Source organism: Delphinapterus leucas, chromosome 3 (assembly GCF_059928025.1).
Source record: "Delphinapterus leucas isolate spDelLeu-1000000601 "Yukka" chromosome 3, BTC_Dleu_Yukka2, whole genome shotgun sequence".
In the NCBI taxonomy this organism is placed as follows: Eukaryota; Metazoa; Chordata; class Mammalia; order Artiodactyla; family Monodontidae; genus Delphinapterus; species Delphinapterus leucas.
Genome location: NC_143131.1, coordinates 136,946,057 through 137,090,235, shown reverse-complemented (window position 1 = coordinate 137,090,235; position 144,179 = coordinate 136,946,057). Strand labels below are relative to the sequence as shown.

General features: G+C 37.2%; 1 protein-coding gene across 1 annotated transcript; it reads right to left on the bottom strand.

The window, feature by feature from the left end:
* Nucleotides 1-22,692: 22,692 nt before the first annotated feature.
* Nucleotides 22,693-140,416, bottom strand: GABRA6 (gamma-aminobutyric acid type A receptor subunit alpha6). The gene is made up of 11 exons (XM_089908590.1): nucleotides 140,039-140,416; nucleotides 137,202-137,330; nucleotides 135,001-135,069; nucleotides 38,984-39,113; nucleotides 38,331-38,398; nucleotides 36,145-36,365; nucleotides 35,977-36,059; nucleotides 35,523-35,666; nucleotides 34,959-35,111; nucleotides 33,491-33,750; nucleotides 22,693-24,681 (listed from the first exon to the last, which is right to left on the bottom strand). Exons 1-11 carry the CDS (start codon nucleotides 140,414-140,416, stop codon nucleotides 24,406-24,408), a joined length of 1,911 nt encoding a protein of 636 aa, XP_089764716.1. The 3' UTR covers nucleotides 22,693-24,405.
* Nucleotides 140,417-144,179: the final 3,763 nt, after the last annotated feature.

The following is a 144,179-nucleotide window of genomic DNA, read 5'->3' as shown; positions in this document are numbered from 1 at the left end:
AGGGAGAAGTTTTCTTTCTTTACTCAGGTGTAAGTTTTTTTTCTGTTTTTCAATTAATTTCTGGCTAGATTACACTTTGAACAGTGAATGATTTCTATGAAATGTCTACTTTCTAGCAACTACCGAAGTTTATTTTGAGACCTAATATATGGTCAACTTTTGTAAATGGTCCATAGTTCCTTAAAAATAAAGTGTATTCTCTATTCTAATATCCATCTATTATGTTCACTATAATTGGCTTCTTATTTCATTTTTTGTCAATTAAAAATATCATGGATTGAAAGAAATATTAGTTTTACTACTGTTTTATTTTTATAAATGTTTCCTTGTTTTCTTATTGATTTTATACTCTGCATTTTGTTCCTGTAATTTTTGTTCTATAAAGATTGAATACATAGAGATCTTAAATCCCTTAAAATGGTATTCTTGAAAATCATTAGTTATCTTGATTCCTTGAATGGAGTGTAAGAAAATCCTTATTTTATACCAAATTTCAGTCTCGATACGTACACATATATAGTCCTGTATTATATTTTCAGAAAAATGTCATGCTTTCCCTTATCAATCAATCTATCTATCTATCTTAATGCATTTTTGAGGATTTGGGAAGGAACTACCCTCGTCTGCAGGTAAAAAATGGATTTTTTTCTACAAAGATATTATTTGTACAATAATTACATATAATTATATTGATCTCAGGGCATGAGGTACCATTGATTTTTTATAGTAATAGGAATAATTTTACCTTGAGACAACCACATTCTTTTAACCAAGTTGTTTTTTATGAACATGCATAAAAAATTATAAGATAGCCATCAGAGGTTAAAAGTTCAATCTGAAGTCTATGGAAAAGGATGGATTAACCTGTGAAGGAGTGATATTAATACTCTCCTTATAGAAATCTATATGGCAATTTACAATAATTTGTGTTATGTTCTATAAATATTTGAATGTTGTATTGATAGTCTGTGTTAATTATTTTTTAAAAAGGAAAAGCAAACTGTGGTAAGCACTTGATAACCCTTGCCCCTAATTCTTTAAAATTCTTACGATATAGCACCAAGTTTTCTTTCCTAATCTATGTACACAACAACCCAATGAGAGTCAAAACACATTCCTTCTTATTCCACTGAGGTAAGCAAATAAAATCCTTTAGAGGTAAGCAAATAAAATCCTTTATCATTGAGCTTTTGGTACCAGTGCAGAAATTTGTAACTACTCTTAGGATAAAGTTTGCTCTGACAAACTAAGTAGATTTGTTAAATTTATGAGTTTTATCGTGTCTGCACATAATTTCCTATGTTAAAGATTTCACAGAGAAATCCAGAATACATAATGCAGCACAAGTGATATTATGTATCTTAAGTTCAGGAATAGAAGTGTCAGTTCTCCTTCATTACAGTAAAACATAACTATTTCTGGACTGTGTTTTAACTTAAGCAGTTGCCGTAAGTATCATTTACACACAACTAAGACACACTCATTAGATCAGTGAATATATTGAGGAAAACAACATTTTAGTGATTATGGATACTGCTCTCTACAGCAGTGACACGAATTCTGCAAAGTTCATAATTCAAATTACAAAAGATAATAAAAATAGAAAACACCTTTACGTAATAGAGATCGTGCTCTTTGTTTAAAAGCAAAGCCACAAATATAATTGATCTCTATATCTTGCATAGTATCAATACTTTGTAGATGGCAGGTGCCAGATTCATGCTTGTTGATTGACAGATATATCAGGCTGCTATATAGACAAGCTATTAAGAAGACACTGCTTTATCATGGATTACCCACTGGCTAGTAATTTAATGAGATATTGTTGGGGAACTATACACATAGAAGTCAAAACTCTTTCTCTTGGTTGAATATACAGGGATAATAGTTTCTCCTTCTCTATACCAGCCCACTACAAGCAAGTACTTCCTTGAATTGCAGGAAATGGATAATGTGATTTAATAAAAGTATATATACAGTTTGTAAAAAAATATAAAGGTATATATACAAACTCAAAAAAAAATGTTTGAGGGGCTGTTTGACAATAAAAACAATATAAGTCAACCATGATCTATGGCCAACATGTCATCTTAGGCTTAATTAATAGAATATGAGATGAGATAATAAATCTATTATTGGATTAAATTTTTTAAAATTTATTTAATTTATTTATTTTTAGCTATGTTGGGTCTTGGTTGCTGTGTGGGCTTTCTCTAGTTGTGGCAAGCAGGGGCTGCTCTTCATTGCGGTGTGCAGGCTTCTCATTGCGGTGGCTTCTCTTGTTGCGGAGCATGGGCTCTAGGCACGCGGGCTTCAGTAGTGGTGGCACATGGGTTTCAGTAGTTGTGGCTCTCGGGCTCAGGAGTTGTGGCTCATGGGCTCTAGAGCGCAGGCTCAGTAGTTGTGGCGCTTGGGCTTAGTTGCTCTGTGGTACGTGAGATCTTCCCGGACCAGGGCTCGAACCCGTGTCCCCTGCATTGGCAGACAGATTCGTAACCACTGCGCCACCAGGGAAGCCCCCAGATTAAAATTTTTTGACCATTTATTTTCAGTTCTGAGCCCACACTTAAAAAAAAAAGAGATGGCACCAACCCGCTGGAGTGAGGCAGAGCGAGACTGCAAAGATGCCCATCCACAGACAGCATTCTAGTTTTCAGAATGCTGTTATGCACCTGGTAGAAACTTACTAAATACTTAACTACTCATGGCGCCTATTGATGATGTAAGGTAGGTAGAGAATTTAATGCAGGATGGCTGTGCTGAAAATGTTTTACTGATAAGGTATTCCTTATCAGTATACCTTTAGATTTTGCAATGATTGTATTTTAGCCACACAAATTCAACTCTGTTTTTTTCAGCTGAGGGAGGAAAAGAGAAAGAGAGAAGGAGTGAGGGAGTGAAGGGGAACAAGAGGGAGAGAGTGAGGGAAGAGGTAGGAGAGAATGAGAGAGAGATGGAGAGAAGGAGAGAGGGAGAGAAATAGATGACAATTTAAAAAGCATAGATGGCCCTATTGGCCATTTCTCACCATGAGTATATGGGCTGGAGTAATCTTGAAATGACAGAAGTGAATTTCCCATTTTCTCATTCATTTCCTATTACCCAGAGTGTATCTTGTGACCTGGGCTTCTAGTATTTACAGAAATGTAATTTTCACCACATGACTTTTCTAGTATGTACTGAACAAAACTGGACATATGGTCTATTTTACATGGGCATTTTAAAGAATTACAGCCTATTTTTGGTAGCATATAATTCTTACCTTACATTCTGGCTTTGAAAGCAAATCCCATATGCTGTGTTCCTCCATTGTGTACATCCTATATGTATTTCAGAAAAGTTAAATGTGTAACATTTTATATCATAGATAAATTAAAGTTTTTTTAAAAAAATTGAAGTAGCCGCACAGTAACAAAGGTATTGTCTTTCAGAATTGGCACTTCTCAAAGAATATTTTAGGGCAAAATAAATGTTGCTCTTTAAAAGTAATCACTCTTTCTGTCCTGCCCACATTATGATGCCTCCTGGAAGTCTTTTCAAATATGTTTGTTCCTCCTTTGATTGAAAATAATGTTTGGAAAGGAAGAGTGTCTTACTAGAATTGTATCAAAATGACAAGCAATAGTTGCTGGGGTTAACAATAGTGAAATATACACACAAGTAAAAATGGAAAGTCAAATCTTTCTATATTTAATTATGTATTAAGATAGAGGCACTAACTGAGTTTCACGTTTCTAACTTAAGTCACTATACATAAGGGATGCATACAGCAAACATCTGCAAGTATGGCCAATATTTTTGAAGATGTCTGGAATGTTGGGACTGATCACTCTAATTGCATATTTTTTCTTTTTACACATAGCTTAATCTGTGGTTGAGAAAGGTGGTCCTTAATAGTTATGGATAGTCATGTTTATTCAAATGATGAAAAATAAGGTTATAAGCAGAAAAAAACTACAACTTTGTAGCCTGAATTACAATTTTATTATACCTTTAAAGAAGGAAATTAAATGTTTACATCATCTCCATGTGGAGACATTTTGTGGCAGGAATAGATACTATAATTTGTCTGTAGTACAGATATTACTGTATTGATCACACTCACTCAGGAAATGCCCAGAATTCAAATCATCATAAAATTAGTTCAGTCAAGACAGATTAAAACACAAAATTGTTTAAACTATTGGGGTACTTAGGACATACACATATAAATATGTGTATATATATGCATACATATGTATACGTATGTGTATATATATGTATCCTGATATATTTGGAGATATACATACCACTCTTTAGTAATAATAATAAAAAGAAGAAAAAGAATACTAGTAGAAACATGATGAAGGTAAAATCACCATTTCAGCTATAAATTAAATTCAGCTTTTTCCAGACTAACATCTTGGTGACTATAAAACTTTCATTTTGATTTGTTATCCAAGCCGTCAAGGAAAGCATGCTTATTATATTATACTTACTGAATGTCATTACCTGAATATTAACACTTAAGCTGCCTTTAAGAGATATGAAATGCTAGAAATTCTGAGTGTTCTTTTTATACTACCTTTTTGCATTTACTGGGAGATTTTGGTCAATAAAATATTCAGTCAATTATTAAGGTCAATTCAAATATGAAATGTGGAAAGGTTTTTTCCTTCAGCTCTTCTAGGAAAAATTCTACCCAATGAGAAAAATTCACCCTAGGAATTGCTTTATCTATAAGACTAAAGAGTGGGTTAATTTAAGTCATTATTTTGAAATAGTAGATAGCAGTTGAATAAGCAGTATTAGCAAAGCTGTATTATGAGAATAGTTCTACCAAGCCCTTGTATATACAAGCTATAGCCATATAATGCCTCGCAGGAAAAGGAAAGAACAAACTTGAATATGCCTGCAAGATAAATAGAAGAGGAAGACTGGAACATCATATCTATAGGTAACTTCACAGTTTTTATTCCTCAAATTTCCCTTGTTTTCAACTATACTTTAAACTACTTCAGCATTTCTTTCAGTATTTGCTGCAGTTTTAAGATTTTCTCCAACCTCACAGTGTATAATCTCAAAAATATATAAATAAATAAAAAGCAGTATAAACTATTTTAGAGCTTTTTTTCCCTCCCCAGTTTTCTACAGTGGCCCAAGAAACACATCAAAAAAGCTTTGAACAACAGCTCTAAATCTGCCTCATACTGCCATAAATGGAGGTTCATATAACAATATTGCCTCTCTTTAGGTTTACAGAAGACACAGAGAAACTATCTACACTATAAATTTATCTTTGAAATACTCCAAAAGAGTTTTAAAAATGCAAAAAAGGGGAGATATATGTGTTCTCTTTTCTTTCTTCAAAGAAACTTTAAAATGTTTGCAGTATTTGAGAGCTAAGAAAAATACTTGTATAACAGGAAATCTCTGAAGTTTTATTTTTCTAGCACGTTCATGTGTTGTCAGTAAAACAGAGATTTGAGTGCAGATTTTCTTGCTATTCAGATAAAACCAATTTCCAGACTAGATCTTCAATTTGACCTTAAAAATAATATCCCCCTCCTCATGTATGTCTAAAAGAAAGAGCTGAGAAATACTGCTTTAAGTTATTATAGTTTGAGCCATATTTTCATATTTTATGTATTTGCTATTCAGTTACAATGTCATGAGTTAGAGTGCTATAAAGTTAGCCAAACTCTGAGAGACACAGATCAGTTCTATTAAAAGCACATGTGACTGCCTACGGAAACTTCAGAAAATCACTTGACCGCTTGTGCCCTCTATTTTCTTTTCCATAAAATGAGAATAATGGTACCTTCTCATGTGGATTTCACTGAGATTCTAAGAGGATCAACTCAAAAAAATCAATTTCAAGTGCTTTGAAATGTATAAAACATGAGGACAGCATTAAAATATTATCAATAACATGATGAGGACAGGTGAAATTTCATAGGATGAATAAGCCCACAAATAGAGATCTATGCCATTTTGCTTTCATGATTAAACTTGGAAATTTTCCCATTTTGTCTTACAATTTAGTTAACTGGTACATATACATTGAGATTTGTATCAAAAGGAGACCTTTAAATTTGTTTAAATATGAAGATTTTAATGATATTAAGTCTTCCAATCCATGAACATAGATGTCTTTCCATTTGTTTGTGTCTTCTTTAATTTCTTTCATCAATGTATTATAGTTTTCAGTATATAGGTCTTTCATCTCTTTTGTTAAATTTATTCCTAAATATTTTGTTCCTTTTGATGCTATTGTAAATGGGATTATTTTCTTAATTTCTTTTTCACATAGGTCATTGTTAGTGTATAGAAATGCAACTGATTTTTGGTATGTTGATTTTGTATCCTGCAACTTGGCAATCTAAATGTCTATTGAGAGATGAATAGATAAAGAAGATGTGATATATACATACAATGTAATATTATTTGGTCTTAAAAAAAAGAACAACATGGATGGACTTGGAAGTCTGTGCTGAGTGTGATAAGTCAGTCACAGAAGGGCAAGTAACTGCTTGATTCTATTTATATGAGAAAAATGAAATATTCAAACTTACAGAAGCAGAATATAGAATAGTGGTTGCCAGGGGATGGGAGGAGGGGAAAATAGGGAGCTGTTCAATGGGTATAGAGTTGTAAAAGATGAATAAATTCTAGAGATCTGCTGTACAACAGAGTGCCTATAGTTAATAGTACTGTATTGTACACTTAAGAATTGTTAAGAGGGTAGGTGTCATGTTAAATGTCCTTATCCCAACAAAGAAGAAAGAAAGAAAAGAAAAGAAAAGGGACACTAGGAAACCTTTGGAGGTGATGGATATATTTATAAAGTTGATTATGGTGATGATATCACTGATGTATGCATATGTCCAAACACATCAGATTGTATATATTAAATACACGCAGTTTTTTGTATATAGATTATACCTAAAAGCTACAAAAATATTTTACGTAAAACTAGAGTACATGCACATACACATAGACATAGACACACACACAAAGACACTAAAGAATAAACTGTAAGTCTGTTGTACCATGCAAAAATAAATAAACCACTATTGCGAATTATTGATGTTACATTACAGACCTCCTTCCAAATAATCTGAGAATAGCATTGATTTTAAAAAAGGAAGAAGAGTAAAATTAAAAAGGAACTTTTAATGAAACTTGTAGGAAAAGTCATTTTATTGTTCATTCCTTTTCCTATGGAGTCAAATAAGTTGAACTATATGAGCTTATAGACATGATCGCTTGAAAGAAATAATTTGTATAGTGTCATTTGGCTTGTTTGCTCTGTTCATTAGTTTAAAATGTTAGTCTTTAAAACAAATCCTTTTTAAATTATTTGAACTTTCTGAGTTTATCTTCTGAGAAATTGACCTCATGGATAAATGCTTGATTGATTTGAAAAGGAAATTGGGTAGGCACAATTACAGCGTTTCACAGGAGTTTAGAATTTATACTAAAAAAAAGGAAGTAATTTTGCCACTTGACAAATGGAGAAACATTTTCATTCATCGACTGACACTCCTAAAAGCAGTTTAAACATTTATTTTCTAAAGGTGTCATCATAGTAAATATGAAACATGGACTTCAGTTTCTCACATCATTTGAAGAAGAAATAGTTGATATCACTGATTTGTTGAGCTCAAAGTGGCTAGTTAGCTACATTAGTTATAATCTGATGACTTTTACTTTTTCCAAGGAATTATATTCTCTACTTTTCTATCAGAGTCCAGAGTGGTTTTTACTTTGCTGAGGGTAGATTCGTGCTTGGCAACCTCTTGTAATTCTAATTATGGACATGTTCTGGTCAGGAGTTATCAGCTGAACAATCTTGCGGTAGATAAGCGCTCAAGTTAGTGAGCTGCTGCACATATCTCACTACTAATCTAAATGGTATTTGTTTTTGGATGTCAGAAACAGTGTCTGTTACAGGAAGAATCCTTCTTATATGTTGAAAGAGAGACATACCCTGATGCTTCTCCCAGTGTCTAAACCCAAAATGCCCACACACTGAAGTGTGAAACATTGAACAATAGAATAGAGAGTTGAACAAACTCAAGAGTATATCAAGTGATAGTGTTTCATGGGGCAAATCACTTTACTTTCTAGCTTTCAGTTTTTTTTATATAAAATGGAGATGTCAGACTAATTGCTCTCTATCCTTCCCTCCTGCGCTATCATTCCATTAATATGTGTCTAAAACTTCACTGAGTCCTTTGAGATGCAGCTGCCAAACAGCGGAAATTTGATTCCTCACAGGGTTGTTCTGAGGCATAAGTACAGGGTTGCACAATGTATTAACTAAAGTTTGCCTCTTTTTATCCTTTACATAACCTCTTGAAAGTGAGTGTGCCTCTAGCATTGAGTGATTTTTCTGTTTTCCTCAAGGAGCCAACAAAGTTGAAATTTAATTCAGGAAAGGGTACAAATTGGAGATAATTGTGGTGAAATCATGCTAATAATTTTGAGAATTAAGGTGTTTTTTCATAAACTACTCTGTAGCCATGATCCAGTTAATCATCATAATATCTCCTTGAGGGAGTTAAGTAGGTGAATAAATATGCCCATTTTTACTTTAAGAATTGCCTTCCCCAGGTTTATTTTTAACACTGATTACCTCTTAGAGTATGATGAAGTACTCCAATAATAACACATATGCTTTTTTCATGTGGCCAGAAGTATATTCTCTTACAGATTTATTTCATGGATTTGATGATATTTCAAGAAAAGTAATTATGTACCACAACTTAGTGAATTCTGAGTTCTTCCTGATTTTACAAACAAGAATTTAACAACTCAATGCAATTCACGAGCCTTCATGAATTTATCAGCTCTTCCATTAATTTACTGTGTTCTTGCCCAAATTCTTTAACCTTTTTGTCCCTCATTATAAAAGACTGATAATTTAGTTGGTTCGTCAATATTTAAATTACTTAGATGAATTATACAAATTCAAAATAATGTTATTGTCAGTGTGTCTGATATCATTTATCCATTTATCCACTGACATGGAAAATGCCAGTGAAAACAATGACTAGCTGTTCCAAATCCCAATGATCCTAACACTTCCTCAAATTTGTACAAATGTAACTACAAAGTTACATTTCTAAGCATGCATAATGCATGTAAAAAGCATACATCTAACTAGGTCTCACTTCCTTATCTTTTTGTTTCTCATTGAACAAGTGAATCATAAGTAAGATAGAAATAAAATTGGGAGCTTTCTTTAGAAGTATTTGGTATTTATAGAATTGGACATGACACTAGTAGTAATATGCTCCTGTTCTCTCATTCTCCAACGTATTGAAGCTGTGTAGGAGAGTGAATTTGATGACTGACTACCACTAACCAGCTCTGTAGACTTGGCTAAAACCTCGACCTTATTTTTTTGCAGTTTTGTAACTAGGTCAATAATTTCTAATTCGTTGAACTGTTAGTGTTAGGTAAGACAGTATATCCAAAGCACTTGATATATTGAAAATACATAAGGAGGAACAGAGGGTGACAAAAGAGGTGAAACTATGTGCTGCTTTGTTCAAAGAGCTACCAAGTGAACTCCTCTTTTTGTTCTATTAGAAAGAATTCTCTTCGATTCAGTTTTCTAACACCCTTCTCTTCCTCCCCTCCTGGACGAGGCCAGGGATAAAGAATGCATAGGACTTATATATACTACCAAATGTAAAATAGATAGCCAGTGGGAAGCAGCCACATAGCACAGGGAGATCAGCTCGGTGCTTTGTGACCACCTAGAGGGGTGGGATGGGGAGGGTGGGAGGGAGATGCAAGAGGGAGGGGATATGGGGATATATGTGTACATATAGCTGATCCACTTTGTTATACAGCAGAAACTAACACACCATTGTAAAGCAATTATACTCCAATAAAGATGTTAAAAAATATATAAAATAAAATAAAATTTTAAAAAAAGAATGCATAGGCGTCAACCTATGAACCTTTCTATTTACCTCCATATTCTTAGCTTCCACTGCAGCAGTTTCTACTGAGAAACAGAATGAACAAGTTTGGGGAGTGAGCCAATTTGGCAAAGATCAGTCATCTCTTCCTGTGTTACTTAATGCCCCTAGCAGAGCATGGCACTCACTTACCCATGTCTTCCTCATTCCTGCCATATTGTGTTATAAATATTTCTATTAACACTTCTTTCCCGAGATTCTAATTATCTGTTGATGTTTCTCTTTTCACCAGAGTTCCTTGAGGAAATAGGGTATATATCAGGTTTTTCTTTTTCTAAATTTCTGCACAGCTCAGGCACATTATAAGTGCTCAGTATGAATGAATGAAGTTTATATTTCAGATTAATAATGGGAAATAAATTCAGAAAAAGAGAAAATACAGAAACACATATAGACAATGTGTATTGAATTAGAGATCAATCTATGTAGAATGGAGACTTTGATATATATAATTTATGTCACCATACTTGTTAAATTTGTCCGTGTTCTATAATATACAGTCCTGCCTATGTGGGCCCCCTCTTGAACCCGATGACCACACTTGATATGAATTCAGTATTTGCATAATATATGAAGAATAAGCCATATTTTGTTTGACATTGATTATTCCATGGATATTTTGGTTTAAAAAACTTCAACCTTCATCCTAATTGCTATTCACAATATGCTATAGTTTATTGATCTTTGAACATGTACCAGGCACTATAGAGGGATCTGTACATGTAAATTTTAATCCTCATGAATATAGTGAAAGAATTTTGGTATTCTTATTTTACATATGAGTACATTGGAACATGGAAGTGAAAATGATGATACTAAATTCGTAGATATTGTACACATATATTGGTATTTCTTTTTCTCCAAATGACTTTTAGATGGCCTGTTAATTAATTTCATAATGACCTGATCTAAATGTGTTTTTGCTATTAACACTGAGAAAAGAGCCAGCAGTTGGACAATTACTAGAAAGATGAAAGGATATGAATAATGCACATACTGGATAATTGACCCACTTGAATTTTCTGTGTGGCAATGGCAAGAGTACTCTCCCCTCATTTACCCTAAATATTGCTTCTCAATATCTAGGATAGACTTATAAACAGGGAAGGAGAGTACATAATTCACTGAGGAGAACTAGCTGTTAAGAGGCCACTGCTACAAACTTGCTACCATATACAAATGCCTTATATGGGTATAAGCCCTTTCTCATAACCTAGCTCATGAGACACAAGCAACAAATCATCCTGGTTCAGACATAAGACAAACCTGGATTCAAATTCTGGCTCTGCTTTTCTTTGCTGATTGTGAGCAAGGTATATGAGCTCTTTTTTTTTTTTTTTTTTTTTTGCGGTACGCGGGCCTCTCACTGTTCTGGCCTCTCCCGTTGCGGAGCACAGGCTCCGGACGCGCAGGCTCAGCAGCCATGGCTCACGGGCCCAGCCGCTCCGCGGCATGTGGGATCTTCCCGGACCGGGGCACGAACCCGTGTCCCCTGCATCGGCAGGCGGACTCTCAACCACTGCGCCACCAGGGAAGCCCCTGTGAGCGCTTTTTTTGTCTGTAGAATGTGGGGAAAAGGTCTTAATACCTTCCTTAAGAGATTTTATAAAAATAAACTACTTAGTGTACTATATGGCCTATAATAACCCTTTCAGGTAGGCAAAGCTGATATTTTTGGTCCATTAGAGATGAAAAAAATTACAACCTTAGAGAAGCAAATGACATGCATTCAGAAATGTATGCAGCCTCTAAAAGACATAAGGTACTGCACTAGGCACTGGGGAAATGAAAAGAAATAGAGCCCGAACATAGCCTTCAGGTGTCTCCAATTATCAGTAGGATCTTAAGTGATAGTTCTGAGGCAGCTAATAGCATCATGTTTTTTAAACACGGTATGTCAGATGCTGTTCTACATACATACTCATTTACTTCACAACAACCTTTCAAGCTAAGGAATGTTATTATCACCAGTTTTTCTATGAGAAAACCAAGTGTATGATCAGACCACCCAAGATGGCTGTTTTCTTGCTCTTGGTATATCCCTTGCTCAGCCAGTGCCTCCTTCACCTACACCCTACTCACATGACTGACCTCCCTACATACTTGCCCCTGCCCCAGCTGGTGATTGTCCTAACCTTCAGATCAGAACATCTCCACCTGATAGCTTATCAAAGTGGTGGTGAGGGGCGTGCCCCTCTGCTAGTTTCCCGGGTAACGGATGAGCCCACCTGACATCAATTCCCCCTATAACTGGTAACCTCCCTCTCCCTGCAGGAGCAAAGACTGACGCCAAGTCCTGCCTGCCTCTGCTGCACGAGGTGGGGTGTGCACGACCTTGCTTCAAACAAGTAAGTGCCACTTTCCTTTAAACCATTGATGTCTCTGTCGCCTGTCGACTCTGCGTTCTTTTTCCATCCTGAAGCTGGGCAGGTACAGGCCGTGTAGGACTGCATGGTGCAGCCCAGAAATTGGTGGAGCAGCCAGAAGACTAAAGAGACTCCCTTTAGCACCGAGATGTCAGGAAGTAAGGATAGGGGATGGAAGGTTGTGGGCCATCCACTAACATGTGTGGCTGGAAAGTTGCAGAGGGTAATCTCAGAGTGGCCATCCACATATGTGGGCCCTGTCGTGGCTGTCCTTGATGAACAGGGGCTGCCAAGGGAATAGAGAGAACTCACAGTAGGCTGTTGGGGAGATACTGGCTGCCTTTCCAGTGGGGGAAAAAGAAGTGGCCGCAGCTGTGGGCTGGCTGTTGCCTTTTTGTGTTAAGAAAGGTCACAGAGGCTGAGCTGACAGCCAAGGCGAAGGTTAACTTGAATGCTGATACTGGTTCCTCTGAAAGTGAGGCATGTGAATGTGAGTGAATGATTTGTATTATTGTCTATTACTGTTACTTGTTGAAACTGAATTAGCTATTTAGAAACTGAAAAAAAAAAAAAGAAAAATCCCTGAAAATGTCTAAGATGGGGCTCTTTTGACATTCTAAAACTGGTTTTTGCTTATGCCCTTAGAGGAAGTTAGCTTTCTAGAAGAAATTGGTATTTCTTTTTTCATGCGTTTGAGATGTAAATGACATAAGAGCTTGTAGGTAAACTCTATAGGAATAATTATGTTTGGGGAATGTCTGTCTAAAGTAGTCTCTCCAGATTTTGGTAATTTGCAACTAAACTAAGTTAAATGAAGAGAATTCACTGATTGCTTGGGTCATTTCAAATAGAATAAAATAGTAGAACATTAATTGCTGGGCTGGTCTAAGTTTACCTACCCTTGCCTTCTTAGGAGAGGAAGACTAAAGCGTAAGTTTTCCAATCAGGAAATGCTGGTATGACAGATATTCACGATTACTTGCTTCTTGGTTTTTACCAGATATTAAGGTTTTTAAGGGTTCTGATTATAATCAGTCATAATTCTAGTTAATGTAACCAAGTTTCTTTATTTTTATTTTATTGTAATTAGGTGTTTAACTCTGCCTTTTTAAGTCTTTTGTCATTTATAGACAGTTGTACTCTGATGCTTTTGCAAAAGTGCTTCATCTTCAAGAAGATACATAGGAAGGACATTTTGATAAGTTTAGGTCTCTAATAAATTTTATGATACCATTGAATGGGGTAAAAAATTAAAGAATCCTAATGGAAAGCCTGATGGCTTTCTAAAAAGTTAAAAAAAAGATTGGTTACTGAGTGAACTGTTGAATATGGTTATAATTTTTATGCTTTTTGTCTGGAATATTACTGGTTTTTGTGGGTTTTTTTTAATTAATTAATTTATTTTTATTTTTGGCTGCCTCGGGTCTTTGTTGCTGCGCGTGGGCTTTTCTCTAGTTGTGGCGAGCGGGGGCTACTCTTGTTGCAGTTTGCGGGCTTCTCATTGGGTGGCTTCTCTTGTTGCAGATCATGGGCTCTAGGTGCGCGGGCTTCAGTAGTTGTGGCACTCAGACTCAGTAGTTTTGGCTCGCGGGGTCTAGAGTGCAGGCTCAGTAGTTGTGGCGCATGGGCTTAGTTGCTCAGTTGCTCCGCGGCATGTGGGATCTTCCCGGACCAGGGCTCGAACCCGTGTCCCCTGCACTGGCAGGCGGATTCTTAACCACTGTGCCACCAGGGAAGTCTGATATTACTGGTTTTGGTCTGTGTTTTCCAGATATAGGGAAGCCCTTCCCTCAAGTTAGTTATAACTTATAGCAGTTTGGTAAACTACACCTGTGGGTAGAATTGAAACATTTTTCTTTTCTCTCTGCCTGGCCCTTTCAGAAATTGGAGACTCTTGGGTTCTGAGCAGCCTTATCAGGTGGATGGGAAAAACTGTCTCCTGGCATGTGTGGGAATCTCTATATTTTGGAGATCTCTAGCAAGCAGAGAGAAATCGACTGAGGTAGAGCCTGATGGCAGACCTCTGGCATGACTTTCCTGGCCTTGAGAGGCCTTTAGGGAATTCAGTCTGAGATTCCTTCTGAGGAGTTTCTACCTCAGCCAGTTTGGAGGAGCCTATGTGGTCAATTGACCAGACTTATTTTGCAAACAAATTAGTCTTGATTTGGCTGTGTTTGGTGGTGATAAGGGTACTTGTAGAGAGAAAAATGTTATATTTCAGTAGATAAGAAATTCTCTTCCTGTTGATTGAGGTCTAGATTTATAAAAGTTATTGTATTAGCCTCACTTTTGCCCTGATGTTCAGGAGGAAAAGAAAATTGTCTAATGAAGTTGTCACAGAGTGTAACTACTCATGATGTATGGCTGCTTACTTTAAGTCTGCCACTGAAAGCACGTGCTCGTGTAACAATTCCGTATGTGATAAAATGTGTAGCCTATAAAATATTTCCCCATCAACACCTGAGCTTGTTTATGATATCTGATCAGCTTTCCCCCAGTGTTGAGAACTAGGCAAATATGAAGGAGGTCAAGCACAGAAGGTCATAATCTGGACCCAGGGCAGGCAGCATTCACCCTGGCTTCTAGTGACATATACTTTGGTCTATCAAAAGATTTGCGATCAAAAGGGGGAAATTATGGGAACATTGTCACATATGGAGGTATGGGGAAGTCATTGTGGCTTATACATGATTTAACTTAAACCTTACTGACCAGAGTGGCCTGCTTTGTGGCCTATGGACACATTGCTGTATTACTGAAAACTTGAGTTGTTCTGAACTATATGGGAGACCAGGACAAAAACCACGGGCAGGTGTGGTATTATCTCAGAATGCCAGTACTGCTTGTATTTTGTTTGGTGGTCATGGTCTCCCTGTGTTGTGCCTGTTAGATGTCTTACGTATCATCCGTAGCCTGAGCGGAGGAATCTATTCAAGGACTGGGAAGCTACCACGGCCTCACTGCCAAATGAATCTAATTGTGGGGTCTACGGCGAGATGCTGTTTTCATTCTCCTCTGGACTTTCATGAAAAATGGACCCGGCTAATGTGACTCTGTGGGGATGGCTGACAATGGGGACAAAGACTCTCACCATCTTCCTGTCCCACATGCCAATACGTCAGAAGGATCCCCGTCAATAAATGTTACTGTACAACTGACTGCCCATGAACCACCTTGGGCTATGCTGTGTGGAATGGAATAGGCTGGCTCCTGGACACATGAGCCCAACTAGTGGGATTAACTGTTTTTTGTTAGGAAAGACCTCATGGGTCCAGCTCTTAATGGCACTCAACATAACATGGGTGGGCAGACCTGTAGTTTGACTGCTGGCTAGGCCACCAAAATGTTTCTTTTAGAGCAGGTGCCTTCCCCACCCCATGGGGGTGGCTCTGGGTTTGTGAAAACCAGGGGTGGCCTTACCTTCCTTATAACTTGTCAGGACACTGCTGTCATTGACTCCCTTTCCATTGACCCGGTAAGTGCTCGGCTCTAAAATTTGCCCACATCCTGGCGAATGAGTGTTCTGAGCATACTAGGGATCTTACTCCTGATGCTCTCTGGATGCTCGCTGTCTGTACGGTACTTGTGGTATCTGGTTGCAGTGCCCCCTACATACCTGACCCAGGGATATGGGGAAGAGGAGCAGACCAAGATTGCAGGGGTCCTGCAGGGTCTGTAGGGGTGGAGTGTATGGTCAGGCCACCCAAGATGACTCTTCTCTTGGTCTCGGTACATCCCCTGCCTGACCAGTGCCTGCTTCACCTACACCCCATTCACATTCCTGACCTTCTTAAATATTGCCCCCACCCCAGCTAGTGATTTAGATCAGAACATCTCCACCATGATAACTTATCAAAGGGGCCATGAGGGGTGTGCCTCTCTTCTACTTTCCCTGGTAACGGATGAGACAACCTGAGGTCAATTCCTCCTATAACTGGTAACCTCCCCTTGCCCCTGGGAGTGAAGACTGCCGCCATGTCCTGCCCACTGTCTGCAGCACATAGTGGGGTGTCACTCCAGGACCTTGTTTCAGACGTGTAAGATCCTCCATCCATCAAACCACTGATGTTTCTTTCACCGACTCCAGGCTCTTTCTTCAGTCTTGAGGATGGGCAAGTACAGGGCTTGTAGGCCTGCTTGGTGCAGCCCATCACTAAGGTTGTGAGAGTTTAAGTAAGTTGCCTAAGATGGTATGTTTTAAAATGTTTAGCTGTCCCAGAAAGCCTTCATAGTCTATGTTCTCTCCTGTGAGCCGTAGCCTCTTCCATGTTATTTCCATTGTTAGAGAAAGGGGACTTTACTTTCGGTCAAGATGTCATGGGAAGAAATTTGTGCATACTTGTTTGCTTCACATACACAGAAATGACAGATTTTTAAAAATATAAATCAATGGATAATTAGTCATATTCAAAAAAGAAGAGAAATCTCTCCATGTATCAGCAATCTCTTGCTGATAAGTTGGTATTCAAGTCATATGGGGGCACAGCAGTGGGAATCATATTTAATCACTTGAATGTTCTTGCAGTAACTTGGTACAATACAGAATCTAGCCAGGGGCAGGGGCCATGTTCCTTATCAATAGGCTGTAATTGGAATAGCACAGATTACTTGTCTACCTTTGCAAACCAGAAACTTGCTGGTGACCTGTGACCCAGGAATAGAGCAGAAGCACCCTTGCAAGTACATGGAGCCTATCTGTGATACTTGGTGAGGAGTATAAAGTTCTGCAAAAGACAAAAATGGATCTTGAGTCCTGTCTGACCATGAGATACTGTGCAGTTAACACCACCTGTGTGAACCTGTTTCCTCAATGGAACAATGTGCATGAATAGAATCTACTACACTGAATGGTTGTAATGATTAAATCAAAAATATATGTAAGTACTTATAAAAATATCCTACTTCTGCTAAATAACAAGTATTTACTACTGTTAAGACCAAATCATTTTACTTCCTTTAACTGCTTTTGGGAGAAATATTTTAAAAGGTGTCACATACCCTTCTGACATTTTAAATGGAGGTCATGGAAAGCTCATTTTAAAATTGTTATAAAATAATAGAAATTTAGGTTGTTAAAGGATTTTGAAAATCATCTAATCAGACCCTCAATTATAAAGATGTAGGAATAAAGGCCTAGAGAAGTAACTGACTTGTTCATGGTTTCACCTCACCTAGTGCAGGAATCTGTTCCAATGCACTTGCACCAGGGCAGTGAGGCATTACTTTATAATGGAGGGCTGTGTGCCCCGATACACAATGAGCCCACAATTTTGAAACTGATTTTTATATCTACTCTCTAACTGCTTTCTGTCTGCTGTCATTTCTACTTTTGGTTTATCTGATTCTACTGCCCCCCTCTTTCTCCACATTTCACTCCTCTTATCCACATTGGGATAAGAAACAAATTAACCAGTGTGAACTAGGTTTAAAATATAAATGTGTAAGCTTTGAGTGAGGGTGGAGTGACTCTGCTGTGAGTAAAACACTTGCCTTTCAGTACCTTTATTTTGGTTTATTTATTTTGACTTTCACAGCTGAGGATGGTGGTGGGAGTTGAGAGGAATTCTGGGCTGAGCATCAGGTTATTGGTTTTCTGAAAAATTGAAATCCCAAGAAAAGTGAACTATGATAAATGTGAGGCATTGTTGCATTAGCATTTGGATAAATGTGAAAATTAGACATTGAGAATGAATTAATGACCATCAATCATCGCCACCAAAAAAAAAAAAAAATCCAAGAATGGTAGCTAAATTAGGAGATGTTAATGTTTTGAATTAGAACTAAAACGTAAAAGTTAAAGAAGGTAGTCTGTCAATCCATTTTGTATTAATTGAGAAGCAAGCAAATTAATTTAAGAAATGTAAGAAAAGTATTTATATATTGTCTTTTCTGACTCTACGTAAGTCATCTAGTCTGCACGAATTGCCGTTCCAAGGGACATTATGTTATCATAATGCTAATCTCTAGTTTCCCCCCAATATTTACCCACATGCTCACGAACACATGCCGTCAGAAAGATGAATGTAGATCAGGTTCTGGAGGATTTAAGACAATAATTGTCATCGATTTTTCTGGGACAGAAAGCATTAGACTGGCAAAATCATGGGTTAAGAACATTATTAAACCATAACACATATTCAAATAGCCAAACTTTGTAGGAAGCTCTTTGAAAATGTACCCTTTGGGGCATCACTCAAACTTTTCAACAGTAATTTGTGGCTTTGTTTTGTTTTTGGTGTGATAGCATACATTTTATTTTTGTACCAGCTAATATCTGTTATCAGGAAGTTTGTGATTATACATTTCATGACCTGACATAAAATGTTTTTAACCTTAATTTCATCAATTGCATATCAATGCTTAATACTAACATATAGTAAGATGCTATGATGATGATACTATTACTACTCTAAGCGATCACTTATTATGGTGCTTTGTATGTGCCAGTCACTGTTCTGGGCAATTTATGTGTATAACATATGTCATTTGATTATAACACATAGAAATGGGCTTTTACTAGTAAGTGGTTTCTAGTAACAAATCTCCCTGCTCCTGTATGGCTCCCCCACCAGCTCATGATGGCTTTTCGAATTCAACCATTAAGGAAGAATTTTCAAGAGCTTACACTGGACACCAGAATAGTTTATGTCTCAGTCTGTGTTTGTGCTTAAGCTACTGTCACTTAGTTGCAAACCCACCCTTCTATACTTGAGAACAGTGGCACTAAACTGCACAGTTTTCATTTCTCCTTTTAAAATGCTTCCTACTGAGTTCTGAGAGTAGGAGGCAGTATAGGGAGATGAGAAGGCAGAAGGAAAAGTAAGAAGGGAGCTCTTCATTCCTTCTTAAGCCTCTTCTTGCATAAGGAGCATCTTCATACTTTTCCCTCTACTTTGGCAGACCTCTACTTGATTCTTACTGCATTGCCAGGAATGGCCTCATCACTCCCCTGGCATTGACCCCTTCTTAAAGGTCTGAGCCCCAGCTCCTTGGGAATCTTCCCCTAAGATGATAACTAGCCCTTTTTCACTTTACCCCAGTCCTAAGGATGGTAGCTGTTTCTCTATCTGAACTTATTTGATGCCAGAAGATTCTGAGAATTATTTGGTCATGTTCGTGTCCTCTGGTGAAGTACTGATCTCCTTTCCAGTGAGAAATGAAATACTAGTAATTCATAATGTAAAGTTATATTACAATTAATTTAAATGATCACTTCTTATTGATTATAATGAAATATCCTGAGAACCCAGTGTCTTCAATCCTTAATTCTTATAGTAATCATGATTGCTACAAGAACTATGGGTGAGATGCCTCTTCTAACTGCACTGGAGAACGTACAGACAGAAATGTATAAACTCAGGGCTTTTAATCCTCAGTTCAAGCAACAGAGAACAGAGGAGCTTCTAAAGCACTCGGAAGAGTCTCTTTTCTTATAGTGCAGGGCTGGTTTCTTTTAAAAAGTAGATGCATATTTTAATTGTGCTGATTGCAGAATTACAATGGAAATCAAAATCTTACACTTGCCATGTCTCTCATGAAAAAGCGAGGATATTAATTGGGAAAGTGAGACTGAAACTTGTATGGTGACATCTGAGGGGACTTGAACCAATGCTGAGAAGCTTAGAACTCCAAGGCTAAGATATCTTAGTAGTGGAAGAAATCTACCTTCCTGGATGTGAGAAAACTATCCTGCTGTTGGATTAAGACCCTTCAGTAATTCTGTGCGATAAAGAACTCCAAATCAACCAGCTGGGATGCTGACTGAGAGAAAAGGATAGTAGAAAAAGGAAGTTATTTATATCTACTACAGTCATGTGACTAATTACAGAAATGGGGACTACAGGAGCTATGTATAGTTTATTCCTTGCTTGCTATTATTTTCACAGAGATAGATATAGCTCTTCCTATCCATAAAGACCACATAGATATTTAGACATATTAATATTTGTATATATTATATGCTTTCTTTTGACCTCCTTTCTCCTATCCCCTTACTGTTTTATATAAAGGTAGTTTCTCATAGATAGGTTTACAATTGAGTCTTTAGGAAACAGAATATTCAGGTGGGACTCTGATTGTAATAGAAGATTAAATATCATCAGAAATGGTTGCTGTGATTGTTACCTAGACATGAACACAATGGCTGTTTGCATTTTGTGTATCTCCTTTTCGGACTAATGAAGACAGTATTTTTGTTTGTATGAAGAGTAATTGCATCTTATGATTGTGAAACAGTATAAGTATGTACAGAGGTGTGTATATGGTACCAGATAACCAGGGGAGTGAATTATTTCAGTTATTAAGCATTTTTCTGTCGGCTCCAAATCCAACCTTCTATACTCTATTTTGTGATACTCTGGCTGAACTCCTTAATTTTCATTTCTTCTCTGCCACTAGGATTTCTGTCAGGTTCTTCCAATAGGAGGGACTCAAGAGAGACTAGAAATCAGGTGAAAAGAGAAAGGAATATTCTCCCTGTTATAGTCTTGCTTTGCCTTTTAATGTTACCCTTCACCTTGAAATGACAGTTGATTCCAGTCTCCAGTGTTTGGTTCCCCCAGAACCAGCTTCATTTTGCTCTCCCAAAGATTGCAGTTTCAGCCGAGCAGCCCTTCCTCCCTGCAAGTCTGATCTCAAATGTATGTGTCCTCCCTCAAGCTCCTGAGATGCTAGCAGCATGTGGGCAGACCTCAGAGGTCTGAGACCCCGGTCTGAGGAGCCCCTGCTCTGATTACCTGTGATACTCATATCAGCCGGGTGGTACCCCGCCCTTGGGGGTCTGATTCCCAGCTCTGGGGTTCTCTTCTCTGAGCTGCTGAGCTAATACTAACCCCATCCAGGTGATGCCCTCTCTACAGATGATTAAATCCAGCTCTAAAAGGCCACGTGCACAAGTTTTTAGGTTCTGTTAACCCTGTCATCTTCCTTTTGGTGTCTGACTCCTGCAGTTACTATCTCTGTGTTGCTCATTCTGTATTAAATTCTCTCTGTTGAAATACCTTGTCTGGCTTTTATTTTATGCAGTCCTAATTTGGTCTCTAATAGCTGTATGAACTAGGATAAGTCATCTGCCCATTCAGAGACTCAATCCCTTATCTGTTTAGTTGGTGGGGGGACAGAAGGGATAGTATAAATAATACCAAGGTGGTCTTTCCCAAACTGTTTTCTGGGGAATGCTAGTTCCAGCATTTCCTCCTTGCAAAATAATATTTATGGCCATGTGGATTTGGGAAATGTTAAATACTATAGCAAACTATGAGAGAATCACAATGCACATAAGCATAATAAAGGCTCTGAGAACTCCAGCAGAAAAGAAACGTATTTTGCTTTGACTCAGCGTCTCCCCTCAAATTTTTTAACTCTGTTAAAATTTTTTAACAGTTAAAAAATTTTAACTCTGTTAAAAATTTTTAACTCTGAAACTGTTCTATTTTCAGTTAACCTCTGTTACCACTCCATGATATACACTGAGAAATAGTATTCTCTAGAATCCTTAGCAGTTCAAAAGTTTTGCAGATTTTTTCAAGATCCCTTGAAAAAATTGAGGAGAAATCTAATGGCTATAATATGTAATGATTTTAGTGGGTTTTACTTATCTGTTTCAACTCCACGTATAGATGTTGACTGATAGTAATGTGCTTTGCAGTGAAATGTAGAATAAATGCTGAGGAAGGTCAGGATACAAGGAAAGTTATTACAGGAAATGAAAGACAAGGCGAGAGAACTCTGGAGAGGATTACAGAATAGACTTGCATTGTATGGTTATGGTTAAGTGAACAAGCTATGTATTCACACTGCCTAGGTATGGCTCTCAGCTATAACACTTGAGTGCCGCTTGATTTTGAACAAAATTACTCATCTTCACTGTGCCTTGGTTTCTTATCTTTAAATGGAGATGACAGCAGTTTATACTTTACAGGTTTGTGAAGATTAAATGTAACATAGGATATAATGTGATTAACACCTACATAGCATTTAATTATTTAATGTACTCTCAAAAACAGGAGCAGGCTTTGTATAATGACTTAAGCTAGATAGAAAAGAATAGTAATGGGGCTTCCCTGGTGCAGTGGTTGAGAGTCCGCCTGCCAATGCAGGGGACGCGGGTTCGTGCCCCAGTCCGGGAAGATCCCACATGCCGCGGAGCGGCTGGGCCCGTGAGCCATGGCCGCTGAGTCTGCGCGTCCGGAGCCTGTGCTCCGCAACGGGAGATGCCACAACAGTGAGAGGCCCGCGTACCACAAAAAAAAAAAAAAAAGTAATGAAACAAACATAAGCTGTTCAAAATGGAAGGACCTTCAGAGGGTGTCCATTCCATCCCCCTCATCCTATAGGTGAGACTAGAACTATGTCTTCCAGAGGCTAAGTGATTTTTTTATGAGCTAATTAATAGGGAAGTTAGATGGATATCTCAACTTCCTCACCCTTAGTAGAGAGCTATTTCAATTAAACTCTAATTTGTTTGGCTGTAGAATTTTTTTGTATTTTCCTGGATAAAGGCAAGAGGTAGTAATTCCAGAATATTTCTTTCTGGGTTCAGAGTTCTGGCTGATCTCAATGATGTTTAAGACCCAGCTACAACTCATGAGGGGTTTATTGATTTGCACAAACCACACCACATGCTTTCTCCCACTCCTAGTTCCTGTTTCCCTAATACCATTCTCTGTGGGAGAAACATGGGTAGAGTTAGCATCAGAAAGAGCTGGAATAGTAGAAAGGAAGAAAAAGAGTTTCATTCATTTTTTTCAGCTTGATTGAAGTACAGCTGATAAATAAATATTGCAAGATACTTAACATATCCATCATTTCACGTATTTACTTTTTTTTTTCTTTTTGGTGAGAACATTTAATTTCTGCTCTCTTAGCAAATTTCAATTACACAATACAGTGTCATCAACTATAGTCACCAAGTTATACATTAGATCCTCAGACCCCATTCATCTTATAACAGAAAGTGTGTTGAGTGAGCAGAAAAGAGATGAAGGATTGACTTTTTTAATATATCCTCTATCTTTATTTTGCTGGTTACAGAATTCTGGGTTGAAAATCATTTTCCCTCAGCATTTTGAAGATGTTGTTCCGTTGTTTTCTAGCAGGATTGACTATTTGAATACAAATTCACGTGTTTTTTTTAGAGCTGGGTGACCAAGCCTGGCTGTCCCATACCTTCTATCTCGCAGAATCTGCAGGGACACTAACACTGGGGAGGTAACCACTTCATTTCCCCATACTTAAGGAAACTTCTGAGCTTTATTAAACAGACCCAGAGAACCATGTTTATTGTTGTTTTGTTTAGTGATACACTTAGAAAGGTAAAGCATATGAGATATAAGAACAGTCATAATATACAAGCCTTCTACCACTTCATGGAATTATGAATGAGCATATTATTTTAAAAGGAGAGCTTAGTGAGATAAAACAACACTGTACTGCAGTCCAACTAAAGCTATGTACAAATGCATATATAATTTTTGATCTATGTATAATTCATATGTATACAAACACCATATTTTATTGAGGAAAAGTAGCACAGCAAGGTTAAAAACAAATGGCTAAGCTCAACACAGGCTTTATAATGTCACTGAAAGCCATGTTACTAGCATAAAGGCCTCCAACATGCTGGTATTAACCTACTGATAAATATTTAGACTATTTATATTTTGTTCTCTTGAGAACTAAGCCAAAATAAACATTTTAAGGCAGGCTTTGGAAGTGTCAGCATTTCTTATTTTTATTTGCTTTGTGGTAAATGATATTCACAGTGACAATTAAAATATTGAACAATGAAGGACAGATTGGCAACTTCATCTTGAATCCATTTTATCCTTTTATAAAATTTTCTCTAATGTGCAGAAAAGTCATATTTTTTACCAACCTTCACCTTCCAATTTTGAGGAGTAACATTATTGCTTTTCTTGCCCATACATGCTTACTCAAAGCTATGTGTTAGAGATTTTCAATTTCGATTTCACGTTCAGAAAAGCATCTATACAAGTCTCATTGCTATTTTTAAACATTCAGAAAATGAGAACTCACAGAATACAGGTTATTATGGCTGCAACCTATTCAACACTGCTGCTCACTTCCATCGTGTCTTTGGAAAGGTAAACTATCCAGTATACAAGGTTGAATCCTGCAAATGCAACTGGGAAGAGAATCCGAGAATACTGGTCTATTTTACTGGTACCCGCAAAGGTAGGAGAGAGGGGTGGGGGGGTGACAGGTGTTGACTGTAAGATGGGAGCTCTCGTGAGGACTGTGCTGGCCTTGGAGGATGGAACTATTGGCAGTGTCAGAGAGGTGATTCTTTTCTTCAGATGGTACTTGGAATCAGGATGCTGTAGAGGAAAAGATACATATATATTCAGCCTGGGTAAAGGAATAGACATCCCTTAATCATTCATTTTTTCATCATTGGCAGATAGTTACTGACTACTTACTGTATAAGTTAAAACATCAGCGAATTCTTGAGAGTAATTGATGGCGCTACTTTTCCAAGAAAGTGGTAAAACAAATTTTAAAAACCTCGATTTGCTAACATCCAACGTCCTCTAATTTAATACATCAGCAATTGATGCTAAGCATGTTCCATGCCCCAGAAACTGTGTTGAGTGTTGTACCGTTAGGAGATAAGCCAGGTTATAAGGGCTTATCCACCCACCACCCCATTTATGCATAAACCCATAGGGCAATGTGTATGGGCAATGAGAGGGAATTTCATTTGGGAATGTGTGGGCAATTACTCAATACAAGAAAATAACAGCTCGACTAAATGGTATCATTCTTCTAGACACATTCCCAGCCTACAGCCTAATCTTTACCATTCATAAATTGGAACCCACTGAGGTATCAAAAACAGCAAAAAAATATAAAGGTGCTCATGTACATCAAAAGCCAGTGACGAAATAGAAATACCCTTATATTGAGTGGGATGGCTGTTCTTCCCTGGAAATACGACTACCTCTTGGTCCAGAGTTGTATATTGAGAGCTTTCTGCTTTCCATTCAGAGCTTCTCTACTGGTCTCCTTCCATCTTAAGTTACCAAAGTGATATATTTACTAACCTCAGGATTGTCATATGTTCTTTTCTATCATGAGATTTTCTGTTCCACTGAAATCATAAGACAACCAATCCTAGTCTTGAAAGGGATCTTCAGTGCATTAAGTAACAGATGAGAAGGCTGAGGTCCAGATGTGGGAACTGCTTCGCCCATAGTTTCACAGCCCGTAATAAACCGCCTTGGTCAGTCTCACTGCTTGTTTCATCCCAGCATTTTCTCACCTTTAAAGTATTGAGCCTGGTTCAGAGACTCTAATTCTATTTGCGTTAGACTCCTTTCATAATGGTGGAGACTGGGGGGCTTCCTCTGATTCTTACCTTTTCTTGTCTACGGCCTCTAACAATCACTCTCCTTGTGGCCAGGTTGCCCTTGATGGGTCCCTGCCTTCACACCCTGGCTGTACATTAACCCTGCTCTTGTAAAACTGCCTCGTTTTCTCCTTGGCGGCAGAATTACCACTTTGCTGCCTGGCAGGGTGTGTTACTCACGTGGACACAGACTCCTGGAGCTTTAGACAGCAGCCCCCCCAGCAACAGGATGAGGCCGCCACCTCCCCTGTGCTGGTTGAGCCACAGGACCAGAATTAACCACCGATGTGGTGACATTTGGACTGCGGGAAACAACAACCCTGAGAACCTCTCCTCTCTATACTCCCATCCTGAATTTTGCTTTTGATTTGTCATGGAAGTTTGCCCAGTATCTATAATAGTCATCATAGAGAGTTCAAGCCCACTGTGCTTTTAGGGGCCATGGGAAAATTTGTTTCTTTACCAAAAGCAAAAATAAATCAGTATGAAGTCTGATTTGACATGACCATGGTGAATTTCAAGCAAAGAATATCTTTATTTGTTATCTGTTGACCCAGTATTAGGCTAGGCACTCTGGACAGAATTAAATAAATCATAGGTATCGGAGGTAGAAGAGAATTTAAAAGAGAAGAGTGCCAAGGCTACTGATCTTGGATAGGAAATAAGTGACATTTTCTATTAAAAATATGTGACAACCCAGGACTACTGTGCCCAGGGCCACTAGATAGTGTGTGGATAGGACCAGAGTAGTGGTATTTTGGTCTCAATGCATGCTACCTGTATTAGAGAATAAACATAGCATTGTCTGCCAAGAGCTTCCTATCATGTTTCTCAAACTCTGATTTGAATTTTCATCTATTATATATGTTATTAAAATATTCTCCACCTGAAAGAGCAAAATTTGTCACTGTTTAATTCTTCAGAAAGAGTTCTCTTCCTCCCAGATATAAGGAACATTAAAATATTTTACTCTAGTAAATTTTCTAAGGATCATAATGGAAAGAAAGAGGGCAAGGCTTTAGAGCAGATTTTCTTCTAAACACGTCTTGATTTTTAATAGCATGCATTGTCTGTCTGACACCTATGTTTCTTCCTTTTTTAGGGAGAAACAGGGCAGACATGAATAAGTTCACTGAGATGAAAGTGATTATAAACCATAATCTAGCATAAAAATGTAAGGCATTGTTTCACCTCTCTCTCTCTTTTGGAGGTGTTGGGAAAACTTATTTGTCAATCTCTCGGCATCGTCACAGTGTCACAAATGACTTAATGAAGATTGCTGAATAACCCTTGTCCAGAGTTAAGCAACATCATTCACCAACTAACAGCATGAAAAATTTATGCACAATGGCATTAGCCTGGAATTAAAGGTCTCCTACAGTAGGATTCCTCTTTTCCTCATCTGCTTCCCCAGACAATCTCTATGGAGGGTTGCTTAGGAGTTAAGAGGGCAGCAGAGTCAGAAAGCCCTAGACTGCAATTCCATAGATACTACTTAGCTGCTGTATGACTCAGACATGCCTTAGGAGTCACTGACTCTCCCTAAGCTTACATTGAAATCAACTATACTTGAATAAAAAAAGAAAGAAAATTAAACAAAAAAGAAAAAAAGAAAGGGACAATTACTGTTTCAGCTGTAAGGTTTTTTTCTTTAAGAACTTGAGAAAGGAAATGTGTCTTTCCTCTGTACACATTTCTGCCTACCTAACTGTTACAACCCTCTGCTGTCATCACCTCTTCCCTGTAATGCTATCTCCGTTGTGCTTTATCCCCTTTCCTGACATGAAGTCGCCTTAGTGGTAGAGGGCATATTATTCTCACGTGAAGTGTTCCACAGTGCCTAGCCAGTGCACAGAACACAGTGAACGCTTAATAAACATATGCCGAATAAACAAATGAATGAAAATCGAAACATTTCCCAAGACTTTGGAGTCAGGCAAAGAGAAGGGAACAAAACGTTTTATGATTATTTTACACTATATTTTAGCATATTGTTGATATTACATTATATTATCGTTACCATATCTAAATGCTTACCATTAACAAGCACTGCATGGCACTTTGCATGCATTATTTTGCTTATTCCTAGGAAGAATCTATCATGTAAAAATATTATTTTCATTTCAGAGATGAGCAAATGAAGGTGTGAGCAGAAAGCTCACACAAGTAATAAGCAGCAGTACCTCACTCAATCCCTCTCAGATGCCTAAGATCATACTCTTTTTTTTTTGCGGTACGCGGGCCTCTCACTGTTGTGGCCTCTCCCGTTGCGGTGCACAGGCTCCGGACGCGCAGACTCAGCGGCCATGGCTCGCGGCCCCAGCCGCTCCGCGGCATGTGGGATCTTCCCGGACCGGGGCTCGAACCTGTGTCCCCTGCATCGGCAGGCGGACTCTCAACCACTGCGCCACCAGGGAAGCCCCACTCTTAATAAATATTACTTTTTCTTTCCATCAGCTTTAGGTTTTAGGGCATGGTTTCTCAACCACAAAGCTACGGATATACTGATACTTCTTAGTTGTGGGAACTGCCCTGTACATCATGGGGTGTTGAGCAGCATCCCTGTCCTCTACCCACAAGATGCCTGTAGCAACCACCTCCTCGGGGTTTTGACAACCGAAAATATCCTTGCTCCTTGACAAATGTCCTCTGGGGGAAAATTCACCCACCATTGAGCTTCACTGGTTTAGAATTACACTGTCTCATTGCCCAATGATGGCTGGGGGATTTCTAGCAGGCAGCAAATACAAGGTGCTCAAGGAAATGCCAGAGGGCTGGCTAACCCACACGCTGGATAATCAGCTCCTGGATAATTGGGAATCGGCAGTGTAGGAGACTGGACACCTAAAATTTAGAAGAATCACACTGAATTTCTGAAATGAAAAGAAAGCCAATATTGCAAACCATTCAAGCTACAGGTTTGTGTCAGATCCCGCCTGCTCTATTGTAAGCTCAGCAGCTTCAGCTGATGGTAAAATAAGCTTTTGTCAGAGTCCAGATGAGGGCTCAGCTTGGGGCTGTCACTGTTTTGAGTGGAACGCCTGTGGTTTCGAATTTTTCCGGGGCTCCCCTGCTGTTCAGTGTCATCCTGCTTTGGGTATTTTTAGAGCACTGTTTTGTTTTAAGTAACGCCATATTGCAAAGGTACTTGGAGTCAAACTGGACTTTGTGACAGTCAGTTATTTGGTATAGGGATGAGGCATTTGGGAAGTACTTAGAGCAATTCTGATACAGCATTTAGTGAGTCTAATATATTAAAGAAGAGGGGGCAACGGGTTACCTCTTAGGAGAAATATTCTAACCAGGGCTGCATTACTCAAAGGACAAAGTATCTGCTTTTAGAACCAGTGAACAGGGGCACCAAAAACAAGAGAAAATATTTTTGAAAACATTTATTATTTGACCTTTTTTTAAGCTACATATTAATCATCATGGAGAAAATAAACTCTGTCAAATGTCCTCACATTTATTTTACAGCTGGTAGAATTGAGGAGCGGAGACAATTCCAGAATGCCTGCAGAGAAGCAGCTTATTGGTAGCAATCTGGTGGGTCAGTGGTGCTAGTGGCATGTCTGAAAACCATACTGGAATGTTTGGAGGGTGCAAAAAGGAATATTGGATGGTGATTTGATGGAAGGTATAGGGAGAGAGCCAACCACCTACACCCCTCATCTAATCCACCCCACCCTCTCTATAAGTCATATGACGGTGCTACCATGGGGAAGGGACATCATGATCTTTCTGGTGCTCAGAGTCTCTGATGGTCTTAATTCAACTGTTCATTCTTTGGAGTAATGGTAGTACTGAAAGAAATCTTAGCACGATTTGGAACAGGGGAGGTAAATCTTTCAGTATGCTATGATTCATATTTTTCTGCACAGGTGAAGGGCAACATAGTAATGGCTCAGCAGACGTTCCAGTCTTGAAAAGAGTACAGGAAGGACAATATGTCTTATTTCCCTCTCTGTGCCCAAGTTTCTCACAACTGACTGAGAGTTTCTAGAGCAGGGCCAGGCTCATCTTTCTTTTCTCTGCGTAGGCATCACAGAGATACCTAACCCCTCCAGACTGAGTTAGGTACTCTCTCATGGCTTTTTTTCAGCCTTCTATACATATCTAACCACAGCCTTTATCACAGTATATTGTCATGGCTCCTTGAGTAGTTTCCTCTCTTCCTGCTCAACAGGCAGCTCCATGATGGAAGAGGCCCTATTGATGTCACTTACTAAGGTAGCTTCAGCATTCTACAAAGGATCTGGCAAAAAAGCACTTAACAAATAAAGGCTTATGGTATGAATAATTTGATGAACACATAGGTACTCAATAAATTGGTGTCGGGTGAGAAGAAAAAGTAAGGTAATCAGTATAAATATAGTTATTATCTTGACCAATTAAATTTTGGTCCACTTAGTTTGTAGATAATTTACATCTACATCACACGTTCCGTGAAAAAGAGAAGCCACAGGGCTTCCCCGGTGGTGCAGTGGTTGAGTCTGCCTGCCGATGCAGGGGACACAGGTTCGTGCCCCAGTCCGGGAAGATACCACATGCCGCAGAGCGGCTGGGCCCGTGAGCCATGGCCGCTGAGTCTGCGCGTCCGGAGCCTGTGCTCCGCAACGGGAGAGACCACAACAGTGAGAGGCCCGCATACCGCAAAAAAAAAAAAAAAAGAAGAAGCCACATTGGATGTATTGATGGGTAGGGGGCCAGGGGATTCATTCTTAGGAACATAGTGGTGAGGGCTTAGATTTTTAAAATAACAAGAAAACTAGCAAAACATCCAGAAAGAGATCAAAGTCTAAACTTGGTCTTATATATAAAATAAATCTACCCCAGACACGTAATAAGCTCTGAAACAGGAATAACTCTCTAAAGCCAAAATAGCATACTAAATAAAAACAATATGGAAAGATACCCTATAAGCAGGAAAGAAACTGTGGACAATTTCTTCTCCAAATCCAAAAATGTAAAGTCTCCACTTCCAAATGCCTTAAAATAAGAAAGATTAATACTCTATAGAGCACTTCTGAAGATTTAGTTTTAGATGTCTCTTCAGGTGTGAGTACTAGGCTTTAAATGCCTGAATTTCTTTGTCATTATTATAATAAATTTCAAGGCCAAATTCAAAGTGATAAAGTTTTCACGTTCATTCTAAGCAGTTTCCTGTGAAAAGCAATGTGCATATTAAAACATACAACTTAGAATCACATGAAATATCCAAGCACTTAATCTCATTTCAACTTTACCACATTGGTTTGCTGTTTCAATGTCCAACTTACTCAAATAATGTTATTTTGATTACAACTGAATAGGCATTTTAAAATGTCATGGTATTTGAAAGAAAAAATGACCTTGCAATCATAATATACCATTGTGCTGTATAAATTCGAAATGTGTAATTTGTTTGTTCCTCTATATTATATAAGGCAATAGCCAAGTTTTGACATAAATAAATAAAACTGTACATGTTCTTTGTAATCATCTATATTTTTTGATGCCTACAAGGTTAATATTGTTAGGTTTGGTTACTTTTCTTTTTATTTTTACACTTTGACTTAGCCTTTCAGAAACAAAATTCTCCTTTTCATTGCCTTGGAATATTTTAAGTGGACCCAGGTTTAGAAATATAATTTTTTGTAGGGAAAAAAGTCAACTTGCAAGGAAAAAACTACTTTGAGATGGTTTAAATGCAATTTTTTATCCAGCTTCCCAAAGAACCTGCTCATTATATGTTACTACTTTAGAACTATTAGAAGATAGTTTATATGAAGACCTGAGATCTTAAATTCCATCTTATTAATAAATTATACCTTTAAAATAATGGACTTAGGGAACGATAACTCTATGCTTTCTCTAAGGATTTGAAATCATATTCTTCTTAGTAATATATATTTTAAAAGAGTTGAAGTAAGGAAGTTGGTCTTCCTTTTTGTCTCAATATCAAATCAGTGACTATATTCAAAATCACTTTTCTTAGCCTCTTTTTCATGAATTTCTTTTTTTATTTTTACTGTGTTTATCAAATAAGAAACTGTTAAATGGAATTATGATAAATATTAATTCTTCTCCCTTTCCAGCTATATGTTAAGATAATATATGACCTTTGGACAATATGTCAATTATATACCTATGTAAGTACAGATAGGTTGTAACATAATCACTTATTTTTACAAACAAAATAATTCTCAAAAATATTTTGAATTTATCTTTTCTGAAATATATAATTTTCAAGTCTTTTGAACTGGATCCTTAACATATTACAAAATTTATATTTTTGTGAACTTTCAAAGCACACACACGTATATAAAGAAAACATCATTAAATTAAGGGAAGAATTTTGGGAATAACCTTACCTACATACAGAAAATGTTTTATCCAGTGGCACGCACTCTATTATATTTCAGACTTTGAAAAAGTGTTGGGCCTCAGCCTCTGTAAATCTGTGGATATTAGGAGTTCTGGAATCAGTTCCTAGTTTTTCTACCAACTAGTGCCTAATGTTTTCCTTCTCTGAGGCTCTGTTTTTTATTTGTAACTGTAATTAGACCAGATTACTGGATGGCAAACTTTTTTTTTTTTTTTTTTAAAAACAAGGTCTAATTCAAGAAAAAAAAAGCCTTTAAATTACATATTGCCACTTACTTATCATGGGACTGGTCTTATCCTTTAAAGAAAATGTAAATTCTCTAACAAGTTTCTAAGTTTATCAAAGAGAAAAGTTTCAGTACAAAATAATCTTTTAAAGCCAATAAACATCTGAGTATTTGGAAAGTAAAACACACATAGCTTTATAATTTTTATCATAAGATTTAACCAAGAATTAACTGGGCTGTATGTGGTTTTGCGATTTGGAAATAGAAATGAGAATTGATCAGTTATAAAGAAATTTTCAGTTCAAAGTGTCTGCATTACTTGATTTTGTAGAGCAAAATTTTCCTCTTTTCAAGAGCTACTTGTTTAGAGTTTGTTTTGAAATAAAAATGTACACTTGTCAATCAGTTCTATAATCCAGTTTTTAAAAAGTACATGCGATTTAATTGTGAGAATTTATTCATATGTGAAATTGAAATTTGGGGGCACATTTAAGACCCTTGAATTATTAATGCTATCATTTATTTTTTATTCAAAAAAACTTTGGGGACCAGAGGTTAGCCACAGCAAATCTAAACTTAATTTTATAGGTATTTCTCACTGATTGTGTCTCAAAAAAACCCACATTAATATACATAATAATATGTATATTATATACATATAACATGAATGTGAACGTGAGAACGTTTTCACATGAGTCAAAAACTTGGCTTATGACTCAGCATTCATAGAACCTAATATACACATTGTGCCCTCCTGAAATAAAGCAGCGAGTGGATTTCTAACAGAAATGGTCCATAGGAGTCCCTGTTTGTTTCCTTCAGACTCTGAAACCTCATTAGGAACTTTTTTTTTTTTTTTAACTTTATTCTCCCTAGTCGGTATAACGGAACCTGTTCAAAGGAAACATCTAAAGGCTAAGAATTTTCTGTCTCCTCTGAGAGCTTGCAATCTGCCAGTATTAGTGAGGGTGATGAAAGAGGAATACCAAAAGTTTAGAGCAAAGATAAATGAAGGATTGTTGCTTGGCTTTTTTCTGTGAAGCTGGAGAAGAAGTTGGCCTTGGAACCAAATTTATGTAACTCATGCCCCACTAATATTACTTTTGGACTATTTAATTGTTTGTGGTAGCTATTCCGGCTGCCTTTTCCTATATGGTAGCTAACATTAGAAAAGTAAACAATTACCAAAACAATCTCAGCTTCCAAGCGTTCAGTCGCTTTTGCTATTGTCACTGGGGGTGAGGCTGCAATCTGTGCCTTCCTTTTGGCCTTCTGTGTCTGAAGATTGGTAAAGTAGTTGACAGCTGCGAACTCAATAAGAGCAGAGAAGACGAAAGCAAAGCAAACAGCTATAAACCAATCCATGGCGGTCGCATAAGACACTTTTGGCAAGGAGTGCCTGGCACTGATGCTTAGAGTGGTCATGGTTAAGACAGTGGTGATCCCTAGAATGAAACAGAATGAGAAATGCACTATTAGCATTTGCAATCCAATAACAAGATCAAATGGGAACATGATGGTGGAGAGGATTTTTGTTACAAATGTATTTTTTGTTATTTTATTATTTTTAATTGTTCACAGTTATCATAGGCATTCACATTTTGGTTTCCTTCAAAGCCTAGTGTGATGATGTGTATTAATAATAATATATTATAATATAATAGCAAATTATTACATAACTAATAAAGCTTTGAACTTCTGATCAAATTTAATGCTGATATAATCTTTCATCATATTTAATAAGTCTATTTGGTGTGAATAATAAATATAAATTAGATTTCTCAATTTTTTTTATTTCTAGCTTGGTTTTAAGATAAAATATCTAATCATGAGAAAATAATTTCATTACTCATCTGCCAGCAGTCTTGTGTCTTGGAGGATTTATATAATTCAAAGATGGTAAACATCAGTATATAAATATTCCTTTATAACTTGCAAAAAGAGATCTATTTTAGTATGGTAAATTAAAAAGTCAAAATTCATCTGAGATTTCAATTAAACTCAGGTCTTCCCTATGAACTACTAAATTTATAATCACAAAAACTGAGAAAAATATTGGATTTTGTTACAGATGATATTTTTCTGTTATAGCTCTTTTTCTTATTTCATTTTGTTCCATCACACTAGTAGTGATTCTGTACATCATAAATGTAACTAAATATTTAGGTTGAACAATGGGGAAACTGGTGATATTTATCTATTTTTAGACCTAAAAAATGGCAATTTTTTTTTAAGATCCAACCTAATAAAAGTGAGATATAATTTATGTATTTGTGGGTTCAATATCTTGGCCTTTGTTTTCATTGCTTTACATGTCAGTTTTTAATTTTCTGCTTTCTTTTTTTAGTTATGAAAAAGCAAATTGAGTTTAAAAAACAAAAAAAAACCAACAAAAAAACAACTCTCCTAAATAGGGCACGTCAAAGTCACAGGAAACCAGCCAGAATTCTTGCTGAGACTAATCTTTTGTTGATTCGCCACACAATGTGAGATAAGATGAGGGTCATTTTATATGATACATGTGTCTGAATGAGATAGGAGTTTATTTCCTTTGTGGGTTGAAAAAGTGCACTGGTGTGAACATTCCCCTAAGATACACAAGCAATGTGAGCTGGAGGATGACAGAAAGTAGAGCCCAAAGTGTGAAGCATACCAAAGACAGTTCTGGCCGGAACAGACTCCTTATTAATCCAGAAAGACACCTGGGAAAGAATGACCGTCATAATGCAAGGAGTATAGATCTGTATCATAAAATAGCCCATCTTCCTTTGCAAGTGGAAATAAACTGTCATTATTACGTATTCACCTGTTGGAAGACAGGTATATCAGGATTATTGCTGTTGACAGTGTGCAGAAAGAATGCAACTGGAAATAAATCTTGCAGTTCTTTAAATTAATATGGGTGGGAAGAAAACAAGCAAAGGCATTTTTTCAATGTATGACAAAGCTACTCAATCAGCAGATGATAGATACATCAGCTCGTTGTTTTCTGTGGGGTTCTTTGTGTCATATATATACAAAACTACTCACTCCAAGGCTACACAAATCTTTATATGCACATGGTTGCAAAATCTATTTTAAATAAAGCTACTTATCACTTTAAAACAACAAGTTTAGCTGAGGATGGATAATGCAGAAGAAAAAGAAATAGATATTTTGAAAATGTGCACTGGAGTCACCATGCAGGATTACATCCATGCATTGGTCAAATGCTTACCTGTGTTAGATTTAATTGTCTCACTAGATACTGTTTGTCCAATCAGATCATACTGAAGGAGGCTTGAAGATTCTTCTGGGACTTCCACTGAGTAAAGTGGTCCTTTTTTCCATGTATATATGATTTCACTTTTGGGGTAAGCATCTGAATTTTTCAAACAGATTAAACAGAGAAGTAAATCTGGCGAATTGTGTGTTTTTTTTCTTTCAAAGCAAATCTTGTTCATTATAAAAAGGAAGTACAAACAAATTTTTTAAATGATTTTCTTTAATCCTGGTGACCAAAACCTCTGACTGTATGATTGAGAGAGACATGATTAAGTAAGTTAATTCCCGGAATCGTACTGAGAACGTCAGAGTAATATTTCTCTTTTGCTTTCCAGTGTCTGACTAAAACCAAATAATTATGTATTTTGAATGCATTATTTGACTCTCAGAAGCTTTTTGTAACTTACAACTCCCAAACTTGAGTGGACAAGCATGCCCATCCATAGGAAAGTTAACCAGCCTCATAGGACAGTCAGCGTTGATGGTAAGCCTAAGGAACATTGAAATAAGTGGTTCTGAGTTAGTATGATGGACAGATCATTTGGGCAGAGGAGGTAGAATTGGGGAAACCTCACCTCATGGTGTATAGAATTGTTCCATTCTGCATTATTCTGAAGAGTTTGTTAGGAGTTGTCATATTGTGAGCAATTGATTTTTTGCCATTCCTGAAAAAAGTGTCAGGTGTCCAGATTTTACTGACCATCAGGTTATTCAAACTCAGAATCTCAGCTGGCCCCCCAAACTTCAACCTCTCATCAGTCCAAGTCTGGCGGAAGAAAACGTCCATTGTATACTCCTAAGACAAAATAAGAGATTCATGCATGCTGGGCAGATGGCTTATTAAGAATAGTTTATTCACTAGCTTACATACCCAATCTTAAAACGTAAGAAATGAAGCAACTTTTGATGACAATAACCTATCAGGAAAGTGATAATTTCAGTGACTTACTATGTTTTCACACTCTAAGATTGTAATATTATTATAAAAGGTAGTGCTGTATTGTGCAAACCTCTCGCTTCCACCTTCACCCTCCTTAACATTCTTCCTCTTTTTCTATCAGTCGTCCATCTCTTCATCTATTGACCTATTGAGTTCCCCTCCTTAATTTAGAAGAAAAATAGAAAAAGATTTAGTCTAGGTTTTATGCTGACCTTCCTACCATCAGTGAGTCTAACCAGTCCCTTAGCAGCTTGTTCACCTTCAAAGGTATCTCCGAGCAACATGGTACCACTTAGTAAAGTTCCAAGGATAGAGAAACTTTACTTGATAAGCACATCATGATTGTTTTATACTGTTCTCAGAGAACATAAAAGCAAATGTTACCATGATTACCCAAACAGAGCATCATTTAAGCATGCATAATCAAAACTATGAGTTTTAATTTGTGGCTTTTATGAAATAACATTAAAAATCTTAAGAATTATGATAAGGGCCTTTGCAAAAGTCAGTGATAAATAACAACTTATAATTAGGTCGAAATATGGCCAAGAATTGCTTTGCCTACTTTATATGTTCCTTTATGAGACCTATTACTGCAAGTGGTGATTATATTTTAAAACTATAATTTGACACACAACATATCCATATAATGATGATCCAGGCTATAACAAGCCTCTCTTGTACAAATATAAGATGTGTGTCTTAAAAAAGAGACACATGCATAAAATAAATTCTAAGTGTCCCCAGATTTCAATGGTACCGTAGAATATGGTTGTGGTTATTTATTCTTGGGGTGAGTCAGTACTCAAATGAAAAAATATGATAGTTAAATAATTGAGAATTCTGGAGAATGCTGACTCTAATTTCTCTCAAGTATTAAGACATTTATCTCTTAAATAAAGTACCCCTCACTCTCTCCCCCTCTTCTGTGTTGTTTTTTCTTACTTCTCTTCTCCTGCCCCCCTTTCTCTTTCTCTTTTACTCCTTCCTTTTCCCCTTTTTTTTATTCCTCCTCCTTTCCTTTCTCCTTATCTTGTCAACTCAAAAAGCAGAAGATGAAAGTATCTAATAACTGTTTATCTAGAATTACATTCCCCTAGTACATTTAATGCACCACTTTAAAGAGTTATGTTTTTCTTCAGTTTTAGTATTTATATTTTACTTTTAGGGGGACATACCACCTGAGAAATATGAAGGAATATCATAATATACTTTGTTCTAGAAGGCTAGTTCAGGTTTTCATTGCTGCTTACTATAAATACCCTCTTATGAATCCTATAGCCATCTGTACCTGGAACAGAGTCCCCAGAACACCTATTGGTCCATTTGCAAACATAAAAGGTGGAATGCATTACTCTTTCCAAAGGACTCCCTTTACTGTTTTAATAACACATACCGAGAAAGATACACTGCCAAAACAGCTATGTTTTAAATTTAATAGACATTCTCAATATACACTTATGTAGCATACCATCTTTGCTGGTTTTTCTTTTTTCTCCTCCAAAAATTTACTAGGACTTCATAAAGATGGGGAAAAATCTTCTCTTTGTAGGGAAGAATAGATGCATGATATGTGAACAGAAGAGAGGATATCACCATAAAAGGCCCCTCAGATTAGTACTCAAGCAGAGCTTTTAGTGAAATGTGAAAGAGATGAAGCCAGGAATCTGCTCTAATGGCCATTCCTTCCCAGCAGGAGCACACGTATTGCTTTTGGATCTGGAGCCAAGTTTGGTAACAGTGCCCCTTATCATTCATTCTGGGATTCAGCCCTCTCCCCCAACTAAGCAAAATTACTCTCCTCACTCAGAGCTCACTCACCATCTCCACATCTGACACGGGCCCAAAACTTGTTACATAAATGTCTGTTTTGACTTCAGTGACAGCACCTGAAATGAGCCCAGAGGGATGGGGGCAATTATCATCAATGATGTTAAGGGGACTGAACTGAGCAACTCTATCACAAAGCCCCTTCTCATGGCCAGAATCTGCAACCCATCCTAAAGTAATTCCAGCAGCAGGAATCCTTTGAATTTTCAACTTTACAAACTCACGCCAGTTGCATTATTTTGAATTTATTCTGGCAAAATTGTGAAATTTAAGGAATGGACGAGAACTAGGTTAGTATTCTAAAGAAAATTACAACAATAATGTTTAGTGATGGCATTAATGGGACAAATGCTAAAGAAAGTGTTTTATATGGCAAATCTCATTTTACACTCAAACGCCCTATGAGGCAAGCACTGTTCATACACCCACACTACATTTGAGAAAGCTGAGGCTTAGAGAGTTCAAATGACTGGCATATAAGGTTGCGAATTGAGGAAGGGACAGAGACTGGATGGGAACATACACATGGTCCCTCCCCAAGCCCTGCAACCTGCCACTCTGCTATCCTGAGGCCTCTGTGCCTTGGAATGGCACTAAGGGGCAAGAAAAGTACAGACGTTTGGTCTAGTAAGGATGCCTCTCACCTCCAAATCCCGGTCGCAGCCGATTGTCATAGCCTTCAAGCAAGTTGTCCAGGATCCGACTGATGTTTCTGGAGTAGAAGTTTCCTTCATCTTCCAGTTTCCCTAGGGCATTTTCTACCCTGTGAGTAGACAGTCAATGACCCTCACTCCTGGCCTCAGAGGAAATAGGCTGTTCATTCCAGCCTCGTCTACCCCACCACACATACATGCCACACCACCCAGGCTGCTTCCATGATTTGGTATAGAAGTCACCCAGCGGGTGTGTGCTTGCCCTTTTCTCCGAGCAAAAAGGAAAAATCGGAAAAAAGTCCTACTCACCATAGAATAATGTAGAGCCAGGGCAGAGGCGATGCCATCCTGCAGTGCACTGAAATGCCCAGTTCTCCCTCCTCCTGGGTTCTCCTCCTCCCAACCAGCTCCCCTTTGCCAATTAACTAGAGCAATCTCCCGGACCACTCATAGCCCTTCTTGTTTGTGTCTGGCCAGTAATCCAGTAGGTGAGAAGGTTGCCAGCTAAACTTGCAGGGTTCCCCTTGCTCTCTTCCCTCTCTGTTCCGTCTTTTCACATGGAACAAGGTGGTTTGCGGTCTTAGAGTACGTCCTAATGGACACTTAGCCTCCTCTGACTGACTTAGTTGGGAAATGAGAGTCTGAAGGGACAGTGCATGGTCAGAGAGCAGTGACAATAATCGAATAAGGCATAAGGGGAGATTAGATGGGAGAAATCCACTGCTAGTTTTGGCATGGACTTCGCAGGGCCCTGTGAGGAAATCTGGAAGGCAGTGGCATCTTGCTGATTGAGATTATGTTCCAACGGGCTCAGCATTTATTGTTTCCGTGGTTCACAGAAGGATTTCTACATGGCTTTCACTGCTTAAAATGTCTAACAATATTGGGATCCTTTCAGATTCTCTTTCTGATTTCACCAGGTTTATTGCATCAGACGCCCCTTTCCTCTCTATTTAAAAATTAGTCCTCATTCTTCTTTGGAAAAAGCATTTATAAGACACCAGAATTACATTCCCACAGCTCTTGACCATCTTGCTGTTGGATTAGCATTTTTTTAAAAGTGTTGAGTACTTCGCTGATCCTTCTTGTCAAAGGTGTGGCATCTCAAGCTAAGATACAAAGTTCTACCACTATCTTTAGAAACCTGGCCAGTTTCATGAATGCTGCCTATAAGAGACAGTCTGGAAATAGCTTATTAAGGTTCCCATGTAGAAATGCTATAAGAATAAAGCATCCATAGATAATGGTTAATGATGATGTTGCTGGCACTATTTTATTAGGCTTGCCACAGGTCAGAAGCAAAATGTTTGAACCCAAGAAATAGCATTCTCCACCCAGTCTGGTAAGGGAAAGTTGGAGTAAAAAGAAGTCTCTTTAAACCTTAAAATTGTAATCTTTAAAAAAATAAAATTAATAAAGTATTGTGAATATATATATTTAATTCAGGAGCATAAGAGCAAGAAGCAAATGTCTTCTTCAGCATCTTCCAGCCCACTATCCACCTAGTTCACGGTCTGTATTTTTAGATTCTACAAAAGTGATGGTAACTTGATGCCATACAGCACAGTCTTAAGAGTTATTTCTGAGGACCTAAGTCATTTGAGAAACATCAAGAAATTAGCTATAAACAAAACAAAACAACAGCAACAGTGAAAACAGAACAAGTGCAAGATTTCTTATAAAATATATTTTTTAAGTTTACCTAATCTTAGTTACGTGGAATTTTCTGGTTACTCATCGAAAACCTGAATTCCCTCCAGCATTCCTGGCAAGTGGTATTCAGCGTGTGATTTCTCACATTGTTTTACTTGTGCTGAGTTGAAGCCTGCACCCAGGTCCCAGTTCTCACCTTTGAAGCTACACAAAATAATTTTTCAGGGAAAAACTACATGACAGCTACATAAACAAAGATACCTATCATGTCCTCTCTAATTTAAGCTAAGACTCCTAAAATCTTTTTTTGTTCATTATAGAACCTGGTTTTCATCTCTCATTCTTTTCCCTCTACTTTGAAGTTCCTACAACTAATCACCACAACATATTTTCAATTCCCATTGATTGCACTAAAACTCTAAATATATGATGCTATTAAATAATTCTCTATTCGTTTTTACTACAACTTATTATTTTTATTCATCATAGGACTCCAAAATATGGCTAAATAATCCCTGCAACTTTGTATCATTTTTTTCAATCATTATGTTTACTATCCATCTCTTATTTGTTTCATCCTCAAACTTAGGTTTCTAAGACTGAATATTTTTTCATACGGTAAAAAAAATGATCATGGGTAAAAAAAAATGCAATATGTGCATTTATATACATATTCCTATAGAATAGGCATGTTTTTCTCCTGAAAATTATTTATCCAAAAAAGGAACAAATGATAGTTGTTACATTTGTCTCTAAAGAGAAGATTAACATACTTGAGTCTATTTTCAGATGGGTTTTAATTAGTAGTTTAATGAAGGAGAAGGAATACCTTTACTACTCTCAGTAGGAAGAAAAAAAAAAGAAGTCCTAGGTCTGGAAGGATAATAAGGGCATGTAATCTAAGTCATTTCACCTCTGCAGACTTTACCTGTAAATGAATGTGCTGGACCTAAGGTACTCAAGCTCTCTAATTCTGTGCATTCAATTTATACGTTGGTGTCTGTACGTAATGAAGTCACTTGTTCACACATCCCTGTCAGAATTGGCAGACAAGCTCTAGTAGCAACATTGTTGATTTGACTGCAGTTATTATTTTCCTATGGAACTAGCCATAAAAGAGAGAGTTCAAAAACATGACAATGGCTATGACTCTGAGAAATGTATGGTCATTTATGTAGCGTACTGTCTATGCAAAGCAAGCATTCGGGAGCTCCCCCTATGTAGAGAATTACCTTTTTCTGGTAAATTAGAGAACATTTATCTCATACCTGTCTACTTCACAGCTGTTTTTCCTAAATATGTTTTTAAATTATCTTGGACAGCCACTTGCTTGCTTTGCTGTTTATCTCCACTGGAAAGCCTAGAGCTACCATCCTCCCCAACAATACACTGGACTTAGCAGAAGGACGAAGTGAAAACAATCTGTCTCCCTTCTTTGTCCTAAACTTTGAACTCCTTGTACCAACACCTACAACACAGGTTTGTGTGTGTGAAATTAAAGACTCAAAGATGACTGGAGGAGGTCATTGCATAGAAAAAACAAACTTGGCACCAGACAATAAATAGTACTTTCTATGATACAAAAGAACAAATACACACATTTATGCATTTATACGTTAAGTATAGAACAAACAACCAAAATCTTCAGGATAGGTATGGAATTGCCTCTTGTACAGCACAAGGTTGTGTCTTCTCACAGCAAATCTCCACTGGGCTTTAAAGCACAGTGTTAGAACTGATCCTCAAAAAACAAGTAGCTGTTGTTTTGTCATATAATAACTTCAACCAGGTAACTTTACTATTTGAGCATTAGTGTTCTTAAATATATGAGGAGCTTGAACCAAAGGATTCCGGTATTTGTATGATTACTTCCCATCTAATACCGGAGGACTTGAATCATTTTCCCTGTTTGTCTTAGAAACTGTTATGGAAAGCAAGTCAGTCAATAAATGCAATTTCAGACTGGGTCAGTGGAAATTAACACAGTATTAATAATAGATACCAAATATTTAGCATTTACCATGTACCAAGAATTATGTTAAGAATTCCGCATACTCCAACTTATTCACTGCTAACACAAAAATCTATGAGTTGCCTATAATTGAGTCTATTTTGTAGGTCATTAAGTCTGTAACTTGCCTAATCTCACACAGCTAGTAAGTGACAGAATTAGAATTTAAAACCAGATTATTCTAACTCAAAACCAACTAGGTACAAACTAAGGCCAGTGGGAAGAATCCAATGAAAAATATGTTTCAATTCTTTAAAGGAATAATTTCTGTCATACTTATCCAAAGATGGAATGGACTATCATAGAAGAAAATGAATTTTTTTTATTAACAAAAGTATTCAAGTATGGCCTGGAACACCATGAGTGGGTTTCATGAATGTATGTTTCAGGAGGAAATTACATGATCCCTAAGAACATTCAGCAGAAGATCGAGGTTATTTTGAGGACATCCTAAAGACGAGCTGTTTGATAGAGAGCTTGAGTGGATATTTGGGTTCAAAGACTCAGCTATGGAGTTTTTCTGGAGTGATGTGAGAAGGAGAATTTAAAGAGGTTCTTGGTGGTAAAACGTACTTTGGAAGTACTTTGGAGGAGAAAAATGGAGAGGTCCTACTAAGTTGTATTAAAGGAGGAAGTAAAAGTGGTAGATTATATAATAATGGTTAATATTTATTGAACACTTACTAGATATCAATCATATACGTTAATATTATCTCTAATCTGGGTAACTGCCTTATAAAGTAGCCATTTCTAGCATCATTGTGCAAAAGGGTAAAATGAAGCTCACAAACGTATGTAACAACCTAATGTCCCAGAGCTAGAAAGTATCTCAATTCCAAAGTACATGCTCTTATACACTGAGCTTTATATATGACAGATCTGACATCGTTTTCTTTTTTTTAACTGAAATATCGTTGATTTACAATGTTGTGTTAGTTTCAGGTGTACAGGAAAATGATTCAGTTATACACACACACATACATATATATGTTCTTTATTAGATTCTTTTCCATTATAATTTATTACAAGATATTGAATATAGTTCTCCGTGCTATACAGTAGGACCTTGTTGTTTATCTATTTCATATATAGTAGCTTGTATATGTTAGTCCCAAACTCCTAATTTATCCTTACCCCCCCTTTTTTTTAACATCTTTATTGGAGTATAATTGCTTTACAATTGTGTGTTAGTTTCTGCTTTATAACAAAGTGAATCAGCTATACATATACTTATATCCCCTTATCTCTTCCCTCTTGCGTCTCCCTCCCTCCCACCCTCCCTATTCCACCCCTCTAGGTGGTCACAAAACACCGAGCTGATCTCCCTGTGCTATGTGGCTGCTTCCCACTAGCTATCGGTTTTACATTTGGTATTCCCCTTTGCTAACCATAAGTTTGTTTTTTTATGTCTGTGAGTCTGTTTCTGTTTTGTGAAAGTCGATTTGTACCATTTTTTTAGATTCCACAGTTAAGTGATATCGTATGGTATTTGTCTTTCTCTGTCTGACTTACTTCACTTAGTATGATAATCTCTAGGTCCATCCATGTTGATGCAAATGGCATTATTTCATTCTTTTCTATGAGTAATATTCCATTGTATGTATATTTACCACATCTTCTTTATGCATTCATCTGTTGATGGGCATTTAGGTTGTTTCCATGTCTTGGCTGTTGTAAATTGTGCTGCTATGAACATTGGGGAGCATGTATCTTTTTGAATTAGAGTTTTCTCTGGTTATATGCCAAGGAGTGGGATTGCTGGATCATACAGTAATTCTATTTTTAGTTTTTTAAGGAACCTCCATACTGTTTTCCATAGTGGCTATACTAATTTACATTCTCACCAACAGTGTAGGAGGGCTCCCTTTTCTCCACACCCTCTCCAGCATTTATGGTTCGTAGACTTTTTAATTATGGCTATTCTGACTGGTATGAGTTAATACCTCATTGTAGTTTTGATTTGCATTTCCTCTAATAATTAGCGATGTTGACCATCTCTTCATGTGCCTTTTGGCCTTCTATACTGACATTGTTGTCTAAAGTTAAGGCTCTAAACTCCCTGGACCAACAATATTTTTTACATTGTTGTTAAGGTATAAGTGACCTCTCAGTGGACCTTGTAGAAAATCCCCATGCAATCTCTCTTGGGAATTCAGTGCAAAAAGGATAAAATTGCTCTGGGAAACAAAGGACAATAAAGGGACAGTTTTCTGTACAGCCGCTTTAAATTGTTCTGGCTTAGTTAGCAATAGAATGTTGAACATATTATAGGGCATTTTGGTGCTCCCAAAAGTATAGGCAGGCAATATGGATTTCAAACCTCAAGACACAAATATAGAGGGACCAAAATATCATATCTAAAAGAACACAGGCATACGAATTCATGATTTATACCTGTTCAGCCAGTATCAGTTCAATTTAGACTTTATTTATTGTCATATGTTGAGGATATAGTTATTTTTTTTTAAATAATGCTTACCCTCAGGAAGTTCATGTTGTAGATATTCATAATCAGTGTGATAGAGCAGATAAAATGCTAAGTGCAAAAGATATAATTTATTAACACTGTGCTTATGGAAACAGAGTGAGGAGGCATCTCTGTAGGGAGGGAGGGATCAGTGATTATTTCATGAAAAAGATGACATTTGGACTGAGTTTCAGCAATAGAATAAACTTTTAGTAGATTAGAAAAGGCCTTTCCAGGCTGCATGGTAAGCTCAGAGGCATGGCAATTCACAGTATTTATGAACAACAAATAACTCTGAGAAACTGGAATACAGGAAACAAAGAAGAATGTAATGGATAAAAAGACTAGAAGAGAAAACTGAGTCCAATAGAGGGAGATGTCCATGCTCCTCACTAGAGGATTTGAGAAAAGGCACAGACATCTATACTAGACCATAATGGGGTTTTGTAAACAATTCATAAGAGCACTTTTTCTCCGAGAATTGCCCTGCTGTCTCATGGGGTGGAGCCTTATTCGTCATGCTTGTCCTACTCAACCCTCCTACCTCAACCCTCCATTGTTTAGACCACTTTGGAATCAGGTAACTTGGGTTCATTAGCAGGCAAGTTACTTTAGGCAAATTATTTATCATCTCTAGGCATCATCTTCATCACCCATAAAATGGGATTACAGGGTCTCCATGAGAATTAAGTGAAAAATGCATGAAGGTGTTTATCATGGGGAATTGCCCAAGTAAACATGAAATAAAAATGTCCATCAACACCACTACCACCATCATCACCATAATCATCACTGTCATCATCATTTTTGGTCAGATCAAGTCTTCTTTCTCCATCATTTAGAAATGGGGTCGAGAATTAAAGTTTGGTCTGTGTAATTTACTAAGTCTGCCAGTGTTGGAGGTAGGTATGCTTGGCCAAGTTCATGCAACATCAGAGAAATATCTGTGTAGAGAGAGGGAAAAAAAAAAACAAAACAGAAATGTTTTTCTACAGAAAGAAACAGAGACAAGTCACTGCAACCCCAAAATCTGAGAGATCAGCTACCTAGATTTATGATGGCCTCCTTGATTTCATTCCTTCATTATCTAGTTGCCATTTCTGCCCTTGAGTTCCTCCTGAAAGCACTGTAGCTTTCTAATAAAGTCCACTTTTTTGCTTCAGGTAAGTGGGTTACTGTCACGAGCTCCTAAAAGGAGCCTTTTAACTCAGGAGACTATATGCCAAACTTGACAGTAAAATTTCAGATTGTCATGATACAGTATGACACTTTGATGGACTGCACGACACACTAGATAGCAAACCTAGACAATGTAGAATCTCGAGTGTACTTCGTGGACCTTCTGGAAAGGAATGTGCTAATTGGCAGCTACTTAATGATATTGCTGCTTCATGAATCTCTCACATCTCCTTGGAGTAGAATAAGCACTTTAGTATACTGCATGAACTCTTTCAGGCCACTAGGGGACTACTGAGCATCATCTTCTGGCAGTGCGACCCAAGGCCCAGAATGTTTGCCTATTATCGGATGCTTGGAGTATAGGAAAGACAGGACAGAATTTTGGGTTCAAGCCCAGTGATGAGACCTGGGGAAACGTTATAGAAGAACAAGCAGAATGGAAGTCTATTAGCATGCATTCTGTTGGACTTGGATAAGGTGTAAATTCCAAACCTACTGCCTCCTAAAGGGATACTCTCAAAGCAAGAGAAAAAAATGAACATTTGAAAGTGCCATGGAAAGTTCAGAGGCCTTCATGGGAACAATTGTGTCTCCTTCATGTTGCCATATTAAATGACTTAATGTTTCTGCTTTTTTTTAAACATCTTTATTGGAGTATAATTGCTTTACAATGGTGTGTTAGTTTCTGCTTTATAACAAAGTGAATCAGTTATACATATACATATATCCCCATATCTCTTCCACTTGCATCTCCCTCCCTCCCACCCTCCCTATCCCACCCCTCTAGGTGGTCACAAAGCACCGAGCTGATCTCCCTATGCTATGTGGCTGCTTCCCACTAGCTATCTAATTCACACTTGGTAGTGTATATATGTCCATGCCACTCTCTCACTTTGTCACAGCTTACACTTCCCCCTCCCCATATCCTCAAGTCCATTCTCTAGTAGGTCTGTGTCTTTATTCCCATCTTGCCCCTAGGTTCTTCATGACCATTTTTTTTCTTACATTCCATATATATGTGTTAGCATATGTTATTTGTTTTTCTCTTTCTGACTTACTTCACTCTGTATGACAGACTCTAGGTCCATCCACCTCACTACAAATAACTCAATTTCGTTTCTTTTTATAGCTGAGTAATATTCCATTGTAGATGTGTGCTACATCTTCTTTATCCATTCATCTGTCGATGGACACTTAGGTTGCTTCCATGTCCTGGCTATTGTAAATAGAGCTGCAATGAACATTGTGGTACATGACTCTTTTTGAAGTATGGTTTTCTCAGGGTATATGCCGAGTAGTGGGATTGCTGGGTCATACGGTAGTTCTATTTGTAGTTTTTAAAGGAACCTCCATACTGTTCTCCATAGTGGCTGTATCAATTTACATTCCCACCAACAGTGCAAGAGGGTTCCCTTTTCTCCATACGCTCTCCAGCATTTATTGTTTGTAGATTTTTTGTTGACGGCCATTCTGACTGGTGTGAGATGATATCTCGTTGTAGTTTTGATTTGCATTTCTCTAATGATTAATGATGTTGAGCATTTTTTCATGTGTTTGTTGGCAATCTGTATATGTTCTTTGGAGAAATGTCTCTTTAGGTCTTCTGCCCATTTTTGGATTGGGTTGTTTGTTTTTTGTTATTGAACTGTATGAGCTGCTTATAAAGTTTGGAGATTAATCCTTTGTCAGTTGCTTCATTTGCAAATATTTTCTCCCATTCTGAGGGTTGTCTTTTTGTCTTGTTTATGGTTTCCTTTGCTGTGCAAAACTTTGAAGTTTCATTAGGTCCCATTTGGATCTTGCTGTGATTTATGTCATGGAGTGTTCATGGAGTTCATGGAGTGTTCATGGAGTGTCATGGAGTGTTCTGCCTAAGTTTTCCTCTAAGAGTTTAATAGTTTCTGGCCTTACATTTAGGTCTTTAATCCGTTTTGAGTTTATCTTTGTGTATGGTGTTAGGGAGTGTTCTAATTTCATTCTTTTACATGGAACTGTCCAGTTTTCCCAGAACCAGTTATTGAAGAGGCTGTCCTTTCTCCACTGTATATTCTTGCCTCCTTTATCAAAGATAAGGTGACCATGTGTGTGTGGGTTTATCTCTGGGCTTTCTATCTTGTTCCGTTGATCTGTATTTCTGTTTTTGTGCCAGTACCATACTGTCTTGATTACTGTAGCTTTGTAGCATAGCCTGAAGTCAGGGAGCCTGATTCCCCCAGCTCCATTTTTCGTCCTCAAGATTGCTTTGGCTATGTCTTTTGTGTTTCCATACAAATTGTGAGAATTTTTGTTCTAGTTCTATGAAAAATGCCAGTGGTAGTTTGATAGGGATTGCATTGAATCTGTAGATTGCTTTGGGTAGTATAGTCATTTTCACAATGTTGATTCTTCCAATCCAAGAACATGGTATACCTATCCATCTCTTTGTATCATCTTTAATTTCTTTCATCAGTGTCTTATAATTTTCTGCATACAGGCCTTTTGTCTCCTTAGGTAGGTTTATTCCTAGATATTTTATTCTTTGTGTTGCAATGGTAAATGGGAGTGTTTCTTAATTTCAGTTTGAGATTTTTCGTCGTTAGTGTATAGGAATCCAAATCAGAAAAAAAGAAGTAAAGCTGTCACTGTTTGCAGATGACATGATACTATACATAGAGAATCCTAAACATGCTACCAGAAAACTGCTGGAGTTAATCAATGAATTTGGTAAAGTAGCAGGATACAAACTTAATGCACAGAAATCTCTTGCATTCCTATACACTAATGATGAAAAATCTGAAAGTGAAGTTAATGTTTCTTTTTAAAATAAAATGTGGGAGGATTGCCATTTATATATGAATGATCTAATCTCAGAGAGGAAAAAATAAGTGATGGGGTGGGGGACTATTCAGAGAAGAAGCTAAGAGGTGTTTGATGCAAAATTTTGAGCTAATGACTCATCAGTGACTGATGATATTGCCCCAGAAAAACAAAAAACCCAACTGGTGAAAGCTCTCTAACAAACTCTGACCATCAAAGGAACAAATGGATTATTTAAAATTACTTTTAACAGGTTTTGGAGAGAACGTGCTAGGAGTACAGTATCTGATATGTCAGAATTAAAAGAGCTATATAGCTCTGTGGACTTTATGTGAATTTATCATTGTTGTTGCTGTGTGCTTTGTTATTATGGCACTGTATCAGTAAGGAATGCAATAGATGTAAAAACAGAAAACCTGACTTGCAGTGGTATAAAGAAAATGGCTTATTTTTTTTCTTACAGTAGGAAAAGGATGGAGGTAGGCAGCCCCTGGCTTTGGCAGCTAAGTAATGGCAGTGCTGACACAGCAGAATTTCATGTAGTCTTCCTTCATGGTTGCAATATGGCTACCTGGGTTTGTCATCATACTTCCATTCGACAGAAGAAATAAAGGACCGGATCAAAGGGCCACTTCTAGTTACAGAAGAAGCTGAGAATGTTGTAAGAGATTCCTTGCTTCCTGAATTAGGAAATGAATTTATACAGTTAAATGTTCAGATGAATCCTATAAAAATCCTTTGATACTTACTGTAGAAATCTAGGAATGAACTAATTCCAATAGCAAGGGATATTCTTGTCTAGTTTTGTCATCCTTTATAAGGTAGGTGGCCAAGGAAGATAAGTGATACTTAAATTGCTTTCTAAGCGGTCTCTCACAGGCAAGGAACCCCCTGTAGGTAGATTAATTACAACAAGATACCCTTTACTCTGAGCTGAGGGCATAGGGAGAGGAGTGCTGGCTCTGTTTCTGTTGCCACTGGCACACTCAGCTGCTGGGCCAGGCACAATCTGCACAAATTAAGTGCAGAAGCCTGGTGAGAAGCTTGTGAAAAGTTTGAGAAATACTTTCTCAGTATGTTTCTTAATATCTTTCTTAATATTTTAAGATATTCTGCCTGAATTCCATGGCCATCTGATATGGTTAATCCAGCCACTCTCCAGTGGCTAATAGAAAAAGACCTGATGGTCAGTTAAAGCACTCAGGCCATCAAAGGCCTAAATAGTTGAACCACCCTAGTTTAGCTCCTACCAGAATTACTCTTCCTGGGTTGCATTTCTAAGTTACAAACTGAGATTTTTTTTAAGTTTCCTACAGGAAAGAAATCAAAATAAATTATACCCATTACATCAATTAGTATCTATTATAAGTCCCATCTGGGAAATATCTTGTAAAACTAAGTGACAGGAAAATATTTGCCTTGATAAGAAATTGACATATTCTTCTTTTCACAGACTGTACAACTGAGCATGTTTCTCCTTTTGACCTTGCTGCCTGGAAACTCAAAGTCAAAACTGAATTATATTTGTTTGTGTTTGTCTTCTCTTACTCCTGCCCCTGTTTTTCTATTCCTATTCTATACTTTGCATTTTTCTTTTCCTGTGATGCTCCTCAAAACGTTCAGGGAAGAAGATAGGATATAAATAAATATCAGTCAATGAAACAGTTATTGATGACTTTCACTTAGTCGTTTGGATCAACTTTATTCACATTATCTATTGATTACTTCATCTGGAGTAGTATCTGAGCTAAAACCCAAGATAAAATGGAATAATACAGAATGGAGAAGGCATTAATTATGAGAGGAGAGTTGGAAGCAGACAATTCTAGCAAAACCAGAAATCAGACACTAAACTGGAGATAATACATTTTATAGAAAAGAGGCAGTTACTTTGAAGCTCCAGCCAATTTATACTTTGAAACTACATTAGCAAAATGCCACATATCTTCTTATTTTTTAAATTTTATTGCAGTATAGTTGATTTACAATGTTGTGTTAATTTCTGCTGTACAGCAAAACGATTCAGTTATACATACATATATTCTTTTTCATAATCTTGTCCATTATGGTTTATCATAGGATATTGAATATAGTTCCCTGTTCTACACAGTAGGACCTTATTGTTTATCCATGCTATATATAATAGTTTGCATCTGCTAATCCCAAACTCCCAGTCTATCCCTCCTCCATCTCCCCTCCCCCTTGGCAATGACAATTCTGTTTTCTATGACAGTGAGTCTGTTTCTGTTTAGTAGATTGGTTCATTTGTGTCGTATTTTAGATTCCACATATAAGTGATATGGTATTTGTCTTTCTCTTTCTGACTTACTTCACTTCATATGATAATCTCTAGGTCCATTCATGTTGCTGCAAATGTCATTATTTCATTCTTTTTTATGGCTGAGTAGTATTGCATTGTGTGTGTGTGTGTGTGTGTGTGTGTATACACACACACACACCACATCTTCTTTATCCATTCATCTGTCTATGTACATTTAGGTTGTTTCCATGTCCTGGCTATTGTGAATAGTGCTGCTTTGAACATAGGGGTGCATGCATCTTTTCGAATTGTACTTTTGTCTGGTTATATACCTAGGAGTGGGGTTGCTGGATAGGTTCTTATATTTAAGGTAAGAAGGAGACAGTGTTTTATTTATATGGTAAAAATATTACACTTTTTTTACTTTATTTTTTAAGAGAAATTTTAAGTTCACAGCAAAATTAAGAGGAATGTGCAGAGATTTCCCACACATCCCCTACTCATACACGTGCACAGCCTTCTCCATTATCAACTCCCACCAGAGGGGCCCATTTGTTACAATTGGTGAACCTACATGGACACATCACTGTCACCCAAAGTCCACAGTTTACATCGGGGTTCCCTCTTGGTTTCGTACATTCTCTGGGTTTGGAAAATGTAGAATGACATGTATCCACTACTAGAGTATCACACACAGTATTTTCATTGCCCTAAAAATCCTCTGTGCTCCACCTATTCAGCCCTCCCCCAGCTGAGCCCCTGAAAATTACTGATCTTTTTACTCTCTACATAGTTTTACCTTTTCCAGAGTGTCGTATAGTTGGAATCATATAGTGTATAGCTTGTCAGATTGGCTTCTTTCACTTAGCAAAATTCATGTAAGTTTTCTCCTCATCTTTTCATGGCGTGGTAGCTCATTTCCTTTTAACATTGACTAATATTCTATTGTTTGGATGTACCACAATATATTTATGCATTCAATACTGAAGGACATCTTGGTTGCTTCCAAGTTTTGGCAATTATGAGTAAAGTTGTTGTAAATACCCACGCACAGGTTTTTGCACAATGTAAGTTTTCAGCTCCTTTGGGTAAATACCAAGGAGCACAATAATGGGATCGTATGGTAAGAGTAGGTTTAGTTTTCTAAGAAACCACCAAACTGTTTTCCAAAGTGGCTGTACCATTTTGAATTCCCACCAGCAATAAATGAGAGTTTCTGTTGCTACACATCCTCACCAGCATTTGGTGTTGTCAGCGTTCTGGATCTGGGCCATTCTAATACAATGCAGTGGTAACACATTGTTGTCTTAATTTGATTTTCCTGATGACATATGATATGGAACATATTTTCATATGCTTATTTTTCATCTGTATATCTTCTTTGATGAGGTGTCTGTTAAGGTCTTTGGCTCACTTAGGTTGTTTGTTTTCTTATTTTTGAGTTTTTAAAGGTCCTTGTATATTTTGGGTAACAGTCTTTCTTTTATCAGATATATCTTTTGCAAATATTTTCTCCCAGTCTGTGGCTTATCTTCTCATTCTCTTGACATTGTCTTCTGCAGAGCAGAAGTTTTTAACTCAAATGAAGTCTAGCTTCCCAATTTCAGTTTGTCAATGTTCATAAAATAACTTGGTGGGATTTTTATTGAGATTGCATTGAATCTATAGATTAAGTTAGGAAGAACTGACAAATTGACAATAGTTATTTTATTTTGAAGAGTTTTTCAAATATAGAAATGTGTAGAGAGTAGTCCCCATGCATTCTGCCACCTAGCAGGAGATTATAAACATAAACATGTTTTTCTCTTTAGCTAAAATGTTTTGGACATAGAAAATTCCAAATCAAGCTGTAGTTCTGTTTGTGTCTTTCCAGATTCTTTTCTACTCCCTTGAGAAAGTCAAATAATATCTTAATATGTTATATACCTTCAGAGTACATGCTTTTGTATTTTTACCACATGTGTGTTTGTGTATTAGATAAGTTTATGTTTTTAATTTACAAAAGTGTTATTATACTATATCAACCTGTCATTTGCTTCTTTCACTAAATATCACTTTCTAGACTTGCTGTATCACAATTCAATTTTATATTCGCCACTCTACAAACGTTTGAGTTGGGTTGTTTCTAATGTTTTAGATTACAAATAATGCTATAATGCATATCCTTTTACATGTCCCTTATTATACATGTATAAAATACCCTTGAAGGATTTTATGCTTGTGCATTTTCACCTCTATTAGACATTGCAAAATTGTTTTCCAAAGTTGTTTTACCAATACATCAGTTCATCAGCCCTAATACATGAAAATTCTTGTCTCCTTTGCACCAATCTTGATATTGTCAATATTGTCAGCCATTTTTTTTCTAATCTGATACATTTGACATATCTCATTGTTGTTTTAATTTGCATATCTTTACTATTAAGATTTTAAAAAATATTTTATGGCCTTTTTGTATTTCTTCCTAGTGGAATCACCTATTTACCATCCTTATCCATTTTATTACTTAGTTGCTCATCTTTCATATTAATTTATAAATTAGTAAAATTATTTTAAAATTTCATGTTAATTTATATAAATTAAAAATATTTTGCTGTTACATATTCAACCATTGCATTCTCCTAGTCAATTACTTTGTTTCCAGCATATTTTGTCACACACATTTTTACATTTTAATGTTGTCAACTTTATTTTGTTTTTTCTTAATAGCATATGATCTTGGGTTTTATCTAATAAATTATTTCCTCCTATAAATAAAAACATCTAGTATATTTTCTTATAGCTTTGAAGTATATTTCCATTAAAATCCTTTATTATCTGGAATATATTTTTGTGAATGGGTAGTATTAAGGATCTATTTTTTGTTGTAATTGTAATGCAATTATTCCAGTACCAAGCATAAAATAGTTTCTGTTTTCTTCACTGATTTATAATATCCCCTCTATTGTATAACAGTTTTCCACTTTTGCTTGGGGATATATCTGAGCTCTCAGTTCTGTTCCATTGACTTATTTGCTTATATGCACACCATTGTTTTTCATCTTCTTCCTTAAATACTATGTGTAATGGATGTTATGGTATGCCTCTTGCTGCAAATCTCCTTTTAAGACTGAAGCACTTATTTCTCTACCTGCTGGGAGTGCTGTGAATCCTTTTCCAGATTCCATCAGCTGAAGAGGCTTGTAGCTAAGCACAAATATTTATTGGAGCAGCCAACATTCAATAACGTGGATACAAATATCTAGCCCCCCCCCCAGAACTTGAGACAAATATAGAAGGCCATTTTAGCTTCAGAGCTCCCGAGGGGTTGGCTGGGGCCATTGTTAAGACTGCAAATTCTCTAGTCCAATCCCTCCCATTCCACAGCTGGTAATCCCAATAGCACTTCCTAATAAAATGCCTACATGCTAACCTCTGATTCAGAATCTGCCGTCTAGGGAAGGCAGCCTGTGACTCAATGCAGATAAATTGGCGGCCTGCCAGTTTGTAAACTCTTGTACAAACGTTTCCATATACATGGACTTTTGTATCCTATATTTCTAAGTGGTAAGCTATCTTTTCTTGAGAAGATCTGTAGGTATAGCATAATAGGGAATTAGGCCATATATGTAATTTCAGAAATACCACAAAAGAGTATTTTGAAAAAATCTATTATGAAAACATATACACTTCACATTTTTTGGAAAATTTTGACAAACATTTAGATCTAGTATGTGTTAGACCTTACATGTGATTCCAGAGATCAAATAAAAAGGCTTGGCAGACTGGATTTGGAGACTGCACTTGAAGGCTCAATTTTATTTCACTTATCAATGGATTATCTATTTTTGTTTCATTTTTAATCATTTCTTCCAGACCACACATTCATATTTTGAAACCTTTGGGAAATATTTTGATATCTTTATGTTTTATTTCTTCCTCTTCATTTTACCTCTATATTTTCCCCAGTAAATCAGGCAGCAAATTCTATCCTCCCTTGCTACAGGGCAGAAAGCAATGAATACACTTTAGTTTTTAGCTTTTGTTTCCAAAAGGTCTAGTGGTAGGCTTAAACAAAGTGGTTTGAAGAAACATGTAAAAAGAAAGATTTCACTCAGACTACAAGTAAATTCCCACAGGCTAGGGGAATAGAACAACATGGAAATATATGTAGGTTGGGAAAGAGCAAGGGAGCTGTGCCATGCTTTCCAGCTATACCACCTGGGAGGCAAGGCACCAAGATAGAAATGATGTTCTGGTAGATTATGCAAATGGGACTACAAGCAGATGTCTGTCCCCCAGGAATAGCTCAGAAGCTATGGAGAACCACTAGATCTCACAGGACCATACAGGCAGGGGCAATGAAATTTCACTGTCAACTCTGTGCTTGAGAACAGATGCCCTGTCCCCAGTCCATGTCTTGGCACTAAATTAGACCCTATTTCTATAGCATCAGGAAGGAAGAGTTTCCGTATTTTGCAAGCCAGAATTTGTCAACAGAGATTTATGTCTGCAACAAATGTGTAATATTTTGTTTTCCTGTCTATTATTTGCCTTTTGTTCAAATACTGCTTCTTTCACTATTTCATAATCCTTTTTCAGGACCCTCTTGGGGGTCAAAATGAGAAAAGGATTTATGAAGAAAATAGGACCTGGAACACAGAAATAGAAGCAATAAACTAGTTTTCTTCTCAAAAACATTTTTTGGCCTCAGTCTTCAGCTGCAAAATGATATTTCATCTGTAACGGTGGTAAGGGGTATTGGTAATTATTCACAGACTTGATGCCCAGCTTTCATTCATTATCTAGTCTTTTCCACTGAGGCATATCCGTCAGAGATTTCTGAATTTATAATCCAAGGAATAGATCTATTATGATGGATATCACTTGTTCATCCTCTTGACCTTGCATCTCATACTCCAAGTTGCAACTTAAATGTCAATTTCACAGTTAAATTTACCTATTTCCAATTTCCTACTCCAAATAAATAGTTTTGATTCTTCAGTTAGATATTCTCACAGAACATAGTAGTCTATTGTGCACTTATCATAATAATGGTTAAATATTTTATGTAATTCTTTGTTTAACAGTATCCCTCCTCCCACTTAGAATGTAAGCTGATGTTCGAAGAGCTACTTCCAGAGTACTTAGTACAGTGTTTGACACATAAAATGTATTTAATACATATTGCTTGAGTGAGCATGTGAATGAATAAACTTCATTTTATTGTTTCCGTTCTTCCCAATAATATACACACACACACACACACACATTTGTGTGCATATGGATATACACATGCCTATAGTCCATGAACACATGACGTTTTTAATAGCTGTCATTTTATAACAGATAGAAAAAATTCAGGTGGTAATTCATATGAGAATAGAGTAGAGTGAAAAACTGCAAATTGAATAAAGGATTTTTTGCATCCATTTCTGCAGCCTCTGCTGTTGGATCAAGCTTGAAGAGTATTCAAATAATGCATATTCAGGGAGATATATGTGACCAGATAAAAACCATGGTGTCGTGAGCAATTCAAGGTTGTTATTCAGTTATACTTCTCTCCTGGGGTGCTCTTCATGTATTTGCACATCTGAGGGATATTTATTGGGCTCCATATTGGCTCTTTATGCCAAGAAAATCATTGAGAAAAACGTAATTGTGTACCTTCAACACCCACAATGTGCTGGGTGGCAGAATCTGAATGCCAGAAAGCATTGTCAAATGAAGGAAAATGAATATGGCAAAAAAAAAAAAAAAAAAAGCAATTCCCAAAGTGTCCCAACCAACCCATTAAAAACTACTTGTATTTCACAGATCGCATCAGTCAGTTATATTTGAAGGTTTTATAAACACAAGTCCCTTAAGACTTTGTGAAAGATAAAAGATGATCTCACTTTAGCCCACAGTACCTTGTTGCTCAGGGTAGTGGCTTCATTTTAGTCACTAATAAAAAAATATTATTCTAGATGTGAAACCCAGTAACAGACAGTTCATGTCTATATCGTGTGACCTGGATCAGAAACTCTATAATCATTCTGAAGATGTTGTTCTAGTAAATGTAAAATAAGCATTAAGCTAACTTTTGTCATTTCTGTTTTATTTCTGTTTCTGATGCACAAGACTAAGAAACAACTTTTTTTTGTTTTGTTTAATGTTCTGTGTATTGTGTTCACTTTTGCCCAACATTGTTTTTTTAACATCTTTATTGGAGTGTAATTGCTTTACAATGGTGTGTTAGTTTCTGCTGTATAACAAAGTGAATCAGCTATATGTATACATATATCCCCGTACCCGCTCCCTCTTACGTCTCCCTCCCACTCTCCCTATCCCACCCCTCTAGGTGGTCACAAAGCACCAAGCTGATCTCCCTGTGCTATGCAGCTGCTTCCTGCTAGCTATCTATTTTACATTTGGTCGTGTATATATGTCCATGCCACTCTCTCACTTCGTCCCATCTTACCCTTCTTCCTCCCCATGTCCTCAAGTCCATTCTCTACGTCTGCGTCTTTATTCCTGTCCTGCCCGTAGGTTCATCAGAACCATTTTTTTTTTTAGATTCCATATATGTGTTAGCATACTGTATTTGTTTTTCTCTTTCTGAGTTACTTCACTCTGTATGACAGACTCTAGGTCCATCTACGTCACTACAAATAACTTAATTTCGTTTCTTTTTATGGCTGAGTAATATTCCATTGTATATATGTGCCACCTCTTCTTTATCCATAAGAAACAGCTTTTAAAAGGCACTCATCTTGCCCTATATTTTGATATATTTTGTTTAAATCTTTTATTTATTGCTTATATTAGGGAAATAGCATAACAATAGTGTTTAATTTGATTATGTAATTTAAAATATATTTAATGTGCTATAAAAATGTTTTCATCATTGCAAATAATGTTATTCAGGCCTACTAATAAGTGCCAATGTGTAAACAGAATATAAGTATACATAGATATTATTAAGGATACTCGATACTTTATCCATATTTCATATTTTTTTTATAATAGAGACGTGGATATAAATGTGTACCTCTTTCTAATGTTCTTCACTTGGGGTTATTTATAAGGACATCTCAATGGGTGTTACACTGTTACATTGCTGGAGAAGTGCTTATTTTATTTAGTGTGAATTCTTCTTTTTAGGTAAGTGTGTAGATGAATCAGGCTGCTGTGTACTCTGAGAAACTTCCCAGAAACCTACAGGCAGTGCTACATTAAAGCTGGAAAAAAAAATCAAACCTCAAGCATTCTTATTAAATTACGGTTTTGGTTAATACCCACTGAGAGATAGGTCAGAAATTCAACGAAAGAAATAAGGATGTTCTTAGAACTTTCATGAAGATAGAAAGGTATGGAGTAGGACAGAGATCTATATTGGGGGCAAAAAGACCTACCCAAATTTTGTTACTTCCATGTGTTAGAGTTGTCTAGAGAAATAGAGCCAATAAGGTATGAAGCTATTTATTATAAGGAATTGGCTCACAGGATTATGGAGGCTGAAATGTACCAGGATCTACAGTCAGCAAACAGGAGACACAGAGAGGAAATCATGTAGAAAAAGTCAAATCTTAGTTGCATAGAGAAATGACAGGAAACCTAAAGTCAGCTACTCTCCTTTGAGTCACTTGGCCTTATTCCTTTAGAAACATGATGTACAGCTTTCACCTCCACCAAAACCTCTACCATAATTATGAGATATTTTACTGTTCATGTAACTCCTCGTGGATCTGTTTTATGTCAGCAGTGTTCTCACTGAGTCCACTACAGCCACGTATTCCCAGGGACACATCCTGGGAACTTCAGGGCCTGGAAAGACCCCACCTCAGAAACACCTAACAGTATTTACTCTGAACACCAGACCCATCAATCCAAGGTTGTCATCATCTTGTTTGCAACGCTTCTGCTCTGTGTTCTCATGGAGATTTCCAGTCTTTTGATAATTCATCAGTCTATATGTCTCTTCTTGATATCTTTTCCCTAAACCTACTAGAACCACAAGCTTGATTGTCTCAACTATTTTCTCCCCAGTAGCCCCCATTTTATAGCACACTTATCTTACTAACATATATGCCAGGAAAAAAAAGAAAAAACAAAAACAAACAAAACTCTGCTCTGAACACCAAACATCTTATCAGATTGCTGTCTACTATTGGAGAAAAAAAAATTAAACCATCATGATTAGAAGCACACTAAATCCATAGTCTCCAAAATTACCATAATTCTCTGTGCATTCATTAATCTTTTGACTTATTCTTGATCAGCTTGAGCCCCCATGTTTTCTAACGCCTATTCTAAGTCTTCATCTCTGAGCCAGCTAATAAGGATCATCCTCTCTCTGTACTATGATTCCACAGGAAATATTTAGTCAGTAAAGATTCAGGAGATTTTATGGAACACATGGTACCTTCAAAGACTGAAAAAAACAGATGTGCAAGGAGATTCCATAAATTTCAATCATTTGCCAATTCCTCTACTTCTCTTCTAATGAAACACACTCAGGAACGCCCTTAAAGCATTATTGAACTAAGATCATGTTTCTGTATATGGATTTCAAATTACATAACTCCCAAATAAAATAAGAGTAAGGAAGTCGAATAAACATTTTATTATTTTTTGATTTATGACAGCTTTGGTGGTTTCTTAAAAAAATCCTGTATGAAATTATTTAAATAATTTTACTACTTTGGTGCTCTTGTTTTGCTGGAATCTGTTCAGATGTTTAATTTACCTGTTAAGTAGTACAGAACTGAACACCAGAAACACCCACATGCAAAAGGGGAAGGAAGTGTAAAGAAAAATATTGAGAAATTTTGCAACTTTAATTCTTTGTACTGAGAAATCTTTTCCCATTCCGTAGTATTTTAAATAACTAATGAGTAGATTCCTTAGCACATCATGCTACACCTAAAAAATCCAAATTTCTATGGTTATTATATCAGATGGAGAAATGGAGCAATATAGACGTTTTACGTCTTTCCCACCTTCACCCATGTTCACAGAAGGATGTAAATGTGTCCAAGAAACAGAACTTGTTTGTTTAATAGAGATATTCTAACTCAGTTGGCTGCAAAGGAATAAAAGAAAGTCATTTTGTAGATGTTTGTCCTTTGAAAGCCACCCACATCAAAGACGTTCATTAAAGACTGGGTCAGTGGTAAGAGATTTAAATTTTTCTGATCAGTTCATTTTCAATTTTGATTTACTGTTAAATCGCCATTTTTTTCCAGTAACGGCCTTAATGATATGTAACTTAATTTACATTCTATAAAATTCACCCTCAAAGTTATACAATTCAGGAGTTTTTAGTATATTCACATTGTTGTGAGTGATGGAAGATGGATAATGGCAGCTCCACACTTGCATTCTTCCAGCTCATTAGCTTCTCTAGGACATATGACTACCCCTTCATAATAGCTCAAACAATTTTCCAAGATTGAGTCTTATTTGGCTATCTGGGGTCTAAATAAAACTGCAGTGGTTTCACATTGCACTGAAAATTAAATGTAAACTTCTTTCTATGACCTATGAAACCATCTCTAAAAGATACGGCCACTCTCTCCCTTCCTCTCTGATCTTATAGCCTAATACAACGCCTGCCCATCCCTCTCCAGACATGCAGAGTTTCTGTCTGGTCTTAGAATATTCTGGTCTTTTTCCTACTCTGTAGTCTTTAGGATTCTATACTTGATCTTCCTTTGTTGAGAGTGTGATGTTATGAAAGATGTTAATAGTTGTTGTAGGAAGTATTTATTATTTAGGTGCTATCCCTTTCTTGTTTTATGCAGTTTTGGTATAGCTGTAAAACAAGATAATTTTTTGTCCTGGCCAAGAGGTAGGAATGTTAGCCTTAGCCAATCAGATTCTTTCTTCTGGAATTTTGTACTTTGATTGAATCTGTGTAAAGACGGACAGAGTTTACACTTACTTAGTACACGGGCTGTGATACTGAAGTAACTATTCATTAGTTTTTACAATTCCTAGAGATCACCTTATTTGCATTCTTTCTGAGACTTGGTTGTTCAGTAACATATTTGTTAGGGCTTCCATAACAAAGTACCACAGATTGGGAAGCTTAAACAATATAAACTTATTTTCTCATAGTTCTGGAGGTTAGAAGTCCAAGATCAAGGGTTGGTTTCTTTTTAGGCTTGTGGATGGCCTTCTGTCTTCACATGGTCTTTCCTTTGTGCATGCCCGTGTCCAATCTCCTCTTATAAAGACGTCAGTCATATTGAATTAGGGTCTACCTATAAGATCTCACTTTAATTATGTCTTTAGGGATTGTATTGAATATCTCCAAATACAGTTCATATTCCGAGGTACTGGGGAATTGGGACTTCAATTTATGTATTTACGGGGAAATAATTCAGTCCATAATCTCTTCGATTTTATGACTAAACTGTAACTTCCAATACACGTATATATTTTGTTTAGCTTAGTCTAAATCAGCCTCTGTTGCTTACAGTCAAAGAACCCAAATGACTAAACTGGACCACAGTTTCAGATATGGAACTCATTGAACCATTATGCTATTTTATGTCCTGTTTACAGAGAATATAAAAATACATGGCCATTTAGTCATGTGAAAGGAACTCTATGAGGCGTGAGTGAATATGGACACTTTTGCTACCTTTACTTACGGGCCAATTTTTTAAAAATTTTGTATCCATAGCTTTTTTTTTCCTGGAACTCGGGCTTCTTTGCTTGTCCAAGGGGAAGGGAAAGTCATTTGGGGGACAGAGGAGAAACAGCAGCCACGTTTTATTAAGCTTGTATCAACCTAAAATCAGATTCTTAAGTTTATACATGGTTTACATATCAGAACTGTTTTGTTATTGAAAATCTTAGCTCCCTAGTAAAATAATGATTTTTATCATTATTTCAATCTTTTTTTTTTTTTTTTTTTTTTTTTGCAGTATGCGGGCCTCTCACTGTTGTGGCCTCTCCTGTTGCGGAGCACAGGCTCCGGACGCGCAGGCTCAGCGGCCATGGCTCACGGGCCCAGCCGCTCCGCGGCATGTGGAATCTTCCCGGACCGGGGCACGAACCCGTGTCCCCTGCATCGGCAGGCGGACTCTCAACCACTGCGCCACCAGGGAAGCCCCATTATTTCAATCTTTATTAAAGCATCATTATTTTTTAAATTTATTTAAACTCAAAAAATAAAAAACACTGTATCATACTTGCTCTCTGCAGCCAGTTATACGCTGAAACATCTGTTGTACTCTACACAAGGATTCTGATAGCAGATTTTTTATAAACATACTATTTATATAAAACTCAAAATAATATATACAATTAAATGTACTATATAAGCAGAAATTTCTTCATTTGCTAAGCTTTTTACATAATCTATGAACATGTATTTCTTCTTAAACTATTCCAAGTAATTATCCCAATGCCACCTGAAAGTAAATTGTTCAAAACTGGATGTTATCCTATTCTTGCCTTAAAATTGCTGCTGTTTCTGTTTTCACATTTAGCCATTTTCACTCTTTTATCGTGTACTCAGTTTTCCAAACTAAGGAACTTGAAATCACGCTTGATTTTTGTTAATATTTGGGCCTTTTTCAATCAATCACCAAGATCCATTGCCTTGGAATTACCACTTCACTCTCAGTCCATGAGAATTTGGTGGAGATGATGCTATCATTCAGTTCTGGGGCATCCTACTATACTTTGCAGAAGTGATAAATGGTGACCCCAGATGGCCTACTAGGACTCAGTCTTGGGAATGTTTTTGAGTTATTAGGAAGGGGTAGCCATATTTCCCAGAGAAACTTTTGAGCTGGAAGAATGTAAGTGTGGAGCTGCCATTAGCCACCTTCCAGCATAAGGTAGAAATCTGTTTGAGAATAAATGTGACCAGAGTAAATCACTGATTGATTCTAGAGAGATACAGATATTCAATGACATGTTTGAACTCTGGTCTGTTTCGGAAGTTAGCAGATATCTCTGAACTTTTCTGTTCCCTGAGCAAATAAATTCTCCTTTGCTTTAGTCTGAGCTGGGTTCTGTCAACTACAGTAGAAAGAATCCAGAGTCTTATAACATTGAATAAATGAGGAGCTATTATTTTAATATTTTGGAAGTTATTTTTCAAATATATCAATACTAACACTTATGGGATTCCTTTATTTCACAATCTCTGCTCTATTCCCCATGGCATATTTAGATTGTTACAACTTCTATTCTTTTTTCCCCTATGACCCAGTTTACATGACAGTATTCACATTTAGGCTTTTTTTTCATGATTCAAAATAAAGAAGATCTCTGTGTGTGTGTGTGTGTGTGTGTGTGTGTGTGTGTGAGAGAGAGAGAGAGAGAGAGAGAGAGAGATATGAGCCCACTGGAGCTGTAACAAAATATGCTGCTTTCACTCTTGTAATTGTGGTCAAACTACTCCTGCTCCTTCTAAGGCTAATCTTAATACATAGATATAAAATCAACACCATTTCACCTTCTCAAGGTTTTCGCTTCTGAAATCATCTCTGCATCCCTCACTACATTTATCAGTTGCACTCTCTGTACTGAGTCACTTCATCAGCGTAAAATATGCCATAATATACCCCAATTTAAATATATCATATGACCCTTTCCCTATCTCCCTATTCAGCTCTTCTTTCCATATCACTGCCTCTCTTTTAGGAAAACTCTTCACATTTTTCTCTGTCTTCACATCTTATCCTTCTACCCTAATCAAATTTTTGTTTCTACTACTACGTAGAAACTACTTTTGTTTGGATCAACAGTGGCTCTCAATATTACTAAATTTACTTTCTGAAACTGTCTTATTTCCTTAGTATTTAACCCAGTGGAAAATTTTTCTTTGCTAGAGAAGAGGTATCTCAAATTAAGGTAGTCAACACTGACCTCTGAATATTTCACCAAGCACCCCTTTGCTCCCAGCTGTGCTTTCTTAGATTCCCTCTCACTTAATCATATATAATTCACTTAAATATCCAGGTCAAAAATCTAAGAGAGAGTTAGTCTCCTTTTTTCCTCTCCTTTGATATGCAATTAATCAGCAAGTTCTCTTAGCTTCTCCTTCAAAATACATCCTGAATCTAACCACGTCTCACCAACTCTCCTGCTTCTGCTTTGGTCTGAGTCAGCATCTCCCTCATGCCACAATCCTCCCTGTCACACATCTTGCTTTGTTTCCTGCTACACACCTCCTCTGGTATATTCCCAACATGATAGTTCTGTTTATGGTTCCTTGTCTGGCAAATATGGTAGTCCTCATTTTACAAGTACGGCTACAGTTTATAGGGGTGAAGTAATTTGTCCAAAATCATATCATTTCACATATCATTTCTGAAAGTTAGGTTTCACTCAACTCTGCCTGCCTAAAGGTTTGGGCTCTTAATCTTACATCTGTGCATATTGTTTGTCCCTCCGTAAAGGATATGTATGCCATTCTTTTGTTTTCCGATTAGTAAATTGAGACTCAAAATTAAGAACGGACTTGCCTAAGATCCCACAGTTAGCTGTCAACAGTGCTCAGGTTATCATCCAATATCTTAAAATGTAGGAAAGTTTTATTCAGTAGAGGATTCTATTTTTAAAATTGAATAGCTTATTCCTGTTGTTGTTTATTTTAAATATACTCTTCATGGTTACAAACTGTGCTGCAAGCAAAATTGTACTATTGAGATCAAGAAACTCAGAACAGTGCGGCTTGAAGAACAAATAAGGAAATCTTTTCTTTTCAGTTGGTTCCGATAAACCAATTAGTTATTTTTTCTTACCATGATGATATACACTAAGACTATAAAAGTATCTTTATTATTGAAAGCACTGGGAAAAAAATTGCTTTTGTAAGTTTAATACTTTACAGTCCATAAATGCTTTCTTCCATTGAAATGATTTAACTGAAAATTGCAATGCAATGTAACTATTGCAATGCACTGTAATACAGCAGATAGGAGTTTCATGAATTAAGTGAATAAAAATTATGTAGACAAATAACCACACTTTCTCTCTTGTATTTTATAAAATTATGCTTGAGAAATAGTTATCATTTTTCTTTTTATTATGTTTTCAAAATGAGAGGTTTGAGTGGGTAATATTCTAATTTTGCAAGATTTTAACTAAAACTTTGTAAAAATGGAAAATAATGTCAATAAAATATGAATTAATGATAGCTTTACTTGTCAAATTTAGAATTTATTTCAGGGCTTCCCTGGTGGTGCAGTGGTTGAGAATCTGCCTGCCAATGCGGGGTACACAGGTTCAATCCCTGGTCCGGGAGGATCCCACGTGCCTCAGAGCAGATAAGACTGTGCGCCACAACTACTGAACCTGCACTCTAGAGCCCATGAGCCACAACTACTGAGCCCACATGTCACAACTACTGAAGCCCACGCACCTAGAGCCCATGCTCTGAAACAAAGAGAAGGCACCGCAATGAGAAGCCCGCACACTGCAATGAAGAGTAACCCCTGCTCACCACAACTAGAGAAAGCCCACATGCAGCAACGAAGACCCAATGCAGCCAAAAATAAATAAATAAATAAATTAATTAAAAAAAATTTATTTCAGCAAGAGAGAATACATTCATAATTAAAAATTTCCATAGCAACCAAAATATGTTCATTTACAGTAGCAGCTTTAAGGGAGAATGAAACATTAAATTTATCTGGCCTATTAAGATAAAACTTTAAAAGAACCTTGACAGAGGAAAATATTAAACAACAGTTATATTTTTAATCAGTCTTCTAAATCAAGATGATTCTTTTGTATTGATGCAAAATAAAGATAAGCAAATAATAATTATATTTATATAAATTAATAAAAAGTAAGCATATTCTTGGCATAAAAATTGATGAAAGAAAAAAATGAAAAAATGATAAAGTTTTGCTACTTGACATAAGCATATTTAAATATAATTAAAATTAATTATAAAATTATTTAAAATAACAAATCTATTCACTGTTTGACAATTGAGTGGTTGGATTTTGGCTATTACTTTCATCTTTTTCTATAAGTTTATTTTGCTCTCAATTTACTTAACGAGAAAATAGAAAAAGGATGACAAGGGGGAAATTAACAAAGTTTTAAAAATTCATATCAAAAGCTCTTTTAATTAGAAAAAATGTGAATTCTTCCAGCTTTTCATCAGATAATCATTTTGCACATATGATATCCAGATGTGAAAAAAGGAACTACCTCAAACCATTTAGCTGTCCTATATTCCTTGGAACGTGCTCATGCTGCTAGAAGTAAGATTCAGTTCTTTGATATAAATATTTTGCACAGCTAAAGTTCAAACTTTATTGTTTCTAACATCTATAGTTAAGCAGTCAAATGGAAGAGAAACATATTTCCGTTTTGGGTGTGAATTTGTATTCTATATGTTATAAAATAATTTAATCTAGGCCAGATGAAAATTGTTGCATACTTAGAATGGGAGAAGTTTACCCAATCTCTGAATTATAGATCTTGTCCCATATCCAATTGCAGTGAATACAGGAGTCCTTACCTATTCAGATATATTTTTTTAACATCTTTATTGGAGTATAATTGCTTCACAATGGTGTATTAGTTTCTGCTGTATAACAAAGTGAATCAGCTATACATAAACACATATCCCCATATCTCCACCCTCTTGTGACTCCCTCCCACCCTCCCTATCCCACCACTCTAGGTGGTCACAAAGCACTGAGCTGATATCCCTGTGCTATGAGGCTGCTTCCCACTAGCTCTCTATTTTACATTTGGTAGTGTATATAAGTCCATGCCACTCTTTCACTTCGTCTCAGCTTACCCTTCCCCCTCCCCGTGTCCTCAAGTCCATTCTCTACATCTGCGTCTTTATTCCTGTCCTGCCTCTAGGTTCTTCAGAACCATTTTTATTTTTTAATTTTTTTTAGATTCCATATATATGTGTTAGCATACGGTATTTGTTTTTCTCTTTCTGACTTACTTCACTCTGTATGACAGACTCTAGGTCCATCCACCTCACCACAAATAACTCAATTTTATTTCTTTTTATGGCTGAGTAATATTCCATTGTATATATGTGCCACATCTTCTTTATCCATTCATCTGTCGGTGGACACTTAGGTTGCTTCCATGTCCTGGGTATTGTAAATAGAGCTGCAATGAACACCGTGGTACGTGCCTCTTTTTTTCAATTATGGTTTTCTCAGGGTATATGCCCAGTAGTGGGATTGCTGGGTCGTATGGTAGTTCTATTTTTAGTTCTTCAAGGAACCTCCATACTGTTCTCCATAGTAGCTGTATCAACTTACATTCCCACCAACAGTGTAGAAGGGTTCCCTTTTCTCCACGCCCTCTCCAGCATTTACTGTTTGTAGATTTTTTGATGATGACCATTCTGACTGGTGTGAGGTGATACCTCATTGTAGTTTTGATTTGCATTTCTCTAAAGATTAGTGATGTTGAGCATTCTTTCATATGTTTGTTGGCAATCTGTATATGTTCTTTGGAGAAATGTCTCTTTAGGTCTTCTGCCCATTTTTGGATTGGGTTGTTTGTTTTCTGGATACTGAGCTGCATGAGCTACTTGTAAATTTTGGAGATTAATCCTTTGTCAGTTTCTTCATTTGCAAATATTTTCTCCCATTCTGAGGGTTGTCTTTTTTATTTTTAATGAACATGTTTTCTTTCACTATACTAGAAATCTAGAAATTGTTTTGTTCCCCTTTTTATTAAAGGAGTCTGTTGCACCTCCCTGGCTCACCTTTCCCCCCACCTCCTTCTCTCCCAATTACATTGCTAATGCTCTAGCAATGTTGGTGTTGACAATAGCACTGCAAGGGATTGTCCAGTACAACAGATATTCAGTTACAAAGAGTGATTTTTTAAAAATATATTTTTACAACCCATGGTTCTTAAGCCTTTTAAAGTCTAATGGAAAACGTTGGCAATTCCTAAATTCATTACTTTGTACTCTGTGGTGCTTAACTATCATGGAATTTTGCTCTATTAAATTATACTCCATTATGTAAACAAGTATTAGCTCTCTGTCTGATAAAAATAAATGAATTCCCCAGGCAAAAGACTAAAAGGCTAACAAGAAATATGAATTCAATCAGAGTGTTTAAAGTTGATGACTTCAAATTCTGAAGGCAGAGATTCAGACTTTATAGAACTTAATTCCAGCCACATCATTGATATTTGGATAGCAGAGAAGTAGAAATGGTAGCCTGTGAATAATTCTCTCACTTGCCCACAAGCTACATGTTATATGTTCTAGACAACAGATGGATGAAAGATTATCTTTTGTTTCTGTATCTACTAGAGGTACATACTCCCTTACAAATACAGCACTTCAATTGTGAGAACTCAGTGTCAAGCCGTTTCCCTCTGGCACGGAGAATATATTTCTTTTCTCTGTTTTATTTGCAAAATGTATTATAACATGATGTTCTTTCAGAGTTTTGTGATAAGCATTGCTAGCATCCATGTACTTTAAATTGCACTCAAATACAACTATTTCTCAAAAGCTTGTAACATTTTTTCAGGGTTATTCAGTACTCTTCTCACTGATCCTAACACCAAGTACAACATTCTTAACTTGGTAGCAGTTAAACTGTTTGTACCTATAACACTGAAAAGGCTTTTAGGGATTGGTTCCAATGAGGCAATTCAGGTATATCAGCCTGAAGTATTCTGGCATATAGTTCTTCACTCTGTCTGGATGGAAATCAAATTGGAAGAAAAGAGGCACTTTGGGTCTAGCAGAGAGGTGAGTGATACTTTTGAAATATCTACAAATACCATTTTTCTTTCAAGTTCACAGTACTTTTGGGGAAGATTCTTGCCAATATCTCAAGGAAGCTGCTTGCCTCAGAAGAGAACCCTAGGAAAGGAAAGTTGTGTGAATGAGAGTGTAAAAGGATGGAAAGCAGGCATTTCTGCAATCTTTCACTTGATTTAGCCTCAGTCTACTTTTGAATGTGTTTTGGCTAGAAGACTTCCTGTTTTTGCACTTCAGAAGAGACATGGATTTTTAAAAGACTAGATTTTTACATGAGAAAAACTGGATCCTTACGTTCACCAATATAATTCCATCAAAAGAAGTGTCTTAGTAGAGGGTCTAAAACCACACACATACGTGCCAGTCTCGCCAGGAAGTGATGACATGGGATATTTCAGCACCTTCTGTGTCCTTTCCGTATTCAGAGTGTGAGAATCTCAGAGCTCTTCCAGTTCTTGAAAATGTCATCTTCACAGATCTGTTCAGCCTCACACATGTCACTTGACTTTGGTTTGATCCAAGGATGTTTCAGGGAATAGTCTTTGATGCCGGACATATGTTCTAAGGATGTATCGCCAGAGTGTAAGTGGAGGCCATTAACTGACTACTGACTTAACACCTACATAAAATTTTAGGAGGACTTTTCTTCATAGCTATCATTCCATTTTCACACCTCAGATCCCAACTCTAGCTTGTCAATGATTATTGTTTGACAGCAAAATGGCAAATTAAATATTCCAAAAAGAGTATTTCTTTTCTATAAGTCCTTTGGGAAGGAAGACAAAGGAGGAATTTATGACTAAGCAATTTCTTAGGGCGTAGATTTCACCATCCAGTTCTACACAGGTAGTGTTCGTATTATTATTATTTCTTTCCCTGTGAAATAATTTTTTATTAACTCACTTTTTTTCAGAGGTTTAAATTTGAAAAAAAACAAAAACAGTCAGTAGCCTATGGGGTGTCAGCACTAGCATTGACATTGTAGATTTAGGATTTATTTTTTATTTATTTATTTTTTACATCTTTATTGGAGTATAATTGCTTAACAATGGTGTGTTAGTTTCTGCTTTATAACAAAGTGAATCAGTTATACATATGTTCCCATATCTCTTTCCTCTTGCATCTCCCTCCCTCCCACCCTCCCTATCCCACCCCTCTAGGTGGTCACAAATCACCGATCTGATCTCCCTGTGCTATGCGGCTGCTTCCCACTAGCTATCTATTTTATGTTTGGAAGTGTATATATGTTCATGCCACTCTCTCCCTTTGTCACAGCTTATCCTTCCCCCTCCCCATATACTCAAGTCCATTCTCTAGTAGGTCTGTATCTTTATTCCCGTCTTACCCCTAGGTTCTTCATGACATTTTTTTCCCCTCAGGTTCCATGTATATGTATTAGCATACGGTATTTGTCTTTCTGACTTACTTCACTCTGTATGACAGACTCTAGGTCCATCCACCTCACTACAAATAACTCAATTTCATTTCTTTTTATGGCTGAGTAATATTCCATTGTATATATGTGCCACATCTTCTTTATCCATTCATCTGATGATGGACACTTAGGTTACTTCCATGTCCTGGATATTGTAGGTAGAGCTGCAATGAACATTTTGGTACATGACTGTTTTTGAATTATGGTTTTCTCAGGGTATATGCCCAGTAGTGGGATTGCTGGGTCTTATGGTACTTCCATTTGTAGTTTTTTAAGGAGTCTCCATACTGTTCTCCATAGTGGCTGTACCAATTCACATTCCCACCAGCAGTGCAAGAGTGTTCCTTTTTCTCCACACCGTCTCCAGCATTTATTGTTTGTAGATTTTTTGACGATGGCCATTCTGACCGGTGTAAGATGATATCTCATTGTAGTTTTGATTTGCATTTCTCTAATGATTAATGATGTTGAGCATTCTTTCATGTGTTTCTTGGCAATCTGTATATCTTCTTTGGAGAAATGTCTGTTTAGGTCTTCTGCCCATTTTTGGATTGGGTTGTTTGTTTTTTGGATACTGAGTTGCATGAGCTGCTTGTAAATTTTGGAGATAATCCTTTGCCAGTTGCTTCACTTGCAAATATTTTCTCCCACTCTGAAGGTTGTCTTTTGGTCTTGTTTATGGTTTCCTTTGCTGTGCAAAAGCTTTGAAGTTTCATTAGGTCCCATTTGTTTATTTTTGTTTTTCTTTCCATTTCTCTAGGAGGTGGGTCAAAAAGGATCTTGCTGTGATTTATGTCATAGAGTGTTCTGCCTATGTTTTCCTCTAAGAGTTTGATAGTTTCTGGCCTTATATTTAGGTCTTTAATCCATTTTGAGCTTATTTTTGTGTATGGTGTTAGGGAGTGTTCTAATCTCATACTTTTACATGTACCTGTCCAGTTTTCCCAGCACCACTGATTGAAGAGGCTGTTGTTTCTCCACTGTACATTCCTGCCCCCTTTATCAAAGATAAGGTGACCATATGTGTGTGCGTTTCTCTCTGAGCTTTTTATCCTGTTACATTGATCTATATTTCTGTTTTTGTGCCAGTACCATACTGTCTTGATTACTGTAGCTTTGTAGTATAGTCTGAAGTCAGGGAGCCTGATTCGTCCAGCTCTGCTTTTCGTTCTCAAGATTGCTTTGGCTATTCGGGGTCTTTTGTGTTTCCATACAAATTGTGAAATTTTTTGTTCTAGTTCTGTGAAAAATGCCAGTGGTAGTTTGATAGGGATTGCATTGAATCTGTACATTGCTTTGGGTGGTAGAGTCAGTTTCACAATGTTGATTCTTCCGATCTAAGAATATGGTATATCTCTCCATCTATTTGTATCATCTTTAATTGCTTTCATCAGTGTCTTATAATTTTCTGCATACAGGTCTTTTGTCTCCTTAGGTAAGTTTATTCCTAGATATTTTATTTTTTGTTGCAATGGTAAATGGGAGTATTTTCTTAATTTCACTTTCAGATTTTTCATCATTAGTATATAGGAATGCCAGAGATTTCTGTGCATTAATTTTATATCCTGCTACTTTACCAAATTCACTGATTAGCTCTAGTAGTTTTCTGGTAGTGTCTTTAGGATTCTCTATGTATCGTATCATGTCATCTGCAAACAGTGACAGCTTTACTTCTTCTTTTCCTATTTGGATTCCTTTTATTTCCTTTTCTTCTCTTATTGCTGTGTCTAAAACTTCCAAAACTGTGTTGAATAAGAGTGGTGAGAGTGGGCAACCTTGTCTTCCTCCTGATCTTAGTGGAAATGGTTTCAGTTTTTCACCATTGAGGACGATGTTGGCTGTGGGTTTGTCATATATGGCCTTTATTATGTTGAGGAAAGTTCCCTCTATGCCTACTTTCTGCAGGGTTTTTATCATAAATGGGTGTTGAATTTTGTTGAAAGCTTTCTCTGCATCTATTGAGATGATCAAATAGTTTTTCTCCTTCAGTTTGTTAATATGGTGTATCACGTTGATTGATTTGTGTATATTGAAGAATCCTTGCATTTCTGGAATAAATCCCACTTGATCATGGTGTATGATCCTTTTAATGTGCTGTTGGAATCTGTTTGCTAGTATTTAGTTGAGGATATTTGCATCTGTGTTCATCAGTGTTATTGGCCTGTAGTTTTCTTTCTTTGTGACATCCTTGTCTGGTTTTGGTATCAGGGTGATGGTGGCCTCGTAGAATGAGTTTGGAAGTGTTCCTCCCTCTGCTATCTTTTGGAAGAGTTTGCGAAGAATAGGTGTTAGCTCTTCTCTAAATGTTTGATAGAATTCACCTGTGAAGTCATCTGGTCCTGGGCTTTTGTTTGTTGGAAGATTTTAAATCACAGTTTCAATTTCAGTGCTTGTGATTGGTGTGTTCATATTTTCTGTTTCTTCCTTATTCAGTCTTGGCAGATTGTGCATTTCTAAGAATTTGTCCCTTTCTTCCAGGGTGTCCATTTTATTGGCATAGAGTTGCTTGTAGTAATCTCTCATGTTCTTTTGTATTTCTTCAATTGTAAATATTTCTGCACCCAACATAGGAGCACCTCAATACATAAGGTAAATACTAACAGCCATAGAAGGGGAAATCGACAGTAACACATTCATAGTAGGGGACTTTAACACCCCACTTTCACCAATGGACACATCATCCAAAATAAAAATAAATAAGGAAACAGAAGCTTTAAATGATACATTAAAAAGGATGGACTTAATTGATATTTATAGGACTTTCCATCCAAAAACAACAGAATACACAGTTTTCTCAAGTGCTCATGGAACATTCTCCAGGATAGATTATATCTTGGGTCACAAATCAAGCCTTGGTAAATGAAGAAAATTGAAATTGTATCAACTATATTTTCCTACCACTATGCTATGAAACTAGATATCAATTACAGGAAAAGATCTGTAAAAAATACAAACACATGGAGGCTAAACAATACACTACTTAATAACGAAGTGATCACTGAAGAAATAAAAAAACACCTAGAAACAAATGACAATGAAGACACGACGACCCAAAACCTATGGGTTGCAGCAAAAGCAATTCTAAGAGGGAAGTTTATAGCAATACAATCCTACCTTAAGAAACAGGAAACATCTCCCATAAACAACCTAACCTTGCACCTAAAGCAGTTAGAGAAAGAAGAACAAAAAAACCCCAAAGTTAGCAGAAGGAAAGAAATCATAAAGATCAGATCAGAAATAATGAAAAAGAAATGAAGGAAACGATAGCAAAGATCAATAAAACTAAAAGCTGGTTCTTTGAGAAGATAAATAAAATTGATAAACCATTAGACTCATCAAGAAAAAAAGGGAGAAGACTCAAATCAATAGAATTAGAAATGAAAAAGGAGTACTGTTTGTATTATTAATTTCCATATAATCTCTTTTAAAGCACCACTTTGCACTCGTTGCTTTATATTGACTTTCTTTGTGCTTTTTGTGCCTTTGAAGAGAGGAGCTGAAATGTTCAGTAATCAATGATTGTATTTTTCCTTTGTGTCTTTGACCAGAATGGCCTTTAGTCTCAGTTGGTTATTACTGCAATAAAGAAAAGATGAATTTCACAAGTGTGTGATTTCTCAGGTAAAATTGTTGATGAAGATAAGCTGGAAACACAAAATCAACTGTTGGTATGTTAAAATATTGATTTCTATATACAAATCAAGACAGCAGTGCTCAGGCAGGATACTGTTATGATATACTTCAATGAAGTTATTGAACCAATATAAAAACCTATATGAAACTTATGAATTATGTTAAATGTGTAAGTTGCTTTTTCTTTACTTTGGAAATATTTGAACAATGCCTTGAATTTTGTAACATGCAAATATGTGTTGCTGTATTCATAGAAAAAGATGAGAGAAAGTTTAATATTTTTTTCAATAGTACATATACAAACTTTAATTCAAGACTTGGATTATAAGTCTACATTGTTCAGTTTATTTACAGAACTGATTTAAAACTTTATGAACAACAATGAAAGTGAAAAATTATTAATCATAGGCTTTATCTCCAGAAAAATGAAAAAGTTCAGGTGTCAAAGCAAAAATGCAAAGGAAAGACCATCATAAGTATAGCACAAAATTATTATTCTGTTCTTGGTCTCAGAACTCAAGTTATTATAGTTGTAATTTCCATACATGTGAACTAAGAAGTAAAATAAGTTCAATAATCCTTTTATTAGTCTGCTCTATCTAAACAATACTATAACCATTTTTAACATATCCATATAACCAAAAAATTAAAACACAGCAGAAAATGATGAATGTGGAACTTAATACACATATACAGCAATGAAGGAAAAAGGAGACATCTTCTGGACAGAGGCTCATGGTACCAGTGATAGGAAGGATGACAAATGCAGAGAGATTAATTCCACCGACATCTATTCCCAAAGCAACAGACCAAACAGAAGTCTTCCTTTTTGCACGTCCAGATCATGACCCATGTGTGCACACCACAAAACTGTGTCTGTGATATGCATACTATATTCCTGGTTATATTTTGAACATGCTTCCAAGATGGAGCAAAATCTGATGTTCAGAACAATCCTGTAAATCCAGTGATTTGAGCCATAGAAACAACCAACCCAGGTTAATCATAGAATCACTTCTGTCAGCTGTGTAATAAGTGATGGGCACTGTTATTCAGACAGTTAGCTCAGTTATCACAGGCAGAATCTAACTAAATGCATCAAGGAGCCTTTTTTCATATGGTCAGGCTGTCCAAAGTTTTCAACTTCTTATATTCCATATGGTCAAATTATCCCACATTTTCCATTACTTCTGTGCATTAGCAATAGCTGTCACAATAACATTTCTTGATGTAAGGGAACCGTGAGAGCTATACTATAAAATAAATTTTATTTTACATGACAATATGGTTATGCTGATTATTGCAAAGAGTTTTTAACTTACTTTTCTGCTGTCTTTATCAGAAACTTCATATATTCAGTAATTTTCTTAACAAACAACTCAAACACCTACAGATTTAAAAACGAATAATGCTGTAATGATTGTCATATATGCATACTTAATGGATGTATTGTTTCCTTTTCCAGTTTTATTGACAAATAATTAACATGTCATTTTACTTTTTTTTAAAGTTTGTGTCACATGTTCGGCCATCTTCTCTCTTTAGGGGTTGACAAAAGAAGATTGTTTTGAAACTAACCTGGGAACATTTAAATGTTGGATAATTAATGAAGCAATGATGTCATCATTATATACTATCGATTGGCATTTAATAAATTTGAAGAAGCCCTCTTGAATGTGTTATCCCATACAACAGATACTGATTTTCTCTAAAAAATATTTAAACTTCCAGAGTGAAGATTTGAATTTTAAGTTAGTTTTAAGATTTTGATTATATACCAACTATGAAGAGATATGATGATTTTGGAGGCAGATTTTTATGGTGAAATCTTTTGTTTATAGGTAGAATACAAAAGCATCATTCAAAAAATTATCTCCATCCAAAATGAAGATAAATAAAGAAACACAAGCTTTAAATGACACATTACACAAGATGGACTTAATTGATATTTATAGGACAGTCTATCCAAAAACAACAGAATACACTTTCTTCTCAGGTGCTCATGGAACATTCTCCAGGATACATCATATCTTGGTCACAATTCAAGCCTTGATAAATTTAAGAAAATTGAAATCATAACAAGTATCTTTTCCGACCAGAATGCTATAAGACTATATATCAATTACAGGAAGAAAAAACTGTAAAAAATACAAACACATGGAGGCTAAACAATATGCTACTAAATAACCAAGAGATCACTGAAGAAATCAAAGAAGAAATAAAAAATTCTAGAAACAAATCACAATGAAAACACAACGACTCAAAACGTATGGGATGCAGCAAGATCAGTTCTAAGAGGGAAGTTAACAGCAATACAGTCCTACCTCAAGAAACAAGAAAAATCTCAAACAACCTAACCTTATACCTAAAGCAATTAGAGAAAGAAGAACAAAAAAACCCCAGAGTTAGCAGAAGGAAAGAAATCATAAAGATCAGATCAGAAATAATGAAAAAGAAATGAAGGAAACGATAACAAAGATCAGTAAAACTAAAAGCTGGTTCTTTGAGGAGATAAACAAAATTGATAAACTGGAAGCCAGACTCAAGAAGAAAAAAAGGGAGAAGACTCAAATCAACAGAATTAGAAACGAAAAAGGAGAAGTAACAACTGACACTGCAGAAATACAAAGGGCCATGAGAGATTACTACAAGCAACTATATGCCAATAAAAGAGACAACTTGGAAGAAATGGACAAATTCTTAGAAAAGCACAACCTTCCGACACTGAACCAGGAAGAAATAGAAAATATGAACACACCAATCACAAGTGCTGAAATTGAGACAGTGATTTAAAATCTTCCAACAAACAAAAGACCAGGACCACATGGCTTCACAGGTGAATCTATCAAACATTCAAAGAAGAGCTAATACCTATCCTTCTCAAACTGTTCCAGAATATAGCAGAAGGAGGAACACTCCAAAACTCATTCTATAAGGCCACCATAACCCTGTTAGCAAAACCAGATAAAGATGTCAGAAAGAAAGAAAACTACAGGCCAATATCACTAATGAACATAGATGGAAACATCCTCAACAAAATACTAGCAAACAGAATCCAACAGCACATTATAAGGATCATACACCATTATCAAGTGGGATTTATCCCAGGAATGCAAGGATTTTTCAATATACGCCAATCAATGAATGTGATACACCATATTAACAAATTGAAGGAGAAAAACCATATGATCATCTCAATAGATGCAGAAAAAGCTTTCAACAAAATTCAACACTGATTTATGATAAAAATTCTCCAGAAAATAGGCATAGAGGGAACTTACCTCAACATAATAAAGGCCATATATGACCAACACACAGCCATCATTGTTCTCAGTGGTGAAAACTGAAAGCATTTCTTCTACGATCAGGAGCGAGACAAGGTTGCCCACTCTCACTGCTATTATTCAACATAGTTTTGGAAGTTTTAGCCACAGTAGTGAGAAGAAAAAGAAGTAAAAGTAATCCAAATCAGAAAAGAAGATATAAAACTGTCACTGTTTGCAGATGACATGATACTATACATAGATAATCCTAAAGATGCTACAAGAAAACTTGTAGAGCTAAGCAATGAATTTGGTGAAGTAGCAGGATACAAAATTAATGCACAGAAATCTCTGGCATTCCTATACACTAATGATGAAAAATCTGTAAGAGAAATTAAGGAAACACTCCCATTTACCATTGCAACAAAAAGAATAAAATACCTAGGATAAACCTACATAGGGAGACAAAAGACCTGGATGCAGAAAACGTAAGATACTAGTGAAAGAAATTAAAGATAATAAAAACAGATGGAAAGATATACCATGTTCTTGGATTAGAAGAATCAACATTGTGAAAATGACTATACTACCCAAAGCAATCTACAGATTCAGTGCAATCCCTATCAAACTACCACTGGCACTTTTCACAGAACTAGAACAAAATATTTCACATTTTGTATGGAGACACAAGAGATCCTGACTAGCCAAAGCAATCTTGAGAAAGAAAAATGGAGCTGGAGGGATCAGGCTCCCTGACTTCCGACTATACTACAAAGCTACAGTAATCAAGACAGTATGATACTGGCACAGAAACAGAAATATAGATCAATGGAACAGGATAGAAAGCCCAGAGATAAACCCACACACATATGGTCACCATATCTTTGATAAAGGAGGCAAGAATATACAATGGAGAAAAGACAGCCTCTTCAGTAAGTGGTGCTGGGAAAACTGGACAGCTACATGTAAAAGAAAGAAATTAGAACACTCCCTAACACCATATACAAAAATAAACTCAAAATGGTTTAAAGACCTAAAGGTAAGGGCAGATACTATCAAACTCTTAGAGGAAAACATAGACAGAACAGTCTATGACATAAATCACAGCAAGATCCTTTTTGACCCACCTCCTAGAGGAATGGAAATAAAAACAAAAATAAACAAATGGGACCTAATCAAACTCAAAAGCTTTTGCACAGCAAAGGAAACCATAAACAAGATGAAAAGGCAACCTTCAGAATGGGAGAAAATATTTGCAAACAAAGCAACTGACAAAGGATTAATCTCCAAAATATACAAGCAGCTCATGCAGCTCAACGTCAAAAAAACAAACAACCGAATCCAAAAATGGGCAGAAGACCTAAATAGATATTTCTCCAAAGAAGATATACAGATGGCCAGCAAACACATACAAGGATGCTCAACATCACTAATCATTAGAGAAATGCACATCAAAATTACAATGAGGTATCACCTCACACCAGGCAGAATGGCCATCATCAAAAAATCTACAAACAATAAATGCTGGAGAGGGTGTGGAGAAAAGGGAACTCTCTTGCACTGTTGGTGTGAATGTAAATTGATATAGCCACTATGGAGAACAGTTGGAAGTTCCTAAAACACTAAAAATGGTACTTCCATATGACCCAGCAATCCCACTACTGGGCATATACCCTGAGAAAACCATAATTCAAAAACAGTCATGTACCACAGTGTTCACTGCAGTTCTATTTACAATAGCCAGGACATGGAAGCAACCTAAGTGTCCACCGACAGATGAATGGATAAAGAAGATGTGGCACATATATACAATGGAATATCACTCAGCCATAAAGAGAAAAAAATTGAGTTATTTGTAGTGAGGTGGATGGACCTAGAGTCTGTCATACAGAGTGAAGTAAGTCAGAAAGAGAAAACAGATACTATATGCTAACATACATATATGGATTCTAAAAAAAAGAAAAAAAGAAAAAGGTTCTGATGAACCTAGGGGCAGGACAGGAATAAAGACACAGACATAGAGAATGAACTTGAGGACACGGTGATGGGGAAGTGTAATCTGGGATTAAGTGAGAGAGTAGCATTGACATATATACGCTACCAAATGTAAAAGATAGCTAAAGGGAAGCAGCTCCATTGCACAGAGTGATCAGCTCGGTGCTGTGTGACCACCCAGAGGGGTGGGATAGGGAGGGTGGGAGGGAGACACAAGAGCAAGGGGATATGGGGATATATGTGTACATATAGCTGATTCACTTTGTTATATAGCAGAAACTAACACAACATTGTAAAGCACTTATACTCCAATAAAGATGTTAAAAGAAAAAAAAAATATTTCCCTCTGGTTCCTGTTTCAAAAGAAAGTAATATTAATGCTTAAATCTAAGAGTTAAGAATGAAAAAGGAAGAAAAAAATTAAGAAATGGATATACAGTGACAAAATCGTAAGAGTTTCGTAAATGCTGAAAGCAAAGATGTGGGTTTAGAGAATAAATAGAAAGTGATAAAATGATTTTAAGGTGGTGAGACTCACCATTTCAGCAGATAGAGAATGAAGAATGAACACATACATTGTATATTTTTCCTCACAGAAAGCACTATGATTAAATATAAACTAGATTTTGCCCAAAATATTTTTATGTGCCAAATATTTTTCTGACCAAGTTTGCATTTTCAATGAGGTTAAAAATTATGAAATAAATATTTATGTTTTTTATTTATAGAAATTTTTGAAATGTTTAGCCTGTTGTACATTAGGAGTCTTTATGATGTCTTGACAGAAACCTCAATTCTAATTGGCTTTAAATGTAAAAGAAATTTTGGGCCTTATGAAATCAGGAAGCCTAACAGCTGACCCTACTTGAAGCTTTATGCATAGGCTCAAAAGAAACCACTTGTGATGGTTAATTTTATATGTTAACTTGACTGGGCAATGCCCAGATAGCTGGTAAAACATCATTGCTGGCTGCGTCTGTGAAGGTGTTTCTGGTAGAAATAAGAACGTAATCAGTTGACTGAGTGAAGAAGATTGGCCTCACCAGTGCAGGTGGGCATCATCCAATCTACTGAGGTTCTGAACAGAACAAAGATGGTGGAGAAAGGGCGAATTTGCTCTCTGCTCTCTGCAACCTCTCCCCTCATGATTGCAGGATGTCTGCCAGGTAGTCCTTAAACTACATGCTCTTTTTTCAAGCAGGAAACATAAAGTATCTATCTCCAATAGCTATGAAATTCACATACTCACTTTAATTGGATGTCCAGTTTATGTATCTATTCCTGAGCCAGTTATGATGGCCAAAGGAATGTAATTTTGTGATTCGTTTCAGACTGGTCAAAGGCACCACTCCTAGAAACAAGGGTGTATTCATTTTCAATCAGAAGCACATGAGTGAAGAGTAGGGAAGGGGTGGTGATCAAGAGGAACATCAGGGTATGGTTCCTTGTAGTGGTTTCCTGAAACTGCAGTAACAAATTGCCACAGACTTGGTGACTTCAAACAAAACACATTTTTTTTAATAGTTCTGGAGGCAAGAAGCCCAAAATCAGGCAGTAGGGCCTCACCCCTTCTTTCCACTCCTCTAAGGAAGAATCTCTTCGAGGCTTCACCTAGCTTTTGGTGGCTCCCAGCATTCCTTGGCTTGTGGTTACTCTGCTGTGTGCCTTTGTGGTCACATTGCCTCCTCTTCCTTGTTTCTCTATAAAAATACCTGTGAGTTTCCTTATGAAAATATCTGTGAGTTTATTTAGGTCCCACCTGGAAATCTAGGATAATTACATTATCTGAAAATCTTTAATTACATCTGCAAAGATCCTCTTCCCAAATATAAAGTTTAAAAGTTACAGGGATCAGGACTTGATATCTTTGGGTCGCTATGATTACATTACATTTATCAAATAATATGAAATCAGAGCTGGATGACCCTAAACAATAAATGTCCGCCACATTCACCAATGGAGACAATATGATATGACGGATGAGTAGGATTCCAGCCCAGCTTTGGTAATTGGGTTGGAATCTTAGCTGTGCCAATTACAGTCTTTATGTCCTGTACAGTTTACCTTAGCCTCAGTTTCCTATACCTACGCGAGAGATAATAAAAGTATCTACCTCATAGGGTTGAATGGGGATTAAATAAAATGTATGTAAAAAGTTAGCATAGATATACTACCAAATGTAAAATAGATAGCTAGTGGGAAGCAGCCGCATAGCACAGGGAGATCAGCTCGGTGCTTTGTGACCACCTAGAGGGGTGGGATAGGGAGGGTGGGAGGGAGGGAGATGCAGGAGGGAGGAGATACGGGGATGTATATATACATATAGCTGATTCACTTTGTTATAAAGCAGAAACTAACACACCGTTGTAAAGCAATTATACTCCAATAAAGATGTTAAAAAAAAAAGCATTTTACCTAATACATAGTACTGAATAAATATTAGCTATTAGTATTTTTTTAACATTTTAATACTGACATATCAGAATAAAACACCCCTGATGATTTTAATGCCATTTGTTTCCCTCTTTTTTGCCACACAGAAAAGTAGTACAACAGAATGCAAAGAGTGAACAATTGGAAGGTAGGAGATCTGACCTCTCGCCACTGATCTGAAACCAGAGACAGGTATGTCCTGTCTGGACAGCACTCTCTCTATCTACAAATGGAGATGAATGTAGATCAGAGGTCAGCAAACCACACTCTGTGGCCCAAATCTGGCCACATTCATTCACTGAGGTTTTGTCTGTGGCCACTTCTGCTGTACCACAACAGCAGAGCTGAGCAGTCCTTAGGAAGACTGTCTAGCCCACAAAGCCAAAAATATTCACTATCTGATCCTTTACAGAAAAAATTTGCCAATCTCTAGTTTAGATGCTTACTTAGGACTTTCTGCCTTAAGTTTCTGTAATTCCCAAAACCTAACTTTTCAGATTCTGGACCAAGTAAACCAACAGATGATGGGGTTAATTTATCTAGATCATGCACTGAATTATAGAGCCTCATAGAGATAATACATTTATAGGTATAATACATTTCCAAATAAATCAGTTGGTACTTGATAATTTAATTGGAGGACGGGGATGGAATCAAAACAAAAAGAAACTAATCCTTCTGAATAAATGACAAAGGCTTCTCAAATGGATAAATAACACAAACATAGTCTTGTTTTCCACAATGATTTTAGCCTAATAAGAACTCACTTGAGGAATAGATGTTTTAAAATATTAAGTGTTATTTATTAGAAGTACACAAATAATTGCAACACTCTACCCTTCTCTAGTTGCTTAATGATGTCTGTTTTAAGGAATAGATAAGAATAGTTATAATTGTCATATCAAAATACCAGTTAAGTAAGACTGGCCTCTACTGGTATCAGTGTTATAATAGGCTAGATTCTAAATTTCCGTGAGTCTTTGAGTCTCGTTCAGTGAGAAAACCTTTTCCTTATGATTACCACTCTTTAGCAACTGTGTTAAAGAAACAAAGAGGACATTAAAGTAAAAAAAAAGCGCCTTGCGTCAAGTTTAGTCAGCACTCCGTAAGAGATTGTCTTTGCACCTGAGGGGGAGTAGTCTGGGTCTAGGGTAGCTGATCCTTGTGTTGGCTGTTGCCAGGCCGCCTCCTCTGCGGAAGAATACAATTTTCTGTATGTGCCATGGTGTGAGGAAGGCTGGGAAGCACTCTAGAATCTGAAGTGGGACGGTGGGAGGCTATAAATTAATGGGTGAAATTGTTCCAACATTTGGAGATGTGGTGCCGCTTGATCGCCCTCCCCTCCTTTGTAAGATTTCTAACAAGTTGATAAATAGATGTAATTAGCCAAATGAGTTCTCAGGGTCGCCGTAAAGCAGAACCGGAGAATGTGGCGGCTGGAAATGCAGTGAATTTTATCATGGATTTGAGAAACCTATTGCTAAAGTTAAATCCTTAAATTGATAGTTATTGGCATGGAATGGAGGAAAGCAGGAGGTGAAGGGAGGAAATATCCATTCAAATATTTTTCCCTAAGAATGGGAAGTCTCCTCCTCCTGCTAGAAACATAAATGAAAGAGAACAAGCATATCTTTTAACACGTTTACATAGAACAATAACAAAACTCTGACCTAAAACCAGGAAATTGGGATACTAGTTCTTTACTAGTATGTTGCTAATTTTAGCATTTGCCTTAAATCCTCTGAGCCACCAGTACATCTTCTATTATGTATAAGTCAAAATATCTTGCCTTTTAGAAGTCACTGTAATATATTATCATGTGCAGTCCCTTCCCTTCTAAGATCAGTGATAACTTAAAAAGTGACTAATAATCAGTTCTTGGAAGTATTACAAGCTCTGACTTAATTAGAAGAGATTAACTTACCTTAAACATCCTATTCTAAGAAACTATAGTGGGAAGTGGGATGGTATTGTATCACCATATACTCTATTATTTCATGACTCCCTGTTTACAAATGGCACAATAATTATTTCCTATAGGATTAAGTTGCTTAAAATCTCGTGCAGGAAATCTGACTTTTTCTATTAAAGAGGAAGTTTATTAGTAAAACGAACAGTATATTCTGTTTTCTTTTTGAATGAAAATTTTAACTGTTCTTATATTGTATTATTTTATTTTGTTTTCTCACTGAACAAATGTCTATTGATTTCTGATTTTGTGCAGAATATTGTGTTAAGCCCCAGAGGGGCGGGGTGCCAGGATTAATACAAGTTTCTGCCACTGAAGAACTGCCAGTGTGTTCATATTACATGTATGGTATGTGACAGTGATGTGAGGGACAGGAATGTCAGAGAAGCACATAGATGACTCTGCCTGAGAAGTTGGGGAGGCTGCGTAGAGGAAATGACCTTTGACCCAAGTTATAAATCATGAATAGTAATTTACACTTTACCCAAGAAAAAAGTAAGCTAGTTGATTTTTTTTTAACCTTGCCTCTACTCCTCAATGACTGTGCTGATTGATGACTGTTATCCTTAGCAATGGATGTTAAATTATATAGTGCTGAGGAAGATGAAGAGATCAGAGGTATTTTGCTAGAAACGTCACATGTTATAGAAGAACCTTGTAGAATGGAAAGAGAGAAGAAAAGAAGGAAAATATTTGCTTAATATTATTTCTTCATATAGAAAGAACACTGTCTTCTAATAGAAAAGACACCTTGGGAGCCAATTAAAAATAAAATAATAATCTTGGGGAATGAATTAAAAGATATACTTCTACTCTAGACGTGCTAATAATCTTGAAAAAATGTGATAACTGCATTATTATTAAACAATTCCATCCCAGGATGAAATGACTGTAATAAAAAATAAGTTTTGGGCTTCCCTGGTGGCGCAGTGGTTGAGAGTCCGCCTGCTGATGCAGGGGACGCGGGTTCGTGCCCTGGTCCGGGAAGATCCCACATGCCGCGGAGCGGCTGGGCCCGTGAGCCATGGCCGCTAAGCCTGCGCGTCCGGAGCCTGTGCTCCACAACGGGAGAGGCCACAACAGTGAGAGGCCTGTGTACCACGAAAAAAAAAAAATTGATTTTACGGAAACATTTTATTATGGAATAATACAGTACATAACAACTTCACAAATATACTTATGAACATACTAAAATGAAACAATCATTTTTCCCTAATTATTTTCCGTGAATTTTATAGTCATTTAGGTGAGTAAATATAGTTAAATTATGAAAAGATGTGAAAAATGATTTGTATAATGAATGTTGAAAGCACTGTACTTTTTTTTTTTTTTTTCCATTACGCGGGTCTCTCACTGTTGCGGCCTCTCCCGTTGCGGAGCACAGGCTCCGGATGCGCAGGCTCAGCGGTCATGGCTCACGGGCCCAGCCGCTCCACGGCATGTGGGATTTTCCCGGACAGGGGCACGAACCCGTGTCCCCTGCATCGGCAGGCGGACTCTCAACCACTGCGCCACCAGGGAAGCCCAGCACTGCACTTTTGACACCGACTTATGGATGAAATTATTTGTTCTGGAAGTAAATTATAATATAAATCAGTGTTAATAATTTATTTTAGCTCTGTTACCTCCAAATAATTACATTTGTATCACAATAGAAACTATCTTGAATATAATGGTGCTAAAAAATCATAACAGAGAATAGAATGAAATCAATTTGTAATTTTTCAGAAATGTTCACCAGAAGCATAGATATCATCTTCATTAATACAGCATTTTCTATTTATGCAGTGCTTTTGTTTAATTGACTGTGCAAAATTGTTATTTATAAGCGACACAGCATTCGTCTTCTGATCCACAAATTTCGAGATGTTTTAAAAGAAATTACTTTGAATGTATATTGTTTTGGCAGGAGTAGTGGATAGAGAGCCATGCATATAATGAAAGAAATTTTGACCCTGTAAGATTGGGATGAGGGATAAAATACATAAAGTGTCTAACAGAATTCTTGGAACAAAACAACTGTTCAAATCCTACAATTTTGCCATTGGTTATTAGAACAGTAAGGCATCAGTGTTGAATTTGTAGCAAAGAGTTCAAGGTAGAGATGGGTGTTTTAATTCATTTTATTATGCATTTAATCAGCAAAGTTTTATCGATCACCTACTATATGCCAGACGTTTAACTGTATACTAGAGATACAATTGTGAAAGCAACACTATCCCTGCCTATAGTTTAGAAATGAGGAAGCTAATAATTAATTTTTAAAAAGTTTATTCAAGGACTTCCCTGGTGGCGCAGTGGTTAAAAATCTGCCTGCCAATGCAGGGGGCACGGGTTCGATCCCTGGTCCAGGAAGATCCCACATGCCGTGGAGCAACTAAGACCATGTGCCACAACTACTGAGCCTGCGCTCTAGAGCCTGTGTGCCACAACTACTGAAGCCCGTGTGCCTAGAGCCCATGCTCCGCAACGAGAAGCCACCGCAATGAGAAGCCGGCACACCACAACGAAGAGTAGCTCCCGCTCGCCGCAACTAGAGAAAGCCCGTGCGCAGACCCAACGCGGCCAAAAATAAATTAATTTAAAAAAAGAGAAAGTTTATTCAAGCTTATATACCATGTTAATGGAAAGATACAAGACAAGAAAATAACTGCGGAGCAACACCCAGAACTGTAATATTCTATAAATCCTTTCTTAAACTAAATAAGATCAAATACGTAAAATCATCTAACCTAGTACTCAGCATAGTGTAGCAATGGAAAAATAGAATTATGTTTGCAACTGTGTTGTGATACAAACATCTGCTTTTGTAACTCAAACTACCAGACATAAGATGTCAGGACCATACACAGGCAGTGTGAAGTGCTCTGATTTCATTTTGTACATAGTTAAATTTTTTTTTTCTGACACCTGAAATATTACTTTGAAAACTTTGTAAATTTACTACTAGGTATACTAGATATTTCTACAGCATGGAGAGAGTGTATTTTAAAAAATTAAGAATTTGGGGCAACAAAGTTTAACTACACAATTGGACAAAGTAAGGTATCCTACTCATTCAACACATTTTCATTACTTCTAGCACATTCTAGGTCTAGGGATACAATGATAAATGGGATATTGTTCTGACCCTCTAGCAGAAAGGTGCCCCTTGGCATTTTTTTTTTTTTTTTTTTTTTTTTTTTTGTGGTACGCGGGCCTCTCACTGCTGTGGCCTCTCCCGTTGTGGCGCACAGGCTCCAGACGCGCAGGCTCAGTGGCCATGGCTCACGGGCCCAGCCGCTCCACGGCATGTGGGATCTTCCCGGACCGGGGCACGAACCCGCGTCCCCTGCATCGGCAGGCGGACTCTCAACCACTGCGCCACCAGGGAAGCCCCGCCCCTTGGCATTTTTAAGCAGAAACAGCTCCTGGGATTAGGAGAAACAACAGAATGAAAATACTATTTGACTTAATAAGAATTGATAGATTTTTCCAAATACCTGAAATGATAACATATTGAAAAAAGAATTCAAGTTTTATGTAACTCAACAAAGCAGAGTTAGAACCAAAGGGAAGGCAATTTGGCTACCAATGGAATTATCCAATATGGGCACTAGCTGCTTTGAGACTACAGCTATTCAATGCTAAGCTTCTTTGTCCTTTGTCAAGACTATTGGAGGACCTCCTGGAAAATGTGCCCTCTATTCCTCATGCCATGACCAGAGCACACAGCACTGATCAATCATGGTGCTCTGAGCCCAGACAAATCTCAGAAAATGTCTCAACATAGGATTACAGGCAGCCACAGCTATTAGATTAGGTTTTTTTTTTAAGCTGAAATATTGCCATTGCTGAGATGTAATAAACTCCTCGATATATTAGTGATTAGAATTTACCAAAGATTTTTTTCTAAATGAATTGTTATATCTCCTATTCATTAAAGCTTTTTAGTCACACCCTTCCTAACTGCTATCTTGATGGAGTGAATAAATATGACAGCCTTACCTTGTTTCTGATCTTTAAAAGTGTTAAATATTTTTCTAAAAGCATGATATTAGCTGTAGGTTCATTCTGTAGATGATTAATTTTAGATTGAATAATATCTCTTCAATTTCGAGTTTGCTACAAGTTTTCATTAAAAGCAGTTATTGAATTTTATCAAAGGTATTTTTTTACATTGATTATCATGATTTTTCTTCTTCATTCTTGTTATGTTATGAATTATATTGATTGAGTTTAAAAGTAATACCAAGTTTGTGTTTCTGGAAGAAGTCCAAGAATTTAGTTCTAGAGTAGTATCATTTTTTTTATGTATTGTTGGATTTTGTTAACATTTCATTAAAGTGTTTGCATCTATGCTAATAAGGGATGCTATCTAAAATTCTATTTTCTTCTAATATTTATTGTCAGTTTTGGTATCAGAGTTATTGTAATGGTCTCAGAAAACAAGTTGGGGACTTCCCTGGTGGTACAGTGGTTAAGAATCCACCTGCCAATGCAGGGGACATGGGTTCGAGCCCTGTTCTGGGAAGATCCCACATGCCGTGGAGCAACTAAGCCCGTGAACCACAACTACTGAGCCTGAGCTCTAGAGCCCATGAGCCACACATATTGAGCCCATGTGCCACAGCTACTGAAGCCTGCACACCTAGAGCCCGTGCTCCCCAACAAACAGAAGCCACCGCAATGAGAAGCCTGCACACTGCAACGAAGAGTATCCCTTGCTTGCCGCAACTAGAGAAAGCCTGTGTGCAGTGACAAAGACCCGATGCAGCCAAAAATAAATAAATAAGTTAATTAATTAAAAAACAAATTGTTACATGTTCCCTCCTCCTCTGTTTTTGAAAGAATTATTATAAATTGCTATTATTTGATCCTTAAATGTTTGGTAAGATTCACCAGTGAAACCATCTGGTCCTGGAGTTTTCTTTGTGGGAAAATTTTTAGTAATTAGTTCACAGCTTTAATAGTTACAAGGTATTACATTTTAATTTTTTTGTGTGTTACTCTTAGTGAATTGTAATTTTCAAGGAGACTGTCCATGTAGTCAGCATCTACATTGTTGACTCTATTAAAGTTTTTCATAATAGCCCCATACTATCCTGTCAATGTCTGTAAGCTATGTAGCGATACACCCTATCTCCTTCCTGATATTGTTAATTTGTGTTTCTTCTTTTTTCTTTGTGTCTTGCTATCGATTCTATCAATATTTTTAATTTTATTATTTTTTCAAAGAAATCAACCTTTGGCTTTGTTAATTTTCTGCATTGTTTATTCTGTATTTAAATCTCTTATGTTCTTATTTTTATTTGCTTTATTCTGTTTGAGTTTGTTTATCCTTTTTTAAAAAACTCCTTGAGATATTTGCTTATTTTAAACCTTTATTATTTTCTAAAATATGAATTTAAAGCTAAAAATTTCCTGCTAAACAGGATTTTTAAATTTTTTATTCATTGTCATTGAGTTAACATTTTAAAATTTTCCTTATGATTTCTTCTTTGGTACATGGACTATTTAGAAGTAGGTCACTTAAGTTTCAAATATTTGGACATTTTCTAATTTTCTTGTTATTTCCAATTTAATTCCACTATGGTATGAGAGTACAGGCTGTATGTTTTCAATCTTAAATCAGTTAATGCTTAATTTATAGTACAGCACACGGTCTATTTTGAGTAATGTTTTATATGCACCTGAAAAAATGTATTGTGAAATTGTTTCAGGTAGTGTTCAGCAGTGTCAATTTGGTCACACTTGTTACTAATGTTGTACAATTTTTCTATGTCCTTTCATGATTTTTGTCTCTGTACTCTATTACTTTTTGAGGAAAATAATTTATCATTATAAAATGTTCTTCTTTTGTATCTTGGTAATACTCATTTTCTTAATGCCTACCTTATCTGCTATTAATTGGCTCTTCTGTGATTACTGCTTGCTTTGTTTATTTTTTCTCATCCTTTCATTTCAACCAGTCTACGTATTTATATATAATTTTAGTACCACTCATCACTAAAACCAGTCTGACAATCTCTTTCTTTTAATTGGTGCGTTTAGTCCATATATAATAAATGCTATTACTGACATATTGGATTTAAGTCTATATTTCGCCTCTTTATTTTCTATATGTCCTGTCTGGTATTTTGTTCCTTTCTTCCTTCTTTTTTACTGAGTATTTTACATTATCTCATTTTATCTCCCCTTTTAAGCTACTACTTTCATTTCTTTGTTTAATTTCTCAGTGTTTTGAATCATTAACTTTTCATTGTCTAACTTAAATTAATATTATACTTTAACATGTATAATTTAACTTACCCACTCTGCTTCTATTATCAGATGTTTTATTTCTATGAATATAATTATTCCTTTAAAGAATCAATAGACACTTAAAGAAGTTAAGAATAATACAATCCTTATATACTCATATATTTACTATTTCCAGTTGTCTTAATCTTTTCTTGCATCCAGGTTTCCTTGGTGGATTATTTTTCTTCACCTTGAAGAAATTCTATTAGTTTTTTTTTATGACAAATTAGTTCAGCTTTTATCTCCTCCCTCTCAAATAAAACTGTCAATCTTTTCTCCGTTTATAAAAGATATTTGAGGATAGGATCTAGAATTCTAGGTTCACAGTTTTCTTACCACCTTTACTCCCACCAGCACTTAGGAGGTATCTTTATTTTTTTTTAATTTTGTTTTATATTGGAGTAGAGTTGATTAACAGTGTTGTGTTAGTTTCAGGTGTACAGCAAAGTGACTCAGTTATACATGTACATATACCTATTCTTTTTCAAATTCTTTTCCCATTTAGTTTATTACAGAGTATTGAGCAGAGTTCCCTGTGCTATACAGTAGGTCCTTGTTGGTTATCTATTTTAAACGTAGCAGTGTGTGCATGTCAATCCCAAACTCCCAATCTGTTCCTCCCCCTCGCCCTTCCCCACTGGTAACCTAAGTCATTATCTAAGACTGTGAGTCTGTTTCTGTTTTGTAAATAAGTTCATTTGTATCTTTTTTTTTAAGATTCCACATATAAGCAATACCATATGGTATTGGTCTTTCTCTGTCTGACTTACTTCATTTAGTATGATAATCTCCAGTTCCATCTATGTTGCTGCAAATGGCATTACTTCATTCTTTTTTAATGGCTGAGTAATATTCCATTCTATATATGTAACACATCTTCTTTATCCATTCATCTGTTGATGGACATTTAGGTTGCTTCCATGTCTTGGCTATTGTAAACAGTGCTGCAATGAACGTTGGGGTGCATGTATCTTTTTGAAGCATATTTTTCTCTGGATATATGCTCAGGAGTCAGATTGCTGGGTCATATGGTAGCTCTATTTTTAGTTTCTTAAGGAACCTCCATACTGTTTTCCATAGTGGCTTTACCAATTTGGTTGGTTTTTTTTGATATTGAACCGCATGAGCTGTTTGTAAATTTTGGAGGTTAATCCCTTGTCAGTTGCATCATTTGCAAATATTTTCCCCCACTCTGTGGGTTGTCTTTTCATTTCGTGTATGGTTTCCTTTGCTGTGCAAAAGTTTTTGAGTTTGATTAGGTCCCATTTGTTTATTTTTGTTTTTATTTCCCTTACTCTAGGAGATGGATTGAAAAAGATATTGCTGTGATTTATGTCAAAGAGTGTTCTGTCTGTATTTTCCTCTAAGAGTTTTATAGTACCCGGTCTTACATTTAGGTCTTTAATCCATTTTGAGTTTATTTTTGTGTATAATGTTAAAGAGTGTTCTCATTTCATTTCTAATTATATATTTTTTTACATGTAGCTGTCCAGTTTTCCCAGCACCATTTACTGAAGAGACTGTCTTTTCTCCATTGTATATTCTTGCCTCCTTTGTCATAGATTAATTGACCATAGTTGCATGGGTTTATTTCTGGATTTTCTACGCAGTTCCACTGATCTATGTTTCTGTTTTTGTGCCAATGCCATACTGTTTTGATTACTATAACTTTGTAGTATAGTTTGAAGTCAGCCTGATTCCTAGCTCCGTTTTTCTTTCTCAAGATTGCTTTGGCTATTCGGGGTCTTTTGTGTCTCCATACAAATTTTGATAATTTTCTATTATCATCTGTCTTTGACTTTTTTCCCATAAGAAATGAGTCTTCATTCTTATTCTTGTTTAGTGTAATACCATGAATCTCTTTTTTGTTCTAGCTGCTTTTAACTTTTTTTCCTTTATCTTTGGTTTTCAACAGTCTGACAATAATGCCCGTTGGTGTGTTTTTCTTTGTATTTTTCTTGCTTGGGGTTTCCTGAGATTTTCCATTAATTTTTGAAATGTTTTGACTATTATCTCTTCATATGTTTGTTTTATTTCTTATTCTCTCACCTCCACTTAGGGAACCATGATTATGTATTACTATTTTGTATTAGGTAATAAGTCTCAAATGCTCTGTTCTGGCTTTTATTTTCATATTTTAATTCTTTGTTTCAGTTTAAATAGTTTCTCTTGATCTGTCTTTGTAGTTATTGATTATTTTCTCTGCTCTGTCTAGCCGATCCAATTATCTTTTATATGTTAGATGTATTTTTCTCTTATAATAATCCCATTTGGTTCTTTTTTAGGTTTTTCCATTTCTTGCCTGTGATTCTCCATTTCTGTTTCACCCAGTTTCACCATATTTTCCTGAGTCTTCCAATATATCTATAATCCATGTTTCAATATGTTTATTAAACCTGGTTTAAAATTTTTATTGCTAATTCCACTATCTAAGTCATATATGTGTCTGTTTCTTTTGACTTCATTTTGATTTTTGCATCCAATTTTTCTCTTTCTTCTCATATCTTGTGAATTTGAAGTGCATACTGGACATTATGGGTAATATATTGTAGAAAATCTGGGTTATGCTATCTTCTTTGAAAGAATGTTGTGTTTCATTCCAGTAGAGATTTAGAAAACTGGCAGGTTCACTTGATGTAATTGTAATTTTCTTTTAATTGGTCCCTTAAGAACCTGGCTTTGCTCTTAGAACTAGAATGTAGCCTTGACTCCTTCTTAAGGCATGGATCTTCTGGGATTTCAAGGGAAGTCCAAAGATGTTTACCAAGTTCCTCTAACTTGTTAGGACTTGAACTCCAAATGTCTCTCTAACAATAGGTTGCCAGAATTTCTGCTCAAGTCTTTATTCTAGCAGCCTTTTTTTTCTGAGTTCCTTTTGTATCACCTTGCACATGCAAAGGCATCAGCCAATATTTAAGGAGAATTTGTACACAGTTTTGGTGCTTTTCCCTCTGTGGCATCTTTCTTTAAGGAATGTTCCCCTCAATTTCCAGCCATTCTAGCAGCTCCAAATTCCTGCCTCTGTCTCTTCGTCCCAGTAAAACAGATGATTTCAGCTTCAAGTTCTTTTCCTTCTTTGCTACTCGTACCCTTGGGGAAAAGCTATTTAATTGCAAAACTCACTTAGTTTATTTCCCTTCCTTTAAAGATTGTTTCTCTTTTAGTTTCTACCTTCTTTTGCTTTTCTCCAGAACTTTAAAATAATTGTTTTGTAACACTTGTTTTAATATCTGTCCAAAGTTTATACTTGTCATTAGCAGAATGATTAGTGTGTATCAAGCTACTCTACCTTTATTGAAACCAGAAATTTCAAGTATTAATTTTAAAAATTGCTAACATTAGTTGAGCACATTTTATAAAATCCAGGTAGTATGTTTTGCATGCATTTTAAGATTTAATTATCAGAAAAGTCTTGTAAGGTATTTACTATTATTATTCTAATTTTTCAGATGAGAAAACTGTAACACAGAGAATGAGGGTAACTCCCACTAAGCCCATAACTAGTAGGAGGTAGCATAGGATTTTAAATCTAGGCAATCTATTACATATTGCACCTTTAAACTAGTCCCTTCATCTTAATAACAGAAAGTGATTCAAAATGTATCTAGATTATTATTTCCATATCTCAAACTTATACTTTTTCTACAATATTTTCTATGAGATATTTCCTTTGGCTCTGAAAAAGTACCATGCAACTCAATTTTGTACCATGTGAGCTGTGGTATCACTTTTGTAACTTATTCATATCCAGTGACTTATCAGACTGTTGCAATCTCTGAAATATATATTCAAAGCCACTTGGATCATGCGTTCACCCAAAGCACATTGGCCCAAAGTGGCTATTAACTGAGTTTACCCATGAATTGGTATTCTCAAATAACCTCATGCTAAACACACATTTTCAACTGGAGCAAGTAGAAAATATGGCGTATTGAATTGACTTACCTTCATATTGACTGTAATTCTGACATATCTACATTATTTCATAGAATAAGAGATTTTTAGGCCCAAAGTATGTATGGTCGAAGTCTTTCACCACATATGTAAAAAACATGAGGACCACAGAAGTTAAAGTGGTATCATCCAATGTCACACAGCTATACAGTTTCAGACACAGGACCCAAGTAACAAATTTACCTCTCTTTGTAATAATGATAAAAAAAATCATTCTTACATTAAAAAGAGAGTAAGTATAGCACAGAGTATTTAGCCTTAAAGTGGTAGAAATCCCTTGTTTGTATCCATAACCTCTGAAATAGTGTTGATTAATTCACTGGGTTTCCACAAAATAGCTGTTGTGGATCAAATATATATTAAATATCACCATAATTCATTTTTCCCTGGATCCCTAAAACTTTATACTAGCTTTTATTTATTATGACTGGTACACTGGATCCCTAAAACTTTATAATAGCTTTTATTTATTATGACACTTCATATTATTTCAATTGCCCAAATCAGTCTTTTTTTTCCCAGTTGTTTCAGAGACATGCATAGCCAAATCTAAAAAGATATGACTGAATAGTAATAAACTATTAGTGCTATATTGAACAAAACTAAGGGAAAAAAATCACTAAAATTCTTCAGATGCCCCTTTGGGAGGGCTGTAGCTCTTTCAGTGAGCTACACCAACTGCATGCTAACCACACCCAACATGTTCTTTGTCCTGTGTTCATAACTTCTTAAGTGCACTACAGTTTATATTTCATCCTGGTAGTATTAAAGCATATATCTTCATTCTCAAAGTTGGCAGTGATAGCATCAAGAAATAATAAGGTCTAATCTTCACCATTGGAATACAAATCCGTGCTTATTTCGCTTTTGTACAATGGAAATAATTTGGTCCAGAGAGGTAAAGTGACTTTTTTAGAGTTGAACAGATCGTGAGTAAGGGTGAAAACTGATATCCTGATTGTCACCCAAACACGGCATCATCCTCCTATGAGACATCGTATCTCCCTCCATGTGTGTTATGTCAGAATGTGGCAGGACTTTGTAAGCTATACTGAGACAATGCTAAATCTGACAGGTTTATTTTCCAGAGGGGAATCTATTGGTAACTGGAACAACTGGATGAGAGAGGACATACATAATTCTCCCAGTCAAAAAAGTGTGGGAGGAGCTGGATGAAACAAAGTCAAGCGTGTTTCTTTGGTGCTTGACTTATCTGAACCTTTAGTATACTAATATGCATGTACATTTCTAAAAGGGGGATAGAAACATTTACCAAAATTATTTGACCAAAGAATTTGTTTAAAAAATTTTTGCAAATATCATCCATTACAATAAATATCTGATAGAACACATTTAGAAAAATTCTTCTCTAGAGGTTTAGCTATCTTCAGAACATTGTCGATATTTAATAAAATTATATTGAAAGAAGGAATGGACATTAAAGTTGTATGTACATTCATAATAATTTATACCTAAGGTCCATCCATTATCAAATCCTGGTTCAGATAATATCACCAAGGGCCATCTTGTGGGAAAAGAAGGTAGTTTATCTTCATGATGGTGACCTCAGTGGATGGAGATATATTCCAAAGACTTCTAACTTCCCTCTGTATCCTGATAGGGTACCATGTCTCTTCATCTCATTTAACTGCCATGTCGTTTAGAGTGACTATGTTTTAAAGAGATTAATAGAATCCAAATTTTAACTGAGTTTAAACATCTACAGGAACACCAGCACCCGGGAACATTGCCAAAATTGCCATGTTGATTTCAGAAAGAGAAGTCTGTGAACTGACAGCCCTTTTTTTTTTTTTTTTTTTTTTTTGTGCAGTACGCGGGCCTCGCACTGCTGTGGCCTCCCCCGCCGCGGAGCACAGGCTCCGGATGCGCAGGCCCAGCGGCCATGGGCCACGGACCCAGCCGCCCCGTGGCATGTGGGATCCTCCCGGACCGGGGCACGAACCCGCGTCCCCTGCATCGGCAGGCGGACTCTCAACCACTGCGCCACCAGGGAAGCCCCTGACAGCCCTTTTTAGGTCGTGCCCAGCTAGAGAGTGAATCAAAAAAATAAATAGGTTAGCCAATTTTAATTTCCCTGGAAGCACTGATTTTACTTTCCAATGGAATAAAATGCTATATTAAAGTATGTTAGACAAGAAAGCACAATTAGTAGCAATTGTTTCTTCAAATTTGTTTATAAGAGGAAAAATTCATTCAGAATTGATAATGGTTTTTTGTATACATTTATAATATATATAACTACATATATTTGTAATATTTTATGATTTTATTTCAATTACATCCTTAGAAATGAGAATCAAAACAAGCATTACTTTACCTGTTAGAAATTTCTAATTCAACGAGTATTGAATGAATATATTGCAGAGAATCAAATATAAAGTCCCTACTCTCAAAGAGCTTGAAATCTAAAAAGGGAAAATGACAAGTATACAAAAAAATAACTATAATGACAGGCAGAAAGAGGTAAGTCAATTTTAAACAGGACAGAACCCTATGAAGTTTCCATATAGGGAGAAATCACATTCTACTGTGTGGAAATCAGGGAAGGTAACAAGAGGTGGGTGGATTTGGGCTTGTAATCTAGTGTTAAGATTAGTATTATGACGGATCAATGCAGAGTTTTATGTAAGCATATTGCAGGGATCCTGACAAATACTACTTCTTCCATGATGTCTTTTCTGGCTGTCCATTACTGAATATGATTTCTGTGCATTTGAGCAGCATATAGAGTGCATGAATAGAAATATGGAAGAGAAGGCTTTTGGGCTCAACATGAAGCCCTTTGATTGGTGATTTTATTAAATGTTGAAATAGTATTGAAGATTTTTTTAAAAATCAAAACTGACGTAATCAGGACTGATCTGGAAACACTATGAAGGGGAAAGATAAGGGAAGATGAACTGGAAGCAGAGAAATAAGTGCAATGATTCAGGTAAACAGCCTTCAACTTAGGTTCTGGAAGTGAGAATGGAGCGAAGGTGTTGGGGACATGGTATTACAAAGCAGAAATGACAAGTAGAGCAATTATTGAGTAGTGGAGGGAGAGGGACAACTAAAAAAATCAACTCTAGTTTTCAGGCCTGAGTGAAAAGAAAATCATCATGCCATATACCAAAATAAGCACTAGAGGCAAGAAAGTTTGTGCAGAGCCTACAGTGAGTTCAGATTTAGTGATTATGTTTGACAGGTTGGTGAGACTTCCAGATGCGGTTCTTGAAAAGTAAATAGGAAATGTGGGGCATGAGTTACCCAAGGCAAAGGTGAGAATTAATAACTAGTCTGGCGTGGACTACAGGCAATAAGGCATGAGCACTGGGCAGTTAGAATAGCTACTGGTTGTAAGTAGCTGGTATTAGTGAAGACCATTGGAAGGTCCACCCTGCCTGAATAGAAAAGTAATTGAATCCACCCTGTGAGAAAGTATACAACAAAGAGGGTTGGGAGGAAGCCTTAGGAGAATATTTACATAAGAATCTGTTAGAAGTATAGCCAAACAAAAGTCCTGGGAGGAAATTGTTGGAAGAGGAGGAAATAAATTTCAATAGACATACTCAATGCCTTTAGCTTCTGTGCATATGTAGTTTAAAAGACACTATCGTTCATTGTCTCTCTCATCTCTATTTGATTTATGTATGTGACTTGTTTCCAAACTACACTGGAAGAATTTGAAGAAAAATAACCTATCTTCTATCTAGGTATTCCTCATAGTGTTTTAGATGCTCATGGATGTGGAAGATTTAAATTTTGAATTAGCCAATTAAGTTTAAGTATCATTTTAACACATTATATCACTTGTCTAGCATACCCCACATATCACAATAATGTGGGGTGAGCTAGACAAATGCAAGAGATTCCATTTTACAGATAAAACTCAGAGAGGTTAAGTGACTTGGCTAATGTCTTTGACTTAATTAATGGAGGATTCAGGGCTTCATTCTGGGTCTACTGGTTCATTGTTAAGTGTTCTTTTCTAAATACCCTACCGGTTTATATTCTACTTCCATTCTTCTGCTTACCTCGGGTAATCCAAATTTTCCTAGTACCTACCCTATGGTCATCTTCACAATTCTCCTCCCAATATGGCAGAAACAGTCCCAACTGCCATGCCATACAGTAGACAGCTCTTCCAGGGAATTAAGCTTATGCATTCTTCCCTTTAAAATATACTAAGTTCAGATAATCTTCTGGGAAAATAGGTTTCTTTTATGTTTGTTTTTGTTTTATTGTATTTATTTTTTATCATAGTGTACACTAGAGGTGTCCAATTCTTTTGCCCACTGTGCATAACAGATGATATATGTCAGCATTAAAACCAAGTAAACACATCTGCTAGGATAGTAGTTACTTCAGTTGGAGCAGGCAAAAGGCCACTGAGGATTAATATTGCCCTCAAACAACGTTTTAATGAATTTAAGGCTACAAGACCTTTCTGAATCCCTAGCTCTTACTCTGTTTACTATGCTTGGCTCTTCTTTTCTGAAGACTATCAAAAGCATTTGGATTGATCTTGTATTATAGGAAGCATATCCCTTTCAGCTTAGGTAATACCATCAGAATCATACCTGGAAATGGACCTCACTTTGAGTTCAAGATTCCTGAAATGACAACTACACCAGCCTTGACTCACTGCATCTTTAGGAGTCTACTGTCTACGAAGACACATTTCAAAGTTTTTAGTTGAGTCCAGCATTTTTCTGGTAGGCTCACAGAGCTTGAAAGTGAAATCTTTAGAGCCAGGCTTAGAAAATAAACATTTAAACATATTTTGCTCTCTTTGTATACCCACAGGCTTATTTATAGGATTATGAATGTCACATATACATATATTTACACCTAAATGGGCATGTCCATGCTGTAGTTGATGTTTACTGTACATGCCTCCATAAAATGCACCACCATAAAATGGAACTATAACACATTTGCTGAATCACCATTTTCATATTCTGATTTAATGCCTGAATATACTGCTTATAACAATACATTTTTTGATGTAACCCTGGACTGATGAGCAAGATGGTGTTTTGCAGAGAGCTCCCCATGTTATCCGAATTACAGAATTTTTTAGTTGGAAGCCAATAGATGTCATTTATGTCATTTTACAGATAAGGAAACTGAAGTCTTGAGGGTAAGCTTGGGGTTCTGGCCCAACCTCAAGCTAACTGTGGCAGAACCAAGATTGGGACCCTGTTTCACTCACTCCTGAGACCAACACTCTATCAGTAAAAACTGGTTTTAAGCAATGGGGTCATATGATTGAAGCAGCTTTAAATTAGATAATGGAGATAACTTTTCTGGATAAAATGGGTCTGTGCTAATCCTTCTCAAAAGGAATTTGGTTATTACAACATCAAGTTAAATTTATTGAACATTTATTTTGTGCCCAAAATTCTTCTAAGCGCTTTGCATAGATTGTCCCCTTTAATCATCATAAACATCCTAAGGGGTTATACTATTATGATTAGAACAGAGGCTTAGAGAATTCAATTTCCTAGGATCCCACAGCTGGTGATGGGGATCCAGGATCAAACAGAAGATCATCTATTTTAAAGGCACTCCCCTTAACTCCTACAGTATAAACACACTAATAGGCATGCACATTAAAAATTTCAAGTTTCCAGTGAATTCAAGTATTTACAAAGAGACATTCCCATAGAAAAGATGCAGAAAAGATAATATGGAGCCATAAAACAGCATTAGGGTAAAATTAAATGCTATTTCTATGTTCATGAGATAGCTTTGCAGTAAGGACTAAAGAGATAATTTCCTATCATTTAAACACATTAGGTCTGTTAGACTCCACTTTTGACTACTCACCTACAATGAAACAAAAGAAAGAAAACAGAACCATAAGGTTAAGGATTGGACAGGCACATAAACAACTAGAGAATAAGGTCTAAAGTCTTCATTTCCGTAGTTTAGTGGTTGGTATGCTTGCCTCACAAAAGCTGTATCTCCTGTCTATAACTGGTGGAAAATATCTTGTTCCTCTGCCTCCATGGCTCTCTTTCATTTTTATTTATCTTTCAAGGTGTGTTCAAACAGCGTCTGTGGAGCCCTTCTAAACATCTCCACCTACACCTAGACCTGCCATGTGGCGGACAGAAAAAAATAATAATAATTTAGAACCTCCTCTCTTTTCATGTAGCATGTTCCCTGTGTTTCTATTACACAACACATAGCACAGAAAATTTTTATTGGCTTATATACACATTTGCCTCCCCAGGAGACTATAAACTGTTCAAAAGTAGGAACATATCTTATTCAACTCTGATACTCAGTCCCTAGCATAGTACTTCCCACAGAGTAGTTGTTCACATTAAACTTTTTTGGATGAGTTAATTAAGTAGAATTATTTTGTATTTACTAGAACAGAATCATTTCCCCATGATTATAATTACAACCTCTGAATTTCTTTGGTACAACATCTGTCCCTGACTTTAATCCATGCTCCATCAGAACTCCAGACACACATATGTAACCCAAGTCCAAGCCAATCTAAAGAATTTGCAGAGCGATAGACTCATAAGTGAGCACATGACCTAAGCTGGTCCATTCAGAGTGAATGTCAGGACTTTCTAGGGAGTCCCTATTGGGGGGGGGGGTTCCAATATGGCTCTCTATAGTTTTACATCTCCTACTCAAGAGAGAAGAAAACAGAGCTGAGAAATGGAAAGAAACAGTTCTCTATCAATTTCACTTAAGTTCCTGGACTTAGTCATTTCTGAATCCATCACAACAATCCTGGACTTTCTCAATTTTAAAATAAAAGTTCATTTTACTTTAAGTTAAATTTTCTACCACTTTTAAAAGCAAAAAAGCACCCCACAAACCCACATCCAAATAACACAATTAACTTATTCAGAATATCTCAGCATCATGCAGGTTGAAGAAAAGGATAAGAGAAACAGAATACATACAGTCTTAAATAGTTCTTCTATCAATAGCTAATTTTTTCCCAAGCCCCCCCAGAAAGTTCAGTGCTAAAAAAGGAGTAAAGGAAAGAGAGGAGTAAAACAGAAAAGCTTTCATTTGATGGAAAAAGCCCCAGATTTCTTACTCCACGGTCTTAAATCACCAACAAGTGTAATCCAGCATTACTCAGGGTTTCATTACTCTCTAATCCCTTCATCGCGTTGGGATTCCTCTGCAGCCACCATTTTTAATGTCTAACAACCAAGTTTGGTGGTGACATGTAAGGTGCCAGCTGACAGGGAGACTCAGGAGTCTCAAAAATAAAGGCTACCTACACAGACATGTCTGTCTGGCATTTCTCATTGGTGAAATGGTTTGTTAGCAAGATTCAGGGCGGATTCAGCAAAATAACTGAATTTTTAATCAGCTGTAACTTCTCTTCTCCTACTTCCTGGTTACATTGCAAGTGGGCCTATTACTGCTTTATGTATCAGTTTCCTGGTACCACAAACTGGGTGGCTTAAAACAATAGAAATTTATTGTCTCAGGCTTATGAAAGCTAGAAGTCCAAAATCAAGATGTTGGCAGGATTGATTCCGTCTGGGGGCTACGAGGGAAAATCTGTTCCATACCTCTCTCCTAGCTTCTGGTGGTTTGCTGGCAATATTTAGCCTTCCCTGGCTGATATCTGCCTTCACGTTCACATAGTTTTCTTTTGTGTATGTGTCTGTGTCCAAATTGCCCATTTTATAAGAACATCATTTGTACCAGATTAGGAGCCCACTCTACTCCAGAATGACCTCACCCTAGTTCATTATATCTGCAACAACCTTATTTCCAAATAAGTTCTCATCCTGAGGTACTAAGGGTTAGAACTTCAACATATCAATTTGTGGGGTGTGGAAACAATACAACCTATAACACTCTGGCATCAGCAATGTTCTCACCTTCAAGACAGAAACTTACGGACCATTATATCTAATGCAATAATACTAAAGAATAAGAGTTTATTAAAACTAGTTTAGGAATCCAGGTTCTGTTAACATAATTTTGACAACATTTTTAAAAGAAGAAAGGTAAATAAATCCAATGACAAGTGAAGTATTATGAAGGTTATAGCTGAGTCATCCAGATTACAACAAAACACACACACACACACACACACACAAAGTTTTATATTTAATAGATGAAGAACATGGGAAGAAGATTTATCAGATAGAGTATGGCAACAAATTAGATTCTGCAGTTGGAATTATTGTGTTTTGAATAAAATAAGAAAATTAATATTTGGAGTGAAGGTCTGCAGCTTCTTGGGTCTTTTTTACATTTTTGCTTTATTTTTTAAGATGGGAGCTTGATTAAAGAAAGGAAAACTGTGATCCAACCCAAAGAGATCTTTCTTGATGAGGACTTGGGATGACTTATCTTTCTTGGACAACTTCCCAAGGAAGAAGACACTGGTCAGGGGCATTTAAAGTAAGGAACTGGGTCAGCTGGTTTTTCTTTCTTTCTGTTAAAATGACTAGGATTTCTAATAGATGTTTCTACTTCCAATTCACTGCCTTTAAGAAAATTGCCTTGAGAAATAAACAGATTCAAATTCCTTCACAAAACTAGTTGTGTTTATATCCCACTAATTAAACATGGCGATTTGCAGAAGACCAGACTGAAATGGTTTTCATTAACAGGCGGTAATCACATCACTGAAACTCTCCGACACTTACTCAGAGCATGCACTTCGCACCACAATTCTTAATCTGAGCAGGCGGAGAGAGTCAGAAATTGGCCTCACTTTCTTTAAGCTACATATTTTTGACTCTGTGCTACATGAACCACACAAATATTGTGAGAATTAAAACTAACACATACCTATTAAAATTCTTGAAAATGGCATCAGTACCTATTGTTACTATAAAATTATTGTTTACTATAGTTTATAAAAATGTTTAACAGAAAATAGAGAAGATCACAGAAACATATTAATTTAACTAACATCTACCAAGCAGACTATATCTGAGAGCACTCTGCCGGCAGTGATGAAGAATCAAAGACGAGTAAAACCTAATCCCGGAACACTAGAGCATAAAAGGGAAACAGCCTGATTCTCTCCTTCCCTTCTGTTGTGATGAAGAAGGCATCTTCCTGAAATACACTAATTTTAAGTGAATCATTCAATAAGTTTTAGCAAGTGAATACAACCATGAAATCCAAATCCCAACAAAAATATATGGCATTTCCATCATCTCAGAAAAGTTCCGCATGCTCTGTATTAGTCAATCCTATCCCTGTCACTCTTAGAGACAACCCCTGTTCTAATTATTTTTCACCGTGATTAATTTTGCCTGCTTTAGAATTTCAGATAAATGAAATCATATAGCATATACTCTTTGGGGTAAGTCATCTTTTACTCAGCATATTGTTTTTGAGATTCATGGTGTTTGAATGTATCAGTTCCTTTCTTTTTAATGCTGAAATTGAATATACAAATGCCAGTTTTGTTTAAGCATCAGCGTGTGTGTGTGTGTGTGTGTGTGTGTGTGTGTGTGTGTTTAAATCACTTTCCTGTTGAGGGATACCCAGATTGTTTTCACTTTGGGGCTATTATGAAAAAAGATGCTGTGAATACTCTTGTGCAAGTCTTTTTGTGGAATATATTATCATTTCTCTTGGGTAAGTATCTAGAAGCAGAATTGATGGAAATAGTAGATGTTTGTTCAGTCTTATATGAAACTAAACTTTGTTTCCAAAGTGGTGGTGGTAACATTTTATTCTCACACTGTTAACATATGAGAGCCCTAGTTACTCCAGATTCTCATCAACATTTGGAGTTGTCCATCTTTTAAAACTTTACCCATTCTGGTGGGTGTGTAGCAGTATCTCAGTGGTTTAACTTACATTTCCCTGATAACTAATAATGTTGAGCACATCTTTGTGTACCAAATGACAATTCGTATGTTCATATTGTTGCTTATTTTTCACTCAGTTATCTATTTATTACTGAGTCTCAGGGGTTCTTTCTATATTCTGGATATAAGTGTTTTGTCAGGTATGTTTTTGTCAGTATTTTATCCCAATCTGTGGCTTGCTTTTTTATTTTCTTAACAGTGTTGCTGTATTTTCAAATATTTGGAAATTTCCTAGATAACTCATTTTCTTTGACTTCTAATTTAATTCCATGGTTTTTAGATAATATAGTGACTGGGATTTCAGTGAATGTGCCACGTGAACTTGAAAAGAATGTATATCCTGAACTTCTTGAGGGTAATGTTCTAAATATGTTACTTGAATCAAAGTGTTTCATAGTGTTATTCAGATCTTCTCACCTTTACTGAATCTTTTGACTCACTGTTTTCTCAGTTACTGAGAGAGAGTGTGAAATCTCCAAATGTATTTGTCTATTTCTCTCTTTAATTCTGTCAAATTTTGCTTCACATATTTTGATATTCTGCATACATATTAGGATTGTTATGTTTTGCCAGTGAATTGACCCTTTTATCATTTAAAACTGTCTTGCTTTGTGGCTGGTGATGCACTACGGTAATGAGGTTTATTTTATCTTACCGTAATATACCTAGTCTAGCCTTCTTTATGATTAGTGTTTGCAAGGCCTATCTTTTTCCATTCTTTTACTTTGAACTGACCTATGTCTTCATATTCAGTATGCAATTCTTACAGAAAACACAGTCCAGTCTTGCTTTTTTATTCAGCTTGATAATCTATGTCTTTAACGGGCATGTTTAGTCCATCAGCATTTAATGTTGGATTGATATGGTTGGATTTAGGCCAACTATTTTGCTATTTGTTTTCTGCTTGTCCCATCCTTTATTTTTCCCCTTCTGTCCCTCCTTTCTTTCCTTCTTTTGGTTTGAATACTTTCTAAAATTCTATCTCAATTTCTCTATTGGCTTTTTAGCTAATTCCTCTTTTCATTATTGTTTTTTATGTTTCCTCTAGAGATTGAAATTTACATCTTTAACATTCCACAATCTAACTAGAGTTAATATTGTGCTAGTTTATGTAAAATGAAAGATCCACAAATCATATGACTTTATTTATTCCTCATTTTTATAAGTTGTCCTATACATTATGTCTATGTACATTATACAGCCCACAGTACAATGCTATACTTTCAGTTTAAATAGTATCTGAATTTTGAGCCATTAGGAGAAATATAAAATATAGTGTTTTTTTTAACTTACATATTTACTTTTCAGAGTAATCTCCATTCTTTTCTGAACATTCAAGTTTCATCTAGGATTATTTCTCTTCAGCCAGAACTTCCTTCAGTATTTCTTTTCGTGCAGGTCTGCAGCTAACAAATATGTATATTTATATATTTTTACTTATCACAAAATGCTGTTATTTCTCCTTCATTCTGGAGTGATATTTTTCTTGGATATACATTTCTGAGTGACAGATTTTTCTTCTCTTAGAACTTTAAATACATTGTTCTTCCATCTTCTTAACACCATTGTTTCTGATGAGAATTTAGCAGTAATTTTTCATTGTTCTCTTGTATATAATGCATCATTTTTCTCTGTACTTTAGAGATTTTCTCTTCATCTTTGTTTTTCAGTAATTTGACAATAATGTGTCAAATGAAGTTTGCTTTGTATTTGTCCTTCTTGGGGTTTGCTAACGAGCTTTTTGAAGAATTTAATTTCTGCCTTTAATCAAATTTTGGAAATATTTTTTTCTTGCTCCATTCTCTCTACCCTGTACCCCTAAGCCTCTAATTTACACATGTGTTAGACCTCTCCATATTGCTCCATAAATCTCTGAGTCCCTTCTCATCATTTTTCAATTTTTTTTCCCTCTGTTTTTCAACTTTATCATCACCGACTCTTTCTTCTGTCATCTTAAATAGGCTATTAAAGGTATCCAGTAAATTTTTTACTTTAGATATTGTATTTTTTTAATCGTCAAATTTCCATTTAATTCTTTTTATAGTTCATAGTTTTCTGCTGAGATTTGCTAGCTTTTCAATCTTTATGACCTTATTTTTCCTTACATCTATAGTTATAATAGCTACTTGAAAATGTTTGCTAATTCCAAATTTTGGGTCATGTTGGGTCAGTCTCCATTGATTGTATTTTCTCTTGATTATGAGCCATGTTTTCCAGTTTTTTTATGTATTGTACTTCGGGTTATATCCCAAATATTGTCAATGATTTGTTGTAGAGACTCTGGATTCTACTACGCTCTTATGAAGAGAATTTATTTTGTTTTGTTTTATCAGGCTGCTAATTCACTGAATTCAAACTCCACGCACTGTCCCCAGACCCTGAAATCTCTATTCTGTTATTTTAGCCTAGCTAGTAAGATTGGAGTTTGTCCCACACATGCATGGTTCATAGCCAGACGATTGGAGTTTATATGCAGTACAGCACATAGTAAGGCTCAATAAATGTTTTGAAATTAATAAATAAAGGAGACTAAATCACACATGAGGCAGCAGAGTCAGGCAGAACTTAGTTCAAATTCCTCCTCTGCACTTTTTTTGTTACTTGATCTTGGGAAAATCACTCAATCTCTCTGTTTTAGGTTCTCTTCCTTCAAATGAAGAGAATAAAAGCTACTTCTCAAGCTTAAGTTGGAGATTGGATTAATTAGGTAGTGTTTGGCATATCAACATGTGAGGACTCTCATTATTATTCCAAGGTTGATTTCAAGGTTGATTCCAAGGATGAGAACAGTTTCATGAGAAGGGTGTACTGTCGAGCTTTTCAAAGGAGGCAGCAACAATTTTCGTTGGAGGGGAGAATTTTTGGAGGGATTTAGTATTTGACGTAGGCCTTGAGGGGTGGAAATTATTTAATTCAAAATATTTACTTACAGCTTTTCAAATTTATATATTTTATCCTTATGCATCTCTATAAGTACATATAGAGACTAAATATGTGTACATAAATATGTGTACATATTTATATCTATGTTTTCTATAGATGTAACTATAGAGATATTTATAGATCTAGATATCTATACATCTCTCTCTATATATGTATATAGCTCCATAGGTGTAGGTAGTATATACATAGATATATGTATATATGCATATATGTATATAGAGAGATCTATAGATATAGATGCAGTTATGGATTTAGATTAGATATATCTATGGATATATAGAGATAAGACAGAAACACACATATACATTTAATAATATAAACAAAGAATCAAAATATCATTTAAATGTAGGTCAAGGACAAAGTCAAAAGCCCGAATATAAGACTTTTGCAAAGCTAAAGATGATGAGGAAAGTCATGAAATGTTTGCGCACTTTCCAGAATTATTATGCTCCCTCTGTCAGAGATGAGCTAAAATCAGAATTCGCATTGTGTCTGACACTTGAAATTTGGATACAAACTTCCTTGTTTCGAAGAATTCCAAAATGTGTGCCTCGGAGCTGAGTTTTTGCTCTCTGGAGCTAATCTGATTGTGGCTTCAGATGATGTTTGAAGTTCCACTGGTATTGCAAAAGGAATGGTCTATATAAAATATGCAGGCCTTCTTCCTCTGTCATGTCAGGTTACACCTTGACAACGTTCTCGGTGGTCTGGTAAGCCATGGTATACTGATATGAGAGATTACTGACCATTTTAAGGCCGTGAAACCCAATGACAGGGAACTGATATTTTAGAGTTCTGAGTTCTAGCCCTGGCTCAGCTACTTGCTGTGCAAACTTACCCAAGTGAAACAGTATCCCTTGCTCATTTCCGTCTGGTTAAAACAGGGAGCAGGGAGCGGGGGCACTCTCATTTCCCTTCTAAATAATATTTACAAAAATGAATTTCTGAACAGTCTACAAGAAGAATAGGCACTGTCATGCTGAAATTTACTTATGATCATGTGGTGCTTTTGGAATTTTTTTCTAAATTGTATCACATTTAGTAACTGAAGGCTAAAAAATTACTTCTAACCACATAATTTTAAAAAAATAATGTGTAATTATTAAAATAAATACTAAATCAAGCATATCCTCAGTTAGTCACCAATAAATTCATTAAAATAGTTGTAATCAACAACAAGGAGCAAATTGCTGTTTTTAAGTTGAAAGAAATCTAAACTTGTTCACATAGTAGCAGTTGTATACTGTCAAAAATACAATTTCTTGGGCTTCCCTGGTGGCGCAGTGGTTAAGAATCCGCCTGCTAATGCAAGGGACATGGGTTCGAGCCCTGGTCCGGGAAGATCCCACATGCCGCAGAGCTCTAGAGCCTTCGAGCCACAGATACTGAAGCCCGTGTGCCTAGAGCCCGTGCTCTGCAACAAGAGAAGCCACCGCAATGAGAAGGCTGCACACAGCAACGAAGACCCAATGCAGCCATAAATAAGTAAATAAATAAATTAATTTAAAAAAATAAAAAGGGAAATCTCTTAAAAAAATACAATTTCTCAAATATAAAATGTGTTTGCTTTTACACATAGATCCAGTAATTTTTCTTGACAATTTTAATTTGTCTCTTTTTGATAATCTCTTTCTTTTGTAAAGTGAGGGTTAAGGATCAGAAATAACCTCTCTTAAAGTATTTTCTTTCGGTTCTAGGACTTGGTTTGAGTTACTTTCTTAATCGTGATCATCTTGCAATCTAAGCCTGAATTGTTTTACTATTTTTATCGCAACACTAATCAGTTCTATTTTTAGAGTTAATTGCAATGAAGAATGATTTGAAAATGTTATCAATGATCCTGATTGCAAAATAAAATTGCAAATTGTTTGCAGAGCTGAGTTTAAAAACAGGCTTCTCTCTACTGTGCCAGGAATGATCACTACCTCTTCAGACCTCCCTCGTGCTGCTGTCATTGGAGAATAATTCATGACTCTGGGACTCTCGTCCCCGAATTTGTCATTGCCTAGCCATTTGACCTTGAGCATGTCGACTATTAACTTTTTCGTGTGGTGATTTTCTTCACCTGTAATAACAAGGTAATACCTGTCTTGTCTAAGTCACAGGTTTATCATGAAGATACAATAACTTACCATTTGTGAAAATGCTGTGTAAATCATAAAGAGCTATAGAAGGTATTTTTATTATCTTGGTTTAGCTTTAAAAAGATATTCTGAAGAAACAGTATCACAAACAAGTCTTTTATAGAACCACTAAGTCTGAGGAAGTTCACATGAAAGTAAATGTATTGCAAGCACTAATTCAAGTCCACGGTATAAGCTTAGTGGTAAAGAGTTGGGCTCTAAAGTCAGAAAGGATTGTTCAAGTCACAGTTCTTTCTTTTATTGAGTCTTTGACCTTGAACAAATCAGAAATTTACTTGAGTCTTCAACTTATGAGTAAAATGCATATAATACCTACTTGATAACCTATTAATTAGGATAGGCTAGGACAGGTGATGCTATGATAAACAATTTCAAAATTTTAGTGGCCTATACAACAAAGGTTTGTTTGCCCTTTCACTCATGCTGTATATCTTTTGTGGGTCATTTGAGGAGCTCTCCTCCACTTCTTTTCACTCTGGAACCTTTTTGGATAGAATAGCTACCACGTAAAATTTTGTTGATAATTAGGGCAGAGGGAAAGTGAGAGCAGGTAATTGTATACTGACTTGACTATAACTGCATATATTTCACAAACCAAAGAAAGTCACATGACCCCACCCAACTTCAAGGGGGCAGAGAAGGGTAATCCTATCATAGACCTTGGAGGAGAACTGGAAATATTTGAAGGACAACCTTAATCATTGTCACAACCAAGTTCTTATAAAATTATATAAATATGAAATGCTTATCACAATGCCTGGACTCAATAATATTTTAGTAGGGTGTACATTTATCTCAGTTACCCTGTGTTTACACACAGAAATAATTTTGAGATTTCCATCATCTACACTTAAAATACATTGACCGGGGCAGCAGAAAGCTGGAGAATCTAACAGAAACTTGAGTGCCTAGGTTATTTTGTAATAAGGAATAATAATTTCTTTCCCCCTTAAATATTTGCTTTTCTCCCTTAAGAAATAATCACAAAGAGAAATATTGTGAATGTGAAAATATGATATGATATTGCAAAGCAGTTTGAGCTTTTAAGAAGTCCCGGTGTGATATGAACTGAATCTATTTTTTTATCGAGAGAGAGCCCAGAGATATCATTCCTGATGCTTCAAAGAAGGGATGAAACTTGCAAATAGATCCTGCTTTTAAAATGACTTTGAGGTTCTTTCCCTGGGAGCCCTCTGACTGTTCTTCCATTCTGCATGGAGACTGTGATTCAGGTTGACTCTCTGTGATCCCCAAAATATCCTAGCTTCTAATCCTGATGACAGTTACAGATAAGCAAGTCAAAGGGAGAAAAATGAAAAACAAAGGCACTCATGGAGTGACTAGCATAGTTCCTGGGCATGTACTACACGCAGTGGCAATTTCTTTTTAGTTAGACGGTTGGCATATTACCTCTTTAGTTTACATTTAGTCCTTCAGTTGTCCATTTTTCTGAAACCTGGTGCCAATTATTCAGGTTATATAAGAATAAATATAAGAATTATATAAGAATAAATATCTAGGCTCTGTAATTTTTTATGTCAAATGTAAAAGTATCCTGTACAAAATCACAAATGTATAGATTAGTTATATTATATAGAATAATGAATTTATGGAACCACAATGCCCACAAAAGAAGAAATGAGTCATACTTATTTCGTAGCGGCTACTCCCATCCCTCATCCCCCTACCCGCCTCTTCACAGCTCCAGCACAGGCTCAAAAATGTTCATTAAAAAATGAATAACGATGTTTAATGCCCACTCAGGTAGCTGGGTGGTTATGTATGAAACGCTAGACAAGCTTCTTGAATATGGTGCTCCAGATTGAGGTGGCAGCAAGTAGGTAGTATTCTTAACCGGCGTAGAATCAGGCCTTGTAAAAGAATGGTTGTGATAATCAGTTCCAGCGAGCGTCTTCATATTTTCTAGCCTACCAGCCGCATGACCAGATGTGTTTAACTATGGGCCTCTTTAGACACATGCACTGGTTTCGGGGCAGCAATTCTCCGTTGCTTTGGAAAGTACTATTTTGGGGGCGTGGGCACAATTAAACATTCAGTTTTATTCAGGTGTTCCATCTCTGACAGGCTTTTCTTTTCTCGTCGCCTCCACCCCCCACCTTGTTTCTGTTCTTTTTATTTTTGTAAGTCTATTTGTTGAAGTAGAATTCTGGCCCGGAGAGGCGCAGCATTTGTCAGTGGGAGAAGCTGTGGGTGGGAACAAATGTATTTTTCGAGTCACTGCCTTACTCTGCATTCAGAGCATGACTCCTGCTGTCAGGATGGTTACCTGTGTGTATTCTTCCCTCAGGGGCAAGCTTCGATACTTAATTTATGGATGAGCTCAGCCTGATTTTAGAAAATACCTGGCGATGTAAGACTAAGAATCAAGGAAAAAGATCAAGTTCTCACAGTAGCTGCTTGCTAATTAATCCCAGTGATTAACCACCTGAGAGAATCATCTCAGAATAGCTGTACTGGGCAGTATCGTTTTTCTATCGTTTTTCCCTCTATCGTTGGCTATCCACAAGCAGGAGAAGACAGAGGATACTTGGAAGTGAATATTTTGACAGTTTTAGAACAATAATCAAGGCTGTAGTGACTTCACTGAGTTTTGCTTTGGTGAACTGTATCTTTCCAAGAGGAGCAAGACGGCCTTTCTTTTCATTTGCAGCCTTGTTTTCACTTTGAAATAGTTCAGCTTGGTGTATCCTCAGACGTATGCATAAAGCCATATAAAAGATTTTCATAAAACCCAAACTCTGGAGGCAACATAATCAATTCTAGATAGCATAATCCATTTCTTTATAAAGTACGTACCCCGATAAGGACTGAAAAATTTACAATTAATGCTTTCATCATATCGACAAAATCTGAATTAGTCCATTTTACGTTATCTAAAGTATGTAATAATTTATTAAGTAGTCTAAAGGGTTCTACTGTATGTGTGTTTGTATATATGCATATTTACAAATAAAGCATTCAAAAATGTACTGAACGCCTACTATATGCCAAGCATTATATTATATTTGCACACAAACTCCGATGTCTTTATGTATAACATTGTACATTCATATATTTGTCTTAAAACTAATGATGAATGTGTTGGCTAAAATGGTCATAGAATGAACTTTATTGTTCAATAATTATGAGATGCCGTAAAATTCTAACACTCAGAGATCTCTGATAGCATTTCACTATAGGTCACTCTAGGTATTTCTCTCTACATATATAGAAAATTTTCAAAAATGGGATCTACAGACGATTTGGAAATGTAGTATGATTTTAAAAGCCTAAGTATGAATTTTTTTAATAGCATTACTTTTTTTTTTTTTTTTCTGGTACGCGGGCCTCTCACTGTTGTGGCCCCTCCCGTTGCAAAGCACAGGCTCCAGACGTGCAGGCTCAGCGGCCATGGCTCACGGGCCCAGCTGCTCCGCGGCATGTGGGATCTTCCCGGACCGGGGCACGAACCGGCGTCCCCTGCATCGGCAGGCGGACTCTCAACCACTGCGCCACCAGGAAAGCCCGCATTACTTTTTTATTATCATTACTCTGCAGATGTTTACTCTTAGTGGTCTTGACCTCTCAAAGGTCAAGTACACAGGTATTCCCTTTGAAAGGAACTGCCCTGAGGTTCATCATCCAACAGTCCATTAATTCCTTCTGTGGTACAGTAGGAAGATGGAAGAAGCTCAGAAATTCTCCTACTAACTAGACATATGACCTTCAGCAAACATTACCCTTCCCTGGAATTCATTATGTGTATTCATTCAATGAGGGAATTAGAATAAATGACTCCTGTATCTTAATGACTTCATCTAATCTCTCTAGGGAGGTCAAGACTTCCTCTCAGAAATTCACACCATACCCGGCGGTCTGCTAAGATGGGTCCTGGGACAAAGAGGCTCAAAGGAACCCACTTTCATTCTTTCACTCAACAAAAGTTTACCAAGCTGAGCTTCTGTGCTAGGTACTTAAGATACAGGGGTAAACAAGCAGATGTGATTCCCTATCTAACAAACTATATTCTGGATACTTAAAACCTCCTCTCGTCTAGATTTGAAGGTAATTCAGAAATTCTGGGGGCTCATATTTTGAATATCAGGACAAGAGATCAAATAGGCAGGATTCAGAGTTAAAGCCTAGCTAATAAAGAAAATCCATTTGTTTGGCTTGTTTTCTGGGTATCACTCAGTTTCTGATCTCTTGGGGTTGCTGATGAGATAGCGTTCAAGGGTTTAGAGATCCTGAATCTGGTCACGTGCCAACATAGTTCTTTGCAACTCTTAAAGTCTGTCATATTTTGCTAGGCCTAATATACCATGAGTTTTTGGTTGTTAAGTACTTGTTCAAAATCATGATACCAGTCAGCATTTCCAGCACCTGGCACATTGTGAGGGCTTAATATATGTTTATTAAATGAATTAATTACTCAGGTTCCTCTCTTCTCAAAATGCTAAATCCACACACTGGAACACAAAGGTTAGAGCCAGGGGTTCACTTCACCTACCTAGACCTTAGCTAGAAGATACCAATTGCATCCTTGGTATGCAGAAAGTGCAGGCAAATCAGAAAAGGGAAAATGGCCAAAGACTACTGTTCCTTTGCCTTCTAAATCCGGTGCTTGCTCATCATCCATTGAACTGATTGTGAGTGTTCCTGGAGTTGAGGATAGAGCAAGGACATTAGAGAATCAGCAAGTTCAGTGCTGTTTTTTATTGATGCAATCATTTTTATCGAGAGCCTGTTATGTCTTGAGTATGGTCTACATTCTTCAAATTAAGAAGGAAATGTCTGTTTTCCAATCCCACCCAATTAGATCTTTATACAAAAATAATCCTAACAAATCTCAGTTTAGAATGAGGATAGAATAAGAATGCTATCCCCAAAATCTTTTCTAGGAAGTTAAACACATTTGTGAAATCACATCACTATTTTCAGTATTATCGTCTGCAACAAGGGTGTTCTGGTCCTTTATCTCATTGCTATGCTTGTTCTTAGTGCTCTGCTTTTCCAAACCAGTCCCCCCCACCAAAAAAAAAAAAAATATATATATATATATATATATAAAATGGAGAAAAAATATCAGTAAGGTGAAATTGCTGCAGTATTTTTCTTCTCAACTGTCTGAATTTCGTTTCTTTACCTGTGTGTCAGTTGCCTAGGAAACCTTAGTAGGGTACCATTTGATTGGCTGTCATGCTGGACTTATCATGAGAGTTCTGAGCATAGAGTTAGAGTGGCATAGCCCCAGATAAGTTGTTTCGAAGCTATAACAAGGCATCTCTGTGCTTATTTGCAAGCAGATGCAAACTGTACTGAGTTTGAGGTGTCGTCATGTTACAGGAAGAACTGTGCATGGAATTTTAAAGACTCTCATAACAGGTACTACACAACACTATTTTCTCAGTACTGCAACCTTGATCTCTTACCAGGTATCCAAGATTTGTTTTCTAACTTGTAGTCTGGGATTCTTAATTTAAGGTCCAAATTTGAGATTCTTAATTGTACTATCCATACAGACAAGTAGACCTGTCTACTAAGCTAGGGTATTTTACCTGCTCATGGTTGATGATTAAAGTACCTATGATACATTTTCCAGTATTTGATAATTTTAATATCTGTAATAACACTATAATTTATAAACTGTTTATATATACATTACCTCATTCGATTCTTTCTGGAACCTGGGACCGAGGTAGGACAATTCTAATTAGTTCACTTAAGACATGAGATATTAAAGGCCCAAACACATGAAGCTGTTTGTGTGTGATCACACAATTGAAAAGTAGCAGAGCTGAATTTCACGTCTGGCTCTGCTGATTAAATACAGGGCTCTGTCCATAAGAATTTCTAATTGTTCACATCTAATAAAACAGCATGTCCTTGGTGCCTCCAGCTCCAAAATATATCCCAAATCCATCTATTTTGCACATTCTCTGTTATATCACTTTTTGTTCCTTCCAGACTTGCACAGTAGACTCCTAAATGGTTTCCTTGATACTATTCTAACTTCCTAAAATTCATTCTCCCCACAGTAGCCAAGTATTTTTAAAATTGTAATGTAGGTGTGTTTGAAGTAAAATTTACATGCCACGAAAGGCACAGATTGTAAAAATACAATTCAATGAGTTTTGATAAATATATTCTTCATGTACCTACTACCAAGATTGGAATATAGAACATTTCAGAACTTGAGAAATTTCTCTCATGCCCTCTTCCAATCCCCATCCCTCAGAGAAAACCACTATTTTGATTTCTTTCACTTGGAAATTATATAAATGAGATCATGCAGTATGCACTCTTGATTCTGGCTTCTTTCCTCAACACAATATTTTTAAAATGCATCCATGTTGTTGCATGCATGAGGAGTTTGTTATTTTTAGTGCACTTTAGTAGTCCATCGTAAGCATAGGCCTAAATTTGTTTATTTACTATACTGCTGATGGACTCAAGGTATTTCCTATTTTCTATTATTACACTACAGTAATTTTTTAGTAAAAATTTTATTTTAGAATAATCTCATATTTATAGAAAAGTTGTGAAAAGAGTAAAATGAGTTCCTATATACCCCACACCCAGTTGACTCTATTATTAAAATTTTACGGTCGTGTGGTCTCTTTGTCACAATAATAAACCAATATTGACACGTTATTATTACCTCAAGTTCATACTTTATTCAGATATCCTTAGATTTTACCTAATGTTATTTCTCTATTCCAGGACTTCATCCAGAATACCACATTAGATTCATTTGACGTTTCCTTAGGCTCCTCTAGACTGTGACAGTTTCTCAGACTTGTCCTTGTTTTTGATGACTTTGAGAGTTTTGAAGAGTAGTAGAGAGGTATTTTTTAGAATATCTCTGAATTGGGCTTTCTTTTTTTATTATTATTAAAATGGAGTTATGGGGTTTTGGGAAAATAGCCATAGAGGTAAGGTGCCATTTCATTGCATCATAGGGAGAGTTCATAGTACCAGCATGACATCACTGTGGATATAAAACGTGATCACTTGGCTGAGGCGGTGTTTGTCAGCTTTCTCCACTGTAAACTTATTCTTTTCCTTCTTTCCATAAGGTAATCTTTGGAAGGAAGTCACACTGTGCACAGCTCACACTTAAGGGGTGGAGAGTTATGCCCACTTCCCCCACCTTTGGGGGGTGGTTTTCTATATAAATTATTTGGAATTCTTCTGCAGAAGAAACTTTGCTCTTCTCCATTTATTTATTTATTAAATCACTTATTTATATGTAAGTATGGATTCATGCATATTTGTTTTGTATTTTATGTTATAATCCAATACTATGTGATTTATTTTGCTCCTCGAATTGTTCTAGCTTTGTCCATCGGGAGCTCTTTCAGTTGGCTTCTGTGCCCTTGCCATGCCCTGTAGTTGTGTATGGTATTTTATTTTGTTCTGCTTTGTTATGAGTTCTTCCTTGTTTTCTGGCACTACAGTCTGCCCCAGGTTCATCTTGTATATACCAACCCCAGTCCCAGAGTCATGCTTTTCTTCAAAGAGTCTTGGCTCCTTTTATTTGGAGAATAGTATTAGAAACCAAGAGCTCCTTTAAGCTCAACTCTTTCTTTCTCAGATTAAAATATTTTAATTTTAATATAGTTTAATTTACCATCCTTTTTTCTTTCCTGGATGTGTTTTTAGTTGCATCTAAAAGGTCATCACCCAATGTCACATAGATTTTCTCCTGTGTTTTCGTCTATAATTTTTATAGTTCTTCATTTTACATTTACATATATGATCTACCTTAGATTAATTTTTGTATAAGGTATAATATCTGTGATTAGGCTCATATTTGGACTTCCAGATATTTTTTTTCAGCAGCACTGGTTGAAAAAACTATCCTTTCCAGCACCATTGGTTGAAAAGAATATCCTTTGTCCATTGAATTGCCTGTGCATTTGTTAAAAATAAATTAAACTTGTGTGGGTCTATTCCTGAGTTTTTTAAATTGTCACATTGATCTGTATGTCTATTCTTTCCCTAAAACAAGGTGCTATAATTACTGTAGCTTTATAGCTACTCTAGAAGTAGGGTAGTTTATTCATCCAATTTTATTTTGCTTCTTCACTATCATGTTAGCTATTCTATGTCCTTTGCATCTGCATATAAATTTTAGAATCAGTTTGTTGATATCTATACAATAGCTTGTTAGAATTTTGATTGGGAGAGGGTTGAATCTATAGATCAAGTTGGAAAGAACTGACATCTTAACGACACTGAGTCTTCCAATCTACGAACATGTATTTCCACTTATTGAGATTTCTTTCATCAGTGTATTTTTAGTTTTTGTCCTACAGATCTTTTGCATATTTTCTTAGATTTATACCCAACTCCTTTTGAGGCGCTAATGTAAATATTTTTAATTTCAAATTCCAATTTCTTATGGCTGGTACAAATAGTAAGCTTTGAAACATAAAGCAATGTCATGTTTAACCACTGCCCTTAAAAGGCAAATTCCTTACTCTGGCCTACAAGACCCTGCCAATCTCTCTAAACTAATCTCAAGCCAGGTTACCCTTTGATCCTGAAGTTCAAAATGACTCTTTTTTAATTTCTTGACTTATTCCAAGCTTTTTCATGCCTCAGGGGTTTTGCTCTTCATTTTGCCGGGTATTCTCTTCTCCTAAGTGGTTTTCTCTTTGGTTCTGGCACCTTTCATCCTTCAGGTCTCAAATCAAATTTCAAATGTCAGAGTGGCCTTCCCTCATCATTCCATCTAAAGTAGCCTCAACTTTTCTTCCTCTGCTCTTCTTCATTTACCTTTCATAGCCTTCATGGTACTTATCACTCTTTGACATTATCGTGTTTATTTGTTACTCTTCTTGGTTATTATCTGTCTTTACCAAAATAGAATATAAATTAGATGAGAATAAAGACTTCGCCTTTTTCATTCACCACCTTATTCCCAGTCCTTATTACCATATCTAAAGTATAGTTGATGCTCATGTAAATATCTTTGAATGAACATATTTTCTTATAACAAGAAAGATTCACCAAAATCAAATGCCTCAACTTCAGTGGAATCTTTCTTGAGTCCCTAAACTGGAAGTGATACTCTCTGCCCTGAGTTTCCCTAAAAATGTATTCCTTCTTATGTAATAACTTATAGTTATGTTTATTTATATACATCTTTTAACTCCTGCTAGGCTATAAAATCACTGAGAACAGGGGCAGGAATTAATCATCTTTGTATTCTCCATGTCTTTTAAAAAAAGTATCTTAATTTGAATTTTTAAAAATTAATAGATAGATAGTGAATTAGCTGGTAACTGGAAGACCTTGGATCTGACCCAGACAAATCTCACCAATTAATTACATAACTGTTGGAAAACCACCTCACCTCAGTAGGCCTTATTTTACATTAAGGGAATTAGACTAGATTGGTAATTCTTAAACTATTCTTTTTCTATTGAAGGAGGTATAACAGAAACTGTCAGTGCTTCATCTATACCCCTGGAAACCCTTTACCACATTCATGAACATCAGATTCTAGTCTGCTTTTACTCCCAACATCTCTTCACTAGAAGACTGCCCTCAGGCTTCCTGAGAAAGCTTTACCTGCAAACTGAGAAAGTCAGAACTATAACCCGCACCTCTGCTCCAGGAAGCCGTGAGCCACTGACTAAGGATGCAGAGTATAAATGTTCCAGCTTCTTAAGCCCTGATATCCACAGCTCTGAGTGGGGGTTACACAATCTCCAGAGCTCCCCTATAAAAGGGACCCAACGCTACCCTCCGTAGGACTTTGTTTGATATCTAACCATTGCTTGGCCCTGTTGCATTCCCAGCCTCACTTCCTCACTTGACAACCTGTTTTTCTTGGAGAAATTTCCTCATGCATCACTTTCACATGAATACTCATCTCAGAACCGCTTCTGGGGAACTCAACTTGAGACTTGAGACAGTGGGTTAGACTTTGAAATTCTGCTGAAAACCATGGCTTCTCTTCAGAAAAAAAAAAAGCATTATATTATTCATGCAAGGTTATTTATATAATCTATGGATTTTAATTTAAGAATCCCTTGACTAAAAATCCCTAAGGTAACGAACGTCTTGTTCTTAAATTCATTCATTCTTTCAAAAATGTTTATTAAGAATCTACAGGGCCTCCCTGGTGGCGCAGTTGTTGGGAGTCCGCCCGCCGGTGCAGGGCATGTGGGTTCGTGCCCCGTTCCTGGAGGATCCCGCATGTTGCGGAGCGGCTGAGCCCGTGGGCCATGGCCGCTGGGCCTGTGCGTCCGGAGCCTGTGCTCCGCGGCGGCAGAGGCCGCGGCAGTGAGAGGCCCGCGTACCGCAAAAAAAAAAAAAAAAAGGAATCTACAATATACCTGTCAGTACTGTAACTCCCGAGGACACTGGAGTGAACAAAACCAACCAGAACCTTGCATCTGAGGAGTTCATCTTCACGTGGAGGATGATGATAATAAACTGGGTAAGAAGAAGAGGAGGAAATATTAAGTGTTAAGATAATTAAAATACATAGAAAGCTAGTAAGCGACTACCTTATGTATGATGAGGAAAGGAGACCTCTGGGAGGATAAGGCATTTAAGCTGCAATTTTAATGACAAGCAGGAACCAGCCATATAAAGATCAAGGGGTGGCAACACAGGCAGAGGGAACAACCAGTACAAAATCTCTAAGTTAGGAACAAGCTTGGTTAAGTCCGAGGATCCAAAAGGTTTGAGTGTCTAAACCATGGTATGCAAAGCAGAGAATAGTATGAGATGGAGTTGAAAAAGTGGTCGGGCACCTGTTGATAGATGGTAAGTAAGGGTAAGGAGTTTGGATTTTGTTCTAGATACAGTGGAAATAATGATAATCAGTGGTAGTCTTCTACTGGAACATTCTACTGCTAAGTGCTATAGTATGGGGTTTGGACTCTAATTGTACTTTAATCAGTTCCATTGATACCACCCCTTTACTTTTCTTTCCTTACGTACCCCTTCTTTGTTACCTGACTATAAGTTAATGGGTCCCTGGTTCCTCCCTGCTAAGTCTTCCCTTACAGGAGAAAAAAGGAAATGACAGGACGAGTAATTGTATAAACTAAAGCCATCTCTGAATGACTCTAACTCCATGAATAATGAGAATTTCCCTGAAAATTTACACTGATCAGATGAACCGTCCTTGACCCCTGACTAGCTCTAGAGCTAGGCTTTTGTTCAGAGGATCATCCATTAAAGTGATAAAATCTTAGAGCATCCAGGGTGTACGTTACTGCTATCTTCACTTTTGTTTATGTTGGGTGGGTGGAGATTTGGATTGATGGCCATGGTTAGCATTGATTTCATATGGATTTAATTTCAAAGAAAAAAGCTACAGATGCTCATTTACTTAAGTCCGTAAAATTCGGTGGAAGGTTGTCTAAAAGCACAGTAGATATGAACAGAATCTCAAATTCAAGCAAAAAAAAAAAAAGTCACAGTATGGCTTCTGAAATATTTTTTATTCCAATTCTTTCACTGGCACCACCATAGTTATTCTGCAACTCATGCCCCCTAACAGGAAAGGAGTCTTTCTGACAAAGCAAGCTTGATAAGACAGCTGGAGTTTCTTGGAGAATGTTGACCAAAGTAATTACTGTATTTCTGACAGCAGCTGTAAAGATTTGTTGCTAAAAATTTAACCCCTGACTAACTGAATTCAAAGGAATGGTCATATTTTGCTAACACATATGAGGATATTACTTTAAAGATATGAGCGGGCTTCCCTGGTGGCGCAGTGGTTGAGAGTCCGCCTGCCGATGCAGGGGACAAGGGTTCGTGCCCCGGTCCGGGAAGATCCCACATGCCGCGGAGCGGCTGGGCCCGTGAGCCATGGCCGCTGAGCCTGCGCCTCCGGAGCCTGTGCTCCGCAACGGGAGAGGCCACAACCTTGAGAGGCCCGCATACGGCAAAAAAAAAAAAAAAAAAAAAAATGAGCTATTTAATTAGATTAAGAGCATAATGATTTCTTCCTTGATACCCTGGGTTCAAAAGCTTTGTAAAAATATTTATAGAACAGATGAAGGAAAAGTGATTCTCTTTAGTGGTCTGCTTTTCCCCGCTCCGGTTTCCATAGTTGTATGAACCCTAACATTTAACCTACTTGGCAAGCAACAAAACATTTTGGATACGGTTAAGCTTGAAGCAATATGGAGGTAATATAGTGTAAAATGCAGTGCCTTCTCTAATCCTAGATTCCTAAAATTATCTCTAAAATTTGTCTCCTGTAGTTCTCCTAAATTATCAAAACTCATTGTTTTGCAACAACCAGTTGCCACATATTGGCTGAGTATCTACTATTTACAAGATACTAAAAACGAATGGATTACAAAGAAATATAAAACATGATTTCTGCCTTCAGAGTTTATGCGACACGTATGGCACTGAGCTGTACGGAAAAATAACTATCGAGAGTAGGTACTACATTTACAGGCATCATCATGATCAAAAGTTTATTATTTAGAGCCTGGTTGCTGTGCAGGAGGCTTCTGAATAATATTCAAATAAACGATGTGCACAGCATTGTTTTAGGAATTTTGCTGATGTCAAGCTATGAGAATAAAATGCTGCCTTGATTACAGTAGAAGTGTGTTCATGGTAGTCGGAACAGCAGTAGTAGAGTAGGTAGTATAAGAATAGCAAACATTTACTAATCAGACACCACATGTCACATGCTCTGCATTTATTATTTCTAGCCCACTCAACCATCCTATGAAGTAAGTGCAGTGAGCCACATTTTTACAAATGAGAACTCTGAGGCTCACATCCATCCCAAATTAGGAATTCAATCAGAATTACAAAGTCAGGACTTCTTGTCTCTGCCGTGATGCCCTTAAACACATCAATTCAGGCTTCAGGGAAGAGACTGGATCGGAAATAAGTTTAGCACATATGAAACTTGATCAAACATTCACCCCTAAAGGAAGTATACATTTATTTTCTATAAATCAACCTAAAACCTTTCTCCAGTTCCCCAGCATGTGGAACATCACATGGGTTATTTTTATTCCGCCTCCGGCCATTTGTACCGAGGTTGTTGAATTTGTTTAAAAATGGGCAGGAAGCAGCCTCCCTCCTTGAATGCTGAAGATTCTCTCGTTTATGTGCTGAACTTGGGGTGCTTGCACCTCTGGCAAGGCTGGGAGCTCTGTTGCTAGGCGTCCAGTGCCCTATATACAGCACTCAACCATCCCCTCAGGCATGTGACCTCAGACCTCTATCGGCTTCCCAGGCAGGGGATTCTCCTGACAGCTGCTGCTTCTCAAAGGGCCACTGCCTCCACCTCCTCAAGAAAACCAGCACAGTTCTTCTCAGTGGCTTATGCCTCAAGAAAGCAAAAAACCGACTAGGATGTGTCTTGCAAGTCACCTTTCTTTCAGCCCAGAAACAGAATCTCTCCTGAGACAAGGAGACACACAGGGTCATACTATCTTTGTGAAATGGATAGAGATGGGAAAGGACCGTGAGGAAAGAAAGCAAATGAGGATCTCATTGAATCACTCTGTCACATAACCATCAAAGACAAGTAGGAATGAGACAGGCAAAGAGGACTAGATAGGGCCTAGTTCACCTGAGATTTTACTGGCCTCTGTGAAGAGTCTTGCTACCCGAGTGTGGTTCTAGCATCAGCAACCACTGTATCACATGGGAATTTGTTAGAAACGTAGAACCTCATTGCAATCCCACCGCAGACTCAAGAACGCTAATAAATGTGTTCTGTAATAAATACTAATAAATATATACTTTAACAAGATTCCCAGATGACTTGTATACATATTTTAGTTTGCCTGCCAGTATAGAGGGCAAAAAGCACAAAATAAGTTCAGGGTACAGTAAGTAGATCATTTGGCTGAAACACGGGGTTAGTGCAAGAGAAAAAGTCTGACGTGTCTAGAAATGATGGCTGGTCCAGACAATCAAGAGACTTGAAAGCCATGTTGAAGGAATTCGAAGTTTTCCTGTAGTCACAGGGAGCCAGTGGAAGTTTCTGCGCTGAAGAATGACATAATTAAAGGGATGGCTTAGGAGGATTTTTCTGTCAACTTTGGAAGAAGGAGGACTATTTGTGGAAGAACATGATGATCTGTAATCTCAAATTGTCTCTGTAAGGTACCCCTTCAAGTTTATTAGACACTTTCAGAAATACATAGGCTTTTTCCGGCTGCTGGGAGACTATTAAATGTACTAACATTTTATGATGCAAAGATGTTCCTATTAATAATTTGAAAGAGTAATTTTAGCTTTTGGCGTCACTGGGTTCTACAAAGAGGCAGTGGGAGCTACAATCCCATGGATAAGAGAATGTTCATAGCCAGTTAGAAACGAACACCAAACAGACAGAAAATGTAGGGCAAACAGGGCCCTGGGAACACAGTAGATGAATCTTTCACATTTCTCAGCGCTGCAGTGTGTACCTCCTTTCACCTGCCCTTCGGCAATTTCACCACTTATTTGAATTCTTACCTGAGGTAGTTCAAGATGCAGAGTGGAGCTAGACGTTGTCATCCTCTAGGTCAGTGGTTTGCAACCATCACTACACATTAGAATCACCCAGGAAGCTTTAAACACTGCAGCTGCCCAGCCATACCCCCAGACCGATCAAATGGTAATTTCTGGTAGTTCTAACAATCAGCCAGGTGTAGCTAGAGCCAAGTAAATGCCCTCAAGCTGAAAATTACAAAAAAAGAGAAAATGTTCTTCTGGTTCAGTGTGTGGAGTACAATATAAGGGTTACCTTTTATTAACTCTATGATATATGACGAACACTGAGCTCTGTGTTTCGCATGCATTATCTGTTTAGTGCCCCCCCCAGATAACTTGTGTGTCAAGTAAGATTTTCACCATAATCCCCAGTTTACAAAACAGTAAACTGAGGCTCAAAGAAAAGAATGCACTTGCCTACACTCAGCAAGCAGTCGAGCCAGGATTCCACCTAAGTGGGCAAAACTTAGAGCCTGATCCTTGGTCCAAATCACAGGTTCTGAGAATTATTTGTGAATTCATTCATCCTTCCCACTCTGAACCAAGGCTACTGAATACAAAGGATTTTTTCAATATTATGAAAAGAGTGTATTCTTGTGATTCAGTCTGCGAATGCTCCAATTTTTTTTGGCATGATGGGTCATTTCTAAAAGCCATCAGTATATAGTGTGGTGCCTTGCCTGCTGCAGGCATTCAATAACTGCTTTGTAAGTGATGAAATATGTGAACTCATGGGACTTTGTAAAAGAGTACAGAGACATCTGATTAAATCAATCCTATCACTGAAAAATACACATGAGAATGTCTTTTTAACAGCCATTGCCAGTAGCTCCACCTTAACTTGGTTTACCTACCAAATAAGGCCAAGTCTCTGTATTTTCGGTCTCACCTGCTCACTTTCCTCCAGCTACATTGGAGATCCTCAGTCAGTCTTTTTCCTGTCTGCAAATGGGGAGACATCACACTTGCTGTTCTCTCCACGAGACTCATCTCTTCCTACTCCTCTCCCCATTTCCCACCCAACACTGTCTCTACCACTCTGCCTGGGTAATACCTATCAGATTCCAATTTAAATGTGATTGTTTTACACAGCATATAATGACTTCTCACCACCCCTTCTTCCCATCATTTTCCCCTCACTCTTCCCCTTCTTTTCTTAAAACACACTACCACAATTTGTTATTATGTATCTACTTGTAGGCTTATTTATTCAATAACTGATTCCCCACTAAAATACGCCTTCCTTGAGCAAAGGGATAATGTCTTGCTTTCCACCGTATTTCTGTGCCTAAAAGTACCTGGCACACAGTAGGTGCTCAGTAAAAGCATTGAACATTAAGTGTTTTTAAGTAACTGGTTTAATTTCTAAAAATAGCATTGTTTTTTTCTTAATTTCCAGTCTTACTAAGTGATCTAAATTATATATACAGTAGTCCCCACTTATCCACGGTTTTGCTTTCAGCAGTGTCAGTTACCCATGGTCAACTGAAGTCCAGAAAAAGTAAATAGAAAATTCCAGAAGTAAATAATTCACAAAATTTTAAATTGTGCGCCTTTTGACTAGTGTGATGAAATCTTGTGCCATCCCGCTCTGTCCTGTCCTGGATGTGAATCTTCCCTTTGTCCATCACATCCCACCTTTTAGTCACTTAGCTTAATTAGTCATTCTTGGTTATCAGATTGGCTAGTACACTATTGCAGTGCTTGTGTTCAAGTCACCCTTATTTTGCTTAATAATGGCTCCAAAGTACTAGAGTAGTAATGCTGGCAATCCAGATCTGCCAAAGAGGAGCTGTAAAGTGCTTCCTTCAAGTGAAAAGGTGAAAGTTCTCAACTTAATAAGGAAGTCGTATGTGATGTTGCTAAGATCTATGGTGAGAACAAATCGTACATTGATGAAATTGTGAAGAAAAAGAAATACACAGTAATTTTAAACTATCACACCTTGAACTATAAAAGTTATGGCCACTATGTGTGATAAGTACTTAGTTACTCTGGAGAAGGCATTAAATTTGTACAATAAGATATTCTGAGAGGGAGAGAGAGAGACCGCATTCACATAACTTTTATTACAATATATTGTTTTATTTTATTATTAGTTACTGTTGTTAATTTCTTATTGTGCCTATCTTATAAATTAAACTCTATTATAGGTATGTATAGGAAAAAACAGTATATATAGGGTTTGGTACTCTCCATGGCTTCAGGCATTCACTGGGGTCTTGGGATGTATCATCTGTGGATAAGGGGGTACTACTATACTTGTTTTTTCTCACTTCAGTGTTTTCAACTGATGCTTAAAAGTAAATCACCAACTCAATATGTAGTACTTCCATTCAGTAGCCTACTAGTTTTTTTGAAAACCATTTACCTGCAGGAAATCAGTGAGAATCAATGTAAATTCAAGAAAATTCCCTGGAGGCAGAAAGTAATCAGAGGATGAGTCCATTTTGAGACAGGGCTTTTGTGATATGATCTGTTAACCTAGGGGACAGAATATTTTACTTCAGCCAATTTCCTGGAATTTTTCAATAAACTTTAAAAGAACTAGTTAATTTTCACATATAGATATACTACTCTCTTGCAGTAATTCACCTTAAGATATATACAGTGATGACTCAGACTCCATATTTGTTTGGACAGTAGATTCCATTCGGTGCTGAAACAGTGTGAATTCTTAAGAAGTTTCTGTGGGATTTTTTTCTGATTTTTATCATCTGTCTGTTCATTTAGTCAATTTAGTTCAATAAGCATTGATGACGTGTTTACAAGGTGACTGACCCAATGTTCCTTGATATTGGAATGTAAAAGAAACCTATAACAATGTATTCAAAGGACTCCTTACCATATCAAGGTTACAGGATAAAACCCATGATTTGGAGTAGGGGAGAGATTAGAATGGAAAAGCATAGGAGACAGCATGTAATAAAGGGAGATACAGAGCACACAAGGACCTCACTTTAATATTGCCACATATGTCAAGCCCACAGCTAACATCACATTCAATGGTGAAAGGTTGAAAGCTCTTCCTTTAAGATCAGAAACAAGTGTGTCCACTCTCACCACTCCTATGCAACATAGTACTATAAGTCCTAGCAAGAGCAATCAGGCAAGAAAAAGAAATAAAAGGCATCCACATAGCTTAATGGCAATCAGCTTTGAAATCACCTGACATCTGTTTAAATTCTGATTCTGATATTTATTAGCTTTGTCAGTTTCCATGGGCATATTAATAGTTACCTCGATTATAGTTTTAAGGATCAAAATATGCAAAGTGTCTCACATAATATATCTCAAAAATGTGCAGTTTTCTCTCTGATTTGAGGAAGAAAAAAGCAGTATTAAGTCAAGGAAGAAAGATCCATGGAGAAGGAGAAATTTGAAGTTTAGTCATTTATTCGATATACATTTTACTTTAGACCTATTATGTGTCAGATCCTTTGGATACTCTGTCAAAGAAGATAGACATGATTTCTTGAATTTTATATTTTAGTAGGAGAAAGTAGACAATAAGCAGTTTAAAGAATACAGTTCAGAAGAGGCCATTAAAGGCTATACTGTGATAGAAAGAGACTTGACCAGAGTTGGAGAAGCATAGGGACAGCCACTCTGAGCAGGTCCTATGTGAGATGAGACCTGGACATGCAGCTCATCATGGGAAGATCTGGGGGAAGAGTCTTCCAGGCAGAGGGGCAGCAAGGACAAAGCTCAAAGGCAGGAGCCTGCTTGGTGTACATGGCCACTGTCAATGGAGGGAGTGAAGGAGAGAGAGAGTGATTGAGGTGAGGTTCCAGAAGTAATTCTGGGCTCTAACACAGAGTTCCTGGAAGGCCATGGAGCAAAAGGATTTGACTAGATGCGCCTGTTGCACCTCCTCAAGTCGTGCAGGAGAATACTGCAAGTTAATTACCATAGAAGAAAAAAAAGCATAAGGCATAAAAAGGAAAAATGATCCTGGCTGAAATAAAAAGTCATCATCTGTGCAAGTTCATAGAACAGTACTTTTGATTTAAGCAAAGGAAATTTGATGCCATAATTACTAGTTTTTCTTAAAAGGTACCTATGACTGTCAACAGAAGTTCCTCACCAATTCTAATGCCTTCCACGGCTTGTTTCTTCATTTAAGGATTCAGTTTTCTTCTTGGTCAAATCTTAATGAAACAATGCTGACAAATCAAGTTCTTAAATTCCAAATGCATTATATTCTACATGGAGAACCCTCCTAAAAATAAAGTATTAGGAATGCAGAATTTATATTTTTAAACAGGCTGTCTGCTTTGAACTTTTTATATTACTAAGCAAGAGACCTTATATTTTTTCTGTTTTCCTTATCCTTTTCCAGTCTCAGAGGCAGATTCAGTGGTTTATGGAATCCACATGCATAGTATTAAAACATGGTGAAGAATGATATATACTTCTTTCAAGGCAAGTAGACATTACTTAAACAACAGGTGTTTTCAAAACCATGATACTCTGTCCCTTTGGTTTCTTTAAATTGATTTGCAAAAAAAAAAAAAACCAAAATGTTGGAACTTCCCTAAATTATCAGAGCTTTTTCTTTTATAAGCTTATAATACCACCACTCTAGAATGTATATTTTTCTAAGTTTATAGGAGAGTGCCAACATGCTTCCCACTGCTACCCACAGTATACTCTACCTTCTTCCTGTGTAGTTGCAGAAAAGATAACTGACCTCCTGCATCTTTGTTTCGTATATGTTTGTGAAGAGAAATGAGCTAACATATATTAGTTTAGGGACAATGCTCAACATAGAGTAAGTCCTCGATAAATGCGGATTCCTTTTCCATAGTTCAGAAAATTTCTGTTTCAGAATCAGGTTCCCTTACATCTTATATGCTAATGAAAGATAATGGAGTTTGTAGGTCCTTCTACCCTGTTTCTTAGCCCAGATGCTAAGAACATCAGACACCTATCCCCAAATCCCTGATCTCTATGAAGCTTCTAAGCAGGATAAATGTTTATTTCTCTAATTACCTTGATGACTGATATTTCCAATCTGTTCTTGACCTTGGTAATACAATTTCTTTACCCTGTTGATCTAGATTCATCATAAGGTCTGATCTCTACTTGGCAACCTACATCTTTCTTGATTCATCCTGATATTTGAGAATTTCTATATCTTAACCGTTTGGGTTCTTCTATAGGGTTAAGATAGAAGCGGACTGACCTGAGTTGGAATCTTGATTATATTATTTACTGGTCAAGTGACCTTGGGCAAGTCCCTCAACTTTTTACAACCTTAGCTTCCTCATCTGAAAATGGTAGATGACAAACCCACTGCCAGAGACTAATATGAAGATTAAATGAAGTAAAGCATATTAAGCACTTATCACAGTGGCTAGCACAATTACGTTCTTAGGCATTTAGTTAACAACAGAAATGTAAAACACAGACACACAGAGAGAGCAAGAGGGACAGAGACAGAGACAGAGAAATTGGTTTAATCATAATGCAGACCCAAACATTACTACAAATGGTAATGTTAGGAGATCTGGCCTGGGCAGAGTAAGGAATGTTATCATCCACTTTACCTACATGAAGAAAGGAGTTAAATTACAGCTATAATGACCAAAACCAGGTATTGGAACCAAGTACATATGATAAATTAAAGAAACAGGAATTCATATTAGCCACCCCCTACCCCTCCGTGATCGAAATCCTACCTGTCATTTAAGGAAGATACATTGAAAAATGTCTCTCTATCTTCTCCTCTTTTGCATGTTTCCTTCCTCCTCAGCTTACATCAGTATATGAACTTGTTCCATCCAAATAAGAATCCACCTCAGTGGAAAAGGATATACAAATATATTTTGAGGGAATTTATGTCAGTGGGCTCTAAAACAACAACAACAACAAAAAAAAACCCAAGACAGACTCTGCTGATACCCTGTAACACTGTGGATTGTTCAAAAGTAAAATTGTTGCCCTCGGCATTGTCATTCATCACGTTGCCTCAGCAGAATTGCAGTCTCAGAGGAAGTGGGAAGGGGATGAGAAGTGAGAAGTGACATAAAATGATTAGTTCTGCTCCATAGATGCGGGATGCTGGCATGTGAGGACCAAGTCAAGCATCTTAGTTGTGAATTTGTTTGTGAACTTGACTGTGATTTGCACCATGAGGAAAAGATGAAAAGAACATGAAACCACATTTTAGGACTGCATGTGATGGTGAAAAAATAAGCAGGCTATATTTTATTCTTTGTGTTATTTCCTAACAACTTTGCTGAACCTACAGACACCCTCCCTCTCCCTCTCCTCCATTCATGCTTCCACATGCGTTCCTGTTAATATTAACCCCTCTACTAAAGACAAAATAAACACAACATAGTTACTATGAGTCAGAAGGATTCAACATTCATTTTCATTGTGGCCTTCTCAAATCAGGGCAGTTCAGCATGGTGGTTAAAAGTGCTAACTCTGGAAGCAGAATGACTGAATGTGAATCTCAGCTTTGCCTTTACTTGCCCTGTAAACTTGGGCAAGAAGTTACTTGACCGTACTTTGTCTCAATTTCCTCATCAGACTTAAAAAAAAATGTTGAGGATGAAAATAGACCTACTTCATAGGCTACTCAGTTCTGTAGTTGTAGCCTGAAAGTAAGCACAGACAATATCTAAACTAATGAGCATGGCTGTGTTCCAACAAAATTTTATTTATGAAACAGAAGGCAGGACTGGATTTGGCCAGAGAGCCATAGTTTGCCAACCCCTGACTTAGGTCTTAGAATTTTAGGTCTGGGAGGAACTTTTTAGAGATCACCTAGTTTGACACCCTCATTTTACATATGAGACAACTAAGAGACTGGATGACACTGTAACTTGTCCACTTTCTCCCCGCTCCCCCAATCACACAACTAGTGTTTTTTTAAAAAATAAAACTAGTTCTTGTTCTTACACAACTCATGATATGCTCAGCTTTAGAGTTCCAACACTGATGTCTGATTTTCTAGAAGTAAATATTTCCCCCTGTTATGCATCTCAAAGTTCCATTGGTCTTAGGTTCATTCTCTAGAAGCAGACCGAGAGAGGATTCATGGGCAAATGATAAGCAGGTAGGGGAAATAAGACAAGGGAGAGCGGGTGAGCCCAAACAAGGGTGAGATTTCAAGCAAAAGCTATTCAGAGGATAAACTTGAGCCTCATTCCACAGGGAACTCTGGAGAGTAAGTTGTTTAAGAATTATTTTATTTCCCACCTGATAATCATTGATTAATCGGCACCCTGGGAGGCTGCAAACTTTCCGGGTATTTCCCAGTGGCCCATGGCTGCCACAGTAGACCAAGAGTAGCATACTGAAGAGGCTGCATGCAGGTACTGGCCACAGAAATCACTCCCCAAAATATGTTATATGTGTGTGTTGCGGCGCGGTTGGAATACAAAAATGATCTGAGGGAATTTGGGCTGAGCATTTGCATTGTCTCCTGCACGATCTTAATAACAGAGGAAAATAAATAAATGAACTTGTTTGAAGTTATATACTAGAGATTCCTGCTGCAAACTAGGTATTTATTTAAACTTTCTTGTTTTATCTATAAAAATTTATATGAATTTGGTATTTTACCTTAACATCTCAATGATTACTGGAAGGTCTTTCCAAATCTATGAATTTGATTTGCTGTCTTCAAAAGCTGTTAGAGCTGATACTTGACTTTTTTAATTTGTAAACTTTCTTTATCTTTTTAAACACTTTATCATTATTCTCTTTCTCTCTCTCCTGGTAGAATGACATTTTAAGTCAAAATAACATCTTGATGGTTTTCTGGTGTTCCATTTATACTTCCCTCTCCATAGGGAAGGATGGAAAGGGCCAACCTGCTCCTTGTATACCACATAATCCTAGCTCCCGAGAGGGGAGAAAGCACAGGCAAGCATTCATTTTACTATTCAGGTTTCTTACCATAAATTCTTAAGTCCTTTTCTAGTCTAATTTTAAAAGAATCTAGGATATAAGATTTCTTCCCCAAGTCAGTCCAACTTCACACTAAGATTAAAATGATCTATCTATGATGCCATGCCATTCCTGCCAAATATTCTCGTGCCCCTTTGAATATACAAGACCCTCTCAAATCACTAGTGCCATTTACATGATATGTGAAGTGTTTTGTTTTTTGGCTTGTTTTCTTTCCTGGTAAAGATCTCACTATATTTTCCTAGTAGTATCTTTCTTTCCCTTCTCTATTACTCCTTAACCCATGACTCACCTTTATTGTTTGTTTGTCTACAGTTGCTTTAATACTACTGAAAAATTGTGTTGCCTGCAAAGCCTAAAATATTTACTATCAGAAGACATTTGCTGATCTCTGATCAAAATGATATGGCAACTATAATATCGTGGATAAATGATTAAAGGGTGACTGGATTCCAGGGAACCCTACCTCTATCTACATAATTTGAAATCCTCATCCTGATACCAAGGTTCTCCACATCGTGGCTGACTTTGCCAGCCATTTATCTCTCTACTTTAGCCAGACACTGATTTGCTGTTGAAGAAACTTACCTCAAACTTCCCCATTGCCTGCTAATAACTACAATACTATTTTACCCAACCTTTATGATTCATTTTGGAGAGCATCTTGTCAGCAAAGGCTTTTCCTTTAATTCTAACCATGGGATCCCTTTTTCCTGCAGTCTCCTTGGGTTATGCTCTTCTAAGTTTATGCTTTTCTTGTAACATTAATATTCTACTGCTTAATCGTTTTTGCTAGCTTCCTCACCCTCACCTGCTACAATTTAGCTCCTAGAGGGGAGGAACGTTGTCTAATTCATCTTTTTGTTCCCTGTGAAACTGAGCACATTTCCACGTGAATAGTTGCTGAGTATATTCACTGAATTGCTAAATTAGATTCTGACATCCTGTGTCATAAAGACGACCCTGTTGTCTAAAGATGTTCAGGTTCACCTCTCATCTCCTGTATTCAGATCACTCACACTAGTAACTTCTGATGATCATAGATTTCTAAGAGTTAGAAGGCCCTCACATCAGTCTAAACTATGACAGTTTCTCTTACAGAACTTTGACAGATTGTTCCTGCCCATACTGCGTAGTCAAAGATTGACAAATGTTTGCATACCGCCTACATTATTTTTGTCAAATCCACATACCACCTGCTCTGCTATTTTATCAATATTTCCTTTTATTTACTCACCTTTAACTTAAATAAATGTGCTTAAAAGAAAGGTGATATCACTATCTTTGGTGGAATTCTAGTACTGTTGACCAAAAATGAAATATAGTCATAATGATAAAAACCAATAATCTGCATCTGAAGACTTACTCCTCTCAGTTAAAATGGATAAGTAACAAGTCGTAGAAGAATGCTGATGGCATCTTGGCATCAAACTGACTTTCTTGTCTATGTAATATCCAAAATCATCTCTTGAACCATCAAGGATCTGCATGCCAACTTCTAGATAAAGTGTATGGCTGGAGTATACCAAATTTCCAAAGTACTCACTGCTTCTTGTTGATATATCCTCGGCCCCAACAGCTAAATCATTTAATTCTAAACTCCTGTTAAGATAAGTTATATCTTAAAAAGTAAACATTGGGAGCTATTGATTGTTGGACTTTCTGGCCTGAAAGGGACTTTCTTTAGTTTATAGACATGGCTATGCTCTGGGCCACCACATACTGTAACTGTCAGTAGGAACACTTTCACTCAGAGCTCGGAATCATTTATGTGAACCTAAAACTAAATTATTCTTCTCAGGAACTAGGAACAAAACATGTTTTCAGGTAGTTTCTATTACAGGAGAATTATGCTAAAACAAATGGAAGGAAACAGCGGTTATTATCACCTACTCTTTAGGTTTCCAGTTAAAGGAAATCTTCACTCTGATAGACATTGACTAGTTTTTCTCCATTCCTCCTTTTCTGGAGAGAAGCTTTTCTTAATCATAATCATAAAAATTACTTTCAGAAAATTGTGAAGTGAGGATAATATTAGAACTCACCTCATAGTATTTTGTGAAAATTAAGTGAAGTGTAGAAAGGTTAAATATAAGTATCAGGAAAGGTCATTTATTATCAGCAATGACTTATGTGTCATAGTTAAATATTAAACAAAGGTGAATTTTAATTATGAAGGAAAATCATACGTTAAAACTAATTAGGAAGAAAATATCCTATGATTATAAATATGAGAAATATTTTATTTAAATGCTTAATTAGCAAAAAAGGTTGTTGTAGAATTCATTCTTTCAAAAATTTACTTATTTAGCTAATACAGATAGGTCTTACTGTGAATAAGTGGAACTAATGCAATTATTTGACATTAACATTACAATATTTTTACTAATAGGTCTCAGTTACCCACATTTTCAGTTACTGAGTATCTTTATCCTTAGTCATTCTTGTTCATAATTTTATTAAATTTTTCCATTGATTCTTACAAGTATTTATTTATGTTATGACTGTTGTAAAGCAATTTTCAGGATGATTGTTTCATGCATGACTATGAGAGTTGCTGAAATCTGAGTAGCAATCATCCACCCATCCACTCTTGACATGAATCTGAGAGGCCAGATGTCCTAGATTGATGCATCCATCCATTCAGCCTTGTCATCCAGTTGCAAGGACATTCATGTAAGACAGATACCGTGAGTGTGGATCCCTCTTCCAGTCACATCCAAGTCGCCATGAGACTATTTATTTATCAACAAGATATGCTTAGTAATAACACCTATCCTACCTTTAGTAGACATCTGTGGCTTCTATCTGTTCATCATTCATGCTTCCTCTTCCTGGAGAGAGCACATTAGTGACCTTTCTTTGGGTAATCATTCCTCAACAATTCCCAGTCCACAAGGTTTGGATATGGTTCACCCCAGCTTCAGGACCAGGGGTGAACACATGCCCATCTATCAGAGCAAGTAATACACTGAAGGTAGAACTGTGATCCAAGTACACTGAGAGTGTCCTATCTTGTAATTTTAGGGGAGTTAGTAAATGGCTAATACTCTCAGGGATGCTAAACCAGAGCAGCTGATGGTCATCTTTGGAAGAGAGCCTGTCTGAGAATGAAGCCAACTTTCCTAAAACAGAATTAGGAGATGAAGTACTTTAAGCCTCTGAATCCACGTGCAGCCAAAGCTGAACGCCCTTAACTTTTTCGGTTACATGACCTAATAGTCACTTACTGTAGCTAGTTTGAATTTGGTTCCTGTCACTTTCAACCCCAAGGGCACTGAATAATACACTACGGAATAATAAGTACACTTCAAAGAATTAAATGAGTAATCACTGGTGTTTATCACAAAGTGAGCCAGCTAGTAAGCAAGCACTCAATAAGTATTAGCTATCACTAAGAACTGTAATTACAATTTATCAATTACTGAGTGCCTTATACAAGTTAGGCAAATGCACTGAGCTTGGGGAATAATAAAAACTGAGTAAAAAAATTCCTCGTAGAATTAGCAAATGAAGATGTTTCCAAAGGGGATTTAAAGGAAAAAACAAAACCAAAACAGAAACAAAAAAGCAAGACACTACAATTGACATTAGGTGCCTAGAAGTAAGGAGAGTAAGTTTACCTGGGACTGGAGACAGCTGGAGCTTTTTAAGACCTTCATATGTCCAAGTTCTTTAACTTTTGGAGGCCCCTTGACACATAACATAAAGCGCATTAAAATGTACCTTTCCCATATGAAATGTGAATTTGTGAACAGTATTAAATTTTTATAGACTTTTAATTAAACATTAATTAATTTCAACATTTACAGCTTTTTAAAATTTGGACCCAATATGTACATTGGAATTCCAACATTTTTTATAAGCCCTCAAAAGGCTTGTAAACCCTAGGCTTTCTAACTCAGGCATTTAGTAGAAAAATAATCCTGGTAGAGGAGCATCAGGAAAGGCCTCAGACTGTGTGACCCACATTCTGGAAAATTCCATTTTGCATACTGGATTATCTATCTTTGGCAATCTCTTACTGGCCATCCCTAAGAAACCAACCTGAGAGGGATGTTGAGAAATTATTCCTTAGGACTGTCAATGTCACTGCTTATACAGCAGTTTTGCTCATTTATTTATATTGATAAGCACACCTCTCCTCCCGTGCTGGTCTGGAGAAGCAGTTGGTAAAAAGGACTTCTCTCCCACTCTATCCTTTTCTAGGATAAGGGATACGGTGTTGCATTGCTTCTGAGACTGTGCATGAATGTAATTAGCATCCCCATGGTGTCAGAGCTCAGGTAATTTCCTCATCTAACAATTTTGCCTCCATTTGGAGCATCAGTAATTTCATTTTGTACTTTGAGGTACACTTTTCTGTACTCTTGAAGATGGATTCATTTGAGGTGGTGCTAAAAGGTATTTTCCTTCAAAAGGTGTCCAGTAACTCTAGCTCTCAAAATTTCCTATTGGTCATTTGATTGTTAAATCAACTCTCTGTTAGGTGCAGAGATCCTTTGTCTGGGCTATGATTTTATTTCTGTTATATTAACTCAATGGGTGAGACAAGCTGAGAACTGTAGACAAATTTGTAGGAGTTTTATATATAAAGTCACATAGGACTCAGGAAGAGCCTGAGTTCATTAATATTTTCTTATAAACTGTGCAATCGTATAGCTACTTAATCTCTGCTTCTGTTTCCTTATATATAAAATGGGGATATTAATTATTAACATTTTATAGACACATTGTGAGGATTAAATATTTTACTATACATAAAGGATTTGGAACAGTATCTGACACACTGATATTATTATTTTATTATTATTACTACATGTTATATTTTAGTTAAGTAATTTAAATTGATTTATATGTCATCAGTCTTACTGTGGTCAAAAATTTTATAGACACTCAGGTTTAATGTTAGTGCTATCTGCTGAAGGAGGAACAGCCAGAACTCAGTGGGCATAGAATTCACGTTTCTAATTCTGCAGATCAAAACCTCATTAACCCATAAGCCCATAATTTGGAATTTATGGTAATATAGGAGAAATTTAATTTTCTGGTGTCTGTGAAGGTAAGGTTTGCCAGACAAATAAATAGAGGGTATTTTTGACTAGCATAAGGGAAAAATATTTGATAAAATTAAACTACTCTAAGAATATTCTTTAGCACATAAAAATAAAGGTGCATTCATAAATAAGATATTTGGAGAGGTTATTTTAAAATGGTTCTTATTTGTATATTACAGTAGGTCCAGGAAGCCATATACTTGACAACACTTTATTAATAATTAGTAAGTACTGAAAGTAATAAATGCATATTTTCTTTCAGCATATTCTTTCTGACTTTCTCCCTACTCTTCAATATTAATGAAATTTCTACACACTATTTAAAAAGACCCCAATCAATATTCAAAGCTAAGAGACTCATTATTCATTTTAAAAAAGAATAATAAATACAAATGTTCAATCAATTCAGCAAAACAGGTAACCCACGTTCCATGAGAACTTTGTCCATGCTGCACCAGAGCAGGAGGTCAGGGAAGTTGCCCTGGCACCTGTGGGCATATCCTATACTTGTTCTTCAACAGGATAAAGGCTATGGTGTGGAATACCACGTTACCTTCCCCCCAGCTGAATTGTGTGAGATTCTAGGGAGGGAATCAGGGTGGCAGAGGGACACAATGGCTCAACTTTTGAATTTTATACCAGGAGCATGTCATATCTATTCAAAACTTTTAAAACTTTATAAGGATTTAGTACAGTTGACTAGTCCTTTGTTATCAGAATATTATCTTTTCTTGGCTTTGATCATACCACAGTGATTTTTCTCTTACCTTTTGGGACATTTCTAATTTCACTCGTCTGGATGACTGTAATTGCCCTTCTCTGGAAGATTCTCGTCTTAGTCTGTTCATCCTGCCTGCATAAGTCTCATATACTCCCATGACTTGAGTTGTTTGCATCTGCAGGATCATCAAATACAGACTTATTCATTAAAATGTACATATTAGGTTTCTACTATGGGCACTAGGCACTAGAATACAGCACTTAGCAAAGCAGGCAAAATTTTCTGTTTTTCTGAACTTGCATTCCAGTCAGGAAGATAGAATTACAATGGGCAAAATAAAATATGTTAGACAGTAATATGTCTTAAAGAGAAACATTCAGACAGAAAGAGAAGTAGTATCAGGATGGGATGCAGAAATTTTGTACTGGTCCCACATCAGCCCTCAGTTCTGAGCTTCAGGTACATATATCAAAATGTCCAGTGCACCCTGCATGACTAGCTGGGACCTTAAACTCATTGTGACCCAAACTGAATGTACTATCCCTATCAACTATCTTCTACCACCACCACTGAGATGCTCAAACCAGAATGTATGAGTCATTCTTGAATCCTTCTTCTCCCTTATTCCTCATATCCCATGGGTGACAAAGTTAGCCAGTTCTCCCACATAACTCTAGCCCCTTCTCTCCATCTTCACATCACTATCCTAATTTGGACCAACATCACCTGTCACCTGGATTCTTGCAGTAAGAAATCCCCTATAGCCATTACCACCTTCCTCCAGTGTGATTAAAACTCATCTTGTCACTCCTCTACTTGAACAGGTCAGTGGAACCGAATTGCTCTTGCCCAGCTCCCCAGACACACCACTCTTGGAGCCACTCTTACCCTTGTCCCCTAGTCTTTGTTCTTCCTTCATTCTTCATTTATGCCATCCTCTCTTGGCCCAGGATATTTTCACATACTGTTTCTTCTTCCTGGAATATTCTTCCCCCAACTCTTCATCAGGCTAACTCATCTTTCAAATTTCAATTAAAACATCATTCTATCAGGCAAGTTTTACCCAAATCCTCAAACTGAGTTATTTGCATCAATTACGCATTCCATAATATCCTATCTTCCCCACTTCACAATACATGCTACATGTGTTATCACTTCTATACTGCTTTTCCCCACACTGGAACGTAAGCTCCAAGAGGATAAGGACCATGTCTGCCTTTTCAACACATCATCCCTAGTGCTCGTCAAATAATGTTTGATGTAGAGTAGGTGCCCAGTACATATTTACTGAACAAATGAATAAATATTATAGCAAAGACAAATAGCATATGATTAGTGACGGTTATTACTTGGCATTTGTATGCTTCATACTCAGACATGATTTTGAATCATGATCTCTGAAGAGCACTTACATATTGCCTTCTCATTGTACATCTGGGATCATGGAGGATGCTCTCCAGCAAATAACACATTTCCAGAATCCAGCAGTGCCTTCCCTTGCACATTATTGTTCCAAATTTCACATTCCTAGGCAGCATTACCAGCCAAGTCTTCCAGAGAGATTTACTACCGTTGATTCTGCTGGAAAATAGAGACCCACTTTAGGCATAAATTGATCTCAGAGTTTGTAACCAGTAGGACTATCTCTAATTATATTAGTTACCGTTATTATTAAGAAATAACAATGAGATGGTACCACATAAAGAAAATAAATACGATTTTGTCTTCTGTCCTTTTGATTGCTGCTTGGGTCTTTAATACATTTTCTTCTTACCCTTATCTTAATTCCCTTGGAATATCTGCTCCTCTCTTCTCAGGCTAATCTATGCCTTCTCAGGATCATTGCACCAAACTGAAGTCCGCTCAGTCTTTATAGGCTAATGCTATTAAACCTTGTTTGCTTTCTTGTCCATTCATTATTCCTTCCTTATTCACTAAAAACTGCTGATATGTATTAATCACATGCCAAATGCTACACATATGTTTACATCATTCTACAGCAAACAAAGAAGGCACTATATTTTAATTTTTAAAGAAGAGGAAGCTGAAATTTAGAGAAGTTAAGTGACCTGCCCAAGTCCCCAAAACTCTAAGTATCTGAACTGGGATTTGAGCCCAAAGGTCTGCCTCCAGTTCCTTTGAAACTGTTGGCACTGTGCTATTGTCATACTTGCTGAGATGCAGGTTACTGTAGCTGTTCGGCCTCCTTTCCCTTAATTTTCCCTTTATGTTAGGTCTTCAGTAAATACTGTTTAACTTTTCCCTGGGCTGTTATTATTATTATTATTATTATTATTAGTGGATGATGACTGATGGTATTCGTGGTTTCGTTCTGTTCACTGAATTCTGTTCTTTCAACCGAAATTGAACTGAGCCTAAATAAGAGGAGCTGGTAGTGCAGCAAGTGCAACGTGGATAACCCTGTCAGAAGGAAAACCCTATTTCAAGGTGTTTTCAAGAAGAAGAAGAGCTTTCTAGGGCTCCAGGAGTTGGTGTAGTAAAACTGTTTGGGAATCCTTTGGTATAATGTTAATACATAATCTAAACTTTCCCCACCTTCAGTAGGGTGAGCCTATGTAAAAGATTACCGTTGTTTTGTGAGTCCATAGAAAGAGGGAAATAGGCAGTTTTCCTGAGCCATAGGTCTGTATTTTGATTCCTGTAACTCTCAACCTAAGTAATTAGATAGGAGAGTTACAGATTTCCAATCTCTCCCTCTCTCTGTCTCTGTCTCTCTGTCTCTGTCTCTCTCGTGTTCGTATGTGTGTATCTTTGGACCGACTCCTAGGAGCTGGGAGACCGCCACACTCTAAATCTGTACGTCTGCACTGTTGAAGAGGCTGTTTTACCGTCTCAAATCCAGAAACTCCCCCTCCCGCTCGCCTTCTGTCCTCGGGGAGCTGTCAGATTCCCGCCTAGCAGCCCTCCCGCCTCCACACTGCCCCTGGAGTCAGTACCCGGCGGCCCCAGAATGACCCCTGACCTTGGCGGGGGAGGAGGGAGATTGCCAAGAGGTATAAATGTGTCAAGAGTGCCGAAGGGACCAGGACCTTGAGGAGTCCGGGTGCGACGTCGGGCGCCCCCTCCTCTCTGCAGACGGAGGCGGGGGCCAGCCTGGTGCGAGGCGCGCGCCCGCGTTTCTCGAGGCCTCCGGGGGCTCGGCGGCAGCAGGAGCTGCGCTGCAAGAGGAGTCCGCGGCCGGCAAGGTCGGGGCGAGTCAAGACCGTCTTGTCTAATGGTTAGGGTCGCTGGCTTTCGCATCCAATCTCGGTTTCACCTCTAGCCACCTGGGTGACCTTGGGCAATTTCCTTAGCTTTAGCGCGCCAGTTTCTAAATCCATAATGTGGGGAAAGCGAGGTGCTGGCTAAACCTGGGCTTGTAAGAATGAACTAATGAAGCACTCTTGGCACGTAGTAGGCGCTCGGTTACAGGTTAAGCTGAGGAGGAAGAGTTAGAAGTTCCGCTTTGGGGTCCGGAACGTAGGTTCCAGCTCTGACTTCTCCTGTATTCACCAAGGAGAGGGGGAGGGGGCAGCGGGAGCACCTGTCCTCCCCCCTCCCCTGCTCCTCTGTTGCCAGATAAACTCGGGAGAACCCGGAGAGTCCGTCCCGGGCCGGGGCACCCTCAGACTGCCCGGCTGCCGGAGACTAGCAACGTCTCCGGGCGCCCGCGGCTCATCTCTTTCCCGCGAGCCGAGGAAAGATTTCTTCCGTGTATCTCCCTCCCTCTCGAACCCTGGAGCTCGCTCGCTGCTGCCTCTGGGTCCCGGCGGCCGGGGAGAGCCGGGTCGAGCCTCCGGCTGCAGGGAAGAGGCAACCCCGGGGCGTGCGAGTCCCTCCTGGCCCCGAGCCGGGGAGCGAGGAAGAGGTGGCGCGGAGCCCGCGGGAGGACGCGGAGGCCTCGAGCCCCTTCCTCATTTCGCCCGCCTTCCGGGGACCGCTCTGACTTTTTGCGTCCCAAGGCACCGCCACCCACCCTCCCCGGCCGGGGCCAAGGGCCGAGGGGCCGACGGCCAGAGGAGCCGGGGACCGCAGCGCCGCGCGGCGGGATTGGGCAGCGAGCGCAGGCCGGCGAGGTGAGGAGGGGCGCGCGGCGGGCGGGGAGGGTGCCGCCAGTGTGCGCGCGCGAGTGCGCGTGCTCTGAGGGGGCGTGGGTGCCAGCCAGGCGAGTCCGACCCGGCCGCCAGCCCTTCCTGCACCCGGTCACCGCCGGAGCCTCTCGCCACCCGGCCTCCCTAGGCCCCCAAGTCCCATCAACCCTTCCTGCAAACTCCACCCTCCCTACTAATAATTTCCCAATGCAGAATCAGACCGAAACCTTGAGAGACAGCGCTGTCTTTCTACTCCCCTCTCCCCCCCCCCGCCCCCCGCCCTTCCTGCTATAAATAATCCGGACCAGCGGGTCAGGCACGTCACACGGTGAGAAACCGGGACCCCGAGGTTTTCTTCTCTGGGGATAGGGGGCAAAGAGTGAGGAGAAGGAGAAAGAAATTGCTCGTGAGTAGTGAAGAAAAGCTTGCTCTTTAACTCCTAGAAAAGACCAGGCATCATTTTATTATCATTCTCTTTTTTCCTTTTTTTTTTTTTTTTCATTTCCGTGTCTGTCTTATTCTCCATGCTACGTCCCCCCCTCCACTCCCGGCCCCAAATCCAACGCATTGCTCAACACTCCTCCCATCGGTTTCTTTCCTCCCTCCCCCTTTCACTCCCGCTCCCACCTTCCCCTTCCCTCCTCTTCCCTCCGCCCCCCCCCGCCCCCACCTCCGCCTCCAGCACCCATTTCGCCCCAGGCAGGGAATGCTATTTGCCACGGAAATAAAGTTCAGATTTCTCTCCCCCGCCCCCGCCGCTTGCTGATACCAGAAGTGGACTCTCAGGCACCTATCTTCCCCCTAGGACTACACACCTGCTCTCCTTTAAATTCCTAATCTGGTTTTGCATATTTAAGAGGAAACACCCCCCCACACACACACCCCAAAACCCCACAACCCGCGAGGTGCAAAACTGCCTCCTGCAAGTACCAAAACTTAACAGACTCTCTAGTTGTTTTTGTCTTAACAAAAGGACAACAAAGATTTTGCTCCGGGTCCTCCTGTGGGGTGACTTTTCTGTATTATTCAAATATGCATATATTATACATATATATGTTTTTCCTTTTTCCCCTTTGATTTTTTTTTTTTTTTCCTCCTTAACAAGAAAATCTTCTCGGTCCCAGGCAACCGCTGCTGCCCCTTTGATGTTTTGGTACGCCTTGCGCATGCGCCTCACATTAGAATTACTGCACTGGGCAGACTAAGTTGGATCTCCTGTCTCCAGTGAAACCCTCAATCCCGTCCAAAACTAAAGGGATGTGGAGAGTCCGGAAAAAGGGCTACTTTGGGATCTGGCCGTTCCCCTTAATAATCGCCGCTGTCTGTGCGCAGAGGTAAGTGTGTCTAGCGCTTCTGTTTCCTTTTTCACTTTGAAAGGCTCTGTCTGCCTACCTCTGTGAGCAAGGATCTGTAGTGAGGATCAGATAGATGCTGAAGCGCTGTGCCTGCTGTCTTATTGATGCCTGTTTATTGTCTTTTCTTTCTTTAGTGTCAATGACCCTAGTAATATGTCGCTGGTTAAAGAGACGGTGGACAGACTCCTGAAAGGCTATGATATTCGGCTGAGACCAGATTTTGGAGGTAATGGGGTTGCCTTGGAAATAAGAAACAGCCCAGCAGCTATAGCCTAAGCTGTCTTTTGAGCTTTGTGCGCTGTCTTCCCTCTCCCTCATTGTGGGTTGCATGTGGTGTACTGAACATGTCTCTGTGTTACAATATTGAGAAACTGATCCAAACTTAAGCTGGTTTGTTACTCTCCAGCACTTAGATGGTCTTTCAGAGAGACCCTCTTAGCCTGTACTGGCGACTGCTGTCCTTCAGCTTCACTGTTTAAATCCTTTGCTTCACTGTCTTTGTTTCCTTGAGATATAAACCTCTTAAGTTTAGTTAATGGTGTGCCCGGTGAACCTGGCTTACTGAAGGCCATCGGGAACATTTTTGGGGACAAGATATGCAGACAGTTGGTTGAGAAGTCACATTAACCCCCTGTGCCCACCTACTTTGGAAGAGTTCTAGCCATGGTTTAAATTGGCTGGTGTCTGGATATTATCCAGCCCTGGAAACCTCACTGCAGGGGACAGTGGGGTGGGGGGAGAGGGGCCTGGGGGGATCGGAGGATAGGGAGGGTAGTGGAAGAAGGGCTAGAGACCTCTCTTGCTGCAGCCTTAGATACACTGATATGCCTATTTAATTTTACTCCAGACTCTAACAAAGCTCAGAGTTAAAACCTTCACAGAAGCGGGGGGTGGGAAGAATGAGGAGGGGGTTTCAGTGCAATATATAACATTTCGCTTGGGCTAGCCAGATTCCGGTGCTTTTGTGGTTGTGTGTATTCTCATGCTAAGACACCTACCTATGTAGACAGACGTGGAATCCCTCACCCATCGGACACGTGTGTGCCTATTCAATAGAGCATTTCCCAGAGGAGTACCTGTCACTCTTTAAAAAGGAGCAGAGAATTGAAGAATTTGAGTGTGAGCAGTGGGAAGGGATTTGGGGCAGAGTGTCCCGTGCCCGGGGACTACTCTTGCTAAGAATGCATGAAGTTCTGAGAAATCACGTGGCTGGCCATTTTGGTTTGCAGGTCCCCCTGTGGCTGTGGGAATGAACATTGACATTGCCAGCATCGATATGGTTTCTGAAGTCAATATGGTGAGTATTGAGGTTTATGGCTGTGTCTCTGCAAACCTTCATTTGGGGACAGGAAGGAGAAAGGATCCAACTGGTGAGGGTGGGGTGTGCATGAGTATGTGTAGGAAGTGGGGTGAGGGCAGGGCATTTTGCTTTGGAACCCACTGTCTTTGAGGCTTCAGAGCTGGCTCTTTCTGGTCCCTAAAGATTTTTCCAACCTGGTTTGAAATCGTGGGACTTGGCGAAGAGGGTGTAAAATGCATCCCACGTTCACTTGCAAAACGCAGCCACATGCAGGAGAA

What these genes read in the sequence shown, in the direction of transcription:
- GABRA6 (XM_089908590.1), bottom strand. Translation starts at nt 140,416, where the DNA reads ATGCGAAAGCCAGCGACCCTAACCATTAGACAAGACGGTCTTGACTCG. An exon ending in AATTAGAAATGTCCCAAAAG is followed by an intron (nt 135,070 to 137,201) that starts GTAAGAGAAAAA and finishes TTATGTGTCAAG; the next exon opens with GGGCCTCCAAAAGTTAAAGA. An exon ending in GCTGCGACCGGGATTTGGAG is followed by an intron (nt 38,399 to 38,983) that starts GTGAGAGGCATC and finishes GGCTCATTTCAG; the next exon opens with GTGCTGTCACTGAAGTCAAA.